Raw genomic sequence first — 144,179 nt, 5'->3', positions numbered from 1 at the left:
AAATGGAAACTTCAAATATATTTTGAATCCAAATATACAAAATTAATGAAAATGGATATTTAAATATATTCAAAGATAAATATTAGCATACCATGTTTAAACTCTTAAATTCTGTGTATTATTATCAACTTTGCAAATATTCTCCTCATTCAACACAAAGGGTAATACATTCCTAGACTCTCACACATAAGCAAACATAAGCATGGATCGTGGTGTTTTATTGTCACCATAACCACATGTTGAGGGGACCACTAAGTCTGGAAAATAGATCTAGTTCTTCACAGATATGATAGTTAACTGAAGTTAAATAAATAAATATATTTATATAGACAAACACAAGCTGGAGTTACATATATATGTTTATATATGATATACATTAAAAATATATTTTAATGTCCAGATGTAAAACAAGTGAACAAGTAGACCACTCAGGCATATGATACAAATATGATGAGCAAAAGCAAAGAGTTTTATAAATAACAATTTCATAGTCTGGAGTCATATATACATATTTTAACTCTAGGCATTAAAAATAATATTGACATACTTCTTCAGCTGAGATATTCAGGAGAAAAGAGTTACATTATGTTTCACATACAAAGGAGTGAATAGGAGAGTTAGCTGGCAAGCGTTCCTGGACAGGAAACGATCCAGGCAGATTCAGGTTTGAGACTCAATGGATAGTAAAAGTTGGCCAAGCTTTCACATGTCATCAAAGAAGGAGTCATTGTACAGATTTAGTTTGTACCGTTTTACCTTTCCTCTGTACTCCAGCTATTTTAGACTGCTCACAATTCCCAGAAAACCTCAGGGCTTTTGAAATTGTCCGAAATATCCTCCTTTTCTTATTCTTTCCATCTGGTCACTGTCAACTTTCCCTAAATTTCAATATTTTATTATTTTCATAATAGCTGGTATTGCTTTGTAAGATATTCCTTACAGGCATTTTGTCAATATGACTCCATATACATTTTATCTTTAAATTTCTAATACCTACATTATGATGCTTACTACTTAGAAGATAATATGTACAAATTTCCTGGGACAAATAAACTTTTTATTAGTTAATGCTATTTATGAAGGCAACACTAGATTTCCATGAGTGGGCATGATCTTATTTATAAATAGTGTGTAGTATTTGAAATATATGCTGTATATAAATTTACATTAGAAATGATGGTAGGTAATCTTTATAACATTGCTGGGGTTACAAAATATATTCCAGCTAAAACTATTCTATCAAGTTTTAATTTTTGCATTTGTTTTATCAAAATATTTTAAGTAATTATGAACTTTATTATGCTAAATTTTCAGAAAGTCAGAATAAACCAGTTATAAACAGGTACAGTGATTTACCTTAATTTTATCTGACTGTTGGAATGTGAACTTTTATTTTATAGGAATACATTAATGTAACTTCATTATCATTCAATTTGTATGTATTCTTCAGATTCTGAAGTTGTTATTCATAAAACTCTTTGCTTTAGTCTACCACAATATTACTAGCCTTTGCCAGAGTGTTTTACTTGTTCTCAAGTTATTGATTTTTCCCCTTTGTAGAGCTCAATTTATGCCAAAAATTTACTGCTTTAAAAATCAATACATTAAGATATGCAGGTGAAGTCTCAAATTTCTCATCATTTTAAGTATCTACTTATCATTTTTCCAATAAAATAAAGTCACATCTGAAAAAAATGAACTGAAAGTGTGAAGGCAAAATGTAATAGAAAGCTGCAAAGAGAATAATAATACGTTAATAAATTGTTCACAAAGAATACTGTAAGCAGCAGTGATGAAAATAATAATAGTGCCCAATTGTGTGGTCAAAAGAAAAGGCACAGAGAAGGTCAAGAACACAGCTTACTTTCATTCTTGGCTGGTAATTTTCCATTAGTCTCCTACACACGCCATTGCTTTCAATATACTTAGGAGGTAGATTATTGAAGGTATGGTAGCTGGTCACACATTCTGGAAAAGAGTTTGCTGTGCTTTGAATAAGGCAATTAACTGCCCTTTGACTGGTAGGGCAAATTCTCTGATCATGTTCACCCATTAATTTGACAAATATTTATGTGCCCACTTTAGGCTGGGCATGCAATTGCAAACCACACAGTCTCCGTATTCAAGGAGATTTCTGCATTGGGCAGATTACTTTTAGTCTGCTTCTTGCCTTCCCTTGCTCTTATAGGCAAGAGCAATATTAATGAGATGACTTTCTGGCCAAAAGAAGGAATTCTCTGTTTCAACCAAGCTATTCAACCTAAAGGGATTTAAACATTACATTGTTACAACTTTTTGGTGTGTTGGAAGATGTTTGTTTTGGTTTAGTTGTTCTCTATGTCTGTGAAACTCTGTAAGGGTGGTGGTCAAATTTTAGTGGTTCAGGTAATCACATAAGAAACCTGTTCAAAATGCAAAGTTTCAAGACCCGCCTTCAAAAATTTTTATTTAATTAATTCTGGGCTGATGCTCACAACCTGTGTCTTTGGTACTACAGGTGATTTCATTGCAGGTAGCCCATAATCCATATTTTCAGAAAATAAAAATTTAATTTTAGATTATGGAGTTTGTGTAGGCTTAGAAATAACATTTCTGGATTTGGGAGTTATTTTTTGCTGTTTTTCTTCCTTTATGGGGTTTGGAACATTTTTATCGTGTAGAAATTTCTGTTTTGATTATGAGATAACTATAAAGTTTGTTCTCTCTCTTTCTCTCTGTCTTTCTCTCTCTCTCTCTCTCTCTGTCATTATTTTAAAGCTCTATAAAATTATCCAGGATAAGTTAAACATATACTATTTTGATTGCATAAAATAATAATAAAAATAACACTGAATGTGGTAGCTGGAGAGGGGTGAAAATGTGAAAATAGTTCCAGAGAAAATCTCTGTCTTATGGTTTCAAGTTATACAGAAGTAGAAACCAAAAATGTTTCTTTTTTCAACACTGAACCTGCAAAGTCATGTCAAACACAATGAATTGGGAATGTCAGCACCTTGATTAACCCAGGTTGTCTGAATTATAATCTGTTAAAAGTGACTTTTCTGTTCCTATTGAAGTTCTGCTTTCCTCTCTACGTCCCAAGTTTAGTGTCACCTAGCTGATTTTTTTCTGTGGTTAGACATAGATTCAGATCCACTGTAGATACTGTAGAACTATTTAGATTTATACAGAATATGAAGTATCATTTGTCTCCAAGAATAATTTCCACGTCCATCTGTGGAATTTCCTCTAAAGATGAGAATTCTTCATAGTTTCTCAAACCTTAACAGGAATAAAAGTCCTAAGCATATAGCTACAGAACAGATTATGGTGGGCTAATAATGTGAGGTACGTGAACTTAGTTCGACAAAAATAACCAAGACAGAGCACAGGTTTCCATGCCAGTATATGCTTCCATCATTTTCCGTAAGTTGTTATAATTACTTGGTGACCAAGTTTCATCAACTTCAATAAGAATTGTAATATTCATTTAGGAATGAGCTCAGGCCAGGCACAGTGGCTCACGTCTGATAGTACTTTGGGAGGCCAAGGAGGGAGGATCCCTTGAGGCCAGGAGTTTGAAATCAGCGTGGTCAACATAGTGAGACTCTGTCTCTACAAAAATAAAAATAAATTTTAAAAAAGTAGCCAAATGTGGTGGCACGCACCTGTTGTCCCAGCTACTTAGGAGACGAGCAGGAGAATGGCTTGAACGCACGATTTTAAGGTTGCAGTGAGCTGTGATTGTGTCACAGCATTGCAGACTGGGCAAACAAAACAAACAAAAAATAAGCTCAGATAATTTTAAAAAATATACAAGCATTATTTATGTGGTTACATAAGATTTTCTTCTCCTATTGCTTTTAATGTGATAAGAGGATTTTCATATGTTTGCCTAAATAATTAAAGGTATTCCTTCAAGAAGGAGTAAATTTACCATCAACTAGGCTGCTTCTAAAAAAATTTTACAAATTAAGTAAAATTTATTAGTGTTGGTAATTTACTAGATTTAACTCTATTTAAGTTACTCTGAATTGCTGTGTTTGGAATGTTCTGTTCTGAGAGATAGTAATCTAGAATAAAATTCAACTGACTTCAATCTCTATATCAGGTCTATTTCAGCAGTTCTCAATTCATACTGAGAAAAAAAAAATAATAATGGACTTAACTGAAGCGTAAGCGGTGTAGGTTAGATAGGGAGAAGAAGAAATTCCTAACAATAGGATTTTAAAATCTTGGAATGTATTACAGAGGGAAGTTATGCAATCTCTCCTTGATTGAGCTCTTTAAAAATAACATTTGTTTTATATCTTTCAGTCATGGGTGTAAGACTTTGTTTACCAAATACAGATGCTCTTGAATGTGCACCCAACAACTATAGAATTCTACGATTATAAATTTAGGTTTTGCATTCAAAAGAGATGAGTTTGCCCGATTAGTTTCTACAGCTAACTCTTTTTACGGATTATTTAATAGAAATTACTGAGTTTGCAGGTTAATAAAATTTAAGGTGAAAAATATTTAATATTATTTCTGATACACTTTGAATAACTGATTTAATTTTTCAAAATAACCACTTAGTGTTTGAATTACTAACATGGATTTTATAAGTGATCATAGAGGAAACGTAGCTTTTGTATCTTTTTCCTCAAGTGCTATTCACATAAAAAAAAATTCTCTTTTGTGATTTTTCTGAACTATAAATCAAATAAAAAATCTACAGAATCCTATTTAACCATTACTTTAATACCCTAATTAGAATTTTAAATTACTATAGTAAAAACAAATAATGAAGATATTTCCTCTGCTAAAATGCATTTGTTTAAAAATTGTCACCCTTTTGAGATTTAAAAATGTACCATAAAAATGGTGCTGGATGAGATGATCTCTAAAGTTCATTCCAGCTCCACGATTCTCTGATTATTTGAAAGTAGTGGCAGAGTCAATAATTTTATGGAAAGAATTGGACATTTCGAAGCTTCCCCCTTTGTTATTTCAAGAAATGCACTGCTTTATATTTGAAACTTAAAAGTATAGATGAGGCGTACTTTGAAAGTAGAAATCATTGATTTACTGTTCTGTTTACTAAATGAACACTATATACTTGAGTTTATTGTTTATGTAATTTAGAAACTATAGGATTTAATATTACCCAATCAAATACTTCATTGTTAATTATCCAATGAGATACTTCCTTTTCCTCTAAGACTGTTGAGATAATCAGAATTTTCCAAAAGTGTACTACTTAATGATTAGTTCAAATGTCCTAGAAAGAATCATGAATTAAGCAATGTATTATTTAATAATGGAGAAATGGCTGGGTACAGTGGCTCACGTCTGAAATCCCAGCTCTTTGGGAGGCCGAGACAGGCAGATCACCCGAGGTCAGGAGTTTAAGACCAGCCTGGCCAACATGGTGAAACCCCTGTCTCTTCTAAAAGTATAAAAATTAGCTGGGCTTGGTGGTGGGCACCTGTAATCCCAGCACTCGGTAGGCTGAGGCAGGAGAATGACTGGAACCCAGGAGGCGGAGGTTGCAGTGAGCCGAGATTGTGCCACTGCACTCCAGCCTGGGCATCAGAGTGAGACCCTATCTCAAAAATAAATAAATAAATAAATAATGATAATAATAATGGAGAACCTAGGGAACCTAAATAAATATAAAGATACATATTTATGTAATAAATATGTAATAAATATAAAGATACATCTATATATTTATACATATATATTTATATATCTTTATATTTATTTCTACATAAATGTGTACCTTTTTAAAAAATGTTAAGAAATACATCACTAGATTAAGCCTATATGGTTAAACTGTCATTTTTTTAGACATGGTTGGGATAAAGAATAAACCAAATTCATACACACACACACACACACACACACACACACATACACAAACACAAAGACAAACTATAGTTACCAGAGGATAATAAGGTGCTGGTCATAAGAACTGACTTCTTGGAATACCTATGAGGTTCATTTAATTTTCTTATAAGCTTCCAAATGATGAATTATTATGTTTCAAAGTTATTTATAAATGAAAGTTTTTATATTTCTGAAATATATCTTTTAGGAAAGCAATGCTGTGGAAAGTGCTAAGGTAACAGATCCACCCACAATAACTAATCGCTTCAAAGATAGGCATAACTGCACCACTTGCACAAAAGACAAAAGGGTAGAGACTTCTTAAAATAGGAAATGTATATTTTATGAGAAGAATGGTAACTCAAGACAATGAAATAAATTCTGATCATATTTGATGAGCAAGGCGCTGTGAGAAAGATTAAAAAAAAAAATAGGAACTATGAGCCCCAGAAAAGGTGGTAGATAAACTGTTCCTGCCGAGCCTTTTGTTTGTTTAGTGGGAGGGCATGGTAGGATACTTACTGGCGAAAACCTTGTGTGTAAAGAAAGGTATGATATACGTTGCAAGAGAATGGTGCCATTTTCATTAAAATAATAGATTTATTTTCTCACCGTATTTAAAAAGACTTTCCCATTGTTTTGTGAATTTCCTTTTCACTAGATTGCCCTCCTATCAGGCAGGTGAGACAATTTATTGGAGTTGAGAGAATGTGTATTCATTGAGACCTGAGACCTTGATATACTTAGTTTTTAATCATCTTGTTCTTCAAAGAAACTTAAGGTTTGTTAGAACTGATCAGAAAACTGGAAGACACCTACATACATCAGAATTCAAATGGTACCTTAAACAGTCACTAAACCTCTTTCTGGTAGCCCACACACCAGCCAAAGATGGGGTAAACTGTTAACTTTTAGTAACTATTTGGCCAACTTCTGTGGTTATGACAGCTGGACAGGAGCCTCAGATGAGGGTAGCACCTTCTTGTTTGATTGTGAGGGTTCCTAGAAAGACTTGTTGGGGAAAAAAATAAAAACAAACAACGAGTAGGTGTTCTCTTATTTAGAGTACTATTTTAAATGTCAGCGTTCACGCATTAATTCCAACTAAGAAGTATAGTACAGATTCCTCAAGGACCTTTGAGAGGAGAAAAGATGCATGGAATTTACTGTTTCACGTGAACTTTTTAAACAGAATACTATGTAATGTTTAGGTGGTTTTAGTTAATAAAACTTCACATATAAATCAATTTGTAGTAGTTCTTTCTATAACTTGGATGGGTATGAGTCCTTCATCAGATATATGTTTCAAATATTCCCTGCCTATGACTTACCTTTTCATTTTTTTATCAATGTGTTTTGATAAAAACGATTTTTAGAAATTCAGTGAAGACACATTAACAATTTTTTTCTTTTATGATCAGTGCTTTTGCATTCTGTGTAAACAATCCTTGCCAATTCCCAGGATGGAAAATTTTATTGGGCTAAGAAAGATTATTATTTTTTCCACAGAGGAGACTTTTCTTTACCCGTTGAGTTACCTTTGTACCTTTGCTAAAAATTATGTTTCCGTAAAACGTGTGGGTCTATTTATGAACTCTACTTTGTTCTACTGCTCTATTTGTTTATCTTTACAGGAGTACTACCAAGTTTTCATTCTGACTGTAGCATTTCAAAAAGAGTTATGAGGAAGTCATTAACAAATAAAAATAAATTCAATGTTATTTTCATCAAAAATTGTTAATTAAAACCACAATGAGTTATCATGATACACCCACCAGAGGGCTAAAGTTAAAAGACAAGCAATACAAAATGCTGGAGAGGATGGGAAAGAACTGAAAACTGTTGATAAAGTTTCTAAAATGTTAAACAAATACCTAGCTTATGATTCAACTATTCCAATCCTAAGTAATTAAAGAGAAAAAGGCTAGGTGCGGTGGCTCACACTTGTAATTTCAGCACTTTGGAAGGCTGAGACAAGCAGATCACTTGAGGTCAGGAGCTGGAGACCAGCCTGGCCAACATGGCAAAACCTCGTCTCTACTAAAAATACAAAAAAAAAAAAAAAAAAAAAAAAGGAATTAACCAGATGTTGTGAGGAATCTCAAAAGCATTGCACACAACAAAGAAGCTATGCTAGCTAAAAAGCATAGACAATGTTATCTTATTGTAATGAAGTTGAAGAACTGTTTGGTGTCTGCTAGACAATAGACAGAAAGAGGCACAAGGGGGCTTTCTAAGCTGCAAGCTATGTTCTGAATCTTGATCGGCATTTTGGTTTCAAGGGTATATACATTTATCAAAATATTTTCCACTATTCTTTTAATATTTGTGCTTTTACTTTCATTACATTTCAGCAAATACATGTATTATTTTTTACTATAAAACTATTTTATACACTATCTTTTACACAGCCTTTCCAGGTATATCAACAACATTTTGAGAGATAATTAGACTGAGTTATATTTTGTGTATTTTAAAAACTGAGATTTTCAAATAACTCAAGTGACTCGCCAGATAGCATATTATGCAAGAACTCTGGCTTCTTGTCATTGCAGTCTCTGCTACAGCACACTGCATCTCAGATTAATTCCATAGTCTAGAATATATGAGAGTAGCTCTCTGGATACAGCATACAGAGGCAATAAAAGCACAGGCTCTGAAACCATGCTGCCTTGGTTTGAAACCTGGTTATTTCACTTATTAGTTGTGAGATACTGGGTCAATTATTGAACACTTCAATTCTTAGTTTCTTTCGCTGCAAAAAGGAAAAATCATTATAACGTTGTCATTTAATTACTATAAGCATAAAAGACATGTTACTTGTAACAAGCATTTGGTACACTATCTGTAATATCATAATTGGTCATTAATATGCCTGAGTGTCCTGATAATAATTATTACATTTTAATGATTACTACTATATATTACATATTAACATATCAATGTTATTAATGTTATTAGTAATATAATTATTACTATAATGGAAGCAACTTTACAAGGGAGATGGTGGCTAAATAGCTTCACAGGAGGTGAGATTAAGATGGGAACTCAATGGAGTCCCCGTGCAACGTGAGGACATCAAATTTAGGAAACTGTGAGATAAGGTAGGAACTGCACAAGCAGATAGTACCTATTGTTTATATGTGCATTTGACCATCAAAGTAAAGTACAATTTTTCACCCACATAGGCAGGTTGTCAGTACCACTCAGGGAACGCATGCTGTCCTAGCATTGTCACAGAAAGTAGCACATTATTACCTTGATGATAGTAATGGTGAGGTTAGAGAGCAGACGTGTGATGTGACACATCCAGTTCTTTTCAGGACATGGAACAAAGCATTGAAATTCTTGCAATGATTGGGTTTACATTTTTAGTTTGGTCAACATACTTTGGACTCTATAATGGACGATGAATAATGGCATCTTGCCACAGCTATATTGTATCCAGCTTCATGATTTTCTTGTTTCAAAAAAATAGATTTTATTTTTTAACAGTTTTAGATTTATAGAAAACTTGAGCATACAGTACAAGCTTCCCATATAGTGACCTCCTCCAATAGTTTTCCTTATTATTAACGTCTTGCATTAATGTGGTATATTTATTATAATTAAAGAACCAACATTGATACATTATTACTCCCTAAATGCCATAGTTTACATTAGATTTACTCTTTTTGTTATATACTTTTATGGGTTTTGATGTATAATGTAAAATATCTTCCATTACAATATCATGCAAAGCAGTTTCATTGCACTAAAAATCCCCTTTGTGTCACCGTTTTACCCTACCCCATCCCTCCCACACAATGGCAACAACTGGTTTCTATTATTTCTATAGTTTGCCTTTTCCAGAATGCCACATAGCTGGAATTATACAGTAGGTAGTCTTCTCACATTGACTTCTTTCATTTAGCAATATGTTTTTAAGACTCCTCTGAGTCTTTTTGTGGCTTGACAGCTCATTCCTTATTACTGCCAAAAAATGTTCCAGTATATGGATGTACTACAGTTTGTTTTTCCATTTGCCTCTATTTACTTATTTATTTATTTATTTATTTATTTATTTATTTATTTATATTATACTTTAAGTTCTAGGGTACATGTGTACAACGTGCAGGTTTGTTACATATGTATACATGTGCCATGTTGGTGTGCTGCACCCATTAACTTGTCATTTACATTAGGTATATCTCCTAATGCTATTCCTCCCCTTTCACCCCACCCCACGACAGGCCCCAGTGTGTGATGTTCCCCACCCTGTGTCCAAGTGTTCTTATTGTTCAATTCCCACCTATGAGTGAGAGCATGTGGTGCTTGGCTTTCTGTCCTTGTGACAGTTTGCTCAGAATGATGGTTTCCAGTTTCATCCATGTCCCTACAAAGTACATGAACTCATTCTTTTTTTATGGCTGCATAGTATTCCATGGCATATATGTGCCACATTTTCTTAATCCGGTCTATCATTGATGGACATTTTGGTTGGTTCCAAGTCTTTGCTATTGTGAATAGTGCTGCAATAAACATATGTGTGCATGTGTCTTTATAGCAGCATGATTTGTAATCCTTTGGATATATACCTAGTAATGAGATGGCTGGGTCAAATGGTATTTCTAATTTTAGATCCTTGAGGAATCGCGACACTGACTTCCACAATGGTTGAACTAGTTTATAGTCCCACCAACAGTGTAAAAGTGTTCCTATTTCTCCACATCCTCTCCAGCACCTGCTGTTTCCTGACTTTTTACTTTTTAATGATTGCCATTCTAACTGGTGTGAGATGGTATCTCATTGTGGTTTTGATATGCATTTCTCTGATGGCCAGTGATTATGAACATTTTTTCATGTGTGTGTTGGCTGCACAACGAAATAAAAGTAGACACAAACAAATGGAAGAACGTTCCATGCTCATGGATAGGAAGAATTAATATTGTGAAAATGGCCATACTGCCCAAGGTAATTTATAGATTCAATGCCATCCCCATCAAGCTACCAATGATTTTCTTCACAGAATTGGAAAACCCTACTTTAAAGTTCATATGGAAATAAAAAAGAACCCGCATTGCCAAGACAATCTTAAGCCAGAAGAACAAAGCTGGAGGCATCACGCTACCTGACTCCATTTGCCTCTTGAAGGATATTTTATCTGCTTTCAGTTCTTGGAAATTATAAATAAAGTTGCTTTTAGCATTCATGTGCAGGTTATTGTGAAAACATAACTTTTCAACTGATTTGGGTAAATACCTAGGAGTCTGATTGTGGGTTTTATGGCAGCACTATGGTTAGCTTTGTAAAAAATTGCCAGATAGTCTTCCAAAGTGGCTGTATCATTTTGCATTCCCACCAGAAATAAATGAAAGTTTCTGTTTCCCCACATTATTACTATCATTTGGTATTGTCATATTTTGGGATTTTTGCCATTCTAATAGGTATGTAGTTGCATCTCATTGTTTTAATTGGCAATTACTTATTGTCATATGTTGATGAGTATCTTTTCATATGTTTATTTGCCATCTGTGTATCTTCCTTGGGGATAATGCGTTCATGTCTTTGGCCCAGTTTAAAATTTTTGTTGTTTGTTTTATCATCACTGAGTTTTAAGAGTTCTTTGTCTATTTTGGATACAATTCCTTTATTATATATAGTATTTACAAATATTCCCTCTCAGCCTGTTTTTTTTCATTCTCTCAATAGTATCTTTTTCCCGGTAGAAGTTTTAGCTTGGAATTAAGTCCAAATTATCATTTTTTTATTTCATCAATTATGGTTTTGGTGTATTTATTACTACTTTTGAGGGTTTTTACATTTCTATTTTTTAATTTAAATTTTAATTGACAACGATGTGTATTTATGAGGTGCAATGTGATGTTTAGAAACATGTAGACTTGTGTACTTTGTACACCTGTGAGCAATCAGACGTCTCCCTCATGAAAACAAGCCCTTGATCTTATCTGACTACCAGACTAACAAAGCTAAGAACAATGAGCTGACTATTTTGAACCCTGATATTGGACAGGGCCTTTGGGCCAAAGACTTAAAGTGATTCTCTGTTGACCAGAAGCATGTACTTGGGATCATAAAATAAACTGCATCTCTGTGCTGTGCCACTCAGGGTGGAAGGGGCAGGATTAAGCAGCTTCTCTTGCATTTCTGTTCCTAAATTTCGTTGTGCTAATTTTTTTCCTTCCCAGTCAATGATCTTAACTCAATTATTTTCAAAAAATACATATTTTAAAAATCTTTACAAATTTCCTCCTTTGATTGGGATTATTTTGTACATCTAAACCTGCCTGGGCAGGTCCTTTCACCTGGAGGCATGGAGGCCAGGGAGACTGACCCAGCTCACATACGGCAAGTGGGTGGTGGGCCCAGAATGCACACCTGCACCCCACAAACCTGCGTTCCTCACCACCACTCTTTGCATGTTGTTGTTTTGACTCTAGCTTCTGGCCTCAAGCCTCGGTTTCCCCCATAAAATAAAACAGTGTGAATAAATCCAAGACTAAAAAATTATATAAAAATTTCTATCAATCTAATTAGCATATTTATCACCTCACGTACTTGTTTTTTAGTGAGAATATTAAAATGTGCTCTCTTAGCAATTTTGAAATATGCAATACATAATTATTAATTATTGTGCCCATGCTATGTACTAGATCTTGAAATTTATCCTTCCTTCTTCCTGTCTAACTGAAACTTTGCATTTTATTTCCTCATTTTTTACCTGCCCTCCACCCCCAGCCACTGGTAACCATCATAATATTCTCTACTTCTATAGGTTCAATTGTATTAAATTTCACATATAAGTAAGATTATATATTTATCTTTCTGTGCCTGGCTTATTTCGCTTAGCAAAATGTTTTCCAGGTTCATATATGTTGCCGCAAATAGCAAGTTTTCTTTTTTAAAAACTAAATAGTATTCCCTTTTGTATATACGTCATATGTTTCTCAACTAGTCATCTGTTGATGGACATAGTTTGATTTCACATCTTGGCAGTTGTGACTAATGCTGAAAATAAACAGGGGCGTGCAAACATCTCTTCAACATACTGATCTTTATTGTCTCCTAGACTTCTCCTATGTTACCTCCTAAAAGTTTTATAATTTTGAGTTTTGAATTTCTGTCTACAATGTACTTTGAGTTAATTTTTGTGCAAAGTATAAGATCTGTAGTTAGATTCTGAATTTTTGTTTTTGATTTTAAATATGAATGGCTAGTGTTTCCAGCACCATTTGCTGGAAAGACTATCTTTTCTGCATTTAATTGCTTTTACTCCTTGGTCAATGATACGGTTTGGCTCAACTAGCATTTTGAAGTTAATTCCAATAATCTCTATGTGTCATGAGAGGCACCAGGTGGGAGGCAATTGAATCATGGGGTCAGTTACCATCATGTTGTTCTCATGATAGTGAGCGAATTTTCATGAGCTCTGGTGGTTTCATAAGGGGCTTTTCCCCCTTTATTCAGCACTTCTTCTTCCTTCTTCCTGCTACCATGTGAAGAAGGACATATTTGCTTTCCCTTCCGCCAATATTGTAAGTTTCCTCTCCAGCCCTGCAGAACTGTGAGTCAATTAAACCTCTTTCCTTTATAAATTACCCAGTCTTAGGCAGTTCTTTATAGCAGCATGAGAATGGACTATTATAGTCTAAATCAGTTGATTACATTTTGTAGGCGAGTGATATAGTTTGTTTTTGTGTCTCGGCCCATATCTCATGTCAAATTGTAATTCCCAGTGTTGGAGAAGGGGCTTTGTGGAAAGTGATGGGATAATGGGGGTGGATTTTCCACTTGATGTTCTTATGATAGTGAGTTAATTCTCACAAGATCTGATTGTTTTAAAAATGTGTAGTACTTCCCCCTTCACTCTCTCTTTCTCCTGCTCCAGTCATGTAAGATGTGCCTCCTTCCCCTTCATCTTGTAAGTTTACTGAGGCCTCCCCAGCCATGCTTCCTGTACAGCCTGTGGAACTGTGAATCACTTAAACCTCTTTTCTTTGTAAACTACCCAGTCTCAGGTAGTTCTTTATAGTAATGTGAGAATAGACAAATACAGTAGGTGTATTTTGGGGTTCTCTGTTTTGTTTCATTAACTGATTTGTTCATAAGTCTTAAATTTCATAGTGTCAGTCCTATAAATTTGCTCTTCTGCTTCAATTATATATTGAACATTATGGGCTTTAGACTTTTCATATAATTATTTTTCGAATGATAACTACTTGAATGTACTATGTTTTAAGATTTTGCAATATAAATATTTGTTGAATAATGATTAAAAGAGATTTTTTGTCATCAAAATAACTTGTTGGGATTTTACTGGGATTGCATTAAATCTGTAGATCATGTGAGAATAATGGATATTTTAACAATATTGAATCTTTCTATCCATGAACATAGAATATCTGTCCTTTTATTTATATCTTATTTGATTTCTTTTATCATAATTTTATAGTTTTATTCATTTGATACTATACATATTTTACTAGATATTTACCTAATTATTTCATTTTTAGGGTGCTTGTAAAATCAGTCTCATAAGAATCTGAAATCATACACAACACTCTACTAATTCATACGTTACCAATGATAGGTTATGGATAATTGTAAGATAGGTGAAGCCTGAAGTAATATCGACCATCTTCACAAATACACCCTTGTTTCATTAAAGCAGCACGTTGGTCCAGATTTATCATGTACATTTTTAGGTGGCGCTTGTGGTGTATCATTTAGTTAATGGAAGCAATTTAGGTAATGAAGATCAACATTTTATACTACATTGATTTTATACATTAAGGGACATTTTCCAGAGTTTCATCCCCTGTAAATCAATAAATTCTCAGTTTGTCTAAAAAAAAAAATCATGGACACTAAGAAAATCATGCTAAAAGAAATTAAAAAATAAGAACTTCATTTTATCTTTCATTAGTAATGATCATCAGGAAGAGATTGAACGCTATTTCTTTTTCTCCTCCTGGGAGAGAGTTTGGATTATAGGTAAGTTGCTAGCCCTTTTCTTCACTGGGGTGTGTGTGTTTGTGAGGGGAGTTTAGGAACTGAGGAAATGGGAAAGAGGAAGACAGCAAGAGCATCGGAGAAATTTTAAAACTCCAATAAGTATAAGATTTACCTAGTTTAAGAAAATCATATTAACTATACACATTTTCTTTGTATTTTTTCCTAGATGAGACACTATATTTTTCTATATACAAGTTGGTGCTACTGATTATTTTTAAGGACCCAATATCCTCTTTTTATTTTTCCAAAAATATTGATTGATTATGGTATAATGAATGAATTATTAGTTTCAGAGTAAGGCTAAACTTTCCCTACCACTTTTTAAAAACTATCGGAATCTGGAAGTTTCTAGCTGTAAGAATCTAACCTATGCAACTGTTTTTAAAATTTTACTTAAGAAGTGAATATTATTATGCCTTCCTTTTTATTATTTTATTGATTAAAGATTATATTAAACACACAGAATAGAGTTGGGTACATGTTAAGCATGACCCATGTTATAATTATTATCTATATTACATTCTTCTGTAACTGTGTTAAATAAAATAAAATAAAATAAAAAAATAAATTTGGGTTCTTCTTGTTTTAAACTGTGTAATAGTATGATCAGGTTAATGTTATAAAGTTATTCTCCAAAAATTATCCCACTAAAAGCTTTTTTTCTTCTTAAAAATATTCAGTCAGTACAGAATACTAGGCCAGTATAATAACTTTAGAAGACCTGAGAAGAAAATGATTAAATATAGAGTCCATATTAAATAAGTTTTAGTGGTAGGTATATTATACTAGTGTTCTTAGGCTTTCACAACACTGGCATAGTTTCTGAATAATACATGTAAATAATTATTTTGATCAGGTAGAAAATAAGAATGAAATAATATCTTTACCCATCTTAAGGGGCAGAGTGAGTGAATACTGAGAAATAAAAATTCAACAGAGGATTTTGCTCTTTAATAGTAAAACTAATTAGATAAGTATTAAGTTCTACCAATATAGAAGTTAAAACTTAGAAAAATTGAGGCTCAATTTTTTTTCCACGGCCTGCATTTTTTATCAATAATCATCAAGTCCTTATGGAAAAGGTATATGCTGTAATGTATTCCTGGATGTACATTAAAATCACCTGGAGAACTTTTTAAAACACCATTGCTAGTCCCCAGTCAAGCCTATTAAGTGAGAATCTTTGACAGTGGAACTTGGACATTAGGGCTTCAGAATTTTAAAATGAACCCAAGTGATTCCAATAAATAGCCATGCTTGAGAGCCAATGACCTAGTGGCAAATTCACTGACAAACTAGTAGTTGTGAAAATAACCAGATAATATTAGAAGTTTTTTTTTTTCATAATTATTACTGGAAAAAATGGAGTCACACTAGAACTTCAATATTTGATTGAAAATCAACAATAAATGTAGGAAACATATAATTTGGGCTGGGGATCTACAAATCATAGACAGGATCTCTATATTGGATTGATAGTTATGTGGTTATTGCCCCAAATGAGTTTAAGCAAAGTTGCCATTTTCTGAGATGGCAACTCATTCTCATTTCTCATTCTTCAAACTATATAAGTTTTTAGGCTATGTTAGCAAAAATGCAAGGATACTCTCTAGTGAAACACCCTTAAACTTCTGACTCATGATCTCAGGAGCTCTGAATTTGTATGCACTGGCAGGACATATAACATTTTCACTAAGTCACGTAACAAAGATTATGTGATTGTCCTTTACAAAAGTATGTCCTTTTCATACATTTGAAAAGGACAGTCACAGAATTTTTTTTTCAGTATATATAAACAACAAGCCCTCGTGGGAGCTGAAATCGTGAATATGATACTTTAAACAATAGAAATACTAAGCTAAAACTAAAGAAGAAAAGAAGACATTGGAATTAGTTATAATGTTATTTGAGAAAAAAGCTTGGAAGGCTTGTGTGAAAAAGAATTTTCTAGGAAATCAGGTGCCCTTGAAATGTACCCTGATAGAAGAAATCCAAGACATTGAAATTTAGTGTATTCCTCTAAACCTGTGTCCTTTCATGCTAAAAATTTGCTTCTGAAAAATGGTGTCCGAATTTCATATTCTAGCAGTTTATCCTTACTTTTTACTTTTTTTACAAGCTGATTTTCAAACATGACTATTGCATTTTCTTAATGTTAAAAATATGCATTATAAAAGCTTGGGATTGGACTATATGCTAACAAAATAACTAAAATGTTACCATAGTGAGCGTGTATTTGCATAATTCTTATAAGCAACCTACATAATTAAAAGCTCAAAAATAATATTTTGGCAAAACATTAGACAATTTTTGAGTGCAAAAACAACAAAAACTGAATCTTTATTCCATTACTGAAAAGAAAAAGTTTTAAAGAAAAGGAAACAGAAGTTTGTAGAACTTAGTGTAGGCTGGAAATGCAGGCTAAAACCCAACGGTAACATCGAAGAGGCAGCACATGAAAAAGGAATTGGAATCATCATAAAGTTTTTAAACAAGAAAATCTGGTGATAATGTCATCAATAGGATTCTCAAGTTTTTCTTTTTCTTTTTCTTTGTTTGTTTTTTTTTTTAGATGGAGTCTTGCTCTGTCACCCAGGCTGGAGTGTACTGGCACAGTGCAAGCTCACTGCAAGCTCCACCTCCAAGGTTCAAGCAATTCTCTTGCCTCAGCCTCCCTAGTAGCTGGGATTACAGGTGGATGCCACCACGCCTGGCTAATTTTTGTATTTTTAGTAGAGATGGGGTTTCAATACGTTGGCCAGGCTGGCTTCGAACTCCTGACCTCAAGTGATCTGCTCTCCTCAAAAATTGGGATTATACAAGTGAGCCACCACGCCCTGCCTCTGCAACTATTTTGAAGCTCAAGATTTGAATTGTAAGGGGGGATTTTGCCTAGGTCACATTAAGTAACTATTTCTTGACTTGCTCAATAGGGAAAAGGTAGTTTCTCTAAACAGGTAATTTGGGTGATATTAAAAATGGATGCTGCATATCCAGAAATAGGCATATGCTCTCTATTGAAAAGAAAACAAAAATTCTCTATGCCAAGAATTGCAAACTTGAAAAATTTTCTTTAATGCCGGGTTTACGCGACATGGTGTAGTACCATGTTTCCCTCATGTACGTATGTATTAATATTTATTTTTAAATTTTCTTTAAAAATATAAAGGAAAACAACTTTTTAAAAGTGTAAACTTATTAGGCTAAGATATGAATTTTTTTTAACTACAGGTCTCACACATTGTAATAATTGTGTACTAAGAACATCATAGATGAGCATTATTGAAACTGAAATCTGAATGTAACAAGGTCTGTGTTTTCACAGAACTCTTGATCAAGTAGGATTATAAGTATCTACTGAGCTAAGAATCCAATTATCCTAGATTCTAAACCCATGCTCTTTTTCAGTTGAAATATTGAGAGCACATTTGATTTCCAATTTCCATTATAAAGTGTCAAGCAGACACTTGTATTTTTTTGCAAGCCATAAATGCTGTAGACAGGCCATGTGAGGATAATACGTAATGGAAATTTGGGCTATTTGACTCTTGAAATATTTTATTTGGTTCCATGTATTGCACATGATCCCCATGCTCTTTGAATTGAAAAGCACTTTAAAAATATATCTTACCGATATTCCATTGGTAATTAAAACAATCAATAAACAAACAACTGTTTTTTATTGGTTGGTACATAATAAAACAGGTTTTATGTCAGAAATAACAGGTTACAATTTGTTATAAATAAATATTACAATGTACATTTCCTTTTATAATAATATTTAATTATATTTTATATGTAGGCTAAAAATACTTGGTTGTTTTCACAAGAGCCATTCTTCTCTTTCTTTACTTGCTAATAGGTCTCCAATAGGGTTTGTAGAGTAAAGTACCCAGACCTAGGGCTTGAATTAATTTGGGTTTAATTCTTTAATGATATTCTCATTCTCTTTTTCCAGTGACTGTTCTCAGATGGATATATGATATAGTTCTGGCCAAATATACATATAAAATATCTGTTTAAGGCTTATGGGCAAGATTTTATTATCTGATAAGAGAAAGGGGATTAAGAACTCTGCCTTTTTCTGTGGATGGAGTCTTGTAAGATGTCAATGCTTTAGTTGCTACATTATATTGAGGCCAAGAGACAGAGAAATGTCTGCTTCTAGCCTTTTTAAATTATGCAACAAATATCACAATAAGTTGTGTGTTCTGTTACCTGCAGTCAAAACATTTCTAACTTATGGACTAGAAATTTATTAGTTTGTTTTCCATTTAACAAGAGAAACATGGTACCTTAAATTATATAAGAAAAAAATACATTTTGTTGACAAACACTCAAAAATTATATATAATATCACTTGTTATTTGAGTTATAGTTTTAAAATAGATACGAAATTATCTTGGAGTTGCTCTATCAAAAATGGAATAAATGTTGAAAAACTACTGGTATAATATTTTTTGTATTTGTTGTTAAAACTTGAAGAAAAGGAATTTTGAGTAGCTATTGGAAGTTTACAAATTACAAATTGTGGCATACTTTAAGCTTGCATTATCTTCAGCACTTGAATAGCACATTTATAAGTTTCATTTTAACATTAATTTTAACTTGTTAGAAACATTGTCATGTTTACCATAACTTAAAGTTATAACTCAGTTAAAGAAAGAAAATTTAAAATCAATCATATATACTTCTTAATGGTGTATACAAATTTCCAAAGGATATTGAATATTCATGATAAAAACTCAAGCAATATCAACAGAAAGCATACAAATCCAACTTGGAAAATGTATTAATTTTTCCCCATTTTCCAGAAAACTTGACTAGACCCTTTGCTACACAAAAATCTTATGAAATAATTTATTTCTATATTCTGTGGAACACTAATTCTGAAAGGTTTCAATAAGTAGTTAACAAAATTCAAGTATTCTATAGTTGTAAAACCTTCCCTTCACACAGAATAACTACTAACACATCAAGTGTGCCATTTTTTACACATAGATCTGCGAAAACTAGCTTAAAAACACATGGGTATTAAAAAAATAAGTATATTTAGGGGCATATAGTATAGTACATATAAAAACATCCACATCACAGAGAAGGTAGTATAGTGTGTGAACTCCCTCTCAAACTAGGAACCAGTTTTGCCACTTTCTAGATCTGTGACCTTGGGTAACTTATGTAATTTCAATGGTTTCTTTATCCATAAGATGGAAAGAATAGCCATTGTTGCACAGAATCTTTATAAACGTTAGATAAGTTATTATGCCAAAAGCTCCTAGAAAAGTGCCTGATACATAGTAAATACTGTATACATGTAACTCTTATGATTTGACTTCTATATTTTCTCTATAACCATTGGAGAGTTCTCTGAATTCTACTGATATGTTTGGAAGCACCTTAACATCAGGGTTATCAGTATGATATATAATTTTTGAATATTCTAGATTTCCTTTTTTTATTAGTAAGTAATATGAGCTGTCAACTTCCTGAAATTCCAATGAGATTTGAATAGTTGATTTTTTCAACTCTTCTGTTTTTTTATAGAAATCAACATTATTTTATTCGTATTAGGTATAATCTGATTGTAGAATACTGCCATAATCTCTTTACTGTAGAATGGGTAGTTTACAGATTTCTGTGTTTTATTAATCTTGTTAGTAAGAACTTCATGCCTACTTATTACTGAGAACATTTATATTGTCATTGTCCCTTTTAATTTTGGTAAAATACAATGATAATGCCTTACCCTCAAAATATTTTATTTATTTTTCCCCAGGAAATAATAACTACGCAGCTTATTTAATCAGGAAATGTTACTGGAGGCTTCCACACGTGTAGAGATGCTACAACTTGTCATCTAAGAAATTACTAAAAGCTCAGATTTACAACAATTGATGTAACTATTTTAGAGAAGTTACAATACCCACATTAGTCTGCTCAGTTCATATACAAAGTTTAAATTTCAGAGAAATAAACAATAACTACTATTATGAAATATCCATGCAATCGTATTGCAGTTCATTTTACTAAATCCAGGGTTAAGCCAAGTTCAATTTGCTTAACAGTATCCACCAGAATAAATGCAAAATAACTGCTTAAAACATTAGCTTAATTAACATAATCCCACTCTTTTTCATATAGAGTATGTTATAAATGTGAAAAACAGACATATAAAACAAAAACGTTCTTCCAAATTATGCTTATTTTTCCAATACATATGTACTTTTAAGCTAATTTTCCCATATCTATGTGTAGCAAATGGCATTCATGATGTATTAATAGTTATTCTATATGTGAGATTTTTTTATGACTACAGAAAACTTTAATTTTATAAACAACCTATTGACAACTTTTCAGAATTAGTGTTTCATTTCATTAAAAAACAATTTCTTAAATACTCTTCTAATTCTTATTTACTGATACTGCTAAAGCATGAAATCAAAGAAACCCAAACCATCTTAATACTAAACTCAATTTTGTTTTGTCTAAAAATCATTTGCTTTCATGTAAGCACACCTACAGCATTTATAAATGTTATCATTTTTGTACTCATAAACATAAAATATGCATGAATGATTCATTGCCTATACCAAAAACAAAGTTAAGGCATATAAAACTAAATTATAATCAGAAAAATATAACACTTTACTTCATTGAGTTAATTCTAAATTTTACTTATTATTTATTAATAGCAATGTCATTCTGTATAAAAAGCAAAAAAAAAAAAAGAAAAACAAAGAAAAAAATAACTAATAGTATGTCTGGAGTAATAGATTTGTTTAGAATATTGTATTAGGCTGTTTTTGCATTGTGGTAAGAACGAAATATCTGAAACCAGATAATTAATGAGGAAAGAAGTTTAATTGGCTCACTGTTCTGCAGTGCGTACAGGAAACATAGCACTGGCATTTGCTTAGCTTCTGTAGTTTCTGGTTCTTTTTCTGTATGTATCTAGATAACTAGTACAGTGGTCCCTGATGATAGTTCAACTTAACAATATTTTGATTTTACAATGATGGGAAAGAGATATGCATTCAGTATAAACTGTACTTTGAGTACACATACAACCATTCTATTTTTCATTTTCAGTAAGTATTCAATAAACTGCATGAGACAGTCCACACATTTTTATAAAATAGGCTTTGTTTTATATGAGTTTGCCTAACTTGTAGGCTAACTTAAATAGTGTGAACATGTATAGAGTAGGGTAAGCTAAGGCATGACGTTGGATAGATGAGGTTTATTAAATGCCTTTCAACTTACGATATTTTAAACTCATGATAGGCTTATTGGTGTGTCATCCCATCATAAGACAAGGAGGATACGTACTCCCCTTTTCTGTTTTTGTTAAAAGCCTGCCCTGGTATTTCACCATGTAAAATATTCAGGTAAATCATCTGCTGCATGTTGTACTGCATTGAACTTGCTCTCCTCTGCAAAATGCCTTGGGAATGATGCTTCCATGGTACAAAGCAGATACGTATTTTTAAAAATTATCCATATTTATGAAGGTAAAAACATTCAAAAGTTACATACGCTAGGAGTTACATTAGATTAGGACCTGGGCTATATGCATATATCTTATAACCCCCCTTTCACTCTTGAGTAGATCCTCCATCACACTATTTCATACTCCTCTAGGTATAGTGATCCTTCAGGAGTTAGCATGCTACCCAGCAGTCTAATTATAAGGATTCTTATAACTACTATTGCCGAGGCTTCACGTAAAGGAACGTTCTCTTCCCACAGCATCTGGATATGTAAACGGAAAGCTCGTTAGTGCTGTAGCAACCATGCCCCATGAGGGGTTATGTTAGATACCGCATTCAGTATACAGGAAGGTAGTATGAGACAAGAAGAGCTAGAGGCCCTGGTGAAGGCCTTGTGAAATTACTTGACTCCTTAATTAAGTGTGTTTAAGTCAACCTCACCAAGCCGCATTCAGTTTTGTGAAGGAATAAACTTCCCATATTCTTAAGCCATTGTGGGCTCAATCTTCTATCATTTTAACAAGGTTGGACCAGATTGAGACAAATAGTAAGTGTGGAAGTCCTTCCCAAAGCCAGTGTATCTGACCACTAACTCTATATTCTGTCTACTACCTCACATTGAGAGTTTCAGACTCCCTGTTGCTGATGCTCTATAAATTGCTTTCTTCCCAATTTAAGTTTCGCTTTTTTTGTATGCCCTCCATCACCAACATTGTCCAAATGTCTAACTTTTCTATTCCTAATTTGTTTTGTTTGTGTCTAAATTGTCTGCTCAATTTATGACGTAAAACTTTCCTTTCTTTGAAATTTGAATACCTCACTGTTTTTGAATATGCTCCCTGAAATGATCTGCTCTAATGATATCTGGGACTGCTGTTTTTTTTGTCTCCAGACTGGGTTTCCAGTGTTTCTCATTGCCCTGCTTCCAATTTTGACTTCTGTTTCCCCATTGCCTATTTAGCTTCCAAACTTTTGCGTTACCATGAGATCACGTAAATTTCTTATATGGTATTATACTGTCAGTTTGATTACATTTCCATCACATTCTATTTACCCTCAGCTTCATGATAGTGTTACAGCCTCAACTACTTTCAGTCCTCATCACTGTAAGTCAGTTCACAAAAGGTCCTTTGCTGCTGACTCACTGCTATTCAAAACGCTGAACTCAAGTATGTCCTGTTTTAAATCAACAATTCAATTGATTCTATAGCTCATACTGTAGCCAGAGAAAAAATAACATCGAATTGTCTATTGAGCTTCTGGGTGTTACGGTGGTCAATTAGGATAAAGAGCCAAACTGAAAGTAACAACCAAGCTTTTATCCACTTATCACAACAGTGAAAGCAAGAGGTCAATAAGAAAGGCACTGGCTCACCAGTGTTCTATTTCCCTCCACGAATGGCACCAGGCGTGGGCAAATGATACAGCAGAGAGAAGTCAATTATCTCACCTCCAAAGACCCTGAACAAAAGTTCCTGACTTTTTATGAACCCTGCAAGTAGAAGAAAGGGAATGGGCTGGAAGTGGAAAAGTACGAAGTCGGAGTGGAGATGAGTACATCAGCTTACTCCCTTGATTAGGCGGCTTCTGAATAGAGGTGCCTAGACTGGGAACGCAAATATGTGTATGAACCTAGCTGGCTCAGAAGGCAACATTTTTAATGCAACTCCCTCTAGAAAACTCCAATGTCTAATTATATACCAAATCTGCTATGCGGAGTACAGTTTCCCTCATAAGGATTGGAAGCCAAACACTTGCAATCACCTGTGTTTGCTCCTGCAAAGTAACACATAGGATTTCAGCCTACAACTGCACTCATTATTGACTCTTGACTCTTAAATATCCAGTTTGGAGTACTAGTATTTGTGAACAATTGTTTCAAAAAAGTTTCTTTGAAAAATCATTCATTTCCTGAGAAGCTCTTAAATGCATTTACAGATGAGGACTACCAAAATACAGTAACATTGTTTTACAATACAGTAACTACACTAGGCTACAATAACTATACACTATTCTGCCCTTCATAGAATGCTTGCTCTAAGTTTTAAAGTCATACACATTTTTATTGGTTAGCACTACTACCTGGGAAAGAAAAAAACAAGAGTCCTGTTTGCATTTAATTATATATGCACAGAACCCTGACAAGATGTTATCACTACTAGGTAAAGCATAGCATAACATTAGAAAAATCCAGAAATATTAGTAAAATTGTTCCCAAATAGTAAAGAGTATTACTTAAAGGAAAGAGTAAAATTTTCCTTTAAGAATTACTATGTTTCATCTAAGTATATTCACTCTTTTGTAACCGTCCATTTTGGCTTTTTTTTTTTTTTTTTAACTTCAAGGACTCAAGAGTTAAACCTGAAAGTATATTCTAATATAACTGTCGGAATTGGTGGGCTCTAGGTCTTGCTGACTTCAAGAATAAAGCCACGGATCCTCACAGTGAGCATCACAGTTCTTAAAGATGGTGTGTGTGGAGTTTGTTCCTTCAGACGTATTCAGTTTCTTCCTTCTGGTAGGTTGCCTCGCTGACTTCAGGAGTGAAGCTGTAGACTTTCCCGGTAAGTATTACAGCTCTTGAAGGCGGCCTGTCTGGACTTGTTCATCCCTCCACGGTGGAGTCGCAGTCTCGCTGGCTTCAAGAGTGAAGCTGCAGACCTTCACGGTAAGCATTACAGTTCACACAAACAGCGATACCTCACAGAATGAGCAACACTAAACTTCACCACACACAGCAAAAGCCCAACGCTTCCACAGCCAGGAAGCAACAAGCGAGGAAGCGGATACAGCAAGCGGTGGTTGGGCGGGTGGCCTGTTTTTATTCCCTCATCTGGCCCCACCCACATCCTGCTGATTGGTCCATTTTACAGAGCGTCGATTGGTCCATATTACAGAGAGTTGATTGGACCGTTTTACAGAGAGCTGATTGGTCTGTTTTGACAGAAGTCTGATTGGTACCTTTACAAACCTTTAACTAGACACAGAGTGCTGATTGGTGTGTTCACAATCCTTTAGCTAGACAGAAAAGTTCTCCAAGTCTCCAACCGTCCCAGAAACCCAACCCCCAGCCAGCTTCACCTCAGCTGCACTCGCTGCCGGACTTCGCTGCACCTACCGGGGCACTCTGGCAGCCCAGAGAAAGGTCATCCCAGACAACCAAAAGGAAAAGAGGGGTAGCGAGAAAGAGACGGAGACCCTGTCTTGGCTAACGACCCTGCGAAGAGGGAACGGGGGTCCACGCACAGGACCCAGCAGGCGCTGGCCCTGCCCAGCCCGGCTTGGCTGAGTGCGGGGCCGCGGAGCTGGCGCCCATTCGAAAGCCGCGCCGGCCTGCAAGCGCTGGGCGCAGCCCCGGCTCCAGCCCGCGCCTGTCTTTCCACACCTCCCTGCGAGCAGAGCAGAGGGAGCCAGCTCCCGCCTTGGCCAGCCCCAGAGAGGAGGCCTTACAGCGCAGCGGTAGGCTGAAGGACTCCTGGAGTGCGGCCAGAGCAGAGGCCGAGGCCTAGGAGGCGCCGCCCAGAGCGGGCAAGGGCTGCTAGCAAGTTGTCACCTCTGGAAACCACTCTATGGTTTATATAAATACTCATATCCTACAAAAGTTGACTTCCAGTTATTAATTTTCCCTGGCATGTACTCGTTATTTATTAATTATACTTTACTATTATGTTTATATTTGAAATCTCAGATATTACATAGAAGGTAACATAATTTTTTTTTTAATTCAAAGTAAAACATGTTTTAACTCATGCAAAAAGGTAATTGTATAGAGGATTTTTCTTTTTTCTTTTGAGACGGAGTCTTGCTCTGTCACCCAGGCTGGAATGCAGTGGTACCATCTCAGCACACTGCAGACTCCACCTCTCGGCTTCAAACGGTTCTCCTGCCTCAGCCTCCCAAGTAGCTGACACTACAGGCCCACACCATCATACCCGGCTAACTTTTGTATTTTTAGTAGAGAGGGAGTTTTGCCATGTTGGGCTTGCTTGTCTCGAACTCCTAACCTCAGGGGATGCACCAGCCTCAGCCACCCAAAGTTCTGGGATTACAGATGTGAGCCACTGCGCCCAGCCTATACAGTGGATTTTAACAACATAGTTTTTATTATGGAAAGAAATTTATTCTGTATTACCCAAAACCTTGGAGGATATACAGGGACTGTCAGAAAAAAACAGATTAAATCTTTAATAGTTGTAAGTTATGAGTACACTTAAGGTCCAACTCCATAACGTATATTTGTATAACCAGACCATTCAAAATATTACTTGACAGTATGCAATCAGTCCGTCAAGATAATTTTATATAATAATCACTGAAAATATAAATCTCATAATACTTTCTCTGCATATTAAACCCTACTAATATTAAAAGCATAAGATAATTGTTTTTAAAAGAGATATAAGAAATATAATGCATGCTGAGTGAGTTCAGTATTTAAAAGTCATGAGACGAATTTTGAAAAGCTCGTTATAATTAAGTCATCATGTATCTATGGAAATAACCATTTATTAGTACTCAAAATAGAAAATGAGGTTCACAATTATCTATCCAGAATTAGCCCAAAGGTAAACGTGATGTTGCACATACACACTGACTTTCATAATGTGATTATGTAAATCGTGGCCAGTTCTCCATTTATGAAGAATAGTAGAAAATTAATTTCATTTGGACATTCCAGGGTTTAATTATATTTTTAAGAAATGGGAGATACTACATTATGAATACTCACATTTACCAATCTGAGATTATTTGAAAGTTTGAAGTTTATATGTGTAATGTAAGATTATACCAAGTTTTCTCATAAAACCTAACTTTGATTTATGTCCTTTCATTCATATTTAATGTTTGTTAGAGATCACAATCACGAATAGTAAGTATAATGGCAATGTAAGTACCTTATATCATGTCTATTTCGTACTGATTAGGTCTTAAAAATTCTCACAAAGCAAAAAATTAACATGATTACAGATAAAGTCATATGAACAGAGGATATTTCAGAATGTTACAAAGCTACTACGTACTGTAACAAGGATGCATGTTATTCTTTTCTAACTCTAAAACATTTTGTACTATTTCAAATGGACAATTATGCACTCAATACATTATATTTTATTTTCAATTAAAACGTGAGAGTCATTCGCCAAGATATTTACCCCAATATGGGAAAAATATATAAATCATCAAAATAGTAATATTACAACAGCATGAAACGTTTAAAAGAATTATGGATAAACAAAAACTATGCCAATGTTTTCCATTAAATTTTTATCCTCACAAATTTGCCTTAATAGAAATGCATAAATGAATATTGAAGAGAAAAAATAAAATTTCTAGCTCTTTGAGAAGCCATATGAACAATGCAAACTGAATTATTAAATTTGGCTTGGGAAAACATAGTACTGGTTGACAAGAAAGTGTACGTAAACATTTCAATGTATATTTAAAACGTTGATAAAATTTGACATAAATGCATGTTACAACTCTTAATATGTTAGGATAAGAAAAGACCTTTTTAACCGTTTAAAATATTTATCAACAATATTTATGACAAGCAGCGTTGGACACAGAAAATATTAGAAATTTGTTTTTATTTCAAAATCAGAGCTAACACAAGGATCCTGCCGTTGCTACTTTCATTTTACATCTATTTGATGTTGTAACCAACCAGTATGGTAAGAAAATAGAGTAGATACTTAGAAATTGTAAAAAGGAAAAAATAATTATCATTTTGCAGATCATGTATGTTTCTATGTAAACTTTTACATAGAAAACAAAATTATTAGAAAATATGGAACAATTTAGACATATAAATGAATATAATTAATGTGAAAAAATCAGTTACATTTTCTTATACCAACAAACATGTAGAAAAGATACTTGAAGGGAAAAAATAATTTGCAATAGTATTCAAGACCTCATAATCAATATAACAGATGGATAAGGTCTTTACAGAAAAAGAATAAAACATTGTTCATGAATTAAAGAAAATTAAAGGAGTAAAGTGATAGGCTAAATTTTATAAAAAGTTATATCTAGTCTTTCTAAGCAGATATGTGGAAACAATGAAATTTCAATTAGAGTTTCAATTTGTTTTATGAAACTTGTTTATATGGGAGAGGCTAAGGGCAAGAAAAGCAACAACTCTGAGGGATTGCAGTACCACCCCCAATTAATATGATTGCGTATTGTTAAAGAAATCCTTCTCCATTCTAAGGATTAAAATATATTTCTTAAGCAATAAACAGGATTACTAATTAAAATTAATAAATGTGATAATTGTTAAAATTAAGATATTTTGTTCTTCAAAAGACAATTAGTAATCAGAAAAATGCAAATCAAGACAAGAAAGAAATACTTTTTGATGCTCATTGGCCTGTCACTGCATCATAAAGTTGAACATTTATATATCCTGTGACTCAGTAGTTACCAACCTAGGTATATAACTAAGATAAACTTTTGCATTTTCTCTTTATGAGATGCATGTCAGAACATCATAAGGATGCCATACAAAAAAATAGTAAAAGATGAGGAAATAATTCCAATACTCTATAATAAAAGAGAAGATAAACTGGGATACTAATGGATTAATACAATAGTATAAATTAATGAACTGTAATGTTGTTTACCAATGCCTAAAACTCAGAAGCACAATTAAGTTCTACCAAATTACACATTAAAGATGTCATTCTAACAAAATTACAACAATCAAAATTAAATCTGTAGGTCAATTTACCTGTATATACTTCTTACACTTAGAGCTAAGATTTTTAAAAATACAAAAAGGAAAGTAGGAAAATAACGAATAGAAAATTGATAGGGGTGGATAATTTGGGTGAGAGGAGGCAGAAGCATGTGGTGAGGGAGGACCATAGGGTAGATGAAAGTCGTTGTCAAGGTCTTGTCCTGTGGTGGTTTCATGGAACATACTGATTTGTTGTGAAGATGGAAGGAAAAAAAGAAGGAAAGAAAAGAGAGCGGGAGGAAAGGAGAGAGGAAGAGAAGAAGCAAGAAAGAAAATGAATACGTTAGAGAATGAAAATGTGCATATTAATGATGAAAATACATTAATAGAATACTCCTAAGATTATTACTGCTCTAGTTCTGTTCACTTAAGGGTGATAAAGGGATATACCTACCCTCCCCCCACCAATACACACACACGTACAAGTATGTAAGAAGCTTTGGTGAGTAGTTATCAGGCATGCAAAAGCCTTAAAATATTTGATAATTTCTGAAGGAAAACATTTTTTCCATTCAGTGATGGAATATTTATTGAGAATCTACACCATAAGCTAGACACCATGCTAGGTACTGAGGATAAAGTCATGTATGGTTTGAACATGGTCGTTGCCTTCATGACAATGTTCCCATGGTTTCTATATCTTTTAAAATATACTGCAGATAATTTAGAGATCATTTATTTTCATTTTCCAATTGAGAATGGTGATATTCCATTTATCCAAGGGGACAAGGTAAGGAAATTATTCATCTCTTAGGCTTGGGTGAATCCTCCAAATAAATTAACAGCACTTCAATTCTCACATCAAAACATTTAAGGCCGGGCGCGGTGGCTCAAGCCTGTAATCCCAGCACTTTGGGAGGCCGAGACGGGCGGATCACGAGGTCGGGAGATCGAGACCATCCTGGCTAACATGGTGAAACCCCGTCTCTACTAAAAAAATACAAAAAACTAGCCGGGCGAGGTGGCGGGCGCCTGTAGTCCCAGCTACTGGGGAGGCTGAGGCAGGAGAATGGCGTAAACCCGGGAGGCGGAGCTTGCAGTGAGCTGAGATCCGGCCACTGCACTCCAGCCTGGGCGGCAGAGCGAGACTCCGTCTCAAAAAAAAAAAAAAAAAAAAAAAACATTTAAATAAATAATTTTAGAAATAATTTTACTTTTTGTAACAGAGGTTAATTTTTGAAATCTAATATGCCTACCACCAAATTTGATAAACTGTATGTATGTCTAGCGAAATTAGAACTTTGGGGCATTTTACATCAAATTAGTCTTAGTGAATAATAAAAATCATAAGTGCTCTTGTCTAATGGAATATTAACTTTTTAAATTTGAGGTGATCTATGATTTGTAATAACCCAAAGTAGGCATGCACGGTTGACTCTCATTTATATTTTACATACATTCATTGCTAGTTACCTTTTAAAAATATATGTATATGTATCTCAGACGGTTGAGTGAGATGTGTATGTGTATGTATTTCTTTCTCTGTGTGTGTGTGTGTAATGTTTGAGAGATGTAAGCAGATCAATAATGCAGTTTTTTTTTCTCCCAGGACTATGTTGCAAAAAATAATCAACATACTGTGGTTAAAGCTACTGGAGGTTTTGTGAATGTCTACTAGGACTGAAATGTCTTATGTGTTTTCCTTACACTAATTTCATAATTTTGCACTATTTTAGATACCAATGACACATTGAATTTTTTAGCATGTAATTATCTTCAATAACATTGCATGCAATTAAAAGGCAAGTATAGTCATCACATTTCCTGGATGCTGATGACAAAAGAATCTCTTCCATAGGTCCCCTAGAGGAAAACAATTAGCCCAGAATCCCTTTTCCTTTTTTTTTGCCAAAAAACCCCAGCTGTTTGATGACTCTTCGGCTTAGTTTAGAACATTTCACAATTTTTATTTTCTTCAAGAGAGTAACAGGAAACAGATGCTTCATTTGACTCTTCTATAGAGTGAATCTTTCATAAGGAAATAAGTGTTAATCTCAGATTCTCTCAAAAGTTATGGCCTTTGAACCTTAGTCAAGTGCTGGCATTTTGTTTACTTCAAATTAATATAAAAAATCACTTAAACGGTTAGCACATAATTTTGATGTGTTATGGTGAGATTTCTTTTTCTTTTATTGACTCATAATTATTTTTAACAAGAAAACAGTTTGGATGGTACATGTTAAAGACAAAAAATGTGGAAAGTTTTTACATATAGGGAGATGCAGGTATGTGCAGATATCCCCTTGTTCACATGTAAATAATAGTAAGTATTTTTGAAAAGAAAATGTCTTGACAACCATTCATATTTCCTTGGGCTGCCATACTAATCAGTGAGAACATTCCTTGATCAAGTTCATATTATCAACAAACCGTCTTAAGGTCTCTATTTTTTCATGTAGTTTAACTTGTGTCTCATTTATTTTTGTTTATATTCTCTTGAAAGGCAGAAAATATTAACAATATGTTCCAGTGACGGTAAGATGAGCTTTGGCCTGCCTTACCTTTTTCCAATGACAGCTACTTGAATTTACTATGTTTTAAGATTTTGCAATATAAATGTTTGTTGAATAATGAATAAAAGAGATTGTTCTGTGGTAGAATAATGTATGAATATATTAATTGATATTGTTCTCACTAGTATAGTTCATCACTAGAGGGGGTTTTTTGTCTCCTCTGTTTCAAAAGGATTTCTAATTGTTTCAACAGAGAGTGATCCCTCAGTCTAAAAAGGGGTCTTGTGCTGTGGAGACTCCATTTTAATACAGTGAAATAAATTTTTAATTCAGGCATTCATTTTAACAATATACAGGCAGACTAAATGAAGCTAGTGATAAACCTAGAAGGGAGAGGTTTACACTGCTTAAGAAGATAACAAAAAAGAGAGTGACTCAGAAGGGGGCAACAGTGGCAGATTCTGTGAGTGGCGTGAGGACTGTGACCTGCATCCTGAGCGGTAGGACCTCTGATGCGATGGCAATGGATTCCTGCAGGCTGAACACTAACAGCAGCTGCTCTTTGACAACACTTAGCAGGGAGAAACTGGAACTGTCATATACAAATGACCATACATGCTTGGAATCAAGTTCCAGTGACTCCCCGTCATGTACTGCAGACTAAAAGCCTCTTCTCCATTTTCCAGGCATCTCATAGAGCACCTCACCGTAAGAATCCTTCTGTGACCTTGGGAAGCAAGAAGGACCACTCCTACTCCACATGATGCAGAAGCACTTCCCCATCCTCTCTGATGGGGCAAAGCTAAGTCAATATTTTTTAGCCTTGGAACCAATAAAATAATGTGAAATTCTTAAATCTCAGCACTGCTCAGCAGATTCTCAACATCACACAAAATCTGTCTGGCATGCTGGAAAAAGAACAGGATGATAAAGACCATATTTGAGCTGTCATCATATAGCAGCAATGATCTATATCATAGCAGTTGAATCATAGGCCTGATTGATCATTTTCATGTGCATTCATCAAGAAGGACCGTAAAGCCTCACTTCGCATCTATTATTGTCTGTTTTACCTCTAAAAATCATGTTTCTTTTTTCTAGGTGACAAATCTTAGATCAGATTTTTTCTGTAATTAAGATTCAATGTGAAGGGGAAAGAGTACTTACATACAAAGACACATGTAGTAATACAAGGAAAACATACGTTATGATATTTAGAAATGTCCTTTATTAGAACAAAAATAAGCATCTAAATCTACGTTTTTAAATTTCAAGTTTATTAAAATACAAACTACGCAAGATAAGTGAAAATCTTTTAGGGAGTATATGGAGTGTTTTAAAAAGTGTTTAGAAAATTTAACCGCGGCCAGGCACGGTGGCTCATGTCTGTAATCCTTGCACTTTGGGAGGCTGAGGCGGGCAAATCACGAGGTCAAGAGATTGAGACCATCCTGGCCAACATGGTGAAACCCCATCTCTACTAAAAATATAAAAATTACCTGGGTGTGGTGGTGCACACCTGTAGTCCCAGTTACTCAGGAGGCTGAGGCAGGAGAATTGGTTGAACCCAGGAGGCAGAGGTTGCAGTGAACTGAGATTGTACCACTGCACTCCAGCCTGGCAACAGAGCGAGAATCCGTCTCAAAATAATAATAATAATAATTTAACAGCATTGTATGCTATGTGTTTCTGATCTAAACAGTTGAGTCTCCCTCTATTCATTAATGCATGCATTCACCATTGGTTATCGAGTGTCTTTTTGATAGGTACATTGCATCTCTTGATTGAGAGGCTGCTTCATATCTTATAGAAGAGAAATTCAAGGTTTATTTACCTAATGATAAATTGTTTGAAATAAGAAGAAAAGAGAAAAATACAGAGATTCTTAATCGTCTTGAGGCATATTTTAAACAGTGCATATTGATATAGTCCATTTAACTTCCATCTTGCTTTATTCACATTGCATTTGGATTGTGGCCACAATTGTCAAAACAGAACTGCTTCCTGGTGAGGATGGTGCCAAAAGATGGGAAGAACCAGGAGAGGCTGGAACACCTTGGTGCAGTAGGTCAAAAATAAGTGAGGCTTTTTGGCTGCAGAGTGGCCTCTGGGATTTACAGAGCAATAGAGAGATGATTATTCTCATTTTCAGCACCTGGCTTTGGGGCAGGGAATTGGCATCTTTACAGAAGCTATAGGAACCTACTGCCTAGGAAAGACTAGCACACAAAGTGCCGTGTTGACAAGAATAGTGATGGAGAAAGGGATGTGTTGGCAGAAGTGGAGAAGCAAACAAGGTTGGCTTTGTTCTGGCCTCTGACCCAGGAGGGTGTCTGAGAGATACTGGCTTAGTGTGCAGCCCAGAACTGTTCGTGAAATAAACTTTTCCCATAAAGTGCCAGGCTGTTGTAACTACAATGAGATCCTGAAGGGTGATGCAGGGGTTAGATTATGTGCCAGGGCAGGAGCAATAACAATAGCAATGAAAACTACTGTAGATAGTGAACCCAGATGCAGACTCAGAGATAGTATGTGGAAAGTACAGAGGTTGATGCTACTGATGGGTATAGTGATATTCATGCTTAAATGCCCCAGGAATCTTCCTAGAGCTAAAATCAAGAATGAGGGAACTGTTAGAGCAATCAGAAAGGCAAAACTGAAAGTTATGGCCACTTCAAATTCACCTACAGTCCCCTTTCTCAGGCTGAATGTTTAAAGAAGACCTTGTTACACATGAGAATTCCTGGGCTCCTCCTCTGAGGACTTTAACCCTATTAATTATTGTCAAAACCCCACAGTGGCTTTTGAGATGATGCTACCACCCTTAAAACGTCTGACCTTCTGCCTTCTGTGTACATGTGTTTGCCTTTGAGCCACACTCATCACACAATTTGCACTTCCATAAGCCTATTTTTATAGACTCTTACCAGACCTTGCAAATGTAGAGAGTTGTAGCCTAACTGTCTTCATGGTGTCACAAGCGAGTTCATCCTTTATCCCACCACTTATACTAAGCCCTCTGGTCAACCTGATCCTCAAAGTAGTCAACGAGAAAGCACATTGTCCTAGTCTGTGCTGTAATATTTAATGAAGAGAAGGTAGGTCCTGTTTCCAAACCACATCAGAATGAATAGTTATTCTTGGAATTTGCCACAAGAACAATGCAGGTTTTTCCTTTTAAGACAATTGACATTCAGACATTGTCTCCACTCAAGATCACATACACATATTTTTGTAGAACTATCAGGGAGCAGCTTATCCATACACTTTCCTGAGTAGGGTGGATTGCTTCTTGCATTTCTTCCTTGATTTCTTGAATATTTAAAGTGTCTCTGTACTTGAACTCAAAGCAGAATCGTGACAGGTGCCTTAGCAGTATGATTAAGGCTTACTATCAACTAGTTTTGGGAAGCTGTTTTTGAATACATTGGTTCTGTTCTTGTGTTTCCTGATGTCAGTGTAAAGTCTTGTGATGGTATCTTTTCTGTTACTTCCCTGCATTTTTGGACCCTTACAACTTTATAAGACCCATATCTACTTCACAAGAGCAGAGTTTCATGTTCACTTGACTTGAAAATAACAGAATGCCTCATGGCCTAGTTCAGAATTGGCTTTGGAATAGTTCTTATTCACCAGGAAAAAGGTAGAGAAGAGGACACACCTTTGTTCTCCCTTCTTTATTATTCTCTTAGATTCCTGATAATCCCTGCCTCCTGCTACTGCCTTAGCTTCCATTCTCATGTACCTCAGGAGAGAAGCCTAATGCAACTCACAGCTGGAGGGAGACCTTGACTATTGTAAATGGCAGTGTGTATACAGCTATATTAGAGGAATCAAACAGCCTGCTATGTCCAAAATTTCTATATTTGATTCTCCAGAGATCTGTTTGCTCTGTGCTCTAAACACATCTTTGGAATATGATCTTTGGGTATTAGGCACTGCCTAATATGTAAACAAGTGCAGAATTTCTTGAACATGTGCGTTTGGGTGTCTATTTTTTAAATCTGTTTTTCTAGTTTACAGTTGCCTATTTCAGTTCACCAGACAGCAGGTGTTTGGATTCCCTGCTGCCATTTAGTCTCAGCACATGTTCTGCCCAGCTGAGTCATTCTTTTTTTTTCAGCAGGCGTTCCTTCTAAGCATCAGTCAGAGCTTTCCTGGGTCAGCTACCCAATAACAAAGTCAACCATGATCTCCCAGAGCCCTCTGTCATTTAGGTCTCAATGTGGTGCTTTCTATGACCCTTTTGTTAAATGTCGCATATGAGAATAGCAAGAGGTTCATATTGAGACCTCAACTCTTTATTAATCCTCCCTATAGATGTTTGATGTTACACTTTGTCAGTTACTGGACAAAGTGAATTTTAATAGCAATGATGTTGAAAATGTATTTTTTTTAATGTGGCTAATCAAATAGTCACCAGTCAGCAGCAAAAGTCAGAGCAAAGGAATGTAGCTTCACATTGGAGGAAAGACAAAAAAGGAACAGAAAGTCATATAAATCAAGGAAAATGGTAAATTACATCTCTTTTAAGTTACATTAAAATGTAATTCATAATAGATAGATTAACTTTGTTAAGAATTACTCTCATGAGAACTCACCATGAATAAAGACATCCCTAGGCAAGATTCACCTGTCTGTAGCAGATGTGTGTTTGTATTAGGAAAAGAGCAATGGGAATTAGGAAGAGAAAAGGAGTAAAGTGGAGAGCATAAAGGAAGTAATATTTCTCAAACTCAGCCTTAGGAGAAATAAAACTGAGTAAAAACAGGAAAGCTAAGTAGAAACCTCCAGGGCTTCAAATATTTTCTTGCCTGTTAGCAAAAGAATGAATATGAGTTGTAACATGTTTTGCAGGTTTCAATTTTTTGCTCAGGAATCTTGCTTTGTAAGTTGATTATTCCTACCTGTAGTTTAAAAGGGTTTAACCAAAATGAAAAGAGCTTTTGGGAGGGTTTTATATTCAGTTTTTTTTTTCAGTATAAATGTAGGAAGCAATATATAAATGAAATTATATATTTTCCTTCAAAAGAGAAAATGACTAATTATGATTCTCCTGGGCACTTTTTCTACTTTTCCTATTCCACATAACTCTGTGACATGTGTTATTCATTTAAAACATAATTATTGATTAATTTTTATTTAAAAATCCAATCTTAATATAAATCTATGTAAGATTATATAAGTTGGGTTTTTGTTTTTTAGTGTTTTTTTATAAATATTGGATTTTTCAATTTTTGTGTTTCTAACTTCTCTGGAATTTTCTGCTCTAGTGGGAATAACAATAGAGTTGGTATTTGAAAACTATGGTTCACATTACTGTGTTGTGCCATTATTGTGAACTCTGTGTCGAAGTGTCCATTTCCTCTTTTATAAAATGAAGAAGATTAATTTTATTTTCCTCCCCCAGCTTTCTTTCCTTGTATATTTAAGAGTCAATGTCAGTGCAATTATTTCCAAACTGAAATATCATTCTCTATTATAGGCAATCAGCTAAGAATGCTATAATGCTATTCTTTCCCCTCAGGATGTTGGAAGGAAACCATTAAGTCAAGTGGAACATAGAAATAGATAGCTATTACTTTTTAGTAATGCACAGATTTAGCATTTCTAGGAATAAAACCAAACATTTAAGCATATTCACAGGTATGCATCTAAACCCAGTTATTTGACTAACACTTGCAAAGAAACTTGTAGTATTTTACAGGTGCATCGGTCTCAAGGACATTGTCTGTCCAAACTGCCAGATGGTCAAACATCAGAGGCATCTCTGTACCTGTAAAATGACTATACGTTTATAAACACTGCATTTATTATGCAGGTAATTTTAAAACTTTTGATTTATTTATGGCAGTGCTTTCTTGGTATGTGAATACTGCACATACATATTTTATATTGCTGACATGACTTAACAAGTACTGTCATTTTATATAGTTTGGAAAATACAACAATCAGGTCAAAAAGTATGATTTTCATCCTCTGTATCAAGATTTTCAGGTGCATATTTATTTCTTGGATTTCTGTGGTTGAAATTATTAAAATCCACTAAGTTTATATTATATTTAATGAGTTATTGTAATTAGAAGTTTTCACAGTCAGGGCTAAGGAGGTACATTCTCAGATATAAGACTTTTATCTTCTTGGTAAAATTTTTATTTTCTTGGGTTATTATAGGACCATCTTAGACAACAGGACACAAAGAGAACTTCTGTGTCTCCCAGAACAAAACAGCATAGGTCTGAGCCATGACCATTTCAAAGGCTCCTAAAGAGGTCAAAACAAATTTGGTATCAAATATAGGAGTTTGTATTCATTTTTGTGGCAGTGTGAAGGTTTCAATAAAAAGCAATCCAAGAATAAACACAAAATAGGCTGACGAGAAATATTTATAACATATATAACTAAGGGTTAACATTTCCAATATGTAAGTGGACAAAAAACTCCAAAAAAGTCATATTTAAAACCATCATGTTGGAAAATATGACAAAATATTGATAGTGTCCAGCATTGCTGAAGATATGAGATAAAGTACTTCTACATGTATGATCAGAAGATGATGAAAGTGAAATTAGTTTCTATTTTTCTTAGGGAAAAATTTTTCCATGAACTGTCAAATGTAAATTAGTCCCACAGTTTGATCCATAACTTTAATTATTCCATCAAAAACAACATCCACTAGATTACAAATACATATTATATATGCATATATGTGTATATATTGAACAAGTACACAAATATTAACATACTAAATTAGCACATTCAATGAGGTAATACATTTAAATAATTTAGACAATACAGGCTACATAATGAGTACTCAATTCATATTTGTTGTATTTGTATTAAAAAAAGAAAACAGTCTTATTCTCTGTGGTTATATACACACACAAAAATAGCCTGGAAAAACATTCTTTAAAATTTTAACACTAGTTACACTAGAAGAGTAGAAATTGGGAGAGGAGCGAGGTAGGATGCAAATTTTCATGGTTTTTTTTTATTATTATGAACTCATGTTTAATAATTTTCAGAGAGCATTTGTGGATTTTGTAAATTAAAAAGTTATGATGACCCCCATGATGGTGATGAGGTGATGATTATACTCTAGAAATTCAGGAACTCTTTGCTAAGAAATAACTAAATTTAATTTTAGATAGAACTTTAGATGGAAATGATTATCCCCTTTCTTCAAACCAAACTGGCCTTTTCTACTTCTTCTCTACTGCCCTACACAGAATCATAGCAACATATTATCCCATTTAAAACCCAATAATCTGGCTCTAAAAATGAAATAGGTTTTTGCTATGCAAGCCCTCTGGGAAGCAGAGCTTGTTGAAATTGTATCAATACATACAAAATAATTTTGTTACATATAAGCAGTAGAAAACATACCTTAGGAGAAATATCAGGGTTAAACAATCTAGTAAGCTTGATTTATCTTTGAAAGTTTCCAATTGACCAGTTGCTCTTTAAAGTCTAGAAAGATGTTCAAAAAAAAAAAAAAAAATCATGGAGAATCTCTAGTTCCCTTAAAGTAAAATCTATGAACTATTACTGGGAACTTGTAATTAATCTTACCTATGCTAAGGGAAAGAACCGATTTTTCATAATGCATGCCTTTTATGTTTGAAGTTGGTGCTTATTATAGTGTTGCTATTGAATGTGAATGAACATGACTTAAAAAACCTGATGCAATTAGTAGCCTTTACAAGAAAGTCCTCACATAACAGTCTTTCTTTTGATAGTTACTTGTAATCACTGTTTACCATTCTGCCTCTTAAACTCATAATTATGTTTCTCAAAATGTCTTATGTCATTTTGAATTTTGCTTGAAGAAGTGTTTTCTATTAGTATCTCTTCAGAGCATAATTGAGCCTATCTTTTTCTCAATGTGTCTATAAAACTTTTTATACCCTGGATTCTCTCATGGTCCTAGTTCACCTAGTCAGTCAGTCTTGAATGTATCCATCTGCTGTACATGTCTTCCGACTTACACAGCTCTGAAGATTTGTGTGGTGCCATAAGCAGTGCAGCATCTGCCAGTCTGACCCATAAGGCTAATTCTGTATTCAGATCATTTAAACTTGCTTAAAGTGTTGTGAAGAAAAGGACAGAAATTTTCAATTTTATGGATATACTATTTAAACACACTGGGTAGCATTCAGCCTTTTATTCAATCATTTAATAAATATAATGGAATGACTTTCACGTACCAGACATGATTCTGAGTACCCAGAGACATAAGTAAACACAATGGACAAAATGTTTTCTTAGAGAACTTACATCCTAGTTGTGGTCATCTTAAAAATAAATAAAGTGAACAAATAAAATAATTAAAAACATGAACAGAAAGTATATAGAAGTGCTATGTTAAAAATAAAATCACTTGAAGCCTTACACCAAATTTGTAAGGGGCATAATCATTACACTATTTATTTATTTATTTTTTTACCGGAAAGGAAACTGAAGCCTAATGTTAATTAGCAATTGACCAAAGAGCAAGTAGATAATCAGTGGTAAAGCCTCGATTTGAATCCAGACCTCTTACTGAAGTTTACCTTTATTTTATTTATATACCATATTGCCAATGCCCCCCCCCCACTTTTTATTTTTAGATACTCAGTTGGTTTAAAATGTAATGCCATAAGCGTCTCCCACATCATCATCCCAATTCAAAAAGATTTGATATTGTTACATGTTGTTAGGTATACCTTGATAAAGAATACAATATTTTATCATGGGATAAACTGTAGTTGACTAATGTATTAGTCATGCTGCTGATAAAGACATACTTGAGACTGGGAAGAAAAAGAGGTTTAATTGGACTTATTCCATATGGCTAGTGAGGCATCAGAATTATGGCGGGAGGAAAAAGTTATGTGTTACATGGTAGCGGCAAGAGAAAATGAGGAAGAAACAAAAGTGGAAACCCCTGATAAACCCATCAGATCTCTTGAGACTTATTCACTATCATAGGAATAGCACAGGAAAGACTGGCCCCCATGATTCAATTATCTCCCCATGGATCCCTCCCACAATACAAGAAAATTCAGGGAGATATGATTCAAGTTGAGATTTGGGGGGGAACACAGCCAAACCATATTATTCTGCCCTTTGCCTCTCCAAATCTGATGTCTTCATATTTCAAAACCAATGATAGCTTCCCAACAGTCCCCCAAAGTCTTAACTCATTTCAGCATTAACTCAAAAATCCACAGTCCTAGGTCTCATCTGAGACAAGGCAAGTGCCTCCTACCTATGAACCTGTAAAATCAAAAGCACGCTAGTTACTTCCTAGATACAATGCGGTACAGGTGTTGGGTAAATACAGCCATTCAAAATGTGAGAAACCGGCCCAAACAAAAGGATTACAGGGCCCATGCAAGTCCAAAATCCAGCAGGACAGTCAAATTTTAAAGCTCCAAAATGATCTCCTTTGATTCCAGGTCATGCTGATGCAAGAGGTGGGTTCCCATGGTCTTGGGCAGCTCCGTCTCTGTGGCTTTGCAGGGTACAGCATCCCTCCCGGCTGCTTTCATGGGCTGATGTTGAGTGTCTGCAGTTTTTTCAGGAGCATGGTGCAAGCTGTCAGTGGATCTACAATTCTGAGGTTTGGAGGATGGTGTACCTCTTCTCAAAGCTCTACTAGGCAGTGCCCCAAAAGGGACTCTGTATGGAGGCTCTGACCCCACATTTCCCTTTTGCACTACCCTAGTAGAGGTTCTCCGTGAGGGCCATGCCCCTTCAGCAAACTTTTGCCTGGGCATCCAGAAGTTTCTGTACATCTTCTGAAATCTAAGTGGAGGTTCCCAAAGTTCAATTCTTGACTTCTGTGCACCTGCAGGCTCAACACTGCATGGAAGCTGCTAAGGCTTGGGGCTTTCACTCTCTGAAGCCACAGCCAGAGCTCGACATTTGCTTCTTTCAGCCACAGCTGGAGTGACTGGGACAAAAGGTACCAAGTCCCTAGGCTGCACACAGCATGGGGACCCTGAGTCTGGCCCACAAAACCACTTTTTCCTCCTGGGCTTTCAGGCCTGTGGTGGGAGGGTCTGCTGTAAAGGTCTCTAACATGGCCTGGACACATTTTCCCCATGGTCTTGGGGATTAACATTAGGCTCCTTGCTACTTACTCAGATTTCTGCAGCTGGCTTGAATTTTTCCTCAAAAAAATGGGTTTTTCTTTTCTACTGCATTGCCAGGCTGCAAATTTTCTGAACTTTTATGCTGTTTTACTTTTAAAATGGAATGATTTTAACAGTAACCAAGTCAACTTTCGAATGCTTTGCTACTTAGAAATTCCTTCCACCAGATATCCTAAATCGTCCCTCTCAAGTTCAAAGTTCCACAACTGTAGGACAGGGGCAAAATTCTATCAGTCTCTTTGCTGAAACATAACAAAGGTCACCTTTGCTCCAGTTCCCAACAAGTTTCTCATCTCCATCTGAGACCACCCTAGCCTGGACCTTATTGCTCATATCACCATCAGCATTTCTGTCAAAGCCATTCAACAATTATCTAGGAGGTTCCAAGCAATCCCACATTTTTCTCTCCTCTTCTGAGCCCTCCAAACTGTTCCAACCTCTGCCTATTACCCAGCTCCAAAGTTGCTTCCAATTTCTGCATATCTTTTCAGCAACACCTCACTCTACTGGTACCAATTTACTTCTGTTTTCATGATGCTGATAAAGACATACCTGAGACTAGGCAAAAAAAGAGGTTTAATTGGACTTACAGTTCCACATGGCTGGGGAGGCCTCAGAATCATGGCGGGAGAAGAAAGGCACTTCTTACATAGTGGCAGCATGATAAAATGAGGAAGAATCAAGAGCAGAAACCCCTGATAAACCCATTAGATCTCATAGACCTATTTACTGTCACAAGAATAACACAAGAAAGACTAGACCCCATGATTTAATTACCGCCCCCTGGGTCCCTCCCACAGTACATGGGAATTCTGGGGGGTACAATTCAAGTAGGGATTTGGGTGGGGACACAGCCAAACCATATAAAAGTAAGAACTTATGATAATTGTGAGTTGACATTTTAAAATCTTTTAATGTGTGCTAGACCACTGCTTACTAAATCTTCTGCATTCTGTCCTATCTTCAATCCTGACAAAAGCTCTAAATGATAAACAATATTTTTCTCATTGACTAGAAGATGAAGGTATGCCTGAAACAGGTTACATAAATGGTCTGTTTTCTGCCCGTGGGATGATCCAAACTCTTTTCTATCAATAGCCTTTGGAATTTTCTATCCACTTTGACTGGAAAGCATCTTTCCCCATCTCCTCCATAATCCTCATATAGCTCCCTCCTCTCATTGGTTCAGGGTCAACTCACATATCATGACATAACATAACATGAGTCTTCCTACTTAGCAGGTAGATCACTACTCTTCATATAGTTACATTCCATTGCTTTCTAGCCAATTATTCTGTAATTTTTTTATATCAGTCTTACTAACTGAATATTTGCTGTTTATGTCTTGTTCTTTTTGCTATATACTTTCTAAAGACCAGTTACTGTTTGCTTACCAAAATCTTGACTGCTTTAAGCAATGCCTAGAATTTAGTAAGGTATTTCATATATTAGAATATTTTAAAAATATATTAATAAGTATTGTGATGATGATAAGTTGTTAATCACCTACAGTTTAGCCATTGCCTTTAGTAAGTACTCAGTAAACAAAATTATAAATAGTATCGACATAGAAAACCAGAATTCAGGTATTATTTTATTTAATCTTTGATGAGAATTTCATGAATGTATTTATAGAGACCACAAATTAACAGTGAACCATCATTATACCGTATCTGTATGTAATATGTACTAGAAGTAAAATTAATATCTCAGTATATACACATACACTTTAGCAGCATTGGCCTTACATTCTTGGACATTTTTTCCCCATTAGGCATCTGCCATTTGTATTACTTCATTCTCACGCTGCTGTAAAGATACTATGTAAGACTGGGTAAAACAAAAGAAGTTTAATTGACTCATAGTTGTGAATGTCTGAGGAGGCCACAGAAAATGTACAATAATGGCAAAAGAGAAAGGGGAAGCAAGGCACATCTTACATGGCAGCAGGAGAGAGAGAGAATGTGAGGGAGGAACTGCCAAACGCTTTTAAACCATCAGATCTTATGGGAACTCACTCACTATGAGAACAGCATAGGGGAAAACACCCCCATGAACAAATCACCTCCCATCAGGTCCCTCCATCAACATGTGGGAATTACAATTTGAGATGAGTTTGGGTGGGGACACAGAGCCAAACTATATCATTCTACCCTGGGCCCTTCCCAAATCTCATATCCTTTTCACATTTCAAAACCAATCATGCCTTCTCAATAGTCCAGTAAAGTCTTAATTCACTCCAGTATTAGCCCAAGTGTCCAAGTCAAAAATCCCATCTGCGACAAGGCAAGTCCCTTCTACCTATAAGCCTGTAAAATTGTAGCAACTTATTACTTCCAGGATATAGTGGGGATACAGGCATTGGTAAATGTTTCTGTTTTAAATGGGAGAAATTGGCCAAAACAAAGGGGCTACAGGCCCCATGCAAGTGTAAAACACAGCAGGGCATGCATTAAAACTTAAGACTCTAAAATAATCTCTTTTGACTTCATATTTTACATCCAAGGCATGCTAATGCAAGGGGTGGGCTCCTATGGCCTTGGGCAGCTCTGTCGACCCCCATAGCTCTCTGCAGTACACAGGCCCTTTGGCTGATTTCACCAGCTGCTGTTGAGTGTCTGCAGCTTTTCCAGTCACACAGTGGAAGCTGTCATTGGAGCCTACCATTCTGGGGGCTGGAGGATGGTGGCCTTCTTCTCACAGCTCCACTAAGCACTACCTTAGTGGGGTCTCTCTGTGGGGGCTCTGACCCCACATTTCCCCACTGATTTGCCCTTGTAGAGGTTCTCTATGAGGGCTCTGCCTCTGCAGCAGACTTCTTTCTGCCTGTATATCTAGGTGTTTCTATACATCCTCTGAAATATAGTGGCAGTTCCCAAACCTCAACTCTTGTCTTCTGCCCACCCACAAAACCAACACCTTGTGGAAACCAAGGCTTGGGGCTTGCACCCTCTGATGGAATGGTCTGAGCTGTACTTTGGCCCCTTTAGCCACAACTGGAACTGGAGTGGTTGGGGCACAGGGTGCCATATCCCAAGACTGCACAGGGGAGCAGTGCCCTATAGCTGGCTCAGGAAACCATGTGTCCTCCTAGACCTCTGGACCTATGAGGGGAGGGGCTACTGTGAAGATACCTGAAATGCCCTGGAAACATTTTCCTCATTGTCTTGGTGATTAGCATTTGGCTCCTCATTACTTAGGCAAATTTCCACAGCCAGCTTGAATTTCTCCCCAGAAAATGGGTTTTTCTTTTCTACTGAATAGTCAGGCTGTAAATTTTCCAAACTTTTATGCTCTGCTTCCCTTTTAAACATAAGTTCCAATTTCACATAATCTCTTTGTGAACACATATTACTGTACACTTTCAGGAAAAGCCAGGTCACCTTTTGAATGCTTTGCTGCTTAAAAATTTTTTTTGCCAGATACCCTAAATCATCTCTCTCAAGTTCATAGTTCCACAGATTTCTAAGGCAGAGGAAAAATGCCATCAGTCTGTTTGCTAATGTGTAGCAAGAATGACCTTTGCTCCAGTTACCAATAAGTTCCTCATTTCCATCTGAGACCACCTCAGCCTGGACTTCATTGTCCATATCACTATCAGCATTTTGGTCAAAACCATTCAACAAGTCTCTAGGAAGTTCCAAACTTTCCCTCATCTTCCTGTCTTCTTCTGAGCCCTCCAAACTGTTCCAACCTCTGCCTGTACCAAGTTCCAAAGATGTTTCCACATTTTCAAGTTATCTTTATAGCAGTACCCCACTCTTAGTATCAGTTTCCTTTATTAGTCTGTTCTCACACTGCTATAAAGATACTACTGAGATTGGGTAATTTATAAGCAAAAGAGGTTTAATTGACTGTTCTGTGTGACTGTGGAGGCCTCAGGAAACTTATAATTATGGCAGAAGGCAAAGGGGAAGCAAGGCACATGGTTCGTGGAGGCGGGAGATAGAGAACAAGGAGGAAAGTGTCAAACGCTTTTAAACCATCAGATCTCATGAGAACTCAGTATCATGAGAACAGCATAGGGGAAACCACTCCCATGACCTAATCACCTGCCACCAGGTCCCTTCCTCAACAAGTGGGGATTAAAATTTGAGATGAGATTTGATTGAGGACACAGAGCCAAACCATATCACCAACTTTCAGAGAAAAGCATAGAGAAAAAAGAAAACGGCACTCTAGAGCAGAGATGGTCTCCATGCTATTAATAAAATCTTAGTTTCTTTGTTTTCTCTAGGGTCAGTAACTACATTTGTCCCACTTTTCTTCTTGTCCATGCCTTGATTTTACTTTAAATGTCTGTGATCAGTAAGGAAGGAAAAAATTGTAGTGTGGAATAACAATGAGATTGGACAGATTCACCTCCCTCCCATAGGATTCTCTTCTACCTCTTTTGGTTTACATGTTCTCAATTCAATCTTTGTCACTATGATTCCATCTTATTTTCATTTAGACATATTTTCAAATTTTGATCCACTGATATCATCTTATCCTGTTGTGGGCATTGTTATAATTTCATTCTTGATTTGTGTGTTTTGTGTGATTTTGATGGTAGTTTGGAAGAAGAAGGTAATAAATGTCTACTCACTCATCCATCTTTTATAGGAAATATTAATCCACCTCATTTAATTTGTCATCAAAGTAAGTGATTATAAATGATGATAACTAGTACAGTGAATAGTACAGAAATGTATTTTATTTTTAAACAGTGAATCAGAGCTCAGATACCAGATGTAACCATGAATTGAAAGTCAATCACACAAGCAAATAAACCACTCAAAATTACTCTAAAATAAAGAGATACATTCCAGTCCTCAAAATATCAATTCTTCCTCTTCTATAAATTATAATATGTTTACATAAAAACTGTCTACACTGATGTGTAATTGCATGGTTTTTAAATGATAGGCTAGATGGAAGAAAGTCTCCACCTGGGATGTGACAAGAATGGTAGCTAGAAATGTGATCGCCTCAAGTTTTTCAGTGTGTTTTTGAAAAGCCGTTCTTTACACTGATGCAGCCAGCACCAGTTTTTCTTTTAAAGCAGTAAATTCATTATTTTTGACAATCACCTAACAAGCTGAAAGAGTCAATATTTGCAAGCCATCTATCTATGCTGATAGATAATTATCTCCATATTTATATTATTTACATACATGTATTTTTAATTTTTTTTTTTTTTTGAGACGGAGTCTCGCTCTGCCGCCCAGGCTGCAGTGCAGTGGCCGAATCTCAGCTCACTGCAAGCTCCGCCTCCCGGGTTTACGCCATTCTCCTGCCTCAGCCTCCCGAGTAGCTGGGACTACAGGTGCCCGCCACCTCGCCCGGCTAGTTTTTTGTATTTTTTAGTAGAGACGGGATTTCACCGTGTTAGCCAGGATGGTCTCGATCTCCTGACCTCGTGATCTGCCTGTCTCGGCCTCCCAAAGTGCTGGGATTACAGGCTTTAGCCACCGCGCCTGGCCTTATATACATGTATTTTTAAAAAATACCTGAATTTGAAACTAATATGAACAAGTCTACTGCATTCCTACTATAATGTTTTCTTTTTTTCTTTTTTCACTTTATCTCTAGTATATATCTTTTTACTAACAATAATAGTTTGTTATAAATATCAGAGGTATCTGAGACTGTGTCATTACAGGCTATTTAGTTATAATTTATATTCCAATTTTTTTTCTTTTTAGAAGTCATTAGTCAAAATTCTAGTCATATTATTTATTTCTTGTACTGTAAAAATCACTGAACTAACATTTATTTCTGAAGATACCTAACAAGCAATAATATGACAATGAATTTTTAAATGATGAAACAATTAACTGGACATTAATATTTGTGTGATAAATTGAATAGGAATGTATGAACAAACCAATAAATTTGATTCATCATTGACATGTCTAAAATAATTAAAATTACTTTTCTTTATTATTGATTTAATATATTTTATTCTATTCAACAATAATATAAAACTTTTTAGTTTTCCTTTTTTGGAATTGCACAATGACAGCAGTAGTTCATCCTACACTTCACTGTAGGTGAAGACTCCCAGAAATATGAATCTGAGCACTTATAAGCACCCTGTCTCACTCTCTTCCTGGGAGAGGAAGACAAAAATATTACTTCCTACTGTAAATAAATTATCTTTGGAAACAAAAGGAGAATCAAGAATCCAAGATTCTTATTCTTTGGAATATAAATTGTCTCTGGGGGAAAGTCAACTGTGTATCACTTAGTTTACAACTCAAGGTTTATATTCCTTGAAATGTAAACACCTTGAGGAAGATAAATCTCTTCGATGTTCTCACTGTCTAGGCTTATCTTTCATCTCAGGTCTCAAGTTTTGGTAAAATTTGCTCGGAAATATCTAACACTGCAGAAGCATAAAAATATTTTCTGTGTCATAAAAATATTCTTATTTGTATTTGGTTTCACTTTTTGTGTTTTGTTTCTGTTTGTTCTTAAGTAAGGAGGTATTAGCACATTTGATGGAGATGCCCACTGGAAAGAGAGAACTGATAATTCATGAGAACACTAATTCAGTTGCCAGAACAAACTCCCCGAGGAGACAAGAGTTAATCAACTGCAGATCACAAGAGGAAGAATTGGATATTAATTGAAATAGGTGATATTCTTCCATCCATCATCCTGGAAAGGAAAGCAAAGAATGTAAATACAAATACTAGCAACTTAGTAGATTTAGCGATAAGAAAATAAAGGAAATTATTTATGATTACTTATTTAGCTTACTGAAGTTTATCATGTTTATCAGCTAAAAGTGGGGGTGAGGGTAAGAGTGTATGTCAAAAGTTTATGATAAGAAGGGGAATCTAAAACATTTAACTTGGTGATTGGAAGCATGACCTTACTGGGGACATATAGTTAACACATAGTTACAATAAACTGGGGTTGGGCTCTTTCTAGATTTAAAACTGTAGAAAAATATTTAATGATGTGTGATTGTTGATTTTACATGATAACTTGGCTATGCTATGGCAATGATGCCCAGTTTTTCAGTCAAATACTGGCTTAGATGTTTCTGCAAAGGTATTTTGTAGATGTGATTAACATTTGCAATGGTTTGCTTTAATAAAGAAGATTATTCTCAGTTGTGTAGGTGCAACTCAAGAAATCCTGTGAAGGCGTTAAGAGCAAAAACTGAGATTCCCAGTGAAAAAGGACTTCTGCAAGACTTTAACATAGAAATTCTGCTTCAGGTTTCAGCCTGTTGGCCAACCCTGCAATTTTGTACTCATCAGCCCCAACATTGCTTGATTGTGAGCCTATTTGTGTGTGTATGTGTGTATATGAATTTTAATGGGCTTAAGCTTACAAAGCAGTTGAAGAAGAGTTGGAATGGGATGAAAGGTTTGAAGGATATCTAAGTGTTTACTAATGATAAACTGAGTTTCATGTGGTACAATTAAGAGTGTAGAAAATTAAATTGGAATGTGAGAAATAAAATATTCTATGAGAATAATATTCCAGGTGAAGATACATAAATTGAGAGGTCTTGGTTTCTAGTATTGATTAAGGTAAGCAAGCATATGGAGACTCGTGGAATTAACCTTGATAGAATATTAGAATACTGTGGTTGATCTGTCTAGGCTGAACATTTCACTGGAAGTTACAGGGTTTTAGAGAACTGACGTATCCAGTGGCATATCTGTTCTCATTGGAGTAATAATAATAGCAAAGTAACAATAATAATAAAAAACAAGAAGAAATAAAGCAGCTAATAATTCTATGCAATGTACTATACCCACAGCAGTTATGACACTTAATTTTATGTGTCAACTTGATGAGGCTAAGGAATGCTCCAATAGCTGGTAAAACATTATTTTTAGATATGACTGTGAGAATGTTTCTGGAAGAGATTTGCATTTGAATCAGTAGATTGAGTAAAGAGTTCCTCCCTCACCGATATGGACAGGCATCATTCAATCTGTTGAGGGCACACTGAAATAAAACTAAGAGGCTGCGTGACACAGTTTGGCTCTGTGTCCCCACCCAAATATCATCTCAAGTTATAATCCCCATGTTTTGAGGAAGGGACCTGTAATCCCCACGTGTTGAGGGAGGGAAGTGATTGGATCATGCCAGCAGTTTTCCACATGCTGTCCTTGTGATAGTGAGTGAGTTCTCATGAGATCTGATGGTTTTATAAGCATCTGGCATTTCCCCTGCCTGCACTCACTTTCTCCTGCCACCTTATGAAGAAGGTACCCACTTCCCCTTCATCTTCTGCCATTATTGTAGGTTTCCTGAGGCCTCCTAGCCATGCTTCCTGTCAAGCCTGCAGAAGTGTGAGTCAATTAAACTTCTTCCCTTTATAAACCTCTTCCTTTTATAATTACCCAGTCTCAGGTAATATTATTTATAGCAGTGTTAGAACAGACTTGAGGAAGGTAAATTTCTATCTCTTTTCTTGAGCTGGACATCTTCTTCTGCCCCCAGGCATAAAAACTCCTGGTTGCTGAGCCTTCAGATACAAACTGAATTCACCACTAGCTTTCCTAGTTCTTCAGCTTTCAGATGGCATATCATAGGACTCCTCAGCCCCATAACTGAGTGAGTCAATTCCAATTATACAATTCCTCATTCATAGAGAAAATAAATATCTCTATCTCTATATCTGTATCTCTAGCTGTATCTCTCTCTCTCTCTCTCTCTCTCTCTCTCTCTCTCTCTCATCCCCCCTGTTGCTTCTCTTTCTCTGGAGAAATCTAATACAGCACTGTTATAAGCAATTTCAATGTGTTATATATTTAATTTACTCAACAAACCTATTAATTAGGTAAAATAATAATTCAGAGTTCATAGATAAGAAAAAATTTTTTCGTGATGACACAAATAGTAAGACCTTAAACAAATATTACTTAGTATTCCTATGTGTCAGTTTTATCATCTATAACAAATAAACTGACATGGTAGGCTAGATGAGCTCATCAGAGCTAAAAACACGTGGCTTCATCAAAAGAATTGGCCTGGCTAGACCTCACCACTAGTGTTAGAGAAATAGGAATCAGTATGGATTGATAAGAAATTTAATCTTATAACATCACAAATAAATGGAATTTTATCTAAATACGGAATGGCTTTGTGTATAAAAACATATATTCCCCATTTATATCAGTCATGGTCCTTGGGGGAAACAGATGAGACATATAAAAGGATAATTACAAAAATTTAATTAAGAAAATACACAATTGTTGATAAAGTTATGGGCCAAGTTAAGGGAAACAAATGAGATAATGAACTACACTTCCAAGCAATAGCATGGAGCTGTTATGAGCTCAAGGCCTGAAAAAGAAAAGTGAGGGAACAAGGATCCAGAATACTGAGAATAGCTCTAGAGGAGAGCTATTGTATGGAAGTTGTGGCCCTTGGTGTAGGGAAGCAGTCAAACTGTGGCTCTGACTATTATTGTCTCCCATACTCATTTTCTGACAGTTAATTCTACGGGTAGAATCAATAGGAGGACAGAGAGCAAAGAAGCTTATTGATGCAGTACACAAAGTTCAGTCTTCCAGGAACACAGGGCAGGGTGGAAAAAGCTGATGAGTGATTTGGAGAAACCAACAGAGAATCTCTAACATATAGAAAGTCCAATCCAAATCCACATTTCAAATATCTATGGAAAGATAAAATTTAATTCCTAAAATCATTTATATTGAAAGTGGACAAGAATGGCTTGAAAGAAAAAAAAAAACACCATTTGATAAAGCAGTAGAAAAATATATGATCCTTTTTCTCTTTTTTGACTGTATTATAATAATAACTTTGATCCACTTTGAGAGATATACATTCCACAAATCACTTTCAACAAAAAGCGCATGGAAAAGAAGGCTAAGAGGAGCTAGATACTTACCCAGCTGATACTTACAAAGTGACTGAGGCAAGATACAAGACATCTTTTCTTCTGAAGGTCATGTTCTTTCCATCCCAATACAGCAGGCTTCCACCAGAAGAGTCCTGTACACATGCAGTGACCCCTGCTCCTACTAATCTTTGGTTTCCCACAGTGAGTTCATCTTACCTAAGGCAATTTTTTTTTCATCTCTGTAAAAATATCTTTCTTATTCTTTTTTTTCTTCCAGAAAATACACTGGAAAAAAGTGTCGGCAGTTAGGAGCTCATTCTCCTCTTAGGTAGATGTGATACATATGACAACATTAAAGGTCCTGAGAAGTCCTACCAAAAAGTACCTTTCACGAGGCTCAAATTTTCCATGACGTTTTTACCACAGAATCCCTTTACATTTTTATTCTTATAAAAGTTACTAATTGCCAGCAAAACTTTGGCTTCCTAGAAAACACACAGCTGGATGCTATTCCAAGTGAAGTTTCAAATTCAGCGAGTCCCCAAATGAATTCATCTGTGCATGTCTACTAGTATCTCCACCAAGCTCCTGGTAACCTAGTTTCAAAATATTAAAGTTTTCTTCTGTTCCCAATTGTGTCTACACCTAATCACTCAGCAAAATTGGTTAATTCTATTTTTTAAATGCTTCATACATTGTCCTTTCTTTCTTCCCATTTCTAGGAATACTATCCAATATTGCAGATTCTATCTTTCCAACAAAATTTATTTCAAAGTAGCACTTCTATTAATTTTTTTCATCTAAGTTTAAACTATGACATTGTACTTTTTCCATTTAAAATCTTTACTGATAAAATTGTTCTAAAAAAGCATACATATTTCTCATTCTGACATTTAAAAGAAATTCTTCAATGCATGACTCTAATCACTTAATTGAGAAGGAATTCATTTATCAGAGGAACAATGTACTAGGTTGCTAATTTAGGGTGCTTCAAACTATGAAATATTTTCCCTTTATTAACTCATTTTTTTCTATAACACTTAGGTGTGTCCAGTATACATCTGGCTTCATAACAGTTTATGTGAACACACAAAGATAAATAAATTAGTGTCAGACTATTGTGCTTATGTGGATATATGTGTTTCTCACCATATCATTCTGGCTGTCTTTCTCAGGAGGGTAAGTTACTCAGTGGAAGCTATGAAAGATTTGAAAAAATACGAAATCCCATATGACAGGAGCTTTTTTATTAAATAAAGCAGCATAACAAATGTAGGTGACTATAATTATGTCACATAATACCTGAATTAAAATATTTATGCTGGACATGTATGTTGTGTTAACTGCTTCCATTCTCAAAAATAATTGTACCCCCAACAAGTTCATTACCTGGTGAGGTTCTATTCATTTTTCAAGATCTATCTTAGGCATTATTCAGCTGAATTCGATCTCATAGTGTGTATTTGGTGAGGCATTACAACTTAGTAGTTTAGACTTCATGATTTAGACTCACAAAGCACATATTCAGGCTCTCACTCTCTTAATTATGAATCTTGCTATGAGTAAGGTAAATTAAAACAAATAAAACAATTTTTCCCAATTCAGAAATGATAGAAATATTTTTACCTCCAGGACTGTTGTGAAAAGTTGATTAATATACTTGGCATGTTGTAATTGTTCAATACATATTAGCAAATGTCAGTGTTTCCATATCATATCACATGCTTTTATCTCTCAGATACTGACTTGAATTTATTAATTTGTTTATTTAGTCTATAATTCTTTTTTTTTTTTTTTTTTTTTTTTTTGAGACGGAGTCTCGCTCTGTCACCCAGGCTGGAGTGCAGTGGCCGGATCTCAGCTCACTGCAAGCTCCGCCTCCCGGGTTCACGCCATTCTCCTGCCTCAGCCTCCCGAGTAGCTGGGACTACAGGCGCCTGCCACCTCGCCTGGCTAAGTTTTTTTTGTATTTTTAGTAGAGACGGGGTTTCACTGTGTTAGCCAGGATGGTCTCGATCTCCTGACCTCGTGATCCGCCCGTCTCGGCCTCCCAAAGTGCTGGGATTACAGGCTTGAGCCACCGCGCCCGGCCGTCTATAATTCTTTTAACTCATAATTTACAAATATTGGTGATACTTAATATTCTATATATTTATGGAATACATGTAAGATTTTGTTACATGCATATAATGTGTAATGATCAAATCAGGGAATTTGGGGTATACATCACCTAAGTATTTATTATTTCCATGTGTTGGATATATTTCAAGTTCTCTTCTAGCTACTTTGAAATATATAATACATTGTTGCCAACTATGGTCACCCTACTCTGCTATTGAACATTAGAGTTTATGTATTCTGGCTGGGCTCAGTGACGCTCATGCCTGTAATCCCTGCACTGTGGGAGCCTGAGGTGGGTGGATCCTTTGAGGCCAGGAATTTGAGACCAGCCTGGCCAACGTGGGGAAACCTCGTCTCTAATAAAAACACAAAAAATTAGTCGGGCATGGTGGCCGGCACCTGTAGTCCTAGATACTTGGGAGGCTGAGGCAGAAGAATCACTTGAACCCCAGAAGGTGGAAGTTGCAGTGAGCTGAGGTTGTGCAACTGCACTCCAGCCTGGGCAACAGAGCAAGACTCCATCTTGAAAAAAAAAAAAGGAACTTATGGCCGGGCGCGGTGGCTCAAGCCTGTAATCCCAGCACTTTGGGAGGCTGAGGCGGGCGGATCACAAGGTCAGGAGATCGAGACCACAGTGAAACCCCGTCTCTACTAAAAATACAAAAAATTAGCCGGGCGCGGTGGCGGGCGCCTGTAGTCCTAGCTACTCAGGAGGCTGAGGCAGGAGAATGGCGTGAACCCAGGAGGCGGAGCTTGCAGTGAGCCCAGATCGCGCCACTGCACTCCAGCCTGGGCAACAGCGTGAGACTCCGTCTCAAAAAAAAAAAAAAAAAAAAAGGAACTTATTTCTTCTATCTAACTGTATATTCGTATCAAAAAACCAACACTCCTTAATCCCCTCTTCCACCCACTCACTCTTCCCAGCCTCTGCTGTCTGTCATTCCATTCTCTACCTCCAGGAGAGCAACCTTTCTGGCTCCCACAAAAAGTGAGGATGTGAGAAATTTATCTTTTAGTTTTTACTTTATTTCACTTAACAAAATGACCTCCAGTTACATCCATGTTGCTGCAAATGATGTAACTAGAACACCATTTTACTTTGCAAAATTTTAAAAGTTTTTTTCTATATTTACTTAAAAAGGCACTTATTTTTAAATTCCTTAAGCCTTACTAGAATGTCTGATAGTGATCATAATATTTGTTCACTGCATATATAGATTTTACTCTGCATTATAGCCCCAAATCCTGCTATAAGCTGCAGTGAAAGATCTTTGCTTCTGAGTGTTTTTATTTACAAACAGCTTAGAGCTATTATTCAATATTTAGTTTTTAAGGTTTCATAAAGCTCAGTGGAATTTAGCTCACCCATTTAAACTTTAATCATCAAAAAGCAATACATAGATAATGATTTGTTGCTTTAAAATAGGACCATGAAATGACATAAAATATGTTCATATTCTGATTGAAGTATAAGTGCTTACAAGGTTATTATATTAATTCACTTCAGGTTAATAGCATTAATAGACTTTTCAATGCTATATTCTGTATTTAGTTGTATTACAGACTCGCATATTGAAGGTTATTGTCTCAATCAGTTTATACTGCTGCAGACAGAAAATTTGGTATATGACATTCTTATCATCCATGTTACCTTTACAGATAAATTTCAAATTTTAAAATTTTATAATCAGCTACTTTTACATATTTAAAAGAACATTCTCTATATCATACTATTGATTTTGATATTTTTCTAACAGATTTGAAAGAAATAAGAAATATCTCAATGAAAGCTTCAGCATATTCAAATCTGTTTATAGATGCTTGCTTTATTTTTATTTTTTCACTTATTATTTTGTTTAATTTCCAACTTTTAAGTTCAGAGGTATATGTGCAAGGTGTGCAGGTTTGTTACATAGGTAAACATATGCCATGGTGGTTTGCTGCACCAATAATCCCATCACCTAGCTATTAAGAACAGCATTCCTTAGCTATTCATCCTGATGCTCTTCCTCCTCCCAGCCCCCACACTTCCACAAGCTTCAGTGTGTGTTGTTCCCCACCATGTGCCCATGTGTTCTCATCATTCAGCTCCCCGTTGTAAGTGAGAACACGTGGTATTTGGTTTTCTGTTCCTGCATTAGTTTGCTGAGGATGATAGCTTCCAGCTCCACCCATGTCCCTGTAAAGAACATGATCTTGTTTCAAATCTGTTTTTGAGATGCTTTCATTTGGAACGTAGGCATTTTGGGAAAAAATTTATCATTACAAAGAAAAAAATACTTGTATGTTATTTACTCCAACAGATTTCGTTATTATTATTTTTTTTTTTTAGCTCCTGCCTACTGAAAAGAGTAACAGAAGCACCGAGAATATTGTTAAGCACTCCCAGGAGCTAATTCTCACATAAATTCTCCAAACAAACAAACAAACAAACAAAAATCCTATGGAAAAATTGTAAAAGGTACCCTAAGGGGAGACATTCTGGGGAACTGCACAACTAACAGGAAGAACGAACTTGAAATTTAAGGAAAAACTATTTTATCAATTCAGATGAAACTTAATAGAGTGATCAAACATCACAATTTTCTTCGTACAGTCACTGTTTAAAACTGTTGCCCCGTGTAATTATTATTAATCTCTCCTGATACTCTCAAAAGTGTCCCAGGTAGGGGGATAAATTATATGACCACATAAAACTTACAGGCCTAATTCTTTAGCTACTAAAGGACTTTTGGCCTGTTTAAAAGAAGGTGCTCCCCAAACTAAGAAGAATGCCAGAATTTAAGAAACTTTTGCTATTCTACCGAAATAAAAAGTTATGAAACTTGAAGACCAAACTTTGAGAACTGATCTCTTTGGTGTGTATATTGTTTGGTCCAGTCTGTGAAAGTTTTATTAAATTGGTGTGATATTCTTTGTCAGAAAAGTGATTGTATCTAATTTCAAAACCAAATCTCTTGAGAACCCTAAGCTAACAATTGCAATAGGAGAGGTTTATCAACTATTTAATTTTATGTTAAGATTTGTTGCACTTAATGGAATTTTTTTCAAGATTTCAAACTTCTAGAAGACACTGAATTAGGAGACATTTGGTTATAAAGTACTGTTCTGAGGCAATATTACAAACCTCAGTATAAAAATGATGATATTCCTAAGTTTGCTGACCATTAATGCTTCTGGTTTGATGTGCTTGTTGTCATTAATTGACATGTACAACTTTTTATGAAGTGACCTTGATGAATTAACATTAATAGCAATCAAAGGTAAACACAAGAGTTCACTGCTTTTGTTTTATATCGGCATTCTATTTTAATAGTGCTGTGGGCTTTAAGAAAAAGAGTATGTAAGACATAATTTGTGCCTCTACATAAATCATTGTGGCATCAACAATAACAGTCATCATCATCATAATTAATAACTGTACCAGTCAAAGCCCTGGTAGAAAACAGAAAAAACACACATATGGGTAATTTTGGGAAAAGTTAAAAGAACTCATTTCAAAAGTTATAGATGAAAGTGCTGTCAGGTGTAGAGAAACAATAGGGATAATGGAACGCCCTGAGATTACTAACAGAAGGTTTGTAGTAACTCCTAGGCACTGCAAGGTGGGAGTCAAAATAATAAATAGCTAGAACTCACTTTTATTTTTCTCCTTCCAGTGTACTACCGGTGCCCCCTATTGACCACAGCTAAGAGGGCATAAGAGGGCATGGGAAACCATAGAGTTATTCCATATGGGCCTCAGCTTCCGAGGGCAGAAAACATGATGGAGAATGATGTGAAATGACTCTCTTGGAGATAATGTAAGGCGTTTAGAGCAACCACCAGCATCATCTTCAGTATAATCATCGTCATTTTCTTGACTAACGCTTCTGAATCCTTACCTTACCTGCTATGTGCTCCAAAGCAATTATACATTATCTTGTGTGTTTTTGTTTTATTTTATAGACGAAACTCAAAGAATTTGAATAAATCACTCAGAGTTGTAAATCTACTCAGTGGTCAAATTTTCATAAATCCCAAATCTGTTAAAGACTTCAACTATGCTCTTTATCACAGTATTCTTCTTCCTTAATATTTAGTTTAGACATTTCTATAAAATATGGGACCAAGATTATTAATAATCGAAAACAACGAGAAATCATATAAGGAAGTATACAGTTCAGTATGTTATAAAACTGCTATATATAGAACATAAGAACTAGTTTAACTGACAATGACACAGTTAATTTTTATTGACCTCAAGTTTGTATCAAGCTTTTCTAATGTTGGCTCTCGTATTGAAAATGATGTATTAGTCTGTTCTTACACTGCTATGAAGATATACCTGAAACTGGGTAATTTATAAAGGAGAAGTTTAATTGATTCACAATCCCACATGGCTTAGTAGGCCTCAGGGGACTTAAAGTCATGGTGGAGGAGGAAGACTCACATCTGACATGCCCTGAAGACATTTTCCCTATTGTCCCGGTGATTAACATTCTGCTGCTGGTTACTTAGAAGAGAAATTCAAACTGGCTGCTGAAATTTGCATAAGAAAATGGTTTTTCTTTTCCATCACATCATCAGACTGCATATTTTCCAAACTTTTATATTCTGCTTCTCTTTTAAACTAAGTTCTAATTTAAGATTATCTCTCTCAAGTTCAGAATTCCACAGACCTGTAGGGGAGGAGCAAAATGCTACTTGTCTTTTTGCTAAAGCATAGCAAGAATGAGCTTTGCTCCAGTTCCCAGTAAGTTCCTCATCTCCATCTGAGATCACATTAGCATGAACTCTAGGGAGCTTTCAGTCATGGCCAGAGTACAACCTGGAGCTTGCACATTGCATAGCAAAAGCAGGGCGAGAGAGAGTGGAGTCATGGAGGGTAAGGTTGAGGAGGGGTCACACACTTAAGCAAACAGATCTTGTGAGAACTCACTATGGCAAGGAGAGTGACAGCACGAGGGATCTGGTCGCATGATTCAGACACCTCCCACCAGGTCCAATCTCCAACACTGGGAGATTACAATTCAACATGAGATTTGGCAAGGACATGTATTCAAACCATATCAGAATGTACTGGGAAATTGGCTCCTTTGAAACTCCATTACTCCAAATTCCTAATTGGTTATATTTTTCACTGACATGTTTAGAATGTTTGATTAGGATTTGTGGTAACGTGGAGTCATAACATATTAGATGTAAATTAACTTTTTCATAACCAATCATTTTCTTTGAGCAGTGTTTTGTGATTCTCATTGTAGAGATAGTTCAGCTCCCTGGATAGCTTCATTCCTACGTATTTTATTCTTTGTGTGGCAATTGGGAATGGAATTTACCTTTCTGATTTGGCTCTCGTATTGACTGCTATTGGTGTATAGGAATGCTAATGACTTTTGTACATTGATTTTGTATCCTGAAACATTGCTGAAGTTGTATATCAGCTATGGAGCTTCTGAGCCAAGACTATGGGGTTTTTTAAATATAGAGTCATGTTGTCTGCAAACAGAGATAGTTTGACTTCCTTTCTTCCTACCTGGATGCTCTTTACTTTTTTTCTCTTGCTTGATTGCTCTGACTAGGACTTCCAATACTATATTGAATAGGAATGGCAAGAGAGAGCATCTTTGTCATCTGCTGGTTTTCAAGGGGAATGCTTCTTGCTTCTGCCCAATCAGTGTAATGTTGTCTGTAGGTTTGTCATATATGGCTCTTATTATTCTGAGGCATGTTCCTTCAATACCTAGTTTATTCAGAGTTTTTAACATGAAGGGTGCCCAAAGCACTTAACAGATCCAATGCTATTCCTATCAAACTACCAATGACACTATTCACAAAATTAGAAAAAAACTATTTTAAAATTCATATGGAAGCAAAAAATGGTCCCAAATAGCCGAGGCTACCCTAAGCAAAAAGAACAAAACTGAAAGTACCATGTTACACAATTTCAAACTATACCACAGGGCTACAGTAAGCAAAACAGCATGGTACTGGTACAAAAACAGACACATAGACCAATGGAACACAATAGAGAGCCCAGAAACAAGACTTCACATTTATAGCTGTAAAAAGTAAAGTAGAGGTTCCTCTTCAAAGATTTTCTTCCCCATCTAATTAGGAATAAATAGTAACTTCTCTTAGAAGCAAAATTTATTCAAAGACCTGTGCTGACATTCTTAAATATCTGGTAGCCGTAATAAATAAACCAATGTACTTTATGTTCTTAGGTCCCACATTTTAGCCTAAAGATTTGCCCTGGAATGTTTATACTGGTCCAAGCCAGCATTAGTTCATAGCTTGTTCCTCTTTCTTATTTGAAGGTGTTTTTACCTTTCTTAGCATTCCACAAGTTACTTCCTCCTTCCTTTGTTCTCCTCTGCCTTTGCCTCTTTAAAAAAGTTCTAAGTTGCTAGCCAATCAGTACAAATACAGAATGTGAGGTCCCATTCCAGCCAATGGAAATCAGACACAGCAGTAGGGTGAATGCGTCAGGTTATAAATGACCCTGTCTCCTTTGTTTGGTGTACTTTCATGACAAAACTGCTGGTGAGTGTTCCTTTTCTGCAGAAAATCAAAAAATGGCCTTGCTGAGGAAATTAAATTTATGTTCAAGTGCTATTTCTTTATGGCACCAGGGAACAAGCATTTCTAATATAGCCATCTGATCTTTGGCAAAGCTAACAAAAACAAGCAATGGGGGAAAGACTGCCTATTCAATAAATGGTGCTGTTATAACTGGCTAGCCATATTCAGAAGACTGAAGCTAGACCACTTCCTTACATCATATTTAAAAGTCAAGTCAAGATGGACTAAAGACTTAAAAGTAAAACCAAAAATTACAAAAACCCTGGAAGACAACCTAGACAATACCATCCTGTACATAGGAACTGACAAAGATTTTATGACAAAGACACCAAAAGCAATCACAGCAAAAGCAAAATTTGACAAGCAGTATCTAATTAAGTTCAAGAGCTTCTGAACAGCAAAAGAAACTATCAACAGAGTAAACAGACAACCTATAAAATGGGAGAAAATATTTACAAACTATACATCAGAATCTGTAAGGAACATAAATCAATACACAAAAAGTGGGCAAAGGGCATGAAGAGACACTTCTCGAAAGAAAACATAAAAGCGATCAACAAATATGAAAAGATGCTCGTCATAACTAATCGTCAGAGAAATACAAGTCAGAACCACAATGGATACCATCTAACACTGGGCAAACTGGCTATTAAAAAGTTGTAAAATAACAGACACTGGAAGGCTGCATAGAAAAGGGAATGCTCATACACTGTTGGTGGGGATGTAAGTTAGTTTAGCCACTGTGGAAAGCAGTTTGGATACTTTTTTGGACATCAAAAGCAATTTCAACAAAAGCAAAAATTGACAAGTGGGATCTAATTACAATTAAGAGCTTCCGCAAGGCAAAACAAAACAAAACAAAACAAAACTATCAACAGGGTAAACAGACAACCTACAGAATAGAAGAAAATATTTTCAAAGTATGCATCTGACAAAGGTCTAATACCCAGCATCTATAAGGAACTTAAATTTACAAGAGAAAGACAAACGATTCCATTTAAAAGTGAGCAGAGGACATAAACAGACACTTTTCAAAAGAAGACCTACATGTGACCAATAAGTATATGAAGAAAAGCTCAGTATTACTAATCATTATAGAAATGCAAATCAAAACCACGATGATATACTATCTCACACCAGTTAGAATTGCTATTTTTAAAAAGTCAAAAAATAAATGCTGTCATGGTTGTGGAGAAAGGGAACACATATACACTGTTGGTGGGTGTGTAAATTAGCTCATTCATTGTGGAAAGCAGTGTGGCAATTCCTCAAAGAGCTAAAAGTGGAACTACCATTCAACCCAGAAATCCCATTACTGGGTACATACCCAGAGGAAAGTAAATCATTCCACCATAAAGACACATACATGCGAATGTTTGTTGCAGTACTATTCACAATAGCAAAGACATGGAATCAACCTAAATGCTCTTCAGTGATAGACTGGATAAAGAAAATGTGGTACATATATACCATGGAACAGTATGCAGCCATAAAAAAGAACAAGATCATATCTTTTGTGGGAACACTGATAGAGCTGGAGGCTATTATCCTCAGCCAACTAATCCAGGAACAGAAAACCAAATATTGCATCTTCTCACTTATAAGTGGGAGCTAAATGATGAGAACTTATGAACACGAAGAAGGAAACCACAGACACTGAGATGTGCTAGAGGGTGGAGGGTGGGAAGAGGGAGAGAAGTAGAAAAAAGATAACTATTGGGTACTGGGCTTAATTCCTGGGTGATAAAATCATTTGTACGGCAAACCCCCATGATATGAGTTTACCTATGTAACAAACTTTAACATCTACCCCCAAAACTGAAATAAATGTTTACACAAGCCAACAAAAACCATCAGGTGTATGTGGCCTTTTGGTGGCTAGTGTCCTTTGCCTCTGCTTTCCCAGAAATGCACTTGTGAACTGTGTAAAGTTTATTTTAAAAGAATATTGTACCTGATTTCTAAAAATGTTTTAGCGTCTGCCCTCAATAGATGTATATTTATATATTATAAAAGTAATAAATATTTATTTAGCTCTTATACCAGGCACTCTTCAATTGAATTTATTTCCATTAACTTTCATATGTATTAACAACAATCTCAAGTATCCTCAGTTTATATATGAGGAACAACTCAGACATGGACATTACAAAATAAATTGTTGAAAATCATTCCATCAGTGATTATTTAACATGGAGTTAAAATCTATTCATCCTGCCTTCAGAAATATTCTCTTTAACGTATTTTATTGCCTATACAAATTACATGTGTATATTATTGCCCAAATATACATATTTATAACTGCATACATATATAATTTGTATTGCAAAAGATATAAATTCCAAAATTCAAAAAATAAGAAAATATATGTAATTTCTTCTCCATATCTTCTATCTTCCCAATTTTTTTTTTTTTTTTTTTTTTTTTTTTCTTTGAGGGACACAGCCATTTCTCTTGATGCAGACTGGCAAAATTGGTATAACTCTCTCTACCACTTCAACATGTGGGTTGGGAAATTTTAACTTCGTGGCTTGTGAAGGCTTATTTTAGGTTGGTCGGGAGTTTTTGCATTGGTGCAGGTGGCTTTTAACTGTTGATGTCAGGGCAAGGGCTTTTAATCCTCAGAAAACGTGCCTTTTGTTACTCAGTATTAACATCTTTAAGGGCTATAGAAAGGTTTGTCCACCTTGGAATTGTACACATTTCGGGCTGGATAACTATTTATCGATTGGTGAAGGGAGAGCTTTCCTGGGCATTATAGGATGTTTAGCAAGGATCACTGACCTCTACCCACTGGATTCCCATAGTACTTTTCCCCCAGTGTAAAAATAAAAAATGTGTTCAGATAATGACAAATCTCCTCTAAGAGCCAAAAATAGCCCTCAGTTGAGGAATACTGCTATACAGGAAATTGGTGCTTTTTCTAAACTCTGGGATACGCGTACTTAGAGTCTTCACGAAAGTTAACGTTAGAGTTTAGATGTAGTTTCTTGGAACTTATCTTGTTTGCTGTTCTTTGGGAAACTTGGATCTGTGGTTTGGTGTATTATATTAATTTGGGAAAAAATTGTAATCATTATTGTTTCAAATATTTATTCTGTTGTTTTCTCTCTCCCTTCTCCTTCTGATATTTCTATTACATATACATATATATAATAGTATGTAATACTTTGTAGTTGTTTCAGAATTCTTGGATATTTTGTTCCTTTTTTCTTTTTGCTTTCCAGTTTCTGAAGTTTCTATTGACATATCCTCAAGCTCAGAGCTTGTTTCCTCGGCCATATCCAGTCTGTTATTAAGCTGATCAAAGGCCTTCATTTCTGTTACAGTGTTTCTAGCATTTCTTTTTTATTACTTCTTAGAATTCTCATTGGTTTGCTTACATTTTTCATCTGTTCTTGAATGTCGTCTATTTTCTCCACTAGCATGATTAGCGTATTTTAAATAGTGATTTTGAACTCCTGGTCAGATAATTCTGCCATCCCTGCCATATGAGTCTGGTTCTGATGCTTGCTCTGTCTCTTCAGCCTGTGTTTTTTGCTTAGTATGACTCATAATTTTTTGTTGAAACCTGGACACAATGCTCTAGGTAAAAGGAACTCTGTTAAATAGGGCTTGAGTGATGTGGTAATAAGTTCTGAAGGAATGATACGCGTTCTATGTTCTTATGTTTAGGTCTCAGCCCTTTACTAAGCTTTTACTCCTGAGCTGTGAATTTCACAAGGGCTTTACAGGTTCCCACCACCTGATAGGTAGAACAGGATGGTCACAGGGGCAACAGTAATGGCTTAGTGATAGGCATAAGTGCCAAAGTAGAATGGCTCAAATTCAATTCTATATTCAAGCTCAAAGAGGAAAATAAAAAAGGGTTACATAACTTTGAATTTATGTAGCTTATTCATACAGGATATTAGATATCATTTCCCATTCCTTGAACTTATTCCTTGACTTTGGATTTTTTTAATCACATAAACTCTTATCAGAGCATAATTTCCTTTGACTCAGCTTGTGGGTTCACCCATATTAAATGACAGATTACAAAATAAATGTTAGTGATGGCCTATATATTAAAGTAATATGCCATTTTTATAAATGGAAGAAGAGAAACAACTTAAATAAATTATTGCAAACTAACAAAGTAGCATTAATATTTTGAGTATGGAGTATTTTGTACCTTGGAGTCAGATTTGCTTAGAAATAGAAAAGAAGAGTGCTTCAGTCTGATGATCAAAATAGAAACGGTACAGGAATAAAAACTAAATAACACAAGTCAGACTGACTGAATTGGAGGAAGAGAGATATTCTTAAGGAAAAGGCTGAAATTTTAAAGGACCGATTAGAAATAACTAAGAGGAAAATGAGAACTTAAAGGTCAGACCACACTGATAAGTACTGCATCTAACTTCTTTTTAAAAGGCCATTAAAAAATAATTATTTTAAATGTAATTGTAAAATAGTGACTGAGGACTAAAAAGACATTTAACAGAAGAAAAAATCCCAAAGAACCCAAAATAGACCAAAATGACTCCCTAAAAGAGAACCAGGGATCTGGAAATAATTTAAAGCCATCTCTGAAAGCTAAGGTTTGAGAATTCATACTAATTGCAGACCTACTGATTAAAGATTACTATCAACATAATAAGAGGTTAAAACCTCTAGACATATTTGAGAGATGAAGCTCAGAGATCAGAATATAGCCATTGACAGAGGAGATTCTGGCATTACCTATACCCTGGAGGGACATGCCCAAGCCAAGAGAAGACACAGCAATGGTGTCAATGAGTGATAAAGCCTGTCTGGATTGGTTGTTGAGCTAAAATGAAAATACCTCCTGGCTGGAATGATACAGTTCTGAAAAGTGAAGATAAGTCACACTTGTTAGATGTGTTTGACATTGAATGGTGATAATTTCTGAAGTTCTCATGGATTCACACCCATTGTAGTGAGACACCCTTGGGATGGCAACTGAAAACACCCTAGCTCATTTTTATTTTGAATTGACATCCAACCACTGAGATACTCTCCAAGATATGTGACTTAGAGGAACGTAGGGCCTATTCTTTGACTTTTCTCTGCCACTCATGCCCTTCCCCTAGATGCCCACATGGCTCACTCTCCCAAGTCACCTACCCCAAGTCATGATTAAATGGTTACCTTGTCAAGGAAGCTTACCCTGACTGCTCTTTTTAAAATTGTCATCTGAAGTCCATAACTCCAATATGACTATCCTCTTTACCATATATATATGATCTGTATATTATATAAAAATGTATATATGGCATATATTGTATATAATATAACATATATTATATATGTTATATTTAAGATATTATATATATTATATATAAATAGCACTTTCTAAAATTTTACAGAATTTATTTCATTTCTTATTTTATATTATACTCTAGAATATAACATTCATGACAGCATAGAATTTTGGTATGTTTTATTCATTAATGTTCTTTAAGAATTTAGAAAAGGTCTTACATACAGGAAGCACTCAATAAATATTGTTTAACAAATGGATGTAGTATCTACAACAGTTGGAAACAAACTAATACAATTTCTAGGGCTTTGCAGGAACTAGACAAGTTCAAGAAGAAAATTTTAGCCCCTATCAGTCATCAAGAACTTCTTCAACAAATACTTAACAGATTAAGAGAAATCGAGAATGGTTTTAAAATTTACATTAAGACTTGAAAACTTCAATCATTAATTCAAAAGGGGAAAAAGGACTTCATTTTGAACTTTAGCTCCTTTGAATTTTTAACATTCTTGCGTGTCAACTTAATATCTGAATTCTAATTTCTCCCTAAAAATAATAGAGGGTTTATATTAAATTTGAAGACATTTATATATGTTGGTTTCATTTTTATTTTGAATTGCATTTTTACATTGTATTACCAAAATATGTTATTTTTGTTCATTGAAGAAATTCCGATTGACATAGTTTGTCCAATAATGTGGCTGACTTGAATTTGAAGAAGTTTCAGCTGACAATAGAGTAATCTTGGAGTTACTTTAATAAATAGACTATTTTGATTCAATGCAGAACCTTTTGAAAGAGGTGAATCTAAACGGAATACTCAGGCTTTCAGAAGATACTCAAAAGAGTACTGCTGCTGTTTGGAGAGTGGCCCATGAAATGTAATGCAGTACTGTTTGGATAAACTCCCAGTACTTTGGACCAGGGGGACACCACGAAGCCCTGCGTCCATGGGCTTTTTTGTTATGCTCAAAGTGTCAAGGGAAAAAAGAAATACAGTAGGAAAGAAAGGGAACACTTCATCCCCATGCATGATGTGTGCCTCCTATAAAGGGATCCCCAGGCTCCACCCTTAAACTTTCTACCCTAAAGAAAAGTAATAAATTACCCTTTCAATAAATTTGAGATAAATAAGTGGACATGATTGGTTCAGATCCTACCTTTTCTTTTGGAAGCACGTCAGCCCACAGATAGCATAGTACTTCCCTGCTCCCTTCAGGGGAGAACTTTTCAGGTCCTCCATGACTATGACTGGTTAGGGAATTTTGCCTCAGTTTGGGTATTTAGGAGACTCATTTTGTAAAATGAGTCTAAACTAAGCTATATCCTTCCACATTAGCCTTTACTAATAACAAAGATTATGTGTTAGCCTTGGCTTTTACTTTTTGCTGTTCAGACTTAGGTGAAGGAGAGGCTTGCTGTTTACTGCCATCTTCTTAATGAATCCAGTACACATTTTCTTGACAATTACCTAATTGGGTGAGAGTTTCTCATTTTGAGAATTATGCTGGCAAGAAGATAATCCCATCTGTTCCATCTTCTCTCCCAGCATCTCAGATCTTACTTCTTTTGACCTCTGCTGCAGCCATTGAGTTCTGATCGCTCTAAGCATGGCCAATTTGATGAGCTGATGGTTCTCTTTGTGAGAGTCAGTGAAAGGGTGAGACAGATTACTTCAGTCTTGCCAAAGTTATTCCATGTGGCACTTTTAAATTATTAGTTGGGCAACTGTATCATGGGATAACAAACAAAGAACGAAAAGACTTTAAATGTTCACTTTCTGAAGTAATTTCAATATATTCCTTTGTAAGACATTCCTGAAACTCCTCACAACTTAGAAGAAAGCCCCACTCCTACTCATTGAAAGAAATCTCAGTCTCTAAGTGTATTCTTATACTGCCCTATATTTATTCCTATTATTCTGGAATATTATCCATACTTTCACATTTAGTTAATGCAGGTCATGAGGAGTTTGTACTTTGCTACCAGAGTTCATTTGAAAATATATGAGGACGTTGGTTATTGGTTATTAAAATGACCGGAGAACATTATTGATGTTTTTTTTGGTGGACTGAGGGATATAAATTTTACCACAATAAGAACAACTCCATCCAAATTCCAAAAGCACCCCATTAATCAAAAATTGATAAGGTTGTATTAAGTTGCTTATTATGAACAGTTCCATGATGATCATTTCTGTACATGTCTTTTCCTGCTTATGTATGCAGTGGTGAAATTGTTGGGGTATATGATATGCTTTTGCGCAGCATTAGTACCAATCAGTTTCCCTAAGTGGTTGTACAAAATTATACTCCCATTAGCAATGTATGAGTGTTATCAGTAGCACTACATCCTTGCTTCCAGTGGGTATTTTTTTCTCCAAATTTGTCTCTTTTGGTGTGTATACAGTGTTACCTCTTTAATTTGATGCATCTGATTATTGACTACTGTGGTTGAGCAAATTTCCACATGGCTTCAGGTATTTGACTTAAACTCTATTTTGAAATTCCTGTTCAAAATTAATCTCCCACTTTATATATATTATTTTTATTCTTTAATAGCAATCATTTGATTAGCCAAAGTTTAACTATTTACCAATTTTTCAATTTTATATTTTATGGAAAACTTTTTCTGTATTATGCTTGGGAATGGAAAGCCTACTATAAGATCATTGGGTAATTTACATATATATAGGTGTGTGTGTGTGTGTGTGTGTATTCCAAAATACCCAGTTTGAACTACATGTTTGGAGAGAAATACCCATGTAGACATAAACACACCTGGAATTTTTATGTATGATATGAGGAAGGATGCAAAATTATTTTTCCTATAAGCATATTCAATTTACATAGAACGATTTGTTAAAAGAACATTCTGTCTCCAGTGTCTGGAGGTGTCAGCTTTGTCATAAATCAGATGCACCCGTATGTGGGAAAGAGTTTTTGGAACTGTTAATATATCCTTTTCCACTGATGTATTTGTCTGTATTTGGAACAAGATCATACTGTCTTAGTTATGGTAACCTTTTGAAGGTTTTTGTATATGATTGTGTAAGTGCTATTAAATTTTAAAGCCATTTTAATTTTCTATTTTGTATACTGAAGATGTACAATATGGTACTTTGATATACATGTACAGAGTGAAGTGATTGATAAAGTCAAGCTGATTAACACGTCCATCACCACACATACCTTTTTATTTTTAATTTTTTTATAAGAGCACCTAAGATGTACTTTTAGCATATTTTTAGTATACAATATTATTAACTGTAGTCTTCATGCTGTATATTATATCCCTAGATTTATTTATCCTACATAACTGTTACTTTTTGTCCTTTTACCTAGATGCCCCCCAATTACCATCCCTCCCACTCCATTCTGCAGTTCTGTGGTAAGTCCTAGGTAATCACTCACCTACTATGTATTCAACTTTTCTAAAGATTTCACATTTAAGAGAGATCATGCAGCACTTTTCTTTCGGTGTCTGGCTTATTTCACTTAGCGTAATGTCATCCAAGTGTACTTGTGCTGCTGTAAATGGCAGAATTTCTTTCTTATTTAAGGCTGAATAATATTCTATTATATGTCTACATCACATGTTATTTATCAGTTAATCCACTGATGAACATTTAGGTTGTTTTTACTCTTAGTTACTGTGAATAATGCTGCTACGAATGTGAGTGTAGAAATATTTCTACCAGGTGCTGATTGTTATTTCCTTTGAGTATGTACCCAGAAGAGGGATTGTTGGGTCATATGGTAATTCTAGCTTTAATTTTTTAAAGTACGTTCATACTCTTTTTCATCATAGCTGTACAAATTTACATTCCATTTACATTTAGTGTACAAAAGTTCCCTTTTCTCTACATCCTTGTAGATACTTATTATCTCAACTTTCTGATTATCCAACATGCTTGATGTGCTGTCTTGTTGTGGTTTTCATTTGCATTTCCCTGATGATTAGTGATGTAGAGCATCTTTTCATATACCTATTTGTCCATTTATATGTCTTCTATGGAGAAATATTTATTCAGATACTGTGCCCATTTTTAATATGTTTATTTTTATCTTTGTTACTGAGTTGTGTGAACTCATTATATGTTTTAAATATTAACCTCTTATCATATATATGGTTTGCAAATATTTTCTCTCAGTCCACAGGATGTTGTTTCATTTTGTTGATTGTTTCCTTTAGTATGCAGAAGTTTCTAGTTTGATATAGCCCCATTTGTTTATTAATGCCAGTAAAATCATTTTAGTTATACTTTTTCTTTTGAATTTTTATATAAATTATAGAATCAACATGTTTCTTTATTAAGAAACAAACTCCTGAGATTTTAATTGGGATTGCATGAAAGCTATTAAAATATTTAGGAGGAATTGACCTCTTTAAAATATTTATACTCCCAGTCCATGAACATTTACACCTTCCTTAATTGTTCTCAATATTCAGCATAAAGATCTTCATTTGTTCATTCACTAACTGTTCCCAGCTGTGAAAGGCAGTATAATAATCTTCAAGGATGTCCACTTCTTAATTCCTGGAATTTGTGGATATGTTGTTACCTTACATGACAAAAACAGACTTTGCACATATGATTAAATTAAAGGTTCTGAGATGAGGAGATTATTCTGAATTATCTGGTTTGGTCCAATATATCCACTAGGATCCTAAAGAGAAAGGCAGGAGGATCTGAGACAGAGAAAAAGACTAGAAAAAGGAAGAAGTTGTAGTAATATGGAGCCAAAAACCTACTAAAGGGCAACCTCTAGCAACTGGAAAAAGCAAGCTTTCCTAGAGCTTCCAAAAGGAGCACAGCCCTGCTGATTGCCTTTGGAATTCTGACCTCTAGAACTGTAAGAAAATGATCTCATATTGTTTTAAACCACTAGGGTAATAAAAATTTGTTTCACTTGCCTTTGGGAACCAATATACTGTTTAGTATAAATGTGCTGAACATCCTTGAGTAGTTTATTTCTCAGAATTGATATTTTTGATGCAATTGCAAATGACATTGTTAATTTTACTTTATAAATATCTGTTGTTATAAAATAAAAATGCGCCGGGCGCGGTGGCTCAAGCCTGTAATCCCAGCACTTTGGGAGGCCGAGGCGGGCGGATCACAAGGTCAGGAGATAGAGACCACAGTGAAACCCCGTCTCTACTAAAAAAATACAAAAAATTAGCCGGGCGCGGTGGCGGGCGCCTGTAGTCCCAGCTACTCAGGAGGCTGAGGCAGGAGAATGGCGGGAACCCGGGAGGCGGAGCTTGCAGTGAGCCGAGATCGCGCCACTGCACTCCAGCCTGGGCAACAGCGTGAGACTCCATCTCAAAAAAAAAAATAAATAAACAAAAATAAAAATAAATAAAAATGCAATTGTTGCTAATATATTATTCTTGTTTCTAGTGGCCTTGCTAAATTTATTTATAAGTTTTAATACATATTTTAAGCCTCAGACTGAGTCTCACTTCATCAAATGTGGATGCTTTATTCTATCAAATCACTTTCAGTGATCTGTTAGAACCAATCAGAAAAATAACAAAAAATAAACAATTACCTGACTTTTAATTATGTCCCATTAATATTGAAGGTTAAAACAATCTGCATTCATGTGCAGAACATCTTTTACTATAATAGGAGAGTGATTTTTCTAATTGTTTTGAAATTAATTATTATATTACAAACAAGGTAATATATTTCAATTGAAAAGCATAAAAAATTAAAAATAGATTAGCCAGTGATCCATACTATGAAATATGTTGACATAAGCATAGGGAAAGAGATTGAACTTTTTATTTTTATTCAAAAAGAATGATATTCAATGTAGAAAATTATGGAAAAATTGGTGCAATTAAGTACAGTGCAGCATAGGTAAAATTGTGGGAAAACAACTCTTTAATACCTGTGTCTGAACTCTAGCTTTGTCCTAGCTGCAACAGACTACTAATTGTAGTTATATATCTTTATTGAACGTCTACCCCTTTTAAGTTACTTTACATTTTTACAATTTGTTTACAACCTTTGAAATATAACTGCTCAGGCACTGATTAAGAAACTTGAGATGGTGTGATATTAGGTGTCACCTTGATTGGATTGAAGGATGTCTAGATGGCTGGTAAAGTATTGTTTCTGGGTGTGATTGTGAGGCTGTTTCCAGTGGAGATTGACATTTGAGTCTGTAGGCTAGGAGAGGAAGATCCGCTCTAGGGACCATTCACTAGGGACCATCCAATTGGCAGCCACCCTGACTAGAATAAAGCAGGCAGAAGAAGATCAGTATGTTTGCTTGCTGAGTTTTTTGACTCTCTTTCTTCTTCCAGTGCTGAACTTTTGCTTCTGCTACTCCTGCTCTTGGACATTGGACTCCAGATTCTTCAGCCTTTGGATTTTGAGACTTCCACCAGCAGTTTCCCAGGGGCTCCCAGGCCTTCAACCACAGACTGAACATTGCACTGTCGGCTTATCTGGTTTTGAGGCTTTCAGACTTGGACTGAGCCACTACCAGCCTTTCTCTTTCCCCAGTTTATTGATGGCCTGTTGTGGAATTTTATCCGGTAATTGTGAGCCATCTCTTTTTAAGAAATTCCCTTATATATATACATATACATATACCCTACTGGTTCTATCCCTCTGGAAAACCCTTACTAACAGAGATGGCAAAATTTAAATAATGCAAATAAGCAAAACAGGAAAACCAACTTAGGGCTCTGTTTCTAATTTCCTGGCTCTTGATTCTCTATCAATTATTACTGAAAATTGATGAACTGATATCAGCAGAACTCAATTGTTCTTGGTATAATACAGGCTATTTAAAATACCCACTCTGCCATGTATATAGCTAGTATATTTATCTCTTTGCAATTTTAGAAAATCAGAGGTTCTAGATGGTGAGAAATCACAAACACATAATTTTCTTAACAGCAAATGAGGCAAATGCTAGAACCATAGTAAGTGAATTTGAGTCTAATGTCAAAAATATTTTGGTTAATAAAACTTTCAAACAGATAATTGTAAGCATTTAGAAAGGTATCAAATAACCCATAATAATTAATTAGGGTTTTATTAATTTTTTAATTAATAAAATTGTTTTCATATCTTTTTAAGTAGATAATTTTTGTTTGTCAGTTTTTGTTCTATGTATTTAATTCTGTTGAGTGTGTGGAAGAGGAAGGATTATGTGGATGTTGTTAATTCCCTGAAACATTTTCCTCATTCTTCAATGCTAACACTGACTAGCCAATCCACTCATACTACAAAAAATTTTAATTTTTAGGATTAAAAAATTACATCATTTAATAACTTATTTTTGCTAGACAAATACATAAGAGATCTGTTCTTTCATTTCATCATTTATTCATCATTATTCAGCAAGTAATTATTTAGTGCTATGCACTCTTCTAATTACAGGGGATGGGCTTGTGACTAACATGAACAACATCCTGCCCTTTTGGTGAAATATGAAAAAATATAAAAACATAATTATCAAATATAAGTGTATCTATATATACATGATCTATGATGTATGATATTCAAAGTCAAGTAGTGGCAAATATGAAATACAAAAAAGAAGCAATATAAGAAGATAAAAGGTTACATAAGGGACATGTTTCAGATAAAGCAACTGAGGAAGATATCTATGGCAATATTATAGTTGAACAGAGTATGTATGCTATGTAAGGGAAGAATATTTTATGTAAGAAGGTCAGCAGTTGTAAAATTTTTGCAGAAAGAAAATGTCTTATAAGACTAGGAAGAGGGAGCTGCAGATCAGATCACATACAGACTTATAGGAAAGACATTGATGGGTGCAGGAAGTATCTTAAAGGTATTTGAAAAATTATTTTAGTTCCTGTGTAGAGGATAGCCATGGGTAGGACAGCAGAATCAAGGAAACCAGATATAAAACACTAAAATTAGAGAGTAAAATAATTTTGGCATAACTGTTAACAAATTATTTTTCGTATCTTTCAGAAATGCATGGAGAACTCTGGACTATCTGGTATTACAGTTAGTTTCACTTAGTAATTTCTGAATGAGAATTCCAAGAGAGCATTGGTTAATGATTCAAAGCCAACTTGGAATGAACTGAGGCATAAGACTTGGTTCTTCATATTATCTTGTTGAGCATCTTTATCAGTGATTCAGCTGGGTACATGAAAAACATGCGAGTAAAATCATAGATGACCTGAAGCTGGCAGTGACACATTGAAACATGTACATAGGCCTACTATATTATCATAACAGACTGGAAAATGTAGTCACATTTTTGAAAGAGACTTTGCTTCAGAAAGACAAATCAAACATCAGGCAAAAATTCCAGACAAAGCCACGATCAACAACCCCACAAAACCTCGAATCCCATGAAAGGTTTAAGCAACAGCAGAGAGACCTGCCTATAGCTCCAATCCCAGAGAGAAAACAAGACAGAGCACCATCGGTGTATCAGGAATTTTCAGAAATTTCTGTCAGTAAAAGAGAAAACAGTTTCAAATTGTACACAGAAGAAAAACCCCAAAAACCACAGTTCAAATCAACAGCAGAAATATACTGTTATTGTCATACAAATATTTCAAGGGATATGTAAGTCAAGACTTCGTAGAAATTAGATTGAGCCTTCTGGCATTCACTAGGTATTAAGTGGAAAGCTGTAGTATGAGTGGATTGGCTAGTCAGTGTTAGCACTGAAGAATGAGGAAAATGTTTCAGGGAATTGACAACATCCACATAATCCTTCCTCTTCCACACACTCAACAGAATTAAACACATAGAACAAAAACTGACAAACAAAAATTATCTACTTAAGAAGATATGAAAACAATTGGAAAGCAAACCTATTCCATGAAAAAAAGCCATCAAATCAAAAGTAAACAAATATTTAACCCACAATGAATCTGATTTAACAGAACAAAATCAAGAAGTCTTTAGAAATATATATAATTCATATCTTATACAGAATTCCAAAAGATATTTAAGAAAAAGAATCAATTAGAAATATCTAACTGAAGATACTTTATTAAGTTAACAAATGGTGAAATGGAACATAGGAAAAATATCCCAAAGCACAGCACAAAAATATAAGAAATTAGGGAAGCTATGAGAAAAATGTTTAAACATATAGAATGTATTTCCAGAAGGTTCAGACTTTATAATAGAAAAGAAAAAAGATTGGGAGAATAGAATGCAGATAATGAAACACAACTTTTAAAAAATGAAGAAAGAAATTATGTAACTGATAAATGAGAAAAAAAGTCCTCTATACTCAGTAAGGAAGAGATATTTTTTGCTGCAATAAGAAATGATCTCAAAGTCTCAGTAACATAAAAATACAATGGTTTATTTCCCATTCATACTATATATCCATCTTGGGTTAGCATAGGGCTCATGTCAATTTCATCCTCACTCAGGGACCCAGGTGAATGCATTATCCATCATATAAACTATCACTTGCTGTAGCAGTTGGGAGAAACAAAGGTAACAAATTGCATATAGTCTCTTACAGGTTATTTTTCATGCTTGAAAGTAGCACATAGTACTTCTGCGCACTCTATTAGTGTACACAATTCATAAGATCGTCATCACTTCAAAATGGAAAACAAAGCAACAAAAACAAAAAGATATGCAAAAGGAATAAAGAAAGTGATTATTCCAGGGGCAGAGAATAATCAAACTATTATACATATTACTGATATTCAAGAAGTAGAAATATGCAAATGAAAAATAGCATATATATGAATAAAACATTTAAAATAGATTTCAGTATACAGATTGAAAAGGCACCATTCATTACAGGAAAATTTAAAGTAAATTATCAGCACTTATAAATATTCTGTTAAGCTGAAGGTATCCAGTCACAAAAGAAATGTGTATACTGTTAGACAATTATATTGAATTCAGATATTATCATAATGAAACAAAGTTCTGAGAAAAGTAAATGTACCCTAATTATTTTATGTTCAGAAAAGTATTCATTCAGCCATAAAGCCATAGGCATTATCATGTCAGCAAACATACCTTTGAGCATTAATTGAGAAAACTACCGGAAACCACTCGTATGTGGAGGACCAATAAATCCCTAGAAATAAAGAATGGAGGAATTTGGAGAACCATAGATTAAAAAATAATTGATGAGAAACTTTCTTCAATCTAGAACCAAACAAACTAATTTTTTAAATTACGGTTACATAGGAGAAAGTAAATACTACGTAACATGACAATTTAAAATGATAGTACTGATAAAGTTGTGGAAGTAGTGATAAAAGAATGAGAGAAGCACAGCCATGTTAATTATCCCATTTTCATAACTGAGGGTAAACAGACACAGTAAAAAATGTAAATGTATTTAAACTCATTTCAATTCATTTCATATAATTGTATATCAGTTAAATATATCAAATTAATACTTTATATAAGTATAGTGATTTTTTATATAGCAAAATGTTTTTACATAAAATCACCTGGGATATTAAAGTTGATATAAGGATATAATATAGTTTATATGTCCCCTCCAAATCTCATATTAAAATATGATCCCCAGTGTTGGAGATTAGGCCTGGTGGGATATATTCGGGTCATGCTGGTGCATCTTTCATGGCTTGGTCGTGTGCTCATGATAGTGAGTTATCCTGAGATCTGGTTGTTTAAAATTGTGTGGCACTTCCCAAACCCCACTTTCTCTCTTACTCCAGCTTTTGCCATGCGAGACATCTGCTCCCCTTTCGCCTTCCACCATGATTGTTAGCTTTCTGAGGCCCTCACCAGAAGCTGATGTGAATTCAGCCCATAGAATCTTGAGCCAGTTAAATTTCTTTTCTTAGAAATTATAAAGCCCCGGGTATTTCTTTATACACAGCCTAACAGAGGATGCATCAATTAAGAATGCATTTCATTTACGAATACAGCTCAAAAATTGAGAAAAAACATCCTTATGAACTGTATTTTAAGTATACACAAGTTTTATCCCTTACTCAAATGATTGGAAATTTGTCACTCCAGTTGATTCACAGTTGCTCCAAATTATTATAGTTGACATCCACATTTCCAGTGAAGTCTTTCAAAGATATAGCCTTCATCTTTACAGTCAAACTGTTTATTTAGGCTTACAAACACATAAGGAAGCAATGGAAGGAGTAAGGCAGATGAAGGCCACTTCTCCTCTCTTTCAAGGCACTTGAACTTAGCACATACCATTTTTTACTTTCAGCTGACACTTAGTATCCACATGGAGCCACATTGGAGAAAGAAATGTAGTCTTCTGGGTTTCCATGAAGAGACAATATAAAAAATGTTTGACAAAAATATTTTTAAGTCTGAAAAAAAAGACAAAGTAGACATAAAAACTCTTTTACTCTACTCATAAACAAGTGCATGTTTGTCTGTAATAGAATGGATATTTTCTGTTTTCTTATAGAACACTAGTGATGTTCGAACAGATAGAATTTACATTCAACGAGTTAATCTCTTTAATACATTTCAGATTTTGGATTTTCATAATGATAAAATAGTTTGTTCTTGAGATTTTAGTTGCAAATTAAAGATTAAGCATTTTGTAGTTTGGAAACATTTCTTCTTTGATATTTTTTCTTGCTTTTAGAAAAGATAAACAAGTATAGTATTTTATTTCTTATGCTGGTAACACTATTCTGTTTTAATAAATAAATATGCCTGAGATAAATGTGTTTCTATAAAGTAGACATGACAATATCACACGAAGATTTTATAAAAGAATAACTAAAATTCCAAATGGAAAAACACAAAGTAATTTGCCCTATAATTAAGTTCAAATTTCACATGAGAATCAATCTTAAATCATGAAATACCACACAGCGATTTCTAACAAATGGACTTTTTAGACTTTTATTTTTGTGTGTGTGGTTCCTTTCAGGTCTTCTCCACTTTATGTAAGAATATTCCAATTCAGACTGGATGTGATGGCTCATTCCTGTAATCCCAGCACTTTGGAAGGCCTGGGCTGGAAGATCACTTGAGGCCAGTAGTTCAAGACCAGTCTGGTCAACATAGTGAGACCCTCGTCTACTAAATAAATAAATAAATAAATAAGCTGGGATTGGTGTCTGCCTGAGGCAAAAGGAACTCTTGGGCCCAAGAGTTCGAGACTGTAGTGAGCAATGATTGGGTCACTGCACTCCAGCATTTGTGACAAAGTGAGACTCCATCTCAAAAAAAAGAAAAAACATATTCTAAATTCATTTATTAAATTCACAAACCTTTGGAATGGCTGGAATTATCTCACTTTTTCTTTTTTTTTTTTTAATAGCTCTTTCACTTGATCTTGGTTCCTTCAAGAAAGTGGGAATTTTCTCCCCTAACTCTGGACATGAAAAGTTTCCAGATAGAGAAGTAATGAAGCCCAAAGAGCAACTTTTTAAACTTAGTGTTTCAGCTTAAATTTAGAGATTTTCAGAGTGGACCTATTCTTTACAATAAATAAAAACATTTAGGAAAACAAAACAAACAAACAAACAACACTGCCCATCAAATTCTAAAAGAGAAATATGCTTTATCTTAAATGCTTTTTGAAATTTTCCACATATTTTCTTCTTTCAAGCCATTACCCAGATTATTATACATACAGTGTTTTACGTGAGCAGAGGCTTTATACGTCCTTAGTACTGCAGAAAAAGGGTTTGGCTGGCATTATTGAGGGCATAATATATTGCTGGACACTGTACATAATACAGTGTATATATTGTCTCTGGAATAAATTTCCATTTAAACTTGCACTTTAAGTTCATTTAAATATTTTACTTTATTGTAACTCTGCATATTTTCTTTTTCTTTCTTTTTTTTTTTTTTTTTTTTTTGAGACAGAGTTTTGCTCTTGTAGCCCAGGCTGGAGTGTAATGCCATGATCTCGGCTCACCACAATCTCTACCTCCCAGGTTCAAACAATTCTCCTGCCTCAGCCTTCCAAGTAGCTGGGATTACAGGCATGCACCACCATGCCTGGCTAATTTTGTATTTTTAGTAGAGATGGGGTCTCTACATGTTGGTCAGGCTGGTCTCGAACTCCCAACCTCAGGTGATCTGCCTGCTTCAGCCTCCCAAAGTGCTGGGATTACAGGCGTGAGCCACTGAGCCCAACCATATTTTCCTCTTTAATTCACTGTTGCCTTAGTTATTAAGCCTTATAGTTTTTGCCTCTGTTAATTTCACATTACATTTGGGCTACAATAAGGATACAGGGTGTGTGTTGGTGCATTAATTACAGTAAATTAATACTGATGTGAACAATTCCTGACATTAATTAAATAACCATATAATCCTTAACTTTTTTGTGAAAGTGGAACTCATTAATTGGGTTATTTAATGACTGTCAACATAATTATTTTACTTTAATACTATATTTTTAAACACCTTATTTTAATTACATGCTAATATGAAACTAGGAGAGATCACCAATTATTTCAGTACCCTTTCTCTTCTTCTTCTAAGGAAATAGAATATTTAGCTGGACATATGACCACCTCTAATAAGATCATAGTCTGGAGAGGCTTTGTGACTACTGGCAACTAGTGGGTTGTAAAAGAAGTTGGTATGTAGTATTTTTAAGAACCTTCCTAAAAAGGCACTGAGTAGCCCTATGATTCCATTATTTTAGACCTTTTTTTCCATTTTATTGCCTCAAACATAGTTTATCTCTAAAACATCAGAATGAGATTCAGACCCTGGGTAAGATGGAGTCATAAACTGAATTTCTGAAGCCTTTTATAATGAAAACCACCATAAAAGTCCTAGATGGCATTTCTACAGACTTTTATCTGACAGATCAATCAACTTTTTCTTTGCCATTTATGCCTACATAATTTGGGGGTTTTCTATTACTCACAAGTATATCTACATATAAATTATATACACAGTATTCCTCCTAGAAGAATATGTAATTTAAACTACTCTTCCTTAATGTAGGTATGCTAGTGTTGTCTAAAATGAGTCCTTATCTCATACAAAGTCAATTTGTAATTCGCCAATTCAAGGAAAAAATTGGTAGTGACATCAGGAAACCAAAAGATTCACTTTACTCAGAACAAATGTGTTTATTTCCCAGTATAAGGAATCCTCTCTTTATCTCAGAGTTTGATACTGACTGAAGTCCTTTATCTTCTCTCTCTAAACTGTTTTCCAAGGTGATCTTAACCAACCTGATATATTTTAATAACACTTATATGATGATGATGAATCTAAGAGTTATCAGCACAGCGCCTCCTCGTTCTGAACTACAGACATCTACATCCACTTTCCTACTTCACGCATTCATTCGGTGTTCTAATAGTTATTGCAAACCAGGCATCAAAAAATAATGCTTGCTTTCTACATTCATATTCAGGGAACTGCTTAATCATGTGTTTTTCCTTTTTCTCATCCTTTCTTATCCAGCCTATTAGTAAAATTTTAGTGACTTTATTTACAAAACAAATCTCATACTCCCTTTTCCTTTTTCTATTACTTTAATAAATCTATCCATCAGTTCCTTTCAGGGATTAACAGACTGGCATTTTATCCCAGCTTCCTTCCTTAAAATTCACCCCTTTTAATTTATTTCCCATAAATCAATTCATTCATTTCCTGTACTGCAAATTGATCTTTCACAGACAGATAATTAAATGCTGGGGAAATGCTGTTTAAACCACCAATGGTTTCCCATTAACCTTAGAATGAAATCCAAAGTTCATGTAATAGTCTACAAAGTCCAACATTAATTAAGGTCCTGTTGTCTGATTTCATTTTCTAAAATCCTCCAATGTCCTCACCAAAGTGTGATCACATTGGCTTACTTTCCAGTTCTACAACTATCCAATTTCATTCCTCAGGTTTGTACATAAGCTAATTCCTCTTTCTGGTCTATTTATTTCCCAGATTTTGGCATGTCTGGCTACTTCTTATCATTCAAGTATCATATTGAACATCACCCCAGTGGGGCTTTTCCTGGAAATTCAATTGAATGTGACCATCCATGCTTTATCTCAATTAACATATTTTCTTTTTATTATGTAATTTACTATTATTAATCAATCTTGATTTTTTTTTTCATCTTTCTTTACTAGAAGGTAAGTTACATGGAAGTAGTAATCTTGTCTTTTTACTTATCCCAGTGTCATTGGAACCTAGAACAGTGACTGGCATGCAACAAGTAAATGAATAGTTAGAATAAATAAAGCAATAAATTACTTGGATATATGGTACCTATTGTTCTGAAGTTCAAACTGTTAGTTGAGAATGTTATCCATATTGCATATTACTAATATAACCTCTATAGTAATGACAAGCAATGAAATAGTTATTTCCATACTTTGTGATCCTCTTGATTGATGCAAATGATTTTTTCAATACAGAGAATATTTTCAGTGTACTGTAGACCGAGTCACTGGTTTGAGACACTAGCCAATGACAAGGTTACTCCCTCTTAATTGGTTGAAGGCAGAGCTAACTGTGCACTGAGTTGCTGAGGGTGAGGATTAGAATGAAAATCTGTTTCTGGTGCTAAAGTTTCAACTATTAAACCACTTTTTTTTGTTCACTAATTTCTGATGCAATTGAGACCCAAGAGTTAGATTTGTTCTCTTATCCTTGCGGTAACTGGTAGTTATCAATAAGTATTCCCATTTGCAGAGATGAGTACAGTTGAGGGCTAAAATCTTGGCTTCCAGTTCTCTACTATGCTTTTGTGAGGTTAATCTATTTTAGAATAACCTAGTATTATTCATAATTTTAAGCTATCTTTAATGACATTGCTGTCGTTAATTAAAATTTGTCAGTGGCAACATAAAATTTTGCTTTCTAATTTACCATAAAAACAAGAAACACTAATTACTTGAAAATAAGTTCAAATTTTGAACTTTTTTTTATTTCTCTAAAATCTAACCCCCTATTCTACCTTCTCTCCCAATCTATGGGACCATATTTAAAATTACTCATATACTTGGACTTGCAATTAAGCTTAATCCAATCAACATTCACAAATACATTGTTTTAGTTTCTTCATATTTTTTTTCATTTTTATTTGGGTAAATATTTTGAATAATTTCCAAATGACTCACATTTGAAACCACGGAATTATCTTTAATGTGTCTTTAAATTCACTTTTTATTGTAACAATTGTTTGAATTGTGAGTCAGTTTTCTCTGATTTTCCGTTTAGTGATGTTTTATTTTCTTTTGCTTTTTTTTTTTTTCTGTGCTTTATTCTGTATGTATGTTTTTTCTACATTCCATGTCAAATTTTAGTAGTATATAATACATAACTGAATAAATTTGACAAATGCTCAGTAAATATTCAACAATTCACTACAAGCAGTATATTCTTTAAAGTGATTCTTATTATTTTATAAATGAGAAAACTGAAATTCACTCAAATGCGCTCAATTTGATTTCACATACCTCAGTTATATCCACTATTTTATGGAGGAACATTATTTTTCTAGAAAAAAAATATTACATAGCACTTTGGGTTTCATGAGATAGACGGATGACAAGTTCTTCCTTCTTCAGTTTAGGCCATCAGAATCAGACATTTTCTCATAACCTATATTTAGGGTAAAATGTCAATACTTGTGGGAAAATTTTTTAAATATTTAATAAAGAAGTTTACCCACTATACAGTATCATGGAAACATTTAATTAGACATAATATCTATTTCATTTGATGATAAGCATACAATCAGTCAAACTTTATATAGCTGCTATTTGGTCTGTTTTAGAGCTGACTCATTGTATTTTAAGTGCTGAACAGTGAGATATAACTGGTAAAGCGTATCTGGTACTTAGAACTTAGCAAAATACAAGAATTCACAGTAAGCAGGAATAGCTTCTTTTTAGAATACATTCTCTTGAAATAGTAGGAGACAATCCAATTTAGCTTACTGAGAGATAATTTTAACTCCTTAGTTCACCTAACTACATTTTTACAGTTATATGACTTTTTAAGAAGTAGACTTATTAATGTTTTAAACATACCATTTAAATGAATAATTATAGCAAAATTATTCACATTGATTATCACCAATCAGAAAGTCAAGGAAGGTAAAGCTACTGAGTTCAAAGTTCCTATTTTCACTCGTTATATCCTTCATAACCCTTAGATGATTCCAAGTGTGTGTACAACACAAGATTATAGGTAAATCTAAAATTTGTGTAAAAGAGTTGTTTTGTGTAAGAGTAAATCTTTAAACATTTCAAAAAAATGAAGACATAGAGTCAGTGAAAGCATGTGAAATACCATCGGCATGAAGGAGCATTTTTGTAGTTAAATACCTTCTCTGTAAACTCATTGTTTTAATTATTGATGTCTTATTGGCAAGACTGGCCATTATAATATACTCAAAGTTCTATATGTAAACCTTCATTTAGTTATAAATATTCCAAACACTGACTTATTTGCACACACAAAAGTCATTATTGAAATGTTGTCCTTCAATTCTTGCTACTGTAGTTGCTTAGGTCAAGAGATTTGATTTCAATTAACACCTTAGAAGTAAAATACTTGGCTTGACAAAAAAGTAAAATCATAACCTTGTATTGTATAATAATGCCTAAGCTGTGGATACTACTTGCAGTGTCATTTGGAGAGGTTGTCTAAATTCATTTAAATTTAATGGCACATAGAAAGTAAGAACACACAGAATACTGAGAAATGACTTCTAATTATCTGTTGTCTCATACAACAGAGTGCAGTTGCATTCAGAGGTGACTGGATCATAATTCAGCCTTGGAGTTAAGTGTGTGCTTCATCTACGGGACAAAATCTTAAAGAAGCTGGTTATGGCTGTGAAATGCAGAGGAAAAACTGACTCAGCATCAAGTATTTACTATGTCCCCCTCCTTAAGTAAACAATAATCTTTATTAGGCAGAAAATTATTGAACCTCAGCGAAATTAAATAGGATTCCTTGTGAAGTTAACTATAACTTTCATTTATCTAATCCCATATTAAAACCAATGAATTTCCTATTATATATTCAAGTTCCACAAGGGCAATATTTTATTAAAAAGTTACTGAATATTTCAAAATGAAAAAATAACAACTCAGATAAAGTGTTCCACTTAATGACAGACTGCCTGTATAGTATTATAAAAATGATTTGATTAAAAAAGCATTATTTTGTTTAATTAAAACATTATATTTTAATATCAACCCTGTGAGTGCATATGGTCACAAGCTATGACTGTGGGCAATGGAGGCCAACATACCGAATCTCTATTTTGCCTTACAGCATTTTTAGCTATATGACCTTGAAAAATACCATTTATACATTTGTAAAATTTGATAAAATTCATTGCTTACTCTATAGGGTATTTGTGAGACTTAAATTTATAATGAATATGAGTTACCTACCTCAGAATCCTTAGAAAGAAACCTTTTACTTCACAGTTTCTCTTGACTACCTCTTTCTTTTTCTCAACTTTCCTATTAGATGAAGTACCCATGCCATGAAATGTGGAACGTGGCTTCCTGAACAATGGCAGAGGTTCTGAATGTTGAAATCTGAAGGTGCAGGGAATTCGTTCACCATGGATTGAAAGTTAACCAAAGAGAAATGGCAGATAGGAGAGAGCCAGACATGCAGTTTCCTTCTAGTCCTTCAGTTCTTCATGCTGAGTAAGCACACCTGCCAAAAACTTGAGTGAGTTTTTTCCTGGACACTTAACAAACCAGGTGCCAACAGGGAAATATGTTATCATGCAGCTTTAAATATTTCCCTGTTTCCTTTCCCATTTACCTCCACAATACCCACCCTAAACTCACACCTTCCAAATTATCCTGCTATACAACACAAACTCAGACACACACTATCTAGAAATAGTCAATATTTTGTATTTTTCAGGAATTATTATTATAATTATTTAACTTTTTACAGTTGGAGAATGGTTGCATGGAATTAAAAATTTTATAATATTTCTCCTTACTATGAAAGTAGGATTATGAGAAATTTTTGAAGTGTTAAGGTGATGGTTTTCAAACCTCACCTCAACTGATGTAGGGAAACTAAACATTAATTGTATCTTTTGTTTGTGTTTTACTGTGACTCAGTGAGACAATTAGATTCAATAACGAGTTTCACAATCTTAGTCAAATGGAAGTATATGCTTATTGTCATTTGTAATAATTAATAAAACAGATGTGTTTTAATTTGCCATCTAACTGTTTTTAGTGAAGCTCATCTGTTCCTTGTTATTTTTTATTTTTAAAAATTTTGTCCCTTTTACACTTTTTGAATTAATAATTTTTTATTTTTTTCTTTATTTAGCTTATTTGTTATATTCAGTAAGAAGGTTTAAGACATAATGTGAAATGATAGATGAAATTTATTTACCATTTCTCTTTTTGGCTTTTAAGTTTTTCCCCATTCTTGAGAATAAAAGTGTGCTTTAAGCCCTTGGCAGTAGTTACACAAATTATAGGCATAGGAGGACAGGTTTCTTAAAAGATATTTTAAGTCTGAATTTTTTTACTTCTAAATGTTTATTTAATTTCTTTTCCTTCTTTTTCCAGTGGACACCTGCATGTTGAATTATTTCTTCTGAAGCAAACTTACTACAGAAGAAAACAAGAAACTACAATGGAAAATTAAAATCACCTGAAATGATGAACAGTTAAGTTATAAATGAATGCTAACAACAGAAAACAGTTAGCATAATGTCTTATGGAGTTTAAATATATGTAGAAGTAAGATGAATTTAACAATAACACAAAATCTGAAATGGAGTAAACACATTTTGAATGTTCTCTAACAGTACTGGATAAATTGGCAGAGAGAATAATTTGTGTTCAATATAATAAATAAAACACAGAAAATGTGATGTCTTGTAATATTTAGTAGACCCAGTAAAAGAATATTGAAAGAATGTAACTAAGAAGCCAAATAAAGAAAAAAAAATTAATTCCAAAGGTGTTGAAGAGATGAAAATTAAAAAATATATAAATAAAAAAACAAGGAATAGGTGAACCTAACTAAAAACATAGATGGCCAACTAAAATCCCACTATTTTAGTAATTATTATGAATTACCATAGACTAAATACTTCAATTGTGACTAAGATTGTCAAACTCAGTAAAACACACACACACACACAAACACACACACTCACACATGCTTTCTTTATACGTGACACTCTTAAAACAGAAAATTGAAAGACATAAAATACAACATGAAAACAACAAACTAAAAAAAAAACTGATGTACTTTGAGATCCGCCAAGGTGGGTGGATCATGAGGTCAGGAGAACAAGGCCATTCTGGCCAACATCATCTCTACTAAAAATACAAAAATTAGCTGGGTGTGGTGGCATGTGGCTGTGGTTCCAGTTACTCAGGAGGCTGAAGCAGGAGAATTACTTGAACCCAGGAGGTGGACGTTGCAGTGAGCTGAGAAAGCGCCACTGCACTCCAGCCTGGGAGACAGAGTGTGACTCTGTCTTTAAAAAAAACAAAAAACAAAAAAACTGATGTAGCTATGCAAATATAAATCAAAATAAACATTAAGGAAAAACATTACTAAGGATAAAGAATGCTAATTTGTATAAAAAAAGAGTTCAGTCCAATAGGAAATTGTCACAATTCTAAATATATATGCACTCAATAACACATCTTTAAATATACATATGGCAAGTGAAAAGGATGGATAAAAACCACTGAACTTACCATTCCATAAAAGCAAATTTTCAAACCTGAAAAATAAAAATAGAATCAACTTTTTCAGAATGCTGAAAATTTAACCAAAGGCTTACAACAACCTGAGAAGAATTTAGTCAAGAAAAAAATGGTTTAATCCTTATAAGAACAGAGAGTTTTGTGGTGTTTTAACTTACCTCATTTCCTACTCCTTAGCTCAACAGTAGACTTAAAAAATAACATCTTGCATTCCTGGTACAGGAGGGAGAAGGGCAGAGCTGAATTTATTTCAAAGCCTCATTTCAAAGAACAATCGTTATTTAACCTGTCTGGTGGCACCCCAAAAGACACCTGAAAGGCATGTCTTTATTTGATTTCTCTCAAACATATGCAGTGCTGAAAGCATTTCTTCAGAGATTAGAGGTAGCTTATTTAATTCTTTAACATTGTGACTGCCTGAGGGATGGATCACAATTGGGGCAAACAATAGACTGACCAAAAGCCGTAAAAGGTAAGGCTGAGTAATGAGATGTTCATAGGGCCTTGAAAATTTCCCACATAGTTTAGGAATTTAGAAGGCCATGCACAGGTATAGTACTTGACAGATGCTCAGGAAGATCTGAAAAGCCCCTAAACTGTCACTTCTGACTTATATCGATGTTCTATACAAGCAGGAAGTGAAGACTAAATGAGCCAAAACTTTCTAAAATGCATATGGAAATTTAGTAATAGACCAAAATCATTAAAATCAGGGATCAAAGAGAAAAGATTATTATTGGACTTATAGAAATAAAAACGGATTATAAAATAAGACTATGAAAAATTACAAGACAAATATTAGATAAACTACACAAAACAAAATAGATTCTAGAAAGGCATAAATCACCAAAACAGACTAATGAATAAATCAGAATTCTAAATAGAATTAGTAATCAACACATTTTATTAAACAAAAATCCCAGAACCATATGAGTTCCTTAATGAATTGAATTCTACTAAAGGTTTAAAGAATTAACACTTATCCTTCACAAACTCTTGAAAAGGAAATAGGAGGGTGTGGTTCCTAATGTTTTCTATGAGGCCAGCTTGAATTGCTTTGATATTCAAATCAGGCAAAGGGATCACACCCAAGGAAAATTACAAATCCAATATCTCTTATGAACAAATTCCTCAACAAAGTAATACAATCCAAGTCATAAAGCATATAAAAATGATTATATATCATAATCAAGTGGGATTTATCACAGGAATGCAAGATAGTTTCACCATATAAAAATAATGGTAATAACCAATATCAATAGAATAAAAGATGAGAACTATATCATTATCGCAATAGAAGCAGAAAAAGCATTTCACAAAATCCAAAACCTTTTCATGATAAAAACACACACAAAACCAGGAGCAGAAGAGAACATCTCCAAGCTGATATAAAGCATCTACAAAAAAACCTACAGCTAACGTCATACTAAATAGTGAAAGACTGAATATTTCACCACTATGATCAGGAACAAAACAAGGATAACCCCTCTCTCAACTCTGTTCAACATTGTTTTGGAGACTTTACCCAGCACAATTAGACAAGAAAATAAAATAAAAGCCATCCAGATTGAACAAGAAAAAGAAAAATTATTTCTACTTGTAGATCATGATATTGTATATATAAAATCTTAAGACAGTAACTAAAAAACTGAAAATTTAAAAATGAGATTGGCAAGTTTTCAGTACACAAGAGCAATACAAGGCCTCACTTGTACTATATATACTGTAGCTATGAGCAAATGTAAAAAGAAATTATGTAAACATTTCCATTCATAATACCTTAAAAAACATATTAAAAATAAATCTTAACAGGGCTTAATGGTACAGACCTATAGTCCCAGCTACTCTTGAGGCAGAAGTATCATTTGAGGTCAGGAATTTGAGACCAACTTGGGCAACATAGTGAAACCACAAATCTAAAATAAAGTAATTAGTTAATCTATCAAAATCCACAACTTGGTCTGAAAACTATAAAATAGTGCTGAAATGAAGAATAAATAAATCAATCAAAAGATGTTTTGTATTCATAGATTGGAAAATTCAATATTATTTAGATGAAAATATACCCTAAATGGATCTATAGATTCAATGAAGCCCTTATTAAAATCCCAGATGATTTGTTTGCATAGTTGACAAGCTGATCCTAAAATGTATATAAAATTCAACAGACCCCAAAACATCAAATGATGTTGAAAAGAAAGAACAAATTTAAACGACTTACGTTTCCAAATTTCAGAACTTAATACAAAGTTATGAGCAATGTGGTACCAGCATACACATAAACATTTAGATTAATGAATAGACTTGAGAGCTCAGAAATAAATCCATACATATATGGGTAACTTATTTTCAATAAAGGTGAGAAGATTATTCATTGGGGAAAGAATAATATTTTCAACTAAAAGTACTGAGACAACTGGAAATCTACATTCAAATGAGTGAAATTGGACCCCCTACCTCAAACACGTACAAAAATGTTAACTCAAACTGCTTCAATTACCTGATTATAAGACCTTAATCTATAAAACTCTCAGAAGAAACCTAAGTGTAAATCTTTATGATCATAAATGAGGAGTTTTTAAAATATAACATCAAAAGTAGGAGGAAAAACAAGAACAAAACAGAAATACCAGACATCACTAAATTTAAAAGTTATGTGTTTCAAAGGACGTCATCATGAATGTGAAAAAGACAACCTTTTATAGAACGGGAGAAAAATTTTGCAAGCTATCTTATAACGGACTTGGATCCCCAATAGGTAAAGAATGGTTATCACCCAATAATAAAAAGACAACCTAATTAAAAATAAAAAAGATTTGAAAAGACATTTCTCCAAAGAGGATATAAAAATATCTAATAAGAACACGGGTAAGCACATGAATAATCACCCAATACATTAGTCATTAAAGAATAGGAAATCATTTGTTTTACTCATTAGCTGATTTATTAGAAAAATCTCTAGAGACTTTAAGTGCTTAGTTTTTATACCTTATTAGTTTTGCTTGTGTTGCTGGGGAGTACGTCTGTGAAACTCCTTGCACTGTCATAGAAACGGAAACCTTTACAGGGCTTCTTTTTGACATGATAAACATGTTCCGGAATTAGTAGGACTGATGTTTGCAGCGTCTTGTGAGTATACGAAGGATCGCTGAATTGAACATTTTTAAATGGTGAATTTTAAAGTATGTAAATTTTATGTCAGTGTGTGTATAAAATTAACAGAGCAAAAGAAGAAACAGACAAACTCAAAATCATATTGGTGACTTTAATATACCACTTTATATGTCAGGAAAAGCAAGATAAAACAATCATAAGGATACAATTCTGAAAAGTACTATTAATTTTTTTTAGCAAAGTTGCATGTAAAGAACTTTATTCCCATTGATAAGAGACTTCACAAATTAGAAAATAGGTTGAGATTAGTAATCCAGGTCAATTATATTTTAAACTGATGAATAATGATGATATGGAAATGCTCACTTGTAGATTGTAATTAAAGTTCTCCAAGAGATAGTCATCACTTTAATGCTATTAAAAAAATAAAATTTGAAATTAGCTAGCCTCAACACTTCCAACTCACAAAGAAACAAATAGCAAATCTCACCCTCTTTCCACTTTTCCCCACAAGAAGGCAGAAAATAATGGAAGATAAGACAAATAAATGAAATAACAATAGAAAAAATTAACAAATCCAAAAGCTGATTATTTTAAAGATTAATATAATTTATTTAAAAAATAAAAAAGGAAAACATTGTGAAAAGTTCTATTAACAAAAATTAATAAGATGACATTGTGGAAAACTATATACCAATATATTTTATAATGTAAAGAAAATTCACACATTTCTTGAAAAAATGATTACATCTTATCTAACACAAGAAAAAATAGAAAATTAGAGTAGTTCACTATTTATTAAGAAATTAAATCTATTTTCTACACAGGAAATTTCTATCTCAATTACATTCACCAGTGAATGTTCCCAACATAAAACCAAATAACACTTATATTAAAAAAACTTTTCTAACTAAAACAGAAAAGGGTATTTCTTAAAAATTGTTATAAAAATCACCATTTTACATAATCTTGTTGTCAAAAGGTTGATTCATATTATAAGTGAAATTATTAATCAATTTTTATATACATAAATTACCAATATACTTAACGTATTGACAAACCATACCTAGATACATAGTGTTCTATAATCAAATATTGACTTTCATATTATTTCTACTTTGGGCATATTATTTTTTCTTTTAAAACTTTTATTTTGCAACTAAAAGCCTTTTTTTCTATATTACCAATGAGTAAAAGTTGAGATATGTATTTTATAATGTGTATCTTATTATAGTAATTACATTGTTTAGGTCTTCTCTGTAATTATGTTTCATTTGAAATGTCTTCAATTTACAGTAATCAGTTAAAGTCTTTTGGGTAGGTATTGTCTGATTTTCTATCTTTTCCTTTGCTTCTTGTAGTTTCTACTTCAGAAAGTTTACTGCTATGTCATTTGTTGGATAGATATTTAGAACTGGTACATAATCATTGTGATTCCTAACCTTTAACACTGTAAATCTGTCTCATTTAATGCTTTGGAGGATAAATTCTACATTGCCAGATAAACCTTTATTTTCTTTATGTTTGCATTTGGGATATGTTTTGTTGATCATTTTATTTCAGCCTTTCTAAATCAATTTATTTTAGGTTTATCTCTTGCTTAAAGCACATAAATGTAACACAGAGAAAAAAAACTTTGAGTATAGAAAGTTAATATAGTAAGACAACAAACAACAACAAAAAAAGTAAATTGAAACTTTCCAACAGATGAAAACACTTCCTTCCAAGAAGCTCAAAATGGAGGCATTCAACTATAACATTTATACTATGTGTACAATATAAATGTAATCTAAACTGTAATTGAGAAATTGCTTACATTAAAGAGAACAAGAAATTCAAAATCAGAATATAAATGAAGAAAATGTCAATTGAACACTAAGTTTAAAAAAATTGAAGAAATGACAAAGTGATCTCAGAATTAAAGATAAATTATAAAATGTTCAATGTAAAATATACATGAAAAAAGCACAGTAAGGAACACAGTGGTAGAAATGAAAAGAGCAAATAAAAGGACAGTGGTAGACACAGGCAACAGACAAATATTTCAAAATTTGAAGCTCCTGAAGGAGTAAAATAATACAATGTAATAAAAATGTACACATACACATATATATTTTTTATGTGAAAAAATATGTTCTAATACTCTAAAAATTTACCAATGAATAAAACCAATCAATAAAATGTAAATAGACAATTTGGGTATGTATTTTTATAATTAACCAAACAGTATTTAAATGCAGAAACAGTCAAATCATATTATTTACTCAAAATTTCTGTAACAATTTACCTTATAATGGTAGATACTGAGTTTTAGTATTTTTTACTTAAAAAAAGTATACAAAATATGTTCTATGCCATAAAACATTGAGTTAACATTGGCAATTTAAGATAAATAAGATGTCCTGAAAAACCTTTGGGGTTTAATTAACTTAAATTCTCCCAAATATTTCTGTTTATATCCCAAATATTTCCGTTCTATGTTACTAATTTCCTATGTTACTAATTTAGTTAAGATGTAACTAAATAAAAAGACAAAAATTATTCCATTCGGCTTCTAGTTCAACTTCTCTAGTTATTCCCAAATTCCTTTTTGCATCTTTCAGTTTTGCCTCACCCCAGTTTGAAGGGGTTAGTGGAGGGTGAATGAAAGTTTGTTGGGGAAAACTGAGGGAAAAAATGATGACAGTGCAAATAATTTTTCTATTATTTTTAGAAGATCCCATTTTAATAATCCCAAAATTTATATCTGTTTGCCTGTCTCAGGCATCATTGTTGGTGTCGCTATGTCACCATTGAGATGAGATATCCTGAGGTAATCTATGAACATTCTGCTAATTTTTAATAAGATAAAAAACTACTAATGCAATGTATATGCTGCTGAGTAAATGTGAGTTTACAGATAAGCTAGTTCATATGTATAAAAACATATATATAAATAGTAAATGATCACATTTCCTCAGCCATCTGTTCCTTAAATATTAGGACTTATGCACAGTTTCAACATCTGTGTATTCACATATATTTCTGTACAGTGCTGGTAAAATGCTGACAAAAGGGGAAAACAACAACAACAACAACAAAAAACAGTGGAATTTCAAAGGACTTTGCTTTTTTGAATTTATGTAGATTTATCTCCTGCTTCTAAAGTACATCTGTTGTTGTATTTACTGAAATTGTAAAACTAATCAAAATTCTTTTGAGAACAAAACTGCATTTAAATTAAATTTCAAATGCTGTGTAAATTCATAAACTTATTTTCAAACAGATGTACCTCATTGAACTAGAGTTTTAACTATCAGTAAGATACTTTGCCATAAGCAATACACGGCCATCCAGTTTTTTTTTTTTTTTAAGGTACTACTAATAAACCTCAAATAACTAAGGCAATCACTTCCTGTGAACATTTTTTTCTAATTGGGAAAAAACTGCACATACAAACACACACACATCATCACCCAGATAAATAAGCAAATGTAATTTCTGAAATTAATATCTCTGAAGAGCCTAACAAAGATAGAATTCTCTCCAAACTTGCAACTTAAAAAAGAGAAAAAATAATGGAAAAGAAAGGAAGAGAGAATTTGGATGGAAACAGCAGCATGTGGAGACTTGCATCATGAACTTTTGCTCCAAGAAAGACTGTAGGAATATTCCAGGAAAGCCAAGATAATCCACAGACCCTTTGAAGGAAGCAAATTTCTCCTGCAGGACCTGGGAGACAGTCCAAATACTGTGTGCCCAAATTGTGAAAGCAGGAAGTGGGGATGATCTGCCCTCAAACACACACCTTCCCTGGTGTGTGTCCTGATCACAGGAGAAGAATGTGACCTTACCTGGAGCCTAGACATTTTAGAGAGCCAAGTGAAATACAGGGGTAGAGGTAGCAACAGGCAAAGTCCTGTGGGCTCTCTGGGTCCCCAGGGAAGCCATTTCTGACTTGTCTCAGGGGTCCTTGGGAGGGCTGCAGAGGAACTGGGAAAAGATCACAGAAAGAAGGAAACCTCCACCTGAATTTTGTAACAATTCCAACTGAATGCAAAGATTCTTGGCCAGAACTCGGGAGGGCATGGATCTGGTGTACAGACTCAACAGGCAGGGAGACGCAAAAGCCCTGTTTGGTTTCTCAGTCAAGAGGCTAGTAGCCTGGGGCAAATTCCCAGCCCTGCTCACCTACTTCCTGCAAACAAACTCAATGCTGTTGAGGTGGCCACAGTGTGAGTAAGACTGGCCTTTGGGGTTGAGTGGGAGCTGGGTGAGGCCTGTAACTGCTGCTTCCTTCCACTTCTCTGACAACCTGCATGACACAGTGAGGCAGTCATAATCCTTCTGGGAATATAACTCCATTGACCTGGAAACCACACTCTCATACCCCCTTAGCAGCCACAGCAAGCCCCACCTAAGAAGAGTCTGAGCTCAGACATGCCTATCACTGCCCCCACCTGGTAGTTCTTCCCTACTGACCCTGGTAGAGGAAGACAAAGGTCATATTCTCTTGGCAGTTCCAGGGCCTTGCCTATACTACCACAGCTGATGCTCTCTTGAAAGCATCACCTCCTGGCAGGAGGCCAACCAGCACAAAACTAGTGCATTAAACAATTAAAACTAAGGACCCTCACAAAATCCATTTTACTGCCCTGCCACCTCCACCAGAGCAGTTGCTGGTATTTATGGCTGAGAGACCTGAAGATGGTTCACATCACACAGGACACTGTGTAGACATCTCCCAGTACCAGCCTGGAATCTGGTAGCCCTGCTGGGTGGCTAGATCCAGAAGAGAAATAACAATTACTACAGTTTGCCTCTCAGGGAGCCACATCCCTAGGAAAAATGGGAGAGTACAACATCAAGGGAGCACCCCGTGGGACAAAAGAATCTTTACAGAAGGCTTAAGTCCTGTATCTTCCCTCTGACATAGTCTACTCAAATGAGAAGGAATCAAACAAGCAAGCAAAAAACCAATTCTGGTAATATGACAAAACAAGCTTCTTTCACACCCCCCAAAAATCACAGTGGCTTACCAGCAATGGATCCAAACCATGAAGAAATCCCTGAATTACCAGAAAAATACTTCAGAAGGTCAATTATTAAACTAATCAAGGAGACACTAAAGAAAGGTGAAGTCCAACTTAAGGAGGTAAAAAAAATAAACAAGATATGAGAGGAGAAATCTTTAGTGAAATAGTAGCATAAATAAAAAAACAATCACAAGTTCAGGAAATAAAGGACACTCTTAGAGTAATGGAAAATGTACTAGAAAAGGCTCCACAACAGAATTGAACAAGCAGAAGAAAGAATTTCAGAGCTTGAAGATAAGGTTTTGAAATAACTCAATCCATCAAAGTCAAAGAAAAAAGAATAAACAAACAAACAAAAAATGAACAAAGTCTCCAAGAAGTATGGGGTTATGTTACATGACCAAACCTAAGAATAACTGGTGTTCCTGAGGAAGAAGAGAAATCTAAAAGTTTGGAAAACATGTTTGGGGTAATAATCAAGGAAAACTTTCCTGGTCTTGCTAGAGATCCAGAAGTCAAAATATGAGAAGCTCAAAGAATACTTGGGAAACTCATTGCAAAAAGATCATTGCCTAGGCATATAGTCATCAGGTTACAAAAAGTCAAGACAAAGGACAGAATCTTAAGAGCTATGATGCAAAAGCACCAGATAAACTAAAAAGAAAAACCTATCAGATTAACAGCAGATTGTCAGCAGAAACTCTACAAGCTAAGGAGATTGGGGGCCTATCTTCAGCCTCCTTAAACAAAATAATTTTCAGTCAATAATGTTCTATCCAACAAAACTAAGCTTCATAAATGAAGGAAAGATACAGTCTTTTTCAGACAAACAAATGCTGAGAGAATTCGCCACTACCAAGCTAGCATCACAGTAACTACTAAAAGGAGCTCTGAATCTTGAAACAAATTCTGGAAACACATCAAAACAGGACCTCTTTAAAGCACAAATTTCATGGGACCTATAAAACAAAAATACAATAAAAACAACAACAACAACAAGGTGTTCAGGCAACAAATAGCACAATGAATGGAATAGTACCTTACACCTTAATATTAACATTGAATATAAATGGTCTAAATGCTCCACTTAAAAGATACAGAATTACAAAATGGATAATTTTACAACTAGGTATCTGCTGCCTTCAAGAGACTCACCTAACACATAAGGACTCATATAGACTTAGGTAAAGGGGTAGAAAAAGACATTCCATGTAAATGGACATCAAAAGTGAGCAGGAGTAGCTATTCTTATATCACACAAAACAAACTTTAAAGCAACAGCAGTTAAAAAAGACAAAGAGGAACATTAATTATATAATGATAAAAGCCCTTATCCAACAGGAAAATATCACAATCCTAAATATATATGCACCTAACACTGGAGCTCCCAAGTTTACAAAACAATTACTACCAGACCTAAGTAATTAGATAAACAACATCACAATAATAGTGGAGGATTTCAATACTCCACTGACAGCACTAGACAGGTCATCAAGACAGAGAGTCAAGAGACAAACAATGGATGTAAACTATACCCTAGGACAAACAGACTTAAAAGCTATTTACAGAACATTCTACTCAAGAACCACCGAATATACATCCTATTCATCAGTGCATGGAACTTTCTCCATGATAGACTATATGATAGGCCACAAAACAAGTCTCAATAAATTTAAGAAAATTGAAATCACATCAAGTTCCCTGTCAGACTAAGTGGAATAAAATTGAAAATTAACACAAAGGAACTTTAAAAACTATGCAAATTAAATAAGTTGCTCCTGAATGATCATTGGGTCAACAATGAAATCAAGATGGATATTAAAAATTATTTGAACTGAATGATAATAGTGACACAACCTATCAAAACCTCTGGGACACAGCAAAGGTACTCTTAAGAGGAAAGTTCATACACTAAATGCCTATGTCAAAAAAGTCTGAAAGAACACAAAAGACAATCTAAGGTCACACCTCAAGGAACTAGAGAAACAAGAACAAACCAAACCCAAACCCAGCAGAAGAAAAGAAATAATCAATATCAGAGCAGAACTAAATGAAACTGAAACACAAAAAGACAATACAAAAGATAACTAAAATGAAAAGCTGGTTCTTTGAAAAAGATAAATAAAATCAATAGATCATTAGCAAGATTAACCAAGAAAAAAAGAGAGAAGATCCAAATAAGTTCAATTAGAAATGAAATGGGAGATATTACAACCGATACCACAGAAATACAAAAGATCTTTCAAGGCTACTATGAACACCTTTATACTCATAAACTAGAAAACCTAAAGGAGATGCATGAATCCCTGGAAATATACAACCTTCTTGTCTTAAATCAGCAATAATTAGAAACCCTAACTTGACCAATAACAAGCAGCAACATTGAAATTATAATAAAAAATTACCAACAAAAAAATGTCCAGGAGCAGATGGGTTCACAGCTGAATTCTATCAGACATTCAAGGAAGAACTGGTATCAATCCTATTGACACTCTTCCACAAGATAGAGAAAGAGGAAATCCCTCCCTAAATCATCCCATGAAGCTAATATCGGCCTAATACCAAAAACCAGGAAAGAACATAACAACAACAACAACAAAGTGCAGACCAATATCCTTGATGAACATAGATGCAAAAATTCTTAACAAAATACTAGCTAACCAAATTAAACAGCATATCAAAAAGATAACCCACCATGATCAAGTGGGTTTGATATCAGAGATGCAGGGATGGTTTAACATATGCAAGTCAATAAATGTGCTACACCACATAAACAGAATTTAAAACAAAAATCACATGATCATCTCTTGCACGATTATCTCAGTAGACACAAAAAAAAGCATTTGACAACATTTAGCATCAAAATTGGCATACGAAGGACATACCTCAACGTAACACAAGTCATCCATGACAAACACGCAGCCAACATAATACTGAACAAGGAAAAGTTGAAAGAATTCCCTCTGAGAACTAGAACAAGATGAGGATGCTCACTGTCACCACTTCTATTCAACATAGTACTGGAAGTCCTAGCCAGAGCAATCAGACAAGAGAAGAAAATAAAGGGCATCCAAACTGGTAAAGAGGAAGTCAAACTGTCACTGATTGCTAATTATATGATTGTATACCTAGGAAACCCTAAAGACTCCTCCAAAAAGTTCCTAGAACTGATAAGTGAATTTAGCAGTTTCAGGATACAATTAATGTACACAAATCAGTAGCTCTCGTATACCAACAGTGACCAAGCTGAGAATCAAATAAATAACTCAACCCTTTTTACAATAGCTACAAAGAATTAAATACTTAAGAATACACCTAACCAAGGACATGAAAGATCTCTACAAGGAAAACTACAAAACACTGCTGGAAGAAATCATAGATGACACAAACAAATGGAAACACATCTGATGCTCATGGATGAGTAGAATCGATACTGTGAAAATGACTATACTGCCAAAAGCAATCTACAAATTCAATGCAATTCAAAACACCACCATCATTCCTCACAGAACTAGAAAAAAAAAATCCTAAAATTTGTATGGAACCACAAAGGAGCTTGAATAGCCAAAGCAAGACTAAGCAGAAAGAACAAATCAAATCTGGAGGCATGATATTACCTGACTTCAAACTATACTATAAGCCCATAGTCACCAAAACAGCATGGTACTAGTATAAAAATAGGTATATAGGCTAATAGAACAGAATAGAGAACCCAGAAATAAACCCAAAACCTTACAGCCAACTGATCTTTGACAAAGCAAACAAAAACATAAAGTGAGGAAAGGACACCCTATTCAACAAATGGTGCTGGGATAATTGACAAGTCACATGTAGAAAAATGAAACTGGATCCTCATCTCTCACCTTATAAAAAATCAACTTAAGATGGATCAAATACTTAAATTTAAGACCTGAAACTATAAAAATTCTGGAAGACAACTTCAGAAAAACCCTTGTAGACATTGGCTTAGGCAAAGATTTTATGACCCCAAACTCTAAAACAAAAGCAACAAAAACAAAGATAAATAGCTGAGACTGAATTAAACTAAAGAGCTCTGCACAGCAAAAGTATCAGTCAGCAGAGTAAACAGACAACCCACAGAGTGGGAGAAAATCTTCACAGTCTGTAAATCTGACAAAGAACTAATATCCAGAATCTACAAGGAATTCAAATTAGCAAGGAAAAAAAAAGAAATAATTCCATCAAAATGTTCAACATCGCTAATGATCAGGAAAATGCAAATCAAAGCCACAGTGCAATACCACCTTACTCCTGCAAGAATGGCTATAATAAAAAATTCAAAAAAATAATAGATGCTGGTGTGGATGCAGTGAAAAGGGAACACTTCTACACCGCTGGTGGGAATGTAAACTAGTTCAACCACTATGGAAAACAGTGTGGAGACACCCTAAAGAACTAAAAGTAGAACTACCATTTGATCCAGCAATCCCATTAATGGTTATCTAGCCAGAGGAAAAGAAGTCATTATATGAAAAAGATACTTTGCACACCCATATTTATAGCAACACAATTCACAAATTAAAAAATATGGAACCAGTCCAAATGCCCATCAATCAATGAATGGATAAAGAAATTGTGATATATGTATATATCACATGTCATATATGAATACTACTTGGCCACAAAAAAGAATGAATTAATGGCATCCTGGATGGAACTGAAGACTATTCTAAATGAAGTAACTCAGGAAAGGAAAACCAAACATTTTTATCTCTCATGAGTCGGAGCTAAGCTATGAGGATGCAAAGACATAAGAATAATACAATGGACTTTGAGGACTCAGGGGGAAAGGGTGGGAGGGGGTGAGGGATAAAACATTACAAATTGGGTTCAGTGTATACTGTTTGGGTTATGGTTGCACCAAAATCTCACAAATAACCACTAAGGAACTTAACTCATGTAACCAAATACCACCTGCTCCTCAAAGACCTATGGAAATAAAAAATTAAAAAAAAAGAAGAAAGGAAGATAGGAAGAGAGAATGAAGAAAAAGAAAAAGAAATGAAGGAGGAATAAAATTGGGGAGTGGGAAGGAGGAGGAGTTAAGAAAAGGGTAGGAGGAAGAAGAACAAAGGCAGTGAGGCAGGGAGGAAAGATGAGAGTGAGAGGGAAAGGATGTGAAGGAGAGATGGAAGATGGTGATAAAAAAAGAGAAGGAAAGAGAAAGAGGGAGTTAGAGAAAGGATCATATAGAATGTTAGGCTAAAGAAAAGACAGAGAAGGGATGGAAAGTAAAAACAATTCACAAAAATTGAACTTATTCAGTGGTTCATAACAGGAATATTTGGAATTTTTAAAAATGTTATCATTTGTTGTAAAATATTGTTACAGGATCATTGATGGTGTTGCTTTTCTGACTGGAAACTTGTGTGGCTGGTGGCAATTTTGCCCAAGTTTTGCTAAGGCCCACTGGGCCTACTCAGCCTGGAAGGCTGAGATTAGCTCCTTCTACTGCCCTATATCCCACACCTCTGAAGACACTGGGGTGGAGTGCTGAGGGGTGTGTGAGCAAGCGAGTGTGGGGTCCGGCCACTGTGCACGGTAGGGTACACCAGCTGCTGCAGTGGGGCAGGCAGCTCCAGGTGCAGGCATAGATACCAGCTCACTGTGAGGCTACGGCTGGACCAGGCGCACTGCAAGCAGCGTCCACAGCTGGCACCTTATAATCCAACCTATATCCAGGAACGCAGTGGTGCCTGGAATCTTGGAGACTCCAGGAATGAAGGGTCCAAAACGGGGATTCCCAGCCTTGACTCAGGGAGCTCCCAGGTCTGAGCTCCTCGAAGGGCCACAGCTCTTCTCTCCTCCATGTTACCTGCAGCCTGATGAACAAAGGGTGTATTTCAGCCCTGTTAGTATTTCAGCTCTTTCAGCCCAGCCTTTCGGCAGGTCCTCGGTCCTTGTCCTGCATCCAGGAATGATGAGGTAATCAGAGAAGTGGAGGGTGAGCAAGATAAACTGGAGCTTTATTGAGCAATAGAACAGCTCAGAGGAGACCCACAGTGGGCACCTTCTCTCCATAGTCAGGGTGTCCCGAAGACTGTTCAGCTCTTGGCAGAGAGGGTAGCTACTCTCTGCAGCTGGTGATCCCATTGTCTGTTTAGCTCTCAGCAGAGAGGAGGGGATGTCCTCTCTGCTAGGCAAGTCATCCCCACAAGTGTCCAGATCTCAGAAGAGGATAGTTCCTCTCTGCAGCTGATCACCTCATTGTCTCCCCGTTGTCTCTCCATCCTCTCTCTACCTTCTCCATCCTCTCTTCCCGTCCAGCTGAGGTAGAAGTTTTTACGGGCCTCAGAGTCCACGGTTTTTATGGGCCTCATAGAGGAGGACGTGCATGTTGATTGGTCCATGGGGAGGCCATGGGCAGCCAAGGGCAGGCCCAGGGAAAAGCATAAGTTCTTTACTGGTCTGTGGGACTGGCAGCCCAGGCCCCAGGCTTCGGGCCCTCTTTAGCTTGAAGGTGCAGCTCATCAGGGACCTGCCCCCTTTCACCCAAGGGCCTGTCCACCTTTTTCTGCTGTTCACGCCAAGGGGCACCTGCAGTCAAGCGCCAGGCTGTCCTCATCTCTACCTTGGTCTCCCTCTGCTGCTTGTCAGCACCCAAAATCCAGAGGGGACTAAGGTGGCAGGGAGCTGGTGTGTCAGTGCTGTCCTGAGAGTGTGCACACTCAGTCAGGCATGACAGTGCCTGGGGTGGCCCAGACCTGTTCTGAGATCAGAGTAGATACCCTCAGTGGGCAGAAGCCATACAGTGGGAGCAGGCATCTCTGAGCCTACGAGGGCCAGGGAGCATTTCCAGGCCCCCAAGAACACAGAGATGCCCAAGTGTGGATCCCTGGCAGGGTGCTGCAGCTGCACCCAAGGAGCTCCCATCCAGCCAACACAGAAGTAATAGGGTTCCTGCTTGTCCCCGGCTCCTGCCAGCTTCCTGGAAATGCAGACCTGGCCACGCTTCCTTGCAGCCTGGGGCATGGGCTCCAGGTCCTCCCTGGGACCTGGCTGGCCTCCTGGGCAGGGCAATGTTGCCATAAACTGCCCCCGGCCCTGTGGCCCCAGCCACAAGGACCGCTCGGGATTCCCCATCGCCTGGCTCATGGCCCTGCCTAGAGGGGCTCGGGAACCTCCAGGAGCCAATAGGGGGCCTGAGCCTGACCTTCAGGAGTGTCAGGCTCAGCAATTACCTCAATGCGGAGAGGACTCTGGGGACATGGCCCCAGAAGTCACTATACAGAGCCTTCTCCCAAGGCACAGGAACCTGGCACCCCCAGCAGGGTGGGTGCGGTGGCCGCGCTGCTGGCTGGGTCCCTGAAGTGGGCTCCATTCCCACTCCCCACGCCAGGGCCCCTAGGCATGGCCCCAGTTCCGCCCCCTGGGCCTCAGTGTGCAAGTGCAGCAACCCCTCAGGCCCAGCTCCATCTCCGGGCCCGTTTCTGCCCGATGGCGCTACTCCCCTTCTGGTGGGCTACTCAGCCAGGCTCCATCACAGGTGATCCCCGGGGTGGCAGGTTCTTGGGGACTCCCAGAAGGAGGTGCCGGGGACTGTCCATCTCCTCCCTTTGTTCTCCCCACAGTAGGGGCAGGTGAGAGCAGTGACATAGGGCCAGGGTCTGGAGCAGTGGAGGCTCTCGGCAGATACCCCAAGACCACGTGAGGGTGAGGGCAGTGCAGTCATCTACTTTGAGGACATGGGGCACACAGAATGTGGGGCACAGGGATCCCACAGCCGCCACTTATGCTCTTGCCACTACTGCTCACTCCTCCCCGCTGCAGCCGGAGCAATGGCAATGGCCACTCCGGACAGCCCACCGCTGCCCTCAATGTGTGTATGCCTTAAACAATCTTAGAGATAGCTTTTTTGGTATTACATTTTATGTAAGGACACAACTTTGATTTTAGAGCACAGTGAAAATGGAAAATATACATTTTTTTTTTAAGAGAAATGGCACATTATAACTTTGAGTCATAGAGAAGACAGAATAGATGTTCTGTAAATTCTAGCCAGGTTAGAGTATAATGTTACAAACAGGGAATGGCAAATTAGATGCAGTGAGGTATCATATCAGTATGCTTTCGATGGAGACAAAAATAAGAGAAAAACAGAGATCATTATCTGAGATTATATTACCATCTGAGTTTGAAATATACAAACTCAGATAAAATTTCCTAAGTATTCTGAGAAATCTTGAGTTTTTCTACATATTGTGAATATCCTTTAACTGTTGATAACTGCAGTAGTATCTAAAGGAACTGCAGGGTGGAGAATGATATGGCACTATAAACAGCAGTTAAAAAGTAGTGTCACTCTGAAGAATGCAAACGTTTTTGAGTATTTGAACTGTGAAGCAAATTTTTAGCCATTCCCTGTAAGTGTATTGTAGGGAAGTGCATTGTTAATCATTGATTTTCATGTAAGTGTAAATGGTTAGCCACATTTTTAACAGTATAACTGTATTATAGTAGGATGTGTAAATTTATTAGATGAAAACATCAATGGTTTTCAGGGGCCATGGAAACTTCTCAGGAAACAGGGACATTTAATTTACTGCTGGGAGAATTGGAGAATTGTGGGTTTCTGAAATAGGAGTCCCAACATTGCCAAAATCCTGATTTTCTTCAGCCTTCTTGCATCCTTTATTTATTTTTTTTAAAGAAAAGCTCCACACATCCTAGAGGTTTTGGAAATGTGTTTATTTCCTACAGGACTCTGAATATGGCTGTATCCACAAGTCGTGATATGGAATTAACTTCTTTCACACAGCCAATTTCATGAGACAGAGTTTTAGGATTCCATATGGAAGAGCCAGAAAATGTTTTTCTCATTTCAGATGTATGTATTTTATTATTAGATTCTAATATTAGGTTATCTCTCAGTCTTAGTTTATGGCTTAATTGATGTGTATATGTGTGTGTACATACATTTTATATATAAATATATTTATATATTTTATATATATATATAAAATCACACTATATATAAATCTCTCTCTATATATATAGTGTGTGCGTGTTATATATAGTGTGATATAAGAGATTGCAATAAAAAATAAAAATTCTGTAACTCAGAATTTCCCCACGTGTTTTTTTTTTTTTTTTTTTTTTTTTGGACAGAGGTTTACTTTTGTTGCCCTGGCTGGAGTGCAATGGCATGATCTCGGCTCACTGCAACCTTGGCCTCCTGGGTTCAAGCAATTATCCTGTCTCAGCCTCCCGAGCAGCTGGGATTACAGGCATGCACCACCATACCCAGCTAATTTTTTTTTTTTTCGTCTTTTTAGTAGAGACCGGACTGGGTTTCACCATGTTTTTCAGGCTGGTCTTGAACTCATGACCTCAGATGATCTGCCCACCTTGGGCCTCCCAATGTGTACTTCTAACTGGTCTTCAATATCCTTCTTAATGCTGTTAGGTCCAGATAGGTGAAATGACCTGGAGACGGTTTCTCTTTTCATTTGTTAATTTCTCACCAAACCCAAACTCTCTATGCACCTTTCCCAGAGTCATAAGTATAAACTGCTTTCTTCATGTGAAGATTTCTGATTTGTCCTGAATATCTTCATTTCATTAATGTTTGATTTTAAGACCTAATTTTTATAGACTCAATCTATATAGATCATAGTTTTTGTTTTCTCTTAGAATTGTTTTTCTGTTTTGGCTGATAACATAAAATGTTTGACTTGTTAACAGAGGCGAACTTTTTGTTTTCAAATAAAAGCTTTAACTGGTTTTATACATTACCAGGGCTGTAAATATCCATCAACTACCAATTTAATGACATATTTGAAATACACTAATTAGACCTAAATACTAAATGGAATGTCCGAGATAGTCCTGATCTCAACTGGCAGAATTATTTTTAATTGATATCAACTTAACATAAAGGAGACCTGAAGCATGTTCTGATATTAAGCCTAAATGTCATTTATCCTTTGTCATGACCTATGTATTAAACTTTAAAAAAGATTTACATGAATAAATTTCCACATACACACAAAAAGCAAGTTAAAACCTCAATGCCATTATTATATATTTAAGATTTGGCATATTTTAAATTAATTTATTTTTACAAGGTATTTTCTTTTAGAAAATAAATTTCACTCAGAAAAAGAACTCTCATTTTTTTTTAAAAAGGAATTTATCCCACATTCTTTTCATCCATTCTGTAACTTCCTCACAACTGTTACAATTAATGATTTTTACAGTAGTTGCTACTTCCATTTCTTTGTGACTTTAAAACTATGTATATAAACAGTGAAGTACTACTATTGATACTAAAAAGAGGGAGGTGAAACTTTTAATAAAATTTTGAAGCAATGGCTATTTTAAAATGTAGGCATCTGACTTAATCTCAGACGTATCTATTGGAGGACTCAAAACAATACTGAGAAGTTAACCAAATAGACAACAGTACAGAAATATATATATATATATATATATAAATAAATATATATATATAAAATTTGGTGTTGTGTAAGTATAGCATTCTATATAATTCATCATTGTAGTAAAATGTTGAAGAATAATTAATATAGCTGAGCTTTTTTATTTGTGCAACTTTTGTTGAAAGTAAGAAAAAACATTTTTAGAGAAGCATGAAAATAATGATTTGCCTTTACCTTATCTGTTGTGAAATTCACCTCTTAGAATATGTTCAGTTATAGAAATCCCAATCTGTAGATATAGAAAAAAAAAAAAAAAACAGGCTCAACAAAACAACAACATGAGAGATTGAGTGAGTAGGCTGACTAATGAGATGGGATTAAAATAACTCAAATTTTATGAGCTGGAATCAGCAAAGTCTTTCAAGGGACATGAAATCTACATATAAACATCAAGTCCTTGTAAACATGAATTAAGACAACAATTTTTAACCCAATAGTAAATACAGGAATCCTGGATATACAATGAGACAAATAAATTGTGCTGGGTTTTTGAGGAACCACTGCTTTGCTTCAGAAAGATGATATAGACATAGTTTGAGTTTTTTGGAAATAATTCCATGGAGAACTTTCAGAGGCAATAGAATTGCCTAGATTAATTCCATTGAGAAATATACAATGAAATATACTGAAAAAAAAAAAATAAAGCTAAAGGAGTAGCAGCATGTGGCACTTTTCTTTTGCTTACCCATGCTAAAATGAATAGACTCTGGTTTTCTCATCATTGCAACCAGACAGTTGACCTGGAATACTGATTCTCAATCTTAGTTGTGTTAAAATAAATGTGGATAATCATAGTAATAATAACACACAATAACAGTTCCCTGATAGAGTTAGGATGTAACACAGTAGATTTATTATCTGAACTGAATTCAAGAGGGAGGATCCAAGTTGCTCATGTTCTAGGAAGAAAATAGACTTCCACTCAGAGATGACACAAAATAATATCAAAGAAATGGCTTATGTAGAACTCGGAATTACAATATAGAGAAAATTACTGAGACTTCAAGATGGTAGAGAAACCAAGTTAAAAAGAAGAAGTAACTGGATAAAAAGATCTCTTGTTTCTGAGTCATCATGAAACATAAGGATAGTCAAAAAGTTACAATTAATAATAGAAAGTTCGAGAGAGAAGATAATCCAAAAATCCACACTATTTTTTATTCACATCCTTAAACTGTGCACATAAATTTCATTTTAGTTGCATCTGAAGAAATGATGTGAAATGCATCCAAATTTAGTTGTGAATATAGTTTTGGTGCTTTTGAATAACATCAAGGAGTTCCAGTGCTATTATGGTGATATAGGTCCCCTACAGTCCACTCAGTCTGCTGATTTAAACTCTGGACAATATATTTTAAAAAAGAAAAGAGGAAAAGAGAGAGAAAAGAAAAGGTAGGCTCTGACACTTAAACAATGATAGTAAGATTGTGGTAGAGAGGCAACATCTGATAAAACGACTCATCCACTGTTTGAGTTTCTCACTTTCTCTTTCAGCCTTTCCAAGTGTTCTCCATAGTCATAGACTAATACAGGCATGGGTGGCTAAGATTGTTATGGAGGAATCCAGAAAAGAGGAAATAACTGAACAAGGGGACACTCTAATTGTATGAGAACGAAAGAACACACACACACACACACACGCATTTGAGTTGCCATATATCCATTAAAGGAATTGAATTGGTTAATAAAAATTTTCCTCAAAGTAAATTCCAGACCCTAATGATTACACAAATGAATTCTATCAAACATTCAAATAAAAAATAATAGCAATTTTACAAAAAAAAAAACTGTATAAAAGAAAGTGGATTAAACACAATCCAATTTATTTTGGTAGGCCAATGTAACTTTAAGACGAAGACTGACAAGATATTAACAAAAAGAATGGAAAAAAAAGAGAAAACGAAGTAAAAGAAAAAGGAAACAGAGAAGAAGATCAAGAAGAGGCAAAAGAGGACAAATAAGAGAAGGAAAAGGAGGAGAAAATTATAGATTGATATTTCTCATGGATATAGATGCAATATATCTTAATTAAATCTTACCAAATTGATTTTACCAATGCACAAAAACAAAATAGATATGAAAAAGTGAGATTAATCCAAGCAATTCACCGGGGTTTAAAATTTGAAAACTAATCAATGTAATTAATGATATTAACAAAATAAAAGGGAAATTATACAAAATAAAAGATCATTTAAACAAACGCATAAAATCAGTTTACTGCTATTAAACGTAAAACTCAAAACTCTAAGTTAGTACTTCCTCAGGCTGACATAGGCCATTTTCTGAAAGAAATCCAGTTAATGTTATTCTTAACTGGTGAAACACCAAGTTGCTTCCTAAGACCAGGAAGAATATAATAGCTCCTGTTTTAAGCATTTTATTGGAAGTCTTAGTAATCACATTTGAGCAAAGAATAATAATAAAATTAATAAACATCGGAATGGAATAAGTACATATGTCCTTATGTATAATTGAGAATAGCAACAAAACTTCTAGAACTAAGATGAACCTAGCAAAGTAAAAACATACAAGGCAAAACTATTTTAAAAAATCAAATATATGTTTGCAAAAAACTATTGGAAAATAAAATATATCTATCTGTATGTCTGTCTATTTTTGTATCAGAGCCAAGAATACAAAGTGCTTAAGAAGGAATCTAATGAAGACATCTAAGACCTCTAAACTAACGATTTTCTGAGAGAAGTTAAAGAAGACCTAAATAAATGGAAATACATAGTATCTTCTCTGATGAGAGGAATTAATTTTTTTATTATACTTTAAGTTCTAGGGTACATGTGCACAATGTGCAGGTTTGTTACTTATGTATACATGTGCCATGTTGGTGTGCTGCACCCAGTAACTCGTCATTTGCATTAGGTATTTCTCCTAATGCTATCCCTCCCTGATCCTCCCACCCCCCAACAGGCCCAAAGATGATAACTCTTTGCAAAGTGATCTATCTACAAATTCAATATAATTCCAATTTAAAATTTTGCTTTTTTTTTCTTTGTGTGTGTGTGTGTGTATAAATTTACAACAGGCTTCTAAATTTACAAGGAAATGCATGCTCCCAAAAAAATCAAAGAGATTTTTAAAATCAAGAACAAATTTGGAGGTCTTACTTTGCTTGAATTCAAGACATCGCATAAAGTACTGTAATCAAGACAGTTTATTACTTGGTGAGATGGTATTCATAACAGATAAGTAGCACCAAAAACACAGTCCAAATTTAGACTCACACATTATATTGCCAATTAATTTTGACAAAGGTGCAAAAGTATTTCAGAGGGGAAAAGAATGTCTATTCAAAAAATGGTGCTGGGCCAACATGAATACAGACCCTTACCTCACATCATACACAAAGCATTAACTTAATAGGGATCATAGGCTTAAATGTAAAACCTACAAATATAGCATTTTTAGGAGAAGAGTTGGAGATGTATTTTTGTCACATTGGCATAGGCAAAGCTTTCTTAGACACAATACAAAAACACACTAACCATCTTTTAAAAATGAGTTGATTATACTTTATTAAAGTATAGTATAGTTTTTTTAAAAAGTAAAGTTACTTTAAAAAATGACATCCTTAAAAAAAAGCCAACCATATACTAGAATAATTTATTTGCAATTTGAAATACATACATCACATAGAAGACTTCCAATCAGATTAAAGAATTTTAACACCTCTATAATTAGGCAAACGGTTGAATTAAAAATGGATAAAAGTAAATTGACACTTTGTAAAAGAAGGCATAAGGAGGTTAGGTATGACAACCACATGAAAAGCTAAATATCATTATCACAAAAAGCAAATGAAAACCATTGTAAGATATAATGACACACACCTAGTGATGATTAAAATAATAATGGTAATGAAGTTATTACTAATATATGGAAACAACAGAGAGCAACAATGAAAGCAAAAACTGACCATTCCAAGTGTTGGTGAGAGTAAAGAGCAAATCGTGCTCTCCTACACTGCTTGTGGGTCTGTAAAACAGTTGGCAGTTTATTAAAGGGTTAGATATTCACCTACATATAACCCAGTCCTACAGTTCCAATGTGTGTGTCCTTCCAAATTCATATAATGGAACTTAAACCACAGAAAAGGGGCCTTTGGGAGTTGATTAGGCCATGAGGGCTCCTCATTCATGGATAGGATTAGTGTCCTTATATGTACAATTATTATGTGTCAATTAAAAATAATAAATGAAAAAAAAGGGGGTGCTGAAGGATGTGACTTTGCTCCATTTGCTTTTCTACCCTTCTGCTATGTAAGTATGCAGCAACAGGCACCAGCTACGAAGCAGGGTGACCCTTCTCAGACCCCAGAATTGTGAGAAATAAATTTCTATTATTTATAAATTATCCCATCTAAGGTATTTTGTTGTAGCAGCTCAAAGTAGGACACCTAACCTTCCACTGTTAGGTAATTCCCAATTAACGAATGTGACTATCTGTACAAAGACTTGTACATAACTCATGTAGCTTTATTTTTAATAGTCCAAATCTGGTAACAATCAAATATCCCTAAATGGTGAATGAGTTGATACATTGTAGTATATCCCTGTAATATTATGCTACTTGGGAATAAAAATGCAAATATTTATTCATACAATTACATAAATGAAATAAAAACATAGATGATTTTCAGAATCCTTATGCTGAGGTAAATCAGCTAGGAGATGAAGAATATGTACTGCATTTACATTTCCAAAACATGCAATCTAATCTATAATAAGAGATAGAAGTTCAATGGTTGTCTATGGATGGTGTTGAGGGGGAAAATGGGTTACAGGAAGCCTTTGGGGATGTTCACTATCTTGGTGTGGTGAAAGTTTCTCAGATATTTTTATTTGTGAAAACTTATTATATTGTTTACTCAAAATCTGTGCAATTTTTTAATACATCAAGTTTACCTCAACAAAATGTTTTCTTAAAAGCACCTCCAGCCACTCATTAATTCCAATTTAAGCTTTTTCTGTCTAAAGGAATATAGAAATAATTGTCTTCATAATTAAATTCCTTTATTTCCATACTGTGTTTAATTATAAAAAAAACAGCAACACTAAGTAATAACATTAAAATATTAAAAGTTACTCTCCTGTCCCCTATAGTGATTATATCATGACTAAAAGCCAAGGTGGTGTTAATCATAATGTTTAAAAATTTAGAGAGCAGAAAAATGTCTTGCTCAAATGTTTCATGGTTAACCAATAGTATTCAATCTAGTAAATATTAACAATACCACCAAAATGTAAAAAACAGTAAAAATTATCTAACATATTATATTCAAGAACATCCAACAAAACCAAGAAGAACGCACATTTATTCTGGTTTATTTATTTATTTTCCTTTAGTCTGTAAACTTGCAGACTCACTAGGATCCAAGAGAAAAGATTATCTCTAGGATATAAAAGCAATAAAAAATTCTTGTTACATCTTATATCCATAAATTCATCATGATATGAAGGCCAGCCTCAGGCAAAATGGAAAAACAAAAGACATTTAAGGATTAAAAAACCTATGTATAGTAGGCAGAAATAATATTTGCGTTTGAGACAATGAATAACGATCACATTCATCTATGAATAATCCAAACTGTACAACCAAAGGTACTCAGGTATTCCTTAGCCTATTGTGTGACAAGTCCTAAGTCTTCCTAATTTTGCCCCTATGTTTACATCTCTTGTAGACCTCTAAATGTTGAAATCTCCAGATTAGACTTCAGATTTTTAAAAATATTTCTATCCCTACTGTTTCTGTCGTCTTTTCAGCATTTACATAGAACTTCTATGATCATGACTCCATCACTCTTTTGAAATCCAGATGTATGTATTCAACAGCATAGTCAATATCTTCTCTAGGATATCTTCATTTCATCTTAACTTTATTGTACCTGGATAGTTATTATTCTGCTAATATCAGCTTTCAGTACTGCCCAGAAAGGTTTCCCATCTTGTTGTCTCATTATAATAAAGAGCAAGTGTTCTAGGATTGTCTGTGGGTCTCGGAAACCGTATCTGCACCAGTAAAGAGAGGCAAAGGAGATTTCTGGAAAGGCTGGGAAAATAGAAAAAAAAAATGTTGAAATTGGAATTCTAAACATACTGCATTAAATAAGAAATCCATGCAGACTTACTAAGAAGTGACTTTACTCACATGAATCATTGCAAGAGGAGGGAGAAGAACTATTCCAATGGGGGAGAGGAAATATCACAATAGGGAGAATACTCCAGACCAAAATATCCACAAGCGTTAGGCAAAAAACATTTTTTCTACTATAGGGAGGAGTGAACGAATTAAAAATCAGATGTCTTGCTGGACTAGCAGATCAGAGAATGATCATGAGGCCGGCCTATTCTCGGGAGGGACTGCTAAGGGGTGCGGGGGGCTGTATTTTGTCTCTAGCTGAGTGAAGATCAAAATGCAGGGACGTAGGTGAAAAAAAAACACTTAACCAAAGTTTCATTGACAAGTATTTTGTTCTGATTAATCAGTGAGGACAAGTAGTGTAGCTAATCATATATGAGGCAAAGAATGGCAATTTGGAGAGTCTGCTTTTGGTCTTGTCACAAGTTAAAAAAAAAGACAGCATCCATGAGTCTTCTCTAAGGCATATAAGAAGGGTTGTTCTTTGCAGTAAGTCCCTTTCAGGAGCACAAAATGTTAGGGGAATTTCTTAATCTTTGCTATTTTCCAGGATCACAAGTGACCAAGACAGTCTTAATATTCTCCTCAGCTCCACTCAACTTCAGCAAGCTTCTTCTGACTCTGGGCAGCTGACCTTCCTCTTCTTAGAAAATTTCTTCAGAAAATGTACTATTGTACATTTTTTCTCTGCTTCTATGAAATGCAAATCTTCACCCAGCCACTTGCCAGTTTTACAATCCAGGAATTTCTTTCTTGAGGACCTTACACAGCCATCCCTTTGAAATATAATTATTAACAAAGATAGAGCTTCCATCTTCTAGTCTTTATAGGAGGGTGGGAGCCTATGTTCAATACGAGCCAATTAATAAACACAGATGACTTAACCATATTGACCAACCTTCCACTTAATGTGCTCTAGTACTTTTCAATGAGCTCACCCAGCATTAACAAATTATTTTGCCATTTGCTTCAGTGGAGTTGAGTTTTATCTCTCTTGTTTATTGCAATAGTCTTCACTCCTACTGCGATAGTTTTGAATAAAGTCTTCCTTGACTGTTTAACTTGTCCAGTGCAATTTTTATTTGATATAGATTCAAGTGAAATTCAACACTGTCGTAACTAAAGGGATTCGTTAGTATTTAACTTTTTTTTTTTAGTTATCACATTTTTGCCTTCATATTTGTTTTTGTTAGCTTATTTTATATAATCAAAATAGCCATTTGGGACTTTTATCCACAGTGGTCTTGGGAAAGAATTGATAATCTTACCCAACATCAAATTAATTTTGCTTTAAGAAAGAAGCCAAAAAATAGCAAAGCATGCAAAAACAATCACACAGTGAAGGTGTAGTTACTTCCAGGCAGTTTCTATTGTCCCACTTAGGAGGTTCAGGGTCACAGGTACTAAGGCTGGAAGTTCATGGAAAATCTCAGCAAGAGGGAACCTCAACAACGGAAAGCCCTAAGTTCTGGGGTAACTTATAGATTAATACATGGTCTATACAGGGCATGTGGTCATGAGTTCCACAGCTTCTTCAGCTGTGCCTAACTAGCCCATACTCCAATGCAGCTGTGTTATCTGATCACTCACAACTTGATCTCAACAATGAGGGGCTTGGTCCACTGCAGTCCACATTCTGAGTCTACATATATAACCTTCTGTAAATTTCCTGAGTAAATGTTTCTGGGGAAACTGTCCAAGAAGATAAAATCTTCAGGTATCACTGAGGGAGGGGAGGCTAAAGAATCAGCTAAAAATCCTTTCCAAAGGCTTTATTGGAAACCAAACAATCTATACCATATTTAGTATGTTATTTTGCTTTCCTTTTCTTCTCGTGTCATTTTATTTTAGGTGTTTTAACTCTTATTATTTATTTAATTAATTAATTATTATTGAATTTAGGACTTTGTCCAACTGGTACAAGAGATAGTGTAATGGATTAGCAATTTGAACTACACATCTTGTTCACAATATAGAATGAGAGTTTGTCTTTAAACGTAAGGGTATTATATTACGAGGATTTTATTACAAAAATGATGCAATTCATTAAGTTTATTTTTAATTTTCATATTTTAATATGACTTGTTTTACATAAGTTGTGTTTGTATAAATTCTAATATTTAAAATTTATAGAAATATGGAGAGTATAAAGAGAAAGCAGAAATTAACCTAGCTTGCTGTTGTGATGACTACCCAAAGAGATAACCAAAATTAATAGTTTAAAATAGGTTGGGTATAGTGGCTCACACCTGTAATCCTGGCACTTTGGGAGGCTGAAGCAGGAGGATCAGTTGATGCCTGGAGTTAATGACCAGGCTGGACAAAATAGCGAGACCTTGTCTCTACAAAATATCAAAAATTAGCTGCACATAGTGGCATGTGCCTGTAGTCCCAGCAACTCAGGAGGCTGAGGTGGGAGGATTGCCAGAGCCTAAGACCCTATCTCATTAAAAAATAATAATAAAGAGAATGAAAAGAAAGACAAAAAGAAATATACATTTTAGTTTTTGTCTAGGCATGTATTTCTTTCACATGCTCTCTTGCTGTCTCTCTCTTTTTCCATAAATAGTTAATATCCTAATGAAATAACAATTCATGTATATTTCTCCCAACAAATTGTTTTTTCCCCTTTAACAACACATCTTAGAGCTTTTATGTATTAGTTCTTGTATAATCCAGGCACAATTTTCTTTGGCTTTTCTATATTCTCCATATTCTCGTGGTATAAATGTCCGAAGGTCTACTTTGGATTGTAGTTCCAACACATGTTGCTTGTATGTTCTAAACTAACTTTATCTTTAAAATATAGATAATGAATGTCCTTACTTCATAGGTTCATTTTCAAGTAGTAAATAAATTAATAAATTTAACTTATTAAATTTGTTTAGTTGGTGCTCAATAAAGTTTATAAAATATGGCTACTGTTTAAATATTTAGCTTTGTACATAAACATTATGCAGATATGTGGATATTTTTCATAAGAGGAGAACTGCAGAATAAGCACATATTAAGATTGGGCAGTTTCTATGTAATCACCTACCCCAAAGTGTATACTAAAACATATATTCCACTACAGTAAATGAGAGTTTTTAGTTTTCCACATTCTTGGCAATATCTGATATTATCAAACTTTAAATCAGATGTTGAAGAATTAATAGATCATTTTATTGTGATTTTTATTTTCTTAATTCCAGTTTTACTATACATAGTTTTATATGCTTATGAGGGAAATTGCCTTCCTACTTTTATTTATCATCTCCTCATATTCCCAGTTCTTTTCTCTGCTGAAGTAATTGGTTAAATTATAAATTAAGTTTTAATTTTCAGAGTTCTCAAAGAAGTGGTCCATGATTTGGTCCAGGTTTGGTGTTACTGAAGTACCAGGGGTTTGGTCTAGATCCTGCTGATTGCTGCACAGAAAGCCAATCATTGAAACAATGAATATTTCCGGGAAAGAAGGTTTTATTCAGGTGTTGCACCTGAGTAGATGGAAGATCAGTCTTAAATTTATCTCTGGTCTAATAAAATTGAGGGTTTATACAGTGGGGAAATAATGTATCTACATGTGGCTAAAGAGAAATTAGGGATGGCTAGAAAATCATGAGGGATGAGGGTTGATTCAGTTTGGATAATTTTCTCCTTCAAATCTCATGTTGAAATGTAATCCCCATTGTTGGAGGTGGGGTGTGATAGAAAATGTTTGGATCATGGGGGTGGATCAATGGCTTAGTTCCATCCCCTTGGTGATGAGTGAGTTCATGTGATATCTGGTTGTTTAAAAGTGTGTGACACCTTTCCCCATCTTGCTCCCACTCTTGCCCTGTGATGTGCCTGCTCCCACTTTGCCTTCTACCATGGGTAAAAATTCCCTGAGGTGTCCCCAAAAGCCGATCAGATGCCAGCATAGTGGTTCCTATAAAGCTTGCAGAACTGTGAGCCAATTAAGCCTCTTTTCTCTATAAATTACTCAGCCTTGGGTATTTCTTTATAGCAATGCCAGAATGGCCTAATTCAAGGGATTTAGCTTCTCATTGTCTGGATGTGGTGATCTGGTGAGTTTAAGTTTCTTGATGCTATCTGGGATGCCTGAGGGTCGGTTTCCTGAGGAAGGAACTCAGATAAGACAAACGCAAGTTTCAAACTTTAAGACCTGGAGAGTCAGTTTCTGTGTTTATTCTAAAAGACTGTAAATATCAGTTCTATGGGACACGGAAGCTGATCACATTGGTAGCTGCATTTAATGGGAAAGACAGAGTAGAATGTACTTTTTCAATCTTCTCTGGAACTAGAATGGAAAAACCTGGTTTATATATATATAGCTTTTTATTTTCTACATGTTTGGCCTACATTACACCCCATTATTTCTCAAAGGTGACTAAAAAAAATGCAGACATATTTTTAGAGACTCTTACTTATTAGAAAAACATTGCATTAATTTTCAAAAATTATAAAGATTTTTATTTTACTTTTATAGCAATTTTAATTTATAAAACATGTTAATAAATATCACATTTTTACTTTTTATGAGTTTTAATTACTTTTACATCAGATTGTTTGATTTTTCTTAAAAATACTTAATTAAATTTTTAAAAACATCTTTATGTCATAGAAAACCAAGATTTCATGCATCGTTATTACTGATATTTGAATGCAAGCTCTATTTATGATAGGAATGTGTTTCTCAACTAATGCAATAACACAGTAGCAAATAATAAATATTTGGTCAAATTTGATGCAAATAAATATAAAATTTATTTTGACACAACTGGGAGAGTCAGCTATTACCATCAAATGAAAGGTTAAGTGGAGTTTGGCATGCAACATGATATTTGACAGAATACAATTACTAGTAAATTGCTATGGTCTGAAATGTGTGTCCTCCCAAAATTTACATATTGAAACCTCATCCTTAATGCAATAGTATTATTAGGTGGAATCTTTGGGAAGTGATTGGGTATCGAGGGCGGACCACTCATGAATGGGCTTGGTACCCTTATAAATGAGGCCCAGCAGAGCTTATTTGCCCCTTTCATTGCCCCTTCCATTTCCCCTTCCACCATGTGAGGGTGCATGGGAAAGGTGCCATTTGTGAAGCAGATAGCAAACCCTCACCAGACACCAAATCTGCTGACATCTTTTTTTTTTTTTTTTGAGACGGAGTCTCGCTCTGTCGCCCAGGCTGGAGTGCAGTGGCCGGATCTCAGCTCACTGCAAGCTCCGCCTCCCGGGTTTACGCCATTCTCCTGCCTCAGCCTCCCGAGTAGCTGGGACTACAGGCGCCCGCCACCTCGCCCGGCTAGTTTTTTGTATTTTTTAGTAGAGACGGGGTTTCACTGGGTTAGCCAGGATGGTCTGGATCTCCTGACCTCGTGATCCGCCTGTCTCGGCCTCCCAAAGTGCTGGGATTACAGGCTTGAGCCACCGCGCCCGGCCCTCTGCTGACATCTTAATCTTGTACTTCCCAGCTTCTAAAACTGCAAAAAATAGATTTCTGTTATGTGTAAGCTAGCCGGTTTAATGTATTTTGTTATAGCAGTCTGAATGCACAAAGACATAAATATATTAGGCATAAATATTATCCTATGCTAAGGGTAATCCTGTGTCTACTGAAATATTGAAAGCACTTTGCTTCTTGATTATGAAAGAACACATCAAGTTAGCAAACAGTCTTATTTGGTCAGTTGCATATGTTGAAACAGTGAACAAGGAAACAATGTAATAATAATCACTGGAAACTCTTCAAGAGCACTGCTAAAAATTCTAGTATCCAGTAGTGTTCCAGCAGTATAAAAAGTGTCTTAACAGTTTATGGGAGAATCAGAAATATCTGATTTGCGATGGGTGTGTCTTCATTGCTATTAACTTTGCAACAAGAATAAAGAATATCCATACAGACAGGAGGTAGGAGGGCAGAGGTCCCTGGTGAGAGCTCCACTCTCAAGCTTGGACCTGCAGCCTTCAATGAGAACAGGCACTCCTGTTTTCCTGCCTGGATGTTTTTTTTTGACCCACCTCTTCCCACATAAACCCCAGACCTCAGCTGGCAGAAGGACAAGCAGCTGAACATTGAGAGGAAAAGAAGCAACTGAATGTTGGAGACTATCGATAGATGTGGCTTAACTTCAGACAGCACAACTTTGGAAAGGAGTCCAGTTGTGGAGGGCCAGGCTTCAGGGAAAGATCACCTTCCCATAACATACCCTTTCCAGCTCCTCTTCCACTGAGAGCCACTTCCACTGCTTAATAAATCCTCCACATTCACAATTCCTCAAGTTCATGTGACCTGATTCTTCCTGGATGCCAGACAAGGACCCGGATACCAGAGGGCAAGTTGTAAAATGCTGTCACCCTGACTCTCCACTGATCTGGTTAACACTTAGCTGTCCATAGACAGCAACTGCTAAAAAAGCATTAATTGTAACACACTCCTAGACACTACTGGTGGGGCCAGAGCCCAAAAGCGCTCACTCTGGCCCTGGCACCTACTCGCCTGCATGCTCCCTTCCACTTCTGCAAGGGATTTGAGCAAGGCAGCCACACCCCTATTCCAAGTCCCAAGAAGGGGTCCAGGGCATTCTCCTGTGCCAATATTACTAAAAATCATTTTAGAAAACAGGAGTATGGGGGGATGACTGATAATAATACGTTATTACAAAAATGGTAGATAATTCTAAAAATGTGTTTCTATTATTATTCTTTGGATCAGAATTTTAAACCTTGGGAATTTCTTTCAACTATATGAATGAGAATTAATATAGGAATTTTTCTATTCTGTTTTGTTGATTGCTGAGAAAAGTATGTTTCCAAACATAACTTTTGGAAAGTTTACCCAATGTAAGTAATAATGTAATATATAAAGTGTATTTACCTTCTCTTTTAACATCAAGTAGGCAAGTTCACAGTTAACTGAAGTTTTATAACTATTATGTACATATCAGAGACACTTCAAAATATAATACAGAATAAAAATGTAGACTCTGTAGCCTGTGTAACTAGTGGATATGCAAACTTAACACATACTAAATGTCTAAAATCTCTATCAATATTTAAAAAAACATTAAAATGTTTAAAAGTCATGTATTGTGCACTTACTTGACAAATATAATCAATATCATTTTATTTCATCATTGTGCTTTGGGCTACAAAGTAAAATTCAGATTATCTTGTAACAGTGTCACATCTTTTCCAGACTTTATATATATTCTTCCATACGCAGACAAGCAGAACAAAAATTTGAAAAATTTTACGATCTAGTTAAAAGAAAACTTCTTAGTTTGATTAATAGTGTGTGTATTTGAATGTGTGTATATGAATTTGTATATTTGTAAATTAGTGACCTCTTCTTTTTTTGATAGCAGGATTTTCAAATGTAAAATTTAAATTGGACCAAAAATTGATTTATTTATAATTCAATTGATTGTCACAAATTGAAACACTTGAGGGATCTGATTCTTAATATAAGAAAGATTTATGTTATTTTGCAAAGTAAATCTCCAGTCAATGCTGTTAGAGAAGTGCAACTCATATTCAAGCTCTGCTTTGTTTGTTTGAGAAGTTCTGCCAAGCCATTAAATCTCAAGCATGAAATCATTAGTATAATAACTAAGATGTATGCAATCACCACATTTTTATAGTGATAGATTTTTGTATTCTTATTATTGCTTACATTCTCTTAAACAAAGATGTTTGTCCATTATCAGTTGCTTTCAATTAAAAACAATACCACGAAGGAAAATCTTTCCATTTCATGAAATCCCTGCTTTAAAATTTTAGAAATCATGCAAAACAATTATTGTAGAAAGATTACATGATATTTTAATTATTTAAACAATAACATTACACACGTTAAATAAAAATCACATGAAATCTTAATGGACTAGTAAAAATTTAATTCTGACAAAGAATGTCTATGAACGTTTGTCTGTAAAATCCAACCCAATGGGAAACTCAAATTATTTTAAGCGTATTTTAATGTTTAAACAGGCTTCATTTATAAACTATATATAAAATATCTTGTACAATACATGTTTTAACAAGACAAAAGAGCACTTAAACTGTGAAACATATAATTTTTAATTTTATAATTGCATTTTTAATATTTCCTCACAGTAACAAATTAATAGAATCATTAAAGAAAAAATGTGATACATAGATGAAAAGAAAACAAAAATCACCTGTAAATCCACCATAAAGAAAGACTCACTTTAAAATTTTGATTTGTTGTTTCTTGTTAGTCTGTGTCTTATTTGAGGTAATTGTTATATGGCAATGTGTATTGTAAACTCTTATTGAATTGGTACTTTTACAACCAGATATGATGGAGTGACACACTTGTCCATTTACCTGAAAAATTAATATCTGGAAAAGGATATAAAAGCATAATTTTCAGACTTGAACCAAAAGCAGCACAGTGATTGATGAGAGAAGTAAGGAAATAAGAACTGGAACCCAGTTGGAGCTGGGTGCCTCTCTGAGTTCATGATAAGAATTTACAATTTGACATAGCCAAGGCATCTATAATTCGCAGGGCAGAATGGAAAGAAGACAGCTATCAGCAGAGTATTTCTCTAGAGAATTCACCTAAATATTGATTAAGGCTGCATGTAAGAAAACTAACTGAGACCTGGGAAAGAAGGACCAGGAGAGAGCAGACAGTAAAATTATCAGAAACCCCAGAGGGCCAAGTATGGTTTTATGTTTCCATTAGCTAAAGCAGAAATGCATCCTCAACAAATGGAACAGTTAGTGTATTTTTCAAAAGAAATAACTGCAGTAATGGGACCAAATTAGCATACACTAATGATTATTTTCTGGTCCTGGCTAAGAAAGCTAAAAATCAAGCTGGGAAAATATAAAATTGTTTTCAAAGTACTTAATGCACCCTAGTACCAACCAAGGCCAACAATATTTAACAAAATACAAAACCCAAAACGAAACCAAAAAGGATTCTCAACATAAATTCTCAAATAACAATAAGTAGCTTTTAATCAAAAAATTTCAGGCATAATAATGAGCAAGCAAATATAGTCTATAATAAGAAAAAAATATAGTCAATAGAGTTAGATCCAGAAATGACAGAGATTATGAAAATAGCAGACAATATCATTGTACCATGTTTTATAAATATATTTTATATATTTATGGAATTACAGAAGAGGAAAGCATGAGCATAATAAGGAGATATATTAACTATGCAAAAAGACACAAATCATACCTCTAGAGGTAAAAATACACTGAATGACATTTAAAAACATTTGATACCACAGAAGAAAATGTTAGTCAACTTGCAGGTAGAACAAAAGCAATAGAATCTGTCCAAAACTATTTTATCTTAATTATTTCTAACTTTTTTTAAATTACTAAATGCAAGTCTATAGTCCATTGTGCTTTAATTTGTATGTGATGTGAGGAATGGGGTAAAATTTATTTTACATTGAAATGTTCATTTGTTACAGCCCAATTTGTTGAGAAGACCATTCTTTTCCATTTTAATTATCTTGGGTGTTTTATTAAACATTGATTCTACATATATGATGGGTTTATTTTTACATCCTGTAATTATTCTATTGATTTATGTATCTGTACAGCTGCCCATCAATATTCACGTGGCATTGGCTCCAGGACTGTTGTAGATCCCAAAATTCTTAGATGCTCAGTTCCTCTCTCTCTCTCTCTCTCTCTCTCTCTCTCTCTATATATATATATATATATAGTGGTAGTATTTACATATAACCTATGCATATACTCTCATATCCTTTAGATAATCTCTGGATTGAATACAACCTCCAATACAATGTAAATGCAATGTAAATAGTTGTTATATTGTATTGTTTTAAAATTTGTATTATTTTGTGTTGTTATATTGTTAATTTTTTTTTCAGTATTTTTGAGCAGTGGTTGGTTGAATCCTCAGATGGGGAACTCACAGATATGGAGGACTTGACTGACTGTAGTTTCTTTACTAACAAATTGTCTTAATTATTATTCCTTTAAGGTAAGCCTTGAAATCAAGTAGTGTATATTCTCCTTCTTTCCATTCAAAATTTGGCTTTTCCAGGTCCTTTATTTTTCTGTAGAAGTTCAGGGATCAACATGTGAATTTCTAAAATAATAGTGGAATGTTGGTTAGATGAGTATATTAAACTAATAGATTACTTTGTGGAGACCTGACATCATAAAAACAAAACAAAACAAAAAAACACTAAAACTTCTGTTCATTGAATATTGTATCTCTCTCTATTTACTTAGGTCTTCTTTATTTTCTTTGATAATATTTCATAGTTTTTAGGATGCAAGTGCTCAAATAATGTTATATTTATCAGAAATACAAATGCTTATTGTGTCTGTAATTCTTGCTCTGTATGGTGCTGAGATAGTTAAAATGACTGTGCAAGCTAGAACTTTGCAAAGTGGTGTTAATAATTTATGGTAAAAATTGTAATTGCTGGCTGGGTGTGGTGGCTCATTCCTGTAATCCTAGCCCTTTGGGAGGCCAAGAAGGGTAGATCATGAGGTCAGGAGATCAAGACCATCCTAGCCAACATGGTTAAACCCCATCTTTACTAAAAATATAAAAGTCAGCCAAGTATGGTGGCGTGTGCCTATAGTCCCAGCTACTTGGGAGGCTGAGGCAGAATTGCTTGAACCTGGGAAGCGAAGACTGCAGTGAGCCAAAGTCACACTACTGCACTCCAGCCTGGGTGACAGAGCAAGACTCCATCTCAAAAAAAAAAAAAAAAATACAGTTGTTGCATCCTCACAAAAGACCTATTCTCCATGTGACAACAATGGCCTTTTGAATATAGTAGATTGGTTCATCTGTTCTACCCTGCCGCTAGGTTGAAATTAAGTCATCTGGAAGGCCAGGGATCATGGTCAGAAGGCACACCTTGGACATGGGTGACATATCCCTAGGGTGTAAGGACAGGCATAGGTTTTTTAAACAGTTATATTCCTGCCTAACAGTCACCAGGGCCCCAAGGAGTCAAGACTCTAGGCAATAAGAAGGGCTAGCTGTACAGGTATCAGGTTGTTTGCCTGTAAGTTATAACCTATGTTGAATGGTTGAAGTGCCCAGAAGAAGGGAATTCTCATGTCACAGATTCCACTTGAAATGAGAAGCTGGAACAAAACCACTAGTAACCAGTAACCAGGCACCTTCATTTGTTTACAGAGAGAGAAGCTTGCATAAAATTTCACCGACTCCCTCTTCATAGGTTTCTAGGATTTTTTTTTTTTTTTTTTTTTTTTTTTAGCTATATGGCTGAGGACAAGGAAAACAAAACAAAACAAAAACAGATAAAAGAACCTATCGCATACAGTGGGAAGCTAAAGCATCTTAATGTTCCAGAAACCATCCAAGATCTTTAGGGAAAATCTCGTATATGTGACAATATCTGCAAAGGTACTGATCCCTCTCAAAAGCCAGTGATTCCAAGGCTGGAGGAATTGCTAAAGCCTTAAATGTTAATTTTAACTTGTGAATGCTTGCTGAGAGTAGGATGGGGTTTACATGGGAGCCCCACTTCTAACTAAAACACTAGTCTTACCCATCAGAAAGAGACAGGAGAGCCACTGAACTCAGGGAGAAAAAAAGACTTCCTTAGACTCTTATTCCATTGGGAAACAGCCTGCTGTATTAGAAAAGTTCTCATTCTGAATTACAGGGATGTCCCAGAGATTAATATTGGTTGGCATGGGTCCAGGGTCCTGGGACATTTGCCAGGGGCTGAAGCTCTGGGGTGATACAAAAACAAACTGAATATGAAAGGACTTATGGGGAGAAAATTGTCAGGACTGGACAAATTGGGATAGTGACAGGAAAGCTAAAACAATTCTAGGGGAAGAAACATCTGGAAGATAAAGAAGGAGGGGAAAGGTCATTAGGAAGACATTGTATAGGAATTCCTGTGTCAGCGGTCTATAATAGTCTACATGCTATTCATTCTTACCCCAGAGCACATAGCCTAGTAGTTCTCAAACACATGCAGTGAAGGAGGACTGCCTATCTTATCTCAAAATTACTTAAAATTAATATTTCTACCACTTCGATTGCCACTCCGCCATTGAACTTTACCTAACCTGTTCAGAGCAGAGAAGAACTAATCTTGGAGGCCAACAGTGCCTCCCTAGACAGTTGCTACACTGAAAGGGGAAGGAACCCCTAACATTTCCAAGTCAAGTGGACACTGGAGCCCTGGAAATTGAATTTAGGCTCACCCAATGAAACTGCTATTCTTTTAGCAACAGCTAAATGAAGCCAGGGCAGTTCGGCTTATTCACTGCAAAACCTGCTGATGGCTTTTACAGTGATGGATAGATCAAATCAGGGCTTGTTGCAGGATGGCATGCTGATGGGACAGGTGAATCTATGTAATCACCACGGCTTTTAGCAAGGACACCAGACTTTCAGGAATAAGGAATTGTAGGAATGAGAAGCCACAATGAACTTCTTCCATTTTTTCACTTCAATTTTAGCAGATAAATAGGCCTTTACACCAAGAGAAAATAATTTCTGGGTCTCTGTGGACAAACAATAGTAATGTAACAGATTATCTATCTGATTCACCTCTGAGGGACAATGAATTGAACCACAATCGACTAGATATAGACATGACACTCCGAAGGACAGATGAGTATTTGGGTCAGGTAGAAGAACAAATAACCTTTCATTTATTTTTCTCTCAGATACATCTGATAAGCTCCTGAATCAAGGGATTGAACTGAAGAAGAGCAGAGTTGTCTGAAAGGAACTCCAGGAGGTTCAGGAAACTTAGTACGTAGCTTGTGGTCTAACACATGTCTTCTAAATTTGTTTTGAGAAAACCAACCAAAAAAATTTATCTTTTATGTGAGATGGACAACAGTTCACATTTAATCTTACGTCAGATTTATATTTGTGTTCCTGCACTCATGGTAGAGTCCACAGTGATATTAACATTAGTGTTTCATAGAACATCATACTATGTTAATGGCATCATGCTAATTTAAGCTAGTGAACAGAAATAGTAAGTACTCCGGATGTGTAAGTGAGATTTACATATGCCAAAGCAAGGGAGATGAACTTCAAAGTTTTCAGGGGCCTGCAATATTAATGAAGTTTTCAACTCACCAGTGGTATGAGTATGCTGAAACGTCATTTTTAAAGGCAGGACGAGACTGTTGCCTTTTCATGACCTACTGGTAAGGGAACAACTTGGAATATTCTAAGGACAATTTAGGGAGCCTCTGTGGATTAGGAAGGAGTCTCTGGAAAGCCACAATAGGAGAGCATGGTAGGTAGAACTTCAAAAGAAACTCGGTGGCCCTCAGTCTCGTAAAATGTCCTCCACTTGAGTGTGGGTGGAACCTGTGAGTATGATGAATAATCACTGCTGTGATTATGTTAAATTACATGTAAAAAGGCATTTTGCTGAAGTGATTAGCTTCCAAACCATCAGTTTACCTTAAGATAAGAAGATTATCCTTGGTGAGTTAGACCTTCTCAGGTGGCCCTTTAAAAGGAATGAGATTGTTTCAGGAGAAAGAGTTTCAAAATGTGAGAGAAATTCAACAAGGGGGAGATATCGCGTAGTTGTCTTTGAAGATGGAGAGTACTAGATAGCAAGCAAGTAGCTAAGATGGGAGCTAAGAACAACCCCAGGATGACAGCCATGAAGGAATGAGGTCTTCGTCCTACAACCACAAGGAATTGGATTCTGTCAGCAATCAGAATGAGTTTGAACACCTTTATTTCATCCTTAGACCTTGACACGGTTTGGATTTGTGCCCTCACCTAAATCTCACTTCAAATTATAATCCCCAGTGTTGGAGGAGGGACTGTGTGGAAGGTGGGCAGATCATGGGGGTGGATTTTCCCCCTTGCTGTTCTTGTGATAGTGAGTGAGTTCTCATGAGATCTGGTTGTTTAAAATTGTGTAGTCTCTCTCCCTTCGCTCTCTTCATCCTGCGCTGGCCATGTGAACATGTGCCTCCTTCCTCTTGGCTTTCCACCACAATTGTAAGTTTCCTGAAGCTTTCCCAGCCATGCTTCCTCTATAGCCTGTGGAATTGATAATCCTGTTGTTTCACCCAGTCTCAGGTAGTTCTTTATAGCAATGTGAGAACAGAATAATACAAACCCTGAGCAGAAACCAAGCCAGACCACGCCTGGACTTAGGATCCACAGAACCGTGAAATAATAAATGTGTGTTAAGCAAGACCAATATCCAGCTTTTAATATGATACTATCCTTCAAAAAGATAACCAGGCACTTAACGGAACATTGATTTTATTGAATCACTTCTATCCCAGAAGGGAAAACAATTATTCCTTTATTGTTCTTGACACCAAGGTTTACTTTTCCAAGTGCAGTTTCTCTACCAGCACAATATCCCCGGAAGATCTCATATATTATCGACTCAGACCAAAAACCGTATTTTATTGTGAAAGAGGCTTCCACTGAACCTGAAGCTATACCTTTCACCTGATAATTTTGGGCTTATCGTTTTGGTTGTTCAGTGACCAGGGAAAGGAGTGAACAGACTTTTGGATTTTGCTAGAGTTTCAGCAACACAATACATCAGAGAGAAATATATCTGGAGCCCAGGAAATTAACTGAGGCAATTCTTGATCTAAGACCAGTGATAGCTCTATGCACACTTATGACAATTATTACCTGACAACGGCAGCTGCTAAAATCTCTTTTTTCTCAGGGGTCAAGGTCTGGGTAATTTTATCAGTCAAGTAACTGAGACCAGCTGAATTATTGCTGAGGGTGAGAGTAATCTGGAATACTGTCTATGGTAAAAAAATAAATAAATAAATAAAAAATAAAAAATAATAAAAAATGACAATATTGGTTAAGGCCTAGGGAGCAGCTGCAACTCTGAGTATTTTAATCAATTGCCACTCTTATATTAGGTTTCTTGTAGAATGTGAAGCAATCACTAACTCTGTGGGATATTGTACTTAATGTAGGACACAAGAGATCTTAAGTGGTTCAAGGACTGATGGCCTTCATAGACCCTTCTATCACAAACTTTACCATAGGTTTTTCTCCAGCATCATGGCACATTGCCATGAGTATTTAACACACTTCTTGCTTTCTGAATGGAGCTCTTCTACTACAGATGCATTAGATGACTGTTGATGCCTGCTCAGTCAAGCTAATGAATGTGTCTATGTTTAACTGTGGGGAGTTTGACAGTTCCTGGGTAAACAGATGTTACCCTCTTTCATGTCTCAGGCTGATATATATTTTATAGAGATTCTCATAGAGTTTCTAGGGGAATTGAGCCCCAATGGCCCAAAGTGGAAACTTCTCAATAATGCTCTTTAAGACAACTTTTTCTCTTTCTTTGTTTCACTTCTTACATTCCTCCCAATTTGATTCCTTCATGTCACTTCTCAAAATAAACACCTGCATGAGTCCTTGTCCCAAACCCTGCTTTGTTGGGTGAACCCAAACAAGGGCAGCAGTGTGTCTGAGACATCCTGTATAAGACAGGTGCTCAATAAATATTTGCTTCTTTGCTGCAGAATGTCTGCTCAAGTTTCTAACCTGGTTATTTATCTTAAGGTAGTTGTAGTCCTGGCTATCAGCAGAAAACAGATAAAAAGAATTAAATAAAACTTTACAATATAAACCACAAAACATGAGAAAAATCTTTCTGAACCCAAAACTTCGAAGTTTTCCTTGAAAAATATTATATTGCAGGATTAGCACAAACTTTTAGCTAATTTGCAAAATCTCTTGCCATCAGACAAAAGTTTATAGATCTTTTGATAATGTCTGCTTTTCTGGTTCAAGGTGTAATTAAAAGCATAGCATGTATGAAAAGTTACTTGAGCTCTATGCTTGACTTCTTTCCTTCTATGGATGCCAGGCTATCAGAGTCATAACACATGAGAAACAATTTTTATTGACGTCAGAATTCTAGCTTAACTGTTTTTGTTTGTTTGTTTGTTTGTTTTTTAATAAACAAATCTATAGAATTTGTTAGAGAAAAGAATCAGGAACGTAACTAATTTCTTTCTCCTTTTCCTCAATTGTCTCTTTATATGGACTTTCTTAGGAGAAAAAATGAAAACAGGTACCACAGTGATTTCAATTACTATACTATTAATAGCCTTATTTTCTTTCAGGGGGAAAAAAGAGGAAAATACTATTTTAGGATGTCAAGTCCCTTGAGATATGGGTAAAATTTGACTGTATGAGACTCTGTGGGTACACACAGCTATCACAGCAATATGTATCAAAGACTTTAAATGGATCTCATTGCCCCAGAAAGAATACATGGTAGCTAATTTATGGCAAAATTTATGAAATGGGTGGATGGTATTCTATCAATTTCTTTTCAGACATAACCAAAGAATAAGACTTATAGTAAGATAAACATATACCTTAGAGAAAAAAAAATAAAGTTATAAGGTAATAACCCCAGGGTAACTCAAAATATCTTAGTATCTATGTAATGATGTAATGATAACAATCCAGAATATTTTGAATATAAGATCCATCAAGGATTTTAGGTGGAGGTAGTACATCACATTATATAATTTTTAAAATACAGTTTTGCTTGAATTTTATGTAGTAATCTATGCTGCTTATTTCCTTATATATGGTTTTTACTTTACTCTCTAGCTTTTCTAATACCTAGAACTCTAGTTGGAATGAAAAGGAATATTTATGTCAGTTCAATTCAGTTTTACTACCATACCATGTTTCCATTATCGATAAATCTATATTAATATTTTGGTAAAAGTACCCTATTAGACATTAGAATAGAAGTCAATTTGGGTGTATTACATGATATTAAATGAAACATAATTTTAATGGAAACAACTATAAAAATGTTTCAGGCCCAGAAATTTAATTAATAACTTATAAGCCTTGTCACTAACTTACATGAATCATAAAAAAAATCATTTGAAAATGTAAAAAAAAACAAACAAACATAATTTCCTTATATTTTCATTTAATTGTACTTATTTCATATTTTCTTTAATGGTAAAGTTAATTCATAATGTTATGTACTTTATAAAGTTTATAAGATAAGTAACAAAAGAATTATATCTAGTAGTACATTTTGATTTTCTTCTCTTCCTAAAACAACATTATGCCTATTTGATCACCTGTTCAAACATGATAATTACTCAGATTTTAAAATATGAACTATATTCAAAAATGGTCTATGTCCATGTTTATGAATAAATTAAAAAGATAAGCACTCAGTGAGATATGAATAAATTTGGATGCATCACATCATTGATCACAGATATGAAAGCATGACCGTCTCATCCTGAGAGGTGCTCAGTTACTTTAGAAGGGTCAAAGAGAAATCCCTTGTTTCAAAACTGTACATAGTGGCAGAGCATGTCACCTTTCACAGAAAAGACTCAAGGAAAAAATAGTAAGCTCATTATATCTGAACACTTCCATGGTGAAAGACAGACCCCCCAAACAGAGAAAGGCCTTTTATTTCAAAATGAGAAATCTTATTAAACATTTTTTCTCATTGGATTTTATAGTATTTTCTGAGGATCAAATTTGGCAGTGGACAGATTTAAATTAAATATATATATATATTTCAGACCCAGAAAGTTAATTAATAACTTAAAATAACTTACAAGCCTTGCCACTAACTTACATGGATCATAAAAAGAAATATATCATTTGAAAATGTAAAAAAGAAACAGACTTATAATATATAATATATATTATATATATACTTATATATATACTTAATATATATACTTATGTATATTATATTAAACCTATAATATTTTATGCTGCTTTCAGTGGAAAAAAATTTGAACAAACTTTGAAGGATGTAGTATACTCTAATTTGCATAGAATATGTATTTATGCCTTTAATGATTTTAACATATTTTATTTTCTATCTTATTTACCATCAAAAAATGAAATTAACTTTTAGTATTATAATTTTATATTAATAACTATAGTAATTATGTCTACTCTTTCTTCTACTGCCAACTATGGAGAAATCTGACTTCTACAGACCATGTTCTAGTCAAATGGTTTGAGATTCTTCTCTAAAGAATTTAGGTTTCTAATCTGGGAAGTGAGGATTATATTTTCATATGGTCTTCCCCAGACAGCTGAGTGTAGTGGTTAAAGGTTTAGTGTCTGAGTAATGCATCTACTACTTGTTAAGTGCAAGGTACTCCCCTTAGAGCTTTAACATTTTCAGCTGTAAAATGGATGCAATATTGCAATATTACTAATACCTACTGCAAAAATTGCCAGGAATATGAAATGAGATATTATATGCAGCACTTCACATTGTAACTGGCCCATATTAAATGTTAATAAATATTGTTATTTTTATTATCTTTACCTCTAAGCACTTCTGTCAGTGCCACATATTAATATTTGTTCAATATTAATTTAAAAATTAATTAAAATTTAATTAAATCTAATAATTTAAATTTATTTATAAATAAATATTAATTAATTAATTTAAAAATTCATATTACTGTTTTAGAAATATTTATTTTAAATAAAAATTTACATATTAATAAAACCTATTAGTGTGTATGCAAAAGAAATCTCAGTAAATTAGTTTAGGGTAGTTGATTTCTACATATTACATTGAACAAAAATAATAGTGCAAGGTAATTTTGTAGATCAGGCAACAATTTCTCTTCTAAATTTTTAACGTGGAAGAAATTGATCAGATTCATGTAGAGTGTCTCATAATTTATTTATGAATTGACAATATCCTGATTAACTTAGCTATCTTTTGCTCTGGCTCTATCTTTTAAGTGTGGACATACGTTTGGTATTTTCTTGCTATGGATGTAAGTAACCATATCAAACAAGGTAGCTATGTATGAAGATTCTAAAATTTGATGCAAGATAAACATACTAAGATTTGAATAAGGTATGCCAGTGGGGTGGTCGGGTTGTTGTTGCAGTCTCCTTACTCCTTAGTTCAGCAAGGTTCGAGTTCTTGTCCTACAACCAAGAAGAATAAGGCATGTGGACACTGGAGAGTGAGTAAGGTAGAGTAGGCTTTATTAAGCAACAGAAATGCTCTCAGCAGTGAAAGGGGACTTGAAGAGGGTTGCTAAGATGGGGCTGAGTTCCGATTTTTTATGTGATAGAAACAAGGAAGTCTTCTGTAGGATCTAACTTAGTGGGAGGGGTAAAGTTCCCCCTTCAGGGTGTTGAATCTGTGTATGCCTGGGCTTGGTCATAGTGAATCCATCTTGATTATTATGCATGAATTCCTAAGCAAAGACGTCAGGGGTCTAAAATCATAATCCTAATGGCATTGCAATGGGTTTGGGATCATTTTCGGAAGCCCTCAGTCCTTTTCTGCACCTGCATGGGAGGAGTAAAGTCCATTCTGAACAAGCACCTTGATATAAGAGGAAATTCTTTTTTTATTATTATGCTTTAAGTTCTGGGATACATGTGCAAAACATGTAGGTTTTTTACATAGGTATACATGTGCCATGGTGGTTTGCTGCACCCATCAACCTGTCATCTACATTAGGTATTTCTCCTAATGCTATCCCTCCCCTAGTTCCCCAGCCCCCAACCGACCCTGGTGTGTGATGTTCCCCTCCCAGTGCCCATGTGTTCTCATTGTTCAACTCCCACTTATGAGTGAGAATGTGCAGTGTTCCTGCATTAGTTTGCTGAGAAAGATGGTTTCCAGCTTCATCCATATCCCTGCAAAGGACATGAACTCATCCATTTTTTATGGCTGCATAGGATTCCATGGTGTATATGTGCCACATTTGCTTTATCCAGTCATCATTAATGGGCATGCAGGTTGGTTCCAAGTCTTTACTATTGTGAATAGTGCTGCAGTAAACATACATGTGCATGTGTCTTTATAGTAGAATGATTTACAATCCTTTGGGTATAAACCCAGTAATGGGATTGCTGGGCCAAATGGTATTTCTGGATCTACATCCTTAAGGAATCGCCACACTGTCTTCCACATTGGATGAACTTATTTACACTCCCACCAACAGTGTAAAGGTGTTCCTATTTCTCCACATCAAGAGGAAGTTCTTAACCACATTTCCTCCTGCTAGCTACATAACAGGGTAGTGCCTGTGTAGGCCCTAAGACATTGTTCCTCTTCTGAGACCCTCTTTCTCTCTCTCTCTAACTAGCTCCTACCTGCCATGTCTCTCAGGGGCAGCCTAGAACTTAACTCAAGTGTAAAGAGTTAAATTAAGAGAACCTGGCTCAGATGCCAAGAGAACTTGCCCCAGATGTAATTTGTAAAATATTACAGTTAATTTTTTTCCTTTACTCAATTTGGCTTCCTTCATTCACAGGTATTGATTCCCAAAAAATATCTTGCACCCTCCATTTCAGTGCCTGTTTCTGTAAACACAAACTAGAGCAGGGCAAGAAAGGTATTTTTCCTACTTACAATTGAAATAACAGATCAATGAAATTTTTTTCCTTCTAAAGCCATTATGAAATATAGAAAATATATATAAAGATTAGAATGACTTGAAACCTTTGACAGTTTCTGGTAATAAAACCAAAGTAAAAGAACTGAAACTTATAAAAAGATAACTCACAATTATATTCTGAGGAAATTAGAAATTATTAAGCATAGAAGTGCTGAATGTCAATGTTATAGAGTGTTCATATGATAGAATATTATGCAGTAATTATTTATTATGTAATTGTTAAGTGTGTATATTAAGTAGTTTTAACTTGACACTGTTACTTTGGCTGCTGCATTGTTATATATTAATTTAAAAGTCAACTCAAAATTTGCTGCTACACAGATATAATTTCTCTGCATACAATTTGTTCAATGAGGTTTTTAAAACTAAGGGCAGAATGTATCTATATTCCTATTGTTTCATCTGTTTAAAAGTCAGCACCAGTAATCGTACTGTTGTTATTTTTTTGTATTTAGATTTTTGTCTTGTATTCTTCAAAGCTGTATGTTATCTGAAAATTTAATCATGTTCCATCAACACTTACTCTGTTTTTTGTCAAAATTATCTTACGGAGTAAAATTCAAAATTAGTCATAAACCAATGCCCCCAGAAATGTAGAGGACCATTACTTCTTACTATCTATCTAAGTAACGTTATTCAACATGTCGGGGGTCCATTCAAATGTAAACGCTCTAGTTTATATTTCTTAAACTTATTCCATAAATACAGTGGGACTTAACAGAACAAAAGGAGAATGTTTATTTAATGATGGAATAAAGTGACAACAGATTCAGAAAGAATGAATGAAATTATTGTACCTTGAAGTATGATATTTGAGAGACATATGGATATTTATAATACCAAATTGGCATATAGATCTATCATAAACAATGCATGAACACATAAATAAGTGAATGATTAATAAACTTAATATTTAATGTTGACTAATTAGCTCATGACAAATACATGTAATTACCAAAAAAAAAAAAAAAAAAAAAGATATTTCCAGGGCAATTTTCTGTTTTTTCCCTTCTGGATTTTAAAGTTAGGTTTTCAGGATAATAGAATACAGCTTATACTTTAATCTACACAGAGTTTTATTGTCTCCTTTTTGGTCTTTTCATTTTTTTGCTTCCTAAATGCTTCCACATTTCTCAGTCTTTAAAACGTGGATTACTTTAATCATCTATGTATCTTCTTTCTTGAATTCAAAAACATGATCAAATTACTGTTATTCTATGAGATCTCCTTACAATGTCTCATTCATTTTAGAGGAAAATGCATTCTTATTTTCAAAACTACTCATAGATATTATGCATGGATAAGCACCAAAGTTACTTTATTTTATGCTTTTATTTGAATTTCTTTTGTTTTCTCTACCTCCTAGGGCTCCTCATGGTTTCTGCTTTTAACATAATCATGGAAGACAGTAGGTCTTTTTTATCTATTGTTTAAAATAATCTCCCCTCTGTTTCACACTTATTGACTCTTATACTTTAAAAATGCCTTTTTAGAAATCAATGCTTTGACCTTGACATATTTTTGAGTATTAAAAATACCTTTTTTACTTCAGTTTCATTTTCTTTGTCTTGGTTTTATTAACTGGCCTAAAATTTATGAAAAGAAGAAGTAAAACTTTTCCTGTGGCATGTTTTTCTTAATGATTGTTCATTATTTTACTCAAATCATGGCATAAAGATTACAAGAAAACCTGGGTTTTACGCTACATGGTGTTGCATGTACTCCAGGTTAGAAGAACATCTAAATTTTCAAATTCATTACACTATATTCCTTTTTGCCATTCTGCTTGACCATTCCCTGAACTCACCTTCCCAGTTACTTGTTCCTATCCCCGTATTATGACTCCCAGTCACTGAATTCTCCTTCTGACCATGTTAATATATCTTTGGGATGCTTTCTCCTCTTATTTTCCAGTCTCTTTCATTTATACATTTTAAATACTGCTTCAAATGTATATTCCACTATTGAATTCGCATTATTAACTGTATCTATTTTTTCAAAGTTTTTATGTTGTACATAAATGTAATTTCTAATAGAGTAAGTTGAATATATTCATGTTTCATTTGCTCTCATAATGTTACATGTGTTCTCTCTCTTCTCATATATAAAATTGTTATTTCTCATAACCATTCCTATTTCCACTAAGCAAAATTGACTATTTGATCTTCAGAATCACAAAATGGCTAAATTGTATATGTCTTGTGTAATGGAAGGCATTCTAAATAATGTTTAACATTTTAATATTAAATACTAGTTTTTAAGTAAAGAATAAGCAGATATCTAAATAGTCATTGATATTAAAGCCTTTGCTTTGCTATTCATCCTTCTTTTACTAAAAACCCCAGGATAAGAATGTTGTTGGAATTAAGTTATTCGCTTAAAACCTGAGCTGTAATCTCTTGAGATGTTTCATCATACCTTACTAACACTAGTAAAATATCTATGAGATAGTAGTGTTCGATAAATATTTGTTAAACTTATTTCAAATAAAATTGAAATGAAATTTGAATGTCATTGGTTTCCAAATACTAGCTACAGAAAATGTAATTTTAAGATTAGAAAAAATATAAATACGTTGTAAACAGTTTCTAACAAAATTTAAAAAGTGAAATAGACAATTAGAATAATTTGTTTAAACAAAATAAATCATTTATCTGTCACGATATTATTTTCTGTTTGTTCCTTTTGATTTTTCTTCCACTGTTTTTCCTTTTGTTCCCCAGGGGGTTATTTGAAACATCTTTTAGTAAACATTTTGATTTATCTCTTTTTTATAAGTTTTTAGTGGATGCTCTGTAATCAGTGTTTTCTGTAAAGGATCAGACAGTAAATAGTTCAAGCTTTGTAGAACATACATTCTCTGTTGCACCTACTAAATTGTGCAAGCATAACAACAACAACAACAACAAAACAGCCACAGACAATAAATAAATAAATGGGTGTGGATATGTAAAATTTAAACTGTACTTACAAAAACAGATGGAGGATAGATTTTAGTCCATGGGCAGTAATTTGCCAACCACTATCTTCTAGGGAGTAGAATCTACATATGCAATTTATTACAGAATGTTAGTGTCAATATGGACCACGTCAAATAGAAAGTGCATATCTTGTACCTATGTTATGATATTTTAGTCCTTTTATCTTCTTCACCTATGATATAGTTGCATTAATTATTATGCTTAAATTTTGAGAATATCACTCAATTTTTGCTTCAATATTAAAGCATAAGTGAAGTGAAGCTATTGATTGCTAAGAGATTTTAAAACAAACATGAAACAAGGAGGAGACTATTTTAGACAATATGTAAAAATAAAAAATAAAAAGAAAGATCTCCTCTCTTTAATGATTAAGTCAAATGCTGAGAGCTTGTGGAGCTATAACAGGCAAGGTGAAAAGGGAATTCAAATAAAAGCAATGAAGTCTCCTTTTTAACTATCTTAAAAGATTTTTTGAGGTACTCTTCATTACCCTTCTGTTTCTCAGACTTGATAAAAACTATTCATCTATTTTTAAGTAAACTGATTTTTTTTCTGTCTTATCCATTCTGCTATTGGCTCCATCCAATGTGTTTTAAAATTTTGATTATTGTGTTTTTTTCAGTTCTAAATTTTCATGATTCTTTTATCTCCTATTACTTTTTTGATGTTTCTTTTAACTTTTTTCAAGAGTGTTTGTAACTACTTGTTAGAACATTTTCATGATAGAAACTTTGAGATTTTGTCAAATAATCTCAACAACTGTGTCATCTCAGTATTGCCATCTGTTGATTGCCTTTTCTTTCCTTGAGAGTTGAGAGTTTCCTTACTTGCAATGATGAGTAATTTTGGACTGTATCCTGGACATTTTAAGTACTATAAGTGTCTGGTTACTATTTAAGTCTTCCTTTTATTTCAGGCATTCAATATGTTCTGGTTCAGAACAAACATCCTGGTCCACTTTGTGGTTAATGTCAACTAAATTTTCACAGCCTTTGCAATACTATTCTGGTCTGCCCCACTTGCATGCTACTCAGACACCAATCTGAAAACTGTATGGTTTTCCACATGAGAATTCAGTTATCAAATATTTTTTCTGCTTGTATATGGTTGGTTTAGTATATAGACTGCTCTGAGGTCTTCTCAGCACTTCATAAACAGATTTAAAATATCCCTGTCTCTAATTCTATCCCCTCTGAATGGGAGATAGAATTCCTTCTATAATTTTGTTGTGAGAAAAAGGTGCATTGCCTTTTTTTTTTTTTTTTTTTTTTTTTGAGATGGAGTCTTGCTCTGTCACCCAGGCTGGAGTGCAAGGGCAGGATCTTGGCTCACTGCAACCTCTGCCTCCCAGGTTCAAGCAATTCTCCTGCCTCAGCCTCCCAAGTAGCTGGGATTACAGGCACCCACCACTACGCCTGGCTAATTTTGTATTTTTAGCAGAGATGGGTTTCACCATGTTGGTCTGGCTGGTCTTGAACTCCTGACCTTGTGAACTGCCCGCTTCGGCCTCCCAAAGTGTTGGGATTCCAGGTGTTAGTCACTGTGCCCGGCCTCAATTTTTTTTTTTTTTTTAAAGGAAAAAGAATGGTGGACAGAACTCTGATCACCATCTCCATGGCTGCAATGTCTGCTGGAAGAGACAAGAATGCTATGTATACGGTGTGAACAGTGGAGTGGTCTATTTGCCTAGTCACCATGCTGTGAATTGTGATGCTGCCATCCTATTGCAGGGCATGGATGCAAGCTTAGTCTCCATTTATAATCCTTGTGGTCAAAATAGAGAACATCACTTCACTGTTATAGGACAAAGATAGAAGACAGAGCTCTGCTCGCAGTCTCTGCACTTGGTAAGAAAGGAGAGCAAACAGCTGGTTTTTGTTTGTTTGTTTTAATGTTCACCCAGAGCAAGATGGTCAAAATATTTCTGTCCTCATTTGTGTGTTTTGTCTGACCTTATTGATGTTTCTTAGTAGTAGACTTCCCCAGGAACCAAACTGGAATATTTATAAATTAACAAAAGAAAAATAAGAAAATCTTAGAATGTACTACTGGGTCACTTATTAAGTCCTGTAGTTCTTAGCATCTCCACCCTCCTTCCTTCATCTTTCAAAGTCATTAGTCAATTGCTTATTGAATTTTCTCCAAGACTTTTTATTTAGTAGGAGGAATACAGTGAATCTACTTACTCTATAATTTCCAGAACTAAAACTAGGAGGTTATTTTTGATGTTCAAAGAATTATTTTAGTTCAGTTGTCAAGTTGGAAGCCAGACAAGAATAGGTTGACATGACAGAGGGAAATAAAGAAAGAATATAAATATAGACATATAATTTGACAAATTTGGCAGCCAAGAGAGGCAAAAAAAAAAACAAGGTAGTAGTAGAGCAACACATAATTTCATGGAAGGGCTTTTTTTTTTTTTAATTTTTTTTTTCCCCAGAAAAGTAAACATCAGCCTATTTAAATAATGATGATAATTAGTCTGTATAGACACCATGGGCTAAGAAGCAGACCCTAGACAGGAGGTTTGTGGTTTGATTTGCATTTACCTGATGATTAGTGATGTTGAGTGACATTGCATGTACCTGTTGGCTATGTATATGTTTTCTTTGAAGAAATGCCCAATAGACATGATCTTATTTGTATGTTAAATCTAAATAGTCAAACTTATAGAAGCAGACAGTAGAACAGTGGTTGTTAGGGGTGGACAGAGGGGGAAATAGGTAGATAGGTGAAAGATTACACAGTTTTAGTTATTCAAGTTAAGTAAGTTCTGGAGACCTAATATACAGCTATGTAACTATTGTTAACAATAATTTGATGTATATTGCAAATATTTTAAGAAGGTATATCTTAAGGGTCAAATAAAAAAGGAGATTAAAAAGGAAATATGTAGATAATGGATATCCTAGATGGCAGTGATCATTTCACAATATATACATGCATATCAAAGCATTAAGCTATTTGCCTCAAATATATATAATTTTTATTCATCAATTATACCTCATTAAAGCTATTAAAAAAAAAAAAAAAAAGCACAGTCTTGGAAGCCGGGCTGCATGAGTTCAAATCCTGGCTACCCATGTTACTTTGAGCAAGTTAAATTACCTTTATAACTTTCAGGTTATTCATCTATAAAATGAGGGTATATTAATGCTCATACTTGATTATTAAATATGCTAATGCATTAGTGTGCCTTGTTAATCTATTGTCTCTCACCTTTAAAATCACCTATCTATGCTGTACAGCAGCAGTTGTTTTCAATAGTAGGTATTAATTTCAGTTTGCAGATTTCTTGGCACTACTGTAATCAACCTTTTATAATCACTCCTATAATCAACTTCATAGCACACTATTAGAGATTCCAGCACCAGCTGGTTGAAGCCTGTTAGAACTAGGACACCCATCTCTATATGATCATCTCCAAGATCCCGAGGCAACGCCTCCAGTTAGGCAGTATCCTCTCTGCAGATGTCTGGATTCTGCTTTTCTGAGTCCCTTCTCCAAGATCTAAATTTTAATAGTTTCAAAAGTTCTGCTTTGTTTCCCTAAACCTGGTTTTAGAAATGCATTGTTTGATTGCACTTTATTTCCTTTTTGATCTTTTAATTTCTTCAACATTGGTTGAAAAATTACTTATATTCAATTACTTCTGTTGAAATAGCAGGGTAGTTGATGTTCTTCTGGTTGTATGTTTATTGATATGACAGAAAGTATTCAGAACATAAACTTCTTAAACATATTAATTATTATTGTGCTCTAATTACAGCAGAAAGATTTCAGAATCATGGGGAACCTAGGTGGTTGAGTTGAGGAATATAAAGCACAGATTATTGTGGGAATGCCTACAAGGAGAGAATATATGATAAGCAGTGTTTATCACTTACATTGTCAATGCAAATAATATCAAGGATCAGAGAGGAGACACACTGTCATTTGTCCTTAACTATTTAACCAATTAGTCCCTGAATAGACTTAATTTTATTTCTAGGCAATAGGGATGGTTCACAAAAAGGCTACAGTTTTCAGGGCCCTGACATCTTGGTGCTGAGGACAACTATAATTCTTGCCTAAAAAGCTAGTGGCTAGCTTTAGATCTCTAAGCTCAGTATTTTTTTATTATTTATTATTATTATTATACTTTAAGTTCTAGGGTACATGTGCATAACGTGCAGGTTTGTTACATATGTATACTTGTGCCATGTTGCTGTGCGGCACCCATCAACTCGTCAGCACCCATCAACTCGTCTTTTACATCAGGTATAACTCCCAATGCAATCCCTCCCCCCTCCCCCCTCCCCATGACAGGCCCCGGTGTGTGATGTTCCCCTTCCCAAGTCCAAGTGATCTCATTGTTCAGTTCCCACCTATGAGTGAGAACATGGGGTGTTTGGTTTTGTGTTCTTATGATAGTTTGCTAAGAATGATGGTTTCCAGCTGCATCCATGTCCCTACAAAGGACACAAACTCATCCTTTTTTATGGCTGCACAGTATTCCATGGTGTATATGTGCCACATTTTCTTAATCCAGTCTGTCACTGATGGACATTTGGGTTGATTCCAAGTCTTTGCTATTGTGAATAGTGCCGCAATAAACATACGTGTGCATGTGTCTTTATAGCAGCATGATTTATAATCCTTTGGGTATATACCCAGTAATGGGATGGCTGGGTCATATGGTACATCTATTTCTAGATCCTTGAGGAATCGCCATACTGTTTTCCATAATTGTTGAACTAGTTTACAATGCCACCAACAGTGTAAAAGTGTTCCTATTTCTCCACATCCTCTCCAGCACCTGTTGTTTCCTGACTTTTTAATGATCGCCATTCTAACTGGTGTGAGATGGTATCTCATTGTGGTTTTGATTTGCATTTCTCTGATGGTCAGTGATGATGAGCATTTTTTCATGTGTCTGTTGGCTGTGTGAATGTCTTCTTTTGAGAAATGTCTGTTCATATCCTTTGCCCACTTTTTGATGGGGTTGTTTGTTTTTTTCTTATAAATTTGTTTGAGTTCTTTGTAGGTTCTGGATATTCGCCCTTTGTCTGATGAGTAGATTGCAAACATTTTCTCCCATTCTGTAGGTTGCCTGTTCACTCTGATGGTAGTTTCTTTTGCTGTGCAGAAGCTCTTTAGTTTAATGAGATCCCATTTGTCAATTTTGGCTTTTGCTGCCGTTGCTTTTGGTGTTTTAGACATGAAGTCTTTGCCCATGCCTATGTCCTGAATGGTACTACCTAGGTTTTCTTGTAGGGTTTTTATGGTATTAGGTCTAATATTTAAATCTCTAATCCATCTTGAATTAATTTTCATATAAGGAGTAAGGAAAGGATCCAGTTTCAGCTTTCTACTTATGGCTAGCCAATTTTCCCAGCACCGTTTATTAAATAGGGAATCCTTTCCCCATTTCTTGTTTCTCTCAGGTTTGTCAAAGATCAGATGGCTGTAGATGTGTGGTATTATTTCTGTAAGCTCAGTATTAATTAAAAACAAAAACAAATACTACACATAAAAATAACCAGGTATTGTTTTTCATATGTAAAATTAGGTCCAAAAATGGATTATACTCAGTGCCAGCTAAGCTGTAGTAAAATAGTCATATCATTCATTGGAGACAAAAACGTAAATTTGTATGATCTTTACAGAAAGCAGTTTTGGAAGTATGCATCAGTGATTTAGAAACAAACCTTTTATACTGAGTAATTCTAGAAATTATTAGTAGTAATGTATTATGAAGAAATAATCACAGTTGTAGTCAAAATTTTGCATAAAACCTGTTGAAATGTGAAGAATATCTGTAACAGAAAAATTTTTTAAAATCTGCATTCTCCCACTAGGAGAATATCAAATTATGCCTTATAAATTATGAGGCACCAGTGTGATGGAATACTATGGAGTTATTGAAAATGATGGTTCAATTGATGCAAAAATTCTCAACAAAATGCTGGCAAACCGAATCCAGCAGCACATCAAAAAGCTTATTTACCACAATTAAGCTTCATTCCCATGATGCAAGGATGGTTCAACATATGAAAATCAATAAATCTGACTCATCACATAAAGATAACTAAAGACACAAACCACATGACTATCTCAATAGATGCAAAAAGGCCTTCAAAAATTCAACATCCTTTCATGTTAAAACTCAAAAAACTAGGTATTGAAGGAAACATGTCAAAATAATAAGTGCCATATGTGACAAATGCACAGCCAATAACATATTGAATGGTCGAAAACTGGAAGCAGTTGAAAACCTGCATGAGACAAGGTTACTTTCTCTCACCACTCCTATTCAACATAGTATTGGAAGTTCTGGCCAGGGCAATCAAGCAAGAGAAATAAATACAGGGTATTCAAATAGAAAGAAAGTCAAACTATCTTCGTTTGCAGATGATGTAACCCTATATTTTGAAAACCTCATCATCTCAGCCCAAAAGCTTCTTAATCTGATAAGCAGCTTCAACAATGCTTCAGGATACAAAATGAAAGTGCTAAATCACTAGCATTCGTATGCACCAAGAACAGGCAAGCCAAGAGCCAAATTGTGAATTAATTGCCATTCACAATTGCCACAAAAAGAATAAAATACCTAGAAATACAGCTAACCAGGGAAGTAAAGGACCTCCTCAAGAAGAATTACAAACCACTGTTCAAAAATATCAGAGATGACACAAAGAAATGGAAAAACATTCTATGCTCATGGATAGGAAGAATCAATATCATGAAAATGGCCATGCTGCCCAAAGCAATTTATAGATTCAATGGTATTCCCATTAAATTGACAGGGACAGGAAGCAGAGAAATTAAAGGCAGAGAAGGGCAAGTCCCCAGTGAAGCTCAACCTTCAAGCTGAAAGCCTGAAACTGTGGCCCAAAGTGAGAAATGGTATCCCTGTTTTCCTGCTTCAATGTTGCCTTTTCCTAAACCACCCATGGCCCCGCCTTGTCCCATCCTGTGCCTATAAAAACTCCAGACTCAGCCAAGAGACAGGACTATGTCTGGATGTCGGAGAGAAGTGTCCTGACTTCAGAGGGAGAGCTTGATGGTGTGACTTCAGAGAAGAATCCAGCTGAAAGTGTACAGACTTCAGGGAAGATTACCTACCTGCCCCATTCCCTTTTAAGTTTCCCTTCCCACTGAGAGTCACTTTCATCAACAATAAATTCCCCTGCATTTACCATATTTTGTGCTGCCTAATTTTTCCTGGATGCTGGACAAGAGTTCAAGAGTCACAAGTGCAGATACAAAAGGCTGTCACACTGCCCTTTGCCCTTGATGGTGGAGGGCAGCCACTCTATGTGACATGGCAAAGGGCCCACTGGGCTGTTAACACTCAAACTGTCCATGAATGGCAGAGCTAAAAGGGCACTGTAACACTCCTTCTGGGGCTTTGGGAGTCACCGGTACCCCCACCCGGCTGCTGCTTCAGGGCCTGCATGGAATTCATTCCTGTCAGTGCTAAGGCATGCAGCCAATTCCTGCACCCACTCACCTGCGTGCTCCCTCCTGTGAAGGGTAGAACACAGCAGGTCCAAGTGAGTGGAATTTGATTCTGCCTGAACCGAAGTGGTCAGTCAGTTCTAGCCCTTGTTCACTCCAGTTCCCATACTTGTTCGCTTGTGTGCTCCCTCACATGAGAAGTTGAGAGCAGCGAGCTGAGTAAATGAGGCACCCCTGTCATGAGTCTCTAGAATGAGTCAGGGAAATATTCTGCTTCAAAACTACCATTGACATTCTTTACAGTATTAGTAAAAAGCTATTTTAAAATTCACATGAAACAAAAAAGAGCCTGAATAGCCAAGACAAGCCAAAGCAAAAAGAACAAAGCTGGAGACATCAGACTAACCAACTTCAAACTATACTACAGGACTACAATAACCAAAACAGCATGGTACTGGTACAAGAACAGACATGTAGACCAGTGGAACAGAATAGAGAGCCCAGAAATAAGACTGCACACCTATAACCATCTGATCTTCAATGAACCTGACATAAACAAGTAATGAGGAAAAGGTTTTCTACTTAAAAAACGGCACTGGGAGAACTGGCTAGTCATATACAGAAAATTCAAACTGGACCCCTTCCTTACACCATATATAAAAATTGACTCAAGATGGATTAAAGATTTAAATGTAAAAACCAAAGCTATAAAAACTCTAGAAGAAAACTTAGGCAATATTATTTAGGACATAAACATGGGCAAAAATTTCTTGACAAAGATGCCAAAAGCAATTACAACAAAAACAAAAATTGACAAATAGAATCTAATTAAACTAAAGAGTTTCTGCACAGCAGAGGAAACTATCAACAGGGCAAAGAAAACCTACAGAATGGGAGAAGAGTTTTAAAATCTATACATCTGACAAAGGTCTGATATCCAGCATCTATAAGGTAATTAAACAAATTTACAATAAATAAAAAAATTAAAAAATGGGAAAAGGACAGAAACAGACACTTCTCAAAAGAAGGCATAATGCAGTCAATAAACATTTTAAAAAGCTCAACATCACCTATCATTAGAGAAATGCAAATCAAAACCACAATGAGATACCATCTTATACCAGTCAGAATGGATATTACTAAAAAGTCAAAAAACAGATGCTGGTGAGGTTGTGGACAAAGGAATACCTTTACACTATTGATGGGGGAGTAAATTAGTTTAACAATTGTGAAAGACATTGTGGTTATTCCTCAAAGTCCAAAAGGCAGAAATACTACTAGACCCAGCAATCCCATTACTGGGTATATGCCTAAAGGAATATAAATTGTTCTATTATAAAGCTTCAAGCACAAGTGTGTTCATTGCAGTAGTATTCACAATAGCAAAGACTTGGAATCAACCTAAATGCCCATCAATGATACACTAAATCAAGAAAACATTGTACAAATATGCCATGAAATATTATTCAGCCATCAAAAAGAATGAGATTTTGTCCTTTGCAGAGACATAGATGGAGCTGGAGACCATTTTTCTTAGCAAACTAACACAGGATCAAAAAACCAAATACCATGTGTTCTCACTTAAAAGTGGGAGCTAAATGATGAGAACATGTGGATACATGTGGAGGAACAACACACACTGGGGCCTGTCAGAGGGTGGTGGATGGAAGGAGGGAGAGCATCAGGAAGAAGAGCTAATGGATACTGGGCTTAATATCTGTGTGATGGGATTATCTGTGCAGCAAACCACCATGGCACATGTTTATCTGTGTAACAAAACTGCACACCCTGCACATGTACCCCTGAACTTAAAATAAAAGTTGGAAATTTAAAAAAGAATAATTATGGTTTTGCAGATCAAATAATTGTATCATAAAGACATCTGGATCTATCAATCTATCACCTATCATCTATAAAACTAATCACATCTATACACACACAGACTCTAATATGTAAAAGAAAAGATAACTTGAGTAAGATAAGTTAAAAATGGCCATCTATAGTTTTTGGGTATCTGAAATTAAGAATTATTTTTATTTCATTGTTTTTCCTTTTTTCTGAATGTTATGTATTGAACCAATATTACTTTTATGAGAACACAAACAATAATAAATAAAAATTAAATGTATGTATATGTAACTCACTTTTCTCAGGAAAAACAGCTGAGAATTTTTACTACAAAGGTCATAATATATAAAAATATTGCAAGCTTCTTACTGGTGGTACAAAGTACTATTTTCCAGGGCTAAATTTCTGAATTTCCCCTACTATATAGTGATGATAAAATAATTTAGAAAATGATATATATCATTTAGATGAATGGGTTAATGGGAGAAAGTAGGCTATTTAGTTTATTTTTAATCTTATTTATTATATAAATTTTTATATAAAATTTATAAGTAAAACCTAGCCAAAAGTATGACTAGTTA

At 35.0% G+C, this 144,179-nt stretch overlaps 3 long non-coding RNA genes across 7 annotated transcripts; all 3 read left to right on the top strand.

Annotated features, from left to right (window-relative positions):
* The first annotated feature begins 43,249 nt into the window (after nt 1-43,249).
* LOC105475957 (uncharacterized) lies at nt 43,250-57,851 on the top strand. Of its 3 annotated transcripts, none has more exons than XR_011606812.1 (4): nt 43,250-48,364; nt 48,805-52,697; nt 55,972-56,100; nt 57,299-57,851. It is a non-coding gene; the product is annotated as an uncharacterized lncRNA (long non-coding RNA). The 3 variants fall into 3 exon arrangements; XR_983737.2 differs by having other exon boundaries at nt 43,250-52,109; nt 52,563-52,697; XR_011606811.1 differs by having other exon boundaries at nt 43,250-52,697.
* A 9,628-nt stretch (nt 57,852-67,479) lies between these two features.
* LOC139355653 (uncharacterized) lies at nt 67,480-74,283 on the top strand. Of its 2 annotated transcripts, XR_011606468.1 has the most exons (4): nt 67,480-68,862; nt 70,139-70,328; nt 71,794-72,027; nt 73,445-74,283. It is a non-coding gene; the product is annotated as an uncharacterized lncRNA (long non-coding RNA). The 2 variants fall into 2 exon arrangements; XR_011606467.1 differs by lacking the exon at nt 73,445-74,283 and having other exon boundaries at nt 71,794-72,478.
* An 8,798-nt stretch (nt 74,284-83,081) lies between these two features.
* Nucleotides 83,082-107,447, top strand: LOC105475956 (uncharacterized). 2 transcript variants are annotated; one of them, XR_011606466.1, is made up of 4 exons: nt 83,082-83,287; nt 83,900-84,084; nt 84,979-85,078; nt 107,351-107,447. It is a non-coding gene; the product is annotated as an uncharacterized lncRNA (long non-coding RNA). The 2 variants fall into 2 exon arrangements; XR_983735.3 differs by lacking the exon at nt 107,351-107,447 and having other exon boundaries at nt 84,979-85,294.
* Nucleotides 107,448-144,179: the final 36,732 nt, after the last annotated feature.

Source organism: Macaca nemestrina, chromosome 8 (assembly GCF_043159975.1).
Source record: "Macaca nemestrina isolate mMacNem1 chromosome 8, mMacNem.hap1, whole genome shotgun sequence".
Lineage (NCBI taxonomy): Eukaryota > Metazoa > Chordata > Mammalia > Primates > Cercopithecidae > Macaca > Macaca nemestrina.
This window is presented reverse-complemented; position numbering and strand designations above follow the sequence as displayed.